Here is a 144179-nt window from a genome sequence, read left to right as displayed (position 1 = left end):
TTTATTCCATTGGTACCAAACCCCTGACCTGCTTCACTCCATATACCCCTCGGCCGATCCCCGCTGTTGGCGCTGTTGTAAAGATATGGGGACGCTATATCATACCTACTGGACCTGCCCATTAATAGTCCCCTATTTGGCAGATGGCACGCTCTCCTTACTCCATTCCATCTTTGGCTATTGGGTACCCTTCAACCCAAAAACTTTTCTCCTTAGCCTCCCACCCCCCTCTTTTTCTAAATTGTCAAAAAAGCTCTTAGTCCAGGTGCTAACAGCAGCGCAGTGTTTGGTGGCCCTGAAAAGGAAGAAAGAAGAGGGAACCCCCCTCACTGTTTGAACTGCATTCCAGGATCAGAGATGTTAAAAGGATGGAGTACCTGACAGCCTCCCTAAATAACACTTTTGATATACATAATTGAGTGTGGGAGTTGTGGGAGCTGTGATGAACCCTGACCTCGAGGAGGTCGCTTGTGCCTGTGGTTGGTGTAACCGGGTGGTGCGGAGCTCCCGGAGTGGGTGGTTGTCCTCTCCTATCCTTTCTCCCCCACTACTCTCTATCTGGTCTCCTCTACTTTCTCTCGCTTTTCTGATTCTCTCTAACCCTTTCATTATATTCTTCCTCTCCTCCAAACATCCACACACACGTCTGACTCTCCTATACTACAGAAGTTCTGGATCCTACTCAACCAATCTGATAATGCCACATACTCTCCCTGGATGGATTTACATGTCTTAACCACATTTTTTCACTGGCTATACTGTATGTTGATAACCTGCCAGATGCATGCTCTCTACAGCAATGCGTGTTCCCTTTTATTTTCTGTTGGACATTTTTGAAAATCAATAAAAATTGTCAGTTTTCAAACAAAAACTTGGCAGCTGATTGGTTTCTGTGCAGAGCTGCACCAGATTTTGCACTCTCCAGTTTTAGTAAATCAACCCTACTGTGAAATATATTCACAGTGAATCAGCTTGCGCAACATTTTTCTTGTTTATAATGATGGACGTTTAATCCATTTTTTTTTTTATGTTACATGATTTTACATTTTTTTACATACAAATAAGGTAATTAAATATGTTTTCAAATGTGTAAGTTGCTGCTTAGAAAAAAAAAGAGAAACCTAAAAAGGTATATTTTCTATTTCTATCTATCTAAAAAAAAGGCTAATTTCATTTAAAAACACAATAGAATTTTCTGCTTTGTCTGCCACCTTATACAGATGTTTTTATCAAATACTTTTGAAAGGGAATTGCATTGCTGTCTCCTTCAGCAGGTGAGAGGGTCATTTTCTTAACAGCAATACTCCGGCTTCTGTATGTGTTTTTGGATCCTAACAAGTTTGAACTTCTGAGTAAGTAGACTGCTTATTAAAAGTGCCATGCTGGAAACGCTACATTTGTTAATTTATCCACAGGCCAGACATAACATAGGGATCTGCACAACTTTGTCAGATAAACTTTTCAGATCAGCCTGCATTGTGTGTTATTAGGACATGTAGTTAAACTAACATTTTTTTTAAATGTCAGTATCTCTTAAGAGATAATGCAGTCGGAAAGCTCTTTTCATTTTAATACAAGGTTAGATGTGATTTACTTACAGATAAGCATTTTGAAAGTAATACTTTTTTTTCCTGTGGCATTGTATTTTATTTACATGGTAAAAGCTGGGCACTTTGAAAAAAAATGCACTTTCATTTTCAATAGACTTTGATCTGCGGAGTTTGACAGCTCCAGATATCTGTTTGACTGCTGTTTTGGCTATTCAAAGATAATGAAATGTAGCCATAGACAGAAGTTGATAATGTGATATTGATGACCGGTCTTTTCTTTCCAAAACGTGGTGATGTCATTGTGCAAAAGTAGTCAGCCTTAGTGTTCCAGTGAGAAACATCTATTAAAGACAAACTGAATTCTGGGAGCTGGGAAAAAAAAAAAAAAAAAAACATGCGGAGGTCAAAGGACTAGTCACTAGTATTATCTAAAGCTGATCTTTTTCTCATACTCTTTTTCCCTATGTGAAGCAGCCATCACATTTCTTTGCTTCCTTGTGTCAAATCTAAAGACAGGAGGTTTTTTTTACCTTAAAACTTCTGAGAGCAGTGGCTCTCCTTGGTCTTCCTCTCCTCATTGGCTCACAAAGCAGCAGGATCCAAAGGCTCCTGCTGCTTTCAATCACAGCCAGTAAGCCAATGAGGAGAGAGCGGGGCAGGGCTGAGCCATGTTCTGTGTATGAATGGACAACGTCCATTCACAGGAGCACTGCTCAGAAGGGGGCCTGCTCGAGTGCCCCCATAGCAAGAGACTCACTATTGGGAGCATTTAGCAGGAGAGAGGATCAAGGAGCAATGGCAGGGGACCCAAAAAGAAGAGAATCGAGGCTGCTCTGTGCAAAACTATTGCAGAGTATGAAAGTATAATATGTTTGTTATTTTTTTATTAATAATCAAAACCTTTAGTATCACTTTAAAGTGGTTGTACACCCTTACAAACCACTTTGGCCTACAGGTAAGCCTAGATTAAGGCTTACCTGTAGGTTCAAGAAATATCTCCTAAACCTATACGGTTTAGGAGATATTTGCCCGAAGACAGGCACTGCTGTCTACGGCGCATGTGCCGTAGACAGCGGTGCACAGGCGCACTGAGCGCGGCATTGTCAGTGACGAAGTTGCCGCGCGTGTCGGCTCCCGTGCGCATACGCAGGAGTGACGTCATCGCGGCTTCGCCGAATGACAGCGGCGGAGCTGTGAGACCCCACCGAGAAGATGGATGCGCCGGATTACAGGGGACAGCGGTGACTTCGCTAACTCCTGAGTCAGGTAAGTGACACATAATGGACTACTATGCGATGCATAGTAGTCCATTATGCTTTGCCTTTGCAGGGAATGAAAGAGGAAGTAAACCCATCAGGGTTTACTTCCTCTTTAAAGTGACTAGCATTCAGAAGTAATGGTACCTAGGATCTCATACTAAGAACTGGTCTGCTATTGCTTAAGAGGAATTCATACAAAGGTACATTTAAAGGTTGCAACATTTTTTTCTCATTAAAGTTTATTGAGTTTTTCACATTACAGGAGAGGAAAAGAAAAGGGGAAAATATAGGTAACAAAAACAGGTAGTGTCAATAACAATTACATAAGAACGTACTTCTGCACATATCAGTACATATCAGGAATAATGATATAATCTCAGTTTAAACACTGTAGGTGTCATGAAACAAAGCTTCATCAATTTTTACAACCTCTGGTATTTGGCTGTCCAGATACTCCAGGTTTTGTCAAATTGCACATACTTTAGTGCGTTGATAGCTAGTGCTTGCTCCATGATATAATGTTGGTGAACTAGACTGGTCAGGTCAGTAATGTTTACAGTCATGGCCGTTTTCCAATGTTGTGCCAGGGATCTAGCTGATAGGAGAATGTTGGAGACTACGGTTCTCATACTTTATGGGAACTTGTCGATACCTATGTGTCAGATAGCTAAAGCTGGATTGGGAGGGGTACTGATGCTGGTGATAGATGATATTAGGTGGAATACTTGGTTTCAAAAGCTCACTAGATTAGGGCATTCCCAAAACATATGAAGTAGGTGGCCTTGTTGTCTGCAATTCCTCCAGCAAAGCTTCGAGGTGTGGGGAAAGATTTTTGTCAACCTACATGGGGTATATTGCCATCTGTTAGTTATTTGAAAGTTCATTGCCCAATGACTCACAGAGTGTGAGGGTTTTTGGTTTTTGCGGAATGCTGTTTTCCAATGGTCATCTGTAAATCTATTCCCTAGGTCAGCTTCCCATGTATTGATCGATTTTATATTCAGGAAGAACTTTTTGTCCTGCAATAGAGAATAGAAAAGCGATATGTTGTTAGAACGCTCACGGGTGAGGAAGTGCCACACTGTGGGTGGTATTTTGACTATTGGGAGAGGGTTATGTTTCAAGAAATGTGCTACTTGGATACATGTGAAGTGATAATGACTGGGGAGACTACATTTTTCCATTATCTTATCACTGGGGGTGGCTCTGTCATTAAGGAATAGGTCTTGGATGGTATGGATTCCATATCTTGGGAACTGTTTTAGGGACAGCATAGGAATTCTGGCTTCAAGCAAGCTTATTGGTAGTTTATAGCCTATAGTGTGAGGGCTCTTGTGTTCTTGTTTTAGAAAGAACCTCCATGCTTGCAAAGAGGTTTGTATAGTGGGGGGAGTTGTGCGTATATCCCAGGGTTTCCATAAGTCCCCCATGAGTAGTGCTGCAAGGTGGGGGTCAGGGCCATGTTTTTTTTCCAGTTCTACCCATAACTGTGTGTCTGTAGCTTTAAACCAATGTTAGAGTTGGTTTAGTCTGGTTGCCCACATGTAGTCATAAATATCAATCAGTTCCGCACCTCCTACTTGTCTGTGGGGGATAAGGTTACGGGGGGAGCAGCATGCTTTTTTCTTTTTCCACAGGTATTTCCACAGGAGAGTGGAGATAGTTTTAAGGAAGTGATTCGGGATGTGGATCGGTATTGTCCTAAACATATACAGTATGTGGGGGAGAGCCATCATCTTACAAGCAGCTAGTTTACCCATCCATGACAGTTAGGTTTTAACTATGTGTTTAAAGGTCTCTTCTATTTTTGTGAGTAGTGGCCTAAGGTTAGTGGTGACTAGTGTTTTTGTGGATTTAGTTAGTGTAATTCCTAGATATGGTATGCCATCATCTGTCCATTTGTAAGGGAGGTCTTCCTGTAGTTTGTCTCTATCATGCTTGGTAATTCCTAAGTCTAGAATCAGTGATTTGGTGAAGTTAACCTTATAGTATGAGACTTCTCCAAAGTTTTTTAGAATTTCATGAGCTACCTGTAGTGACTGGGATGGATTCTTCAGCATCAGGATTACGTCATCCGTGAACAGCTTTGTTACATGTCTAAGTGACCCCAACCTGAAGCCAAAGATGTTGACCTGTAATCTAATTGTCTCCGCCAGGGGTTCTATCGTAAGGTTAAAAATAGTAGGGGATAGTGGCACCCCTGGCGGGTACCATTAGAGATAAACAAGGGATTAGATAGCATACCTGCAGTCAGTACTTGAGCGGATGGACAAGAATATAGAGCCAGCACTGAGTTAAGGATATGACCATTGAAACCAAACTTCAAGAGCACCTCCCTCATGTGATTCTATTCCACCCTACCAAACGCCTTCTCTGCATCTATTGAAAGCAGCAGAGAAGGCGTTTTGGACGTTTGAGCATGATGAATGATATTTACAATTCGTCTCGTTGCATCAGAAGTCTGTCTCCCCCTTATGAAACTCATATGGTCACTTTGAATTAAATATGGTATATACTCCACTAATCTTTTGGCTTTCAGACCTTGGCGCTGAGGACTGAAAAATTGTTTAAATGCATTGGTCAGCCAGCCACCTTCTCCACCACTCTTTCTCTGACTGGACAAAGCCTCAGCAACACGTTGTACAGGAAATTGTAACCTCCAGGGTCTGGAAATGCATTACATAAATCTTTCTTCAAGGCCTCCTGAAGATGTTTCATCCTCTACTCCCTCTGCAAAAGCAGGATCAAAAAGGGTTGCCAGCCAATTATGATCCCTCTCCTTGATACCACGAATCCTAGGGTTCTTTTGCAGGCTTTGAAGAATCAGGGAGGCCACGCAGCGTAAGTTTGCAGAGGCATTCAATTCTGAGTCCTCTGGGTCACTTAGGATCACATATTCATATCTACCTCTTCCCAGCCATGTACAACTCCTTGGGTTTCTTGGGACTGAAAACCATCCCTTGAAGACTGCTGCTGAGTGTTATCCTCTACATCCATGCTAACACAATCCTCCTCTTCTTCCTGTGTGTTTAGGGGGCCCACAGAAATGCTATCTGGATAAAGGGAGCCTTTGTTAGAAACCATGAATCAGACTGAGACAGACGTATAGTTATATTGCAATTGTTTAATAATAATAAAAAAGGTAAACAGGTTGAACGTAGTCAAAACATAGCCAGAGATCTGGAACCAGAATGGATAGTCAGACAAGCCAAAAAGTCAAGAAGCCAGAGAACAGCATAGTAGAACAGCAAGCAGGATGTGGAGCCAGAAGGAATGTCAGCCAAGCAAGTCTTTAACAGGAATACAGAAGAGCATCTCTAGAGATGTGACCAAGGCAAAGGCAGAGATCATCTGGACTGGACGGCTTAAGTAAGCAGGACTGACGAGCAAGAAATCAACAGGTGAGTTACTGTGGAGAGATAGGAGCTGGCAATTAGCCAACAGCTGAGTGGCCAGCTCAGAGAAGGAAGGGATAAACCCAGCCCTGACAGTACCCCCTCCTTAATGACCCCTCTCACTTGGAGGACCACCAGGCTTGAGGGGAAAAGGTCTATGGAAATAACGGAGGAGGACAGGGGCATGTATGTCCGAGGATGAGATCCAAGAGCGTTCCTCCGGTCCGTACCCTTTCCAATACCCCAGGTACTATATGTGCCCATGGAACCTATGGGAGTCAACAATAGACTGTACTTCATACTCCTCATGGTTCCCAACCTGTACAGGGTGAGGACAAGGCACCAAGGTGGTAAAGCAGTTGCAGACCAAAGGTTTTAATAAGGGGACATGAAATACATTTGAGATACACATATTAGAAGGAAGGTCTAATGCATAAGCCACTGGGTTAATCCTGCAAAGAATACAGAAAGGCCCAATAAAGCAAGGTGCGAACTTCAGAGAGGGAAAACAAAGTCGGAGGTTGTGAGATGACAGGCAGACCCTGTCCCCAAACTGGTAGGAAGGGGCAGGTGTCTGTAGTCAGCATGGAGTCTGTACCTATTATTAGCATGTCGCAAAGCCTCCTGGACTTGTGCCTAAGTGGAATGAAGACCACTGCAGGAATACTCTGCAGAATAAAAGAGTCAGGCAAACTAAAGGTTGGAAACCATAGTTCGCCATAAACGGGGACAATCGGGAAGTAGAGTTCAAGGCACTATTGTGAGCAAACTCCACCAACAGTAAGAGGTCTAACCAGTTGTTATGATGAACAGAAATATAGCAACATAGGAATTGCTCCAAGGACTTATTGGCTTGTTCTGTGGCCCCATTAGACTTATACACAGAGGAGAAAGCAAGCTGAATTCCCAACTGTGCACAAAAGGGACACAAACTGACTACCACTGTCTGAGACAATCACTTGGATAGCAATCACAATCACAATGTAAGCAAAAATCTCCCAAGCAAAAATGGAACTAAGTGGGCATTTCTTAAGTGAAATAAAATAAGACTTTTTCAAGAACTGTTCAACTACCATAAGGATAACTGTGTTGGGTCCAGGACCTCTCTCCATTGGGTAGGGGTTGTAGGAGGCTCACTGGTAGGGATGAGCTCGGTGTTCCACTCTAACGCATGTTCGACTCGAACACAGGCTGTTTGCCTGTTTGGCAAATTCAGAACTTTGTGGATCGTTTGCATCATATTCGTGTGGCGGGAATGGCCCACAATGCACTACGCCATCGCAGTGCATTGCTGGCTCATTATTGGCCAAGCATGCACTGTGACCCCGCATGCTTGGCCAATCACAGCTCAGCGAGGAGAGACATAATTGGCCACAGGCATCCTGCCTGGGGCCAATTATAGCTCAGGGGGGTTTAGTACACAACCCACACTATATAAGGCCGCCAGCGTGGTGGCCTTGTGTAGTGTGTTGGTGTGCAGGGAAAGAGAAAGATAGGCAGGGACAGTGTCTTTTTGCTTGGGAACCTAGTGCTGTTACAGTGGGTACTGTGTGCCTCCTGCACAGTATACACCTGAAGCTACCCCTTATTGCTGGTGTTGTTCTGTTTCTGTAACACAGGCATGGTGTATTGAAGCACTCGATTCTGCTGCAGCTGCATTACACTCCACTTGCCATTGAGGCTCTTGACGGGAGACTCATGAGACTGTTCCTTTGTCCATGGCCGTAAGGGCTCTTCACCATGAGATAATCCAATTCAAAGGTATTTCCTCGACTAAGTTTCCACTGGTTATTGGTTATCCTTGGTTACAGAGGCACAACCCCTCTTGATTGGCTCCGTGCAGAGGTTCTCTCCTGGTCACCACAATGCAGTAAGACATGCTTCCAGAAGGTAGCCAAGGTCTTGTGCACCTCTTCACTCTCCTCCCAGCCAGGGGAGTACCGTGATTTTAGCAATGTTTTTGACAAAGGTCAAGCCGGTAGTTTTCCTCCACACCAGTCGTATAATTGCACAATTGACCTTCAACCTGGTGCAATATCCCCTGGTGGCTGGGTTTACCCTTTGTCGGTCTTAGAGGATAAGACCATGGAGGAGTATGTTGCAGACACACTTTGTCAAGGTTTCATCCGCAATCCTTGTCTCCTCTTGGTGCTGGTTTCTACTTTGTGAAAAAGAAAAGTGGTGAATTGAAACCCTGTATTGATTATAGGGGTCTCAATTGTTTCACGATTAAGAATGCCTATCTGATTATATTGATTACAGAGTTATTTGACTGCCTCAAGGGAGCAACCCTTTTCACAAAGCTTGATTTGAGATAATCTTGTGAGGATTAAGGAGGGGGACAGGTGGAAAACTGTGTTTAGTACCAGAACAGGCCATTATGAGTACCTCGTAATGCCTTGGTACTCGATGCTGCCCCAGGTGTTTCCCACAGATAGAAGCAAAGTAGGTTTTGTAATATCTTTGTTTTCTGAGAGAGCCTTGGCCTGAAAAGAATGGAGCTGTAAAGTGTATGTAGGGTCCAAACTGATTGAAAATACAATCAACCAATTATTCATTTTACTGGGCATCCCATATACTCATATCCCTATCCAAGTTCAAATCCCTCAATAAAATTAAAAAAAAAAAACATGTGGACTGTTCATTGTCTCCAAGGTGATTGGGAAGTGAATGCTGGGCTGGGCAGGGTGACAGGTGGGACACAACTTTCAGCAGCTCCTATAGGGGTACCACTACAATTATTATATATAATTCAACTCAAAAACTCAACTCTCAAAATTATAGCATTAGGACTGCAGTAGATTGGGGTGCCCTGACATGGCCGCCTGCAGCTTACACATATATTTGCAAATATGTGCAAACTAAATCCCTTGGTTTTAATGTGAACCGTTAGACCGGGTTAATTCGGTTTGTTGCAGACTGGCTGGTAAGTGAGCTGGGAATTTTTGTTTGATGTTTTTTTTTACATTATCCCTTCATTGTGCTCCTTGCTGTAAAGGCCAGTTATGGGTTGGGGTGGTTGCCATGTGTTTGTACTTGTGGCTGCCCCAGCATATCTAATAATTAGGAGACCTTTTTTAGCCTTACTTGTCACTTGTTAGGCAAAATCCAGGACTTGCCATCTTCAGATAGGACTGCAAGTTCCAGAAATCCTCCTACAACTTGCTGGCTGTCTGTGTCTTTCTGTCTTTCTGTCTTTGTTCAACCGCCCACCTGCCCGATCCGGGCCCCCTGTCCATACTATAGCACACGCAACCAGAATGTTGGACCCCAAATAAATCCCCGCCAAGACAGAAAACTTAGGAGTGCAATTAACCCCTCACTTCTCACTGGGGCAGCATTAACCACTATCTGCCTACATACTGTACATATACATCATACTTACACAGGTTAGTCCTCATAGGTATTAGGATGAGAGTGCAAGCATTGTTAAGACTAGTTTGATTTAGCCTGGAATTCTAATTTAGAAATATTAGTTAGACAGGATGTTGGGATGTTTTCAGGAAGTTATTTATAGCATCCTACCAGTTCCTCCCTCCAGCCATGATCTGCCTGCTTGCTTAGTGAAACAAGGAACAAACAGAAAAGGTTTAATTTAGAAATCTGTATTAGGTCCCCATTGAGGTTTTGAGAAAAAGAAAAATGTGAAATAGGCTATAGAGAAAACGAAAAGAAGGGAAACAAATAAGATAGTATGATATTTCAAGTTTTTTTTTTTTTTTTGTATCATGTTTTTACTTGTGTGTTAGTATTAGGTCATTCATTATATTGTATGAAACAATTAATCCATAGATATCAGGTAACTTGCTTTATTCTAGAGCAAATAAAGAATTAGCCCTTGTACACACGGTTGGACATTCCAAAAACAAAATCCGTCGGATTTTGTCTGAAATCCGATCATATGTAACGTGATGACGTTATTTCGTTACGACGGGACTACGTTCAGGCTAGTAGCCAATAGCTTTGGTCTAGGAATTTGATCTCAGCATGCATGGCACTTTGTCTGATCGGAATTCTCTACACACAATCGGACAAAGTCCGATCGGATCATGTTGTCGGAAAGTTTTATAGCCCAGCTCCAAAACTTTGTCAGTCGGATATTCCGGTGGAAACAATCCGATGGAGCCCACACACAGTCGGATTATCCGACAACATGGTCCGATCGGACATTTTCCGTCGGAATGTCCGACTGTGTGTACAGGGGCTTACACTTAGTGGTTCTTAAACTTTTTGGCCAATGCATCCTCTTTACTGAGCTCAGGTACTCTTAAAACAACCTTTTAACTGAAAAAAAAAAGAAGCAAAATATTTCCCTCAAAATAAGACATTTCATATTTACCTGGGCCGACACAAAGTTGCCTGATGGATCTTCCCAAGACACACTCATGCTGCATACACACGACCGGACTTTCCATCAGACTAGGTCTGACGGTCTTCCCAATGGACTTTCAGTGGAGTACCGACGGACCTTCCGAACGAACGGACTTCCCCACACACGAATGGACTAAGTCCGTTGGAAAGGCTGTTAGTTTTGAACGTGATGATGTAAGACGGGTCTAAAAAAGGAAGTTCAATAGCCAGTTTCAAATAGCTTCCCTTGCGTCGTATTTGGTCCGTCGGACTAGCATACAGAAAAACGGTTTTCCCGATAGGAATTGAGTCCGTCGGACAGATTTGAAACATGTTCTATTTCTAGGTCCATCTGATTTTTTTTTTGAAAAACGATCGGATTAGCCCACACTCGATCGGATTGTCCGACGGACTGATTCCATCGGACCTAGTCTGCCGGAAAGTCCGGTCATGTGTACGCGGCATTAGATGCCTGAGCCATGCTTTAATCTGTGCTTCCTCACAGTGGCCCCTATGTCCCTTCTGTGTCCTTTAGTGATGTAGGAACCAGTAGGATTAACCACAGAATGTAGTGAGGGATGAGGGCATCTGCCTTCCCGAAAGCATGCCAGATGTGAAAATCTTTTTGGTGGCTTTGCTTTGTTGCCAGGACAAGTAAGTATGACATGTCTTTTTTTGGCCTATTTGTTTTTCAGTGGCAAATGATAACAAAATAAATTTAGAAGTTTGAATTACCTACTTTATATATTTGCCAAGTCCATGCATATGGAGTTGTAAAACTTTCTGCAATCTAAACATATTTCTGAAAGAAACCTGCAAATGACTTCCAGATGGCTGCACTCTTCATGGACTTTATTAATTAATTGAAGCTTGGGCATCACATCACTGTGGGGGACAAGAGAAGAATAATGTGTTTTCCGCCCACCCAATGCTTAGTCGTAACCAGATTACTTGCTCCTGATACTCTCTACATGTAATCTTGCACAGATCATAAGGGTCCAGCACACAGCTGCAGTGAGCAAGCCAATTAAGGAGATATTTCTTGTTCACAGAAATAGAAGCCAATTCAAAGTAACCATGTATAAAACCACGTGAAGCCTTATTACCACTCTTACAGAAAAACAAATAATTGTACCTTCTCATGCTGTCTGCAACAAATTCAACCCAGTATCCCTTGGCTTGGGCTATCTTAAAAAAAAATGCACGCCCAGGTGAATAAACAAAAAGGAGCAAACTCAGCCTAAATGACTCCAGTAAACCACACACCAATATTAAAATGTTTTTAAACATCTCAGATAAACTATTTTCCCTGGCCAGTTGCTCCTTATCCGCTTAAGGACTAGCCTTGTTTTGAGATGTTGGTGTTTACAAGTTTAAAACAGTTTTTTTTTGCTAGAAAATTACTCAGAACCCCCAAACATTATATATTGTTTTTTTCTAACACCATAGAGAATAAAATGGCAGTCATTGCAATACTTTTTTTTTTTCACACCACATTTATGCAGCAGTCTTACAAGCTTTTACAACCTTTATAAAGTTTTTGAATAAAAAAATAATACAACAGTAAAGTTAGCCCATTTTTTTATATTGTGAAAGATAATGTTACACCAAGTAAATTGATACCCAACATGTCACACTTCAAAATTGTGCCCACTCTTGGAATGGCATCAAACTTTTATCCTTAAAAATCTCCATAGATTAAAAAATTCTACAGGTTGCAAGTTTTGGGATACAGAGGAGGTCATATGCGGACGCTACTCATTTATGCGTTCGCTTCTGCGTGCGAGCTCATCGGGACGGGGTGCTTTAAAAACATTTTTTTTCTTATTTATTTCTGAGCAGAAAGTATCATGGCAGACTGTAAGCATTTGTCAGCTAGCTCAGCTTGATCTTTCCCAGTTTCTGGTCTGGGGACTGGCTAAGTCCAGTTCTCAACATACAACGACAAATTCCAATTATTTCTTAATTTTATTTATTTTTTCACAGGTTTTTTTTTTATTATTTGGTCACTTTTATTCCTATTACAAGGAATGTATGCATAATAGAAAAAAGCATTACAGGTCCTCTTAAATATGAGATCTGGGGTCAAAAAGTCCTCAGATCTCATATTTGGACTAAAATGCAATTAAAAAAAAAAATTTAATTTGAAAAAATGACATTGAAAAAATGGCCCTTTAAGACGTATGGGCAAAAGTTAAATTAATGATGTCGCTTCTGTCCTGATATGGTATGGAGACGGGTGGGGGCAATCTTACCCTCACTTGTCTCCATACCTAGCCACGACAAGGACCCAATCACCTACGCCACTGCCCATGGCTCCAGTAAGCGGCGGAGGGCGCAAGAGAGCAGCGGGAGGGGGTCCCTCTCCCACCGCCAATAATGGTGATATTGCGGTGAATCCGCCGCAGAGACCACCATTATCGTAAACATGACTGGCTCTTGAAGAGATGGATACCTCGGTTGTGGCAGCAGCTGCTGCCGTTACCGAGATATCCATCTTCAAAGTGACGATGTATCTGCACAGGAGCTGGTCGACAAGTGGTTATATTCACTTTTCCTGCTGCCAAGCACCTCAGCTTAAAAAAAAGATTTTTCCTTTCAGCCCCTACATCTTTACCCTGTGCCCATGTCACTCCTAGTTAGAAAAATATTTATAAAGGTAAATCTGCTACCATCATCTTTCCCCTTCAAGCTTGTCCTCCAAACCTTGCACAGAAATGTCTACAGCAAGTTTTGCACTTAAAATGGTTTGAAACCCTAAACTCTTTTTTACCTTAATGCATTCCTTGCATTAAGATAAATAAATGTTTAGGCATACGTATCTCTGCTGCCCCCCTCATTTACTTACCTGACCCCTCATTAGATCCAGCACTTTGCACGTTTGCAGCTCCTCTCTCCCCTCACTTCCTGGTCTCACTGACTTTGGAGAGGCAGCAGGAGCCATTGGCTCCCACTACTATCAATCACAACCAGTGGGGTGGGAGCAGGGTGCGAGGAGGAGTCCAACTATCTGTGTCAATAGATTCAGACAGAAAGGCTGGGAAGTGAACCTGCATGAGTGCCAGCATAAAAATCAGCTTCTTAGAGGGGCATTCGCCAGGGAGGAGGAGCCAGGAGCGCTGGTGGGGAACCCAAAAAAGGAGGTTCAAGGCTGCTTTGTGCAACGAAATTGCACAGAGCAGATAAGTATAAACCCCCTATTTTTCTTTTATTTCATTCATTTGCAATCACTTTAATATATACTGCCCCCACAATATGATGCAATATGGAGTAAAAGATCCATATTATCACTACAGTGATAATAACAGTGTATTTATGTCCTAAACTAGGCAGGGAAGTTATTCTTTGTCATATTGGAAACAGACCTTGAATTACCCCCCAACTTGCATGTTCCCTTTAAGGTCATGTGTACCTAAGGAAAGCTATTGATTTAAATGAATGTACAATCGCCTAGAGGCGATTCAGTTCGCATTGTGCGCTATACAAGTATTTCATTCATTCATTCATTCATACAATCTGGAATGAGTTATACAAATTTGAACATTTTTGCTGTTCATGGCTTGACGCATTGCTAACCAAGAAATGCTATAGTCACAATAAATGCATTTCCACTTTTACAGCTCAATTGAGTTAACACTTACTTTATATTTGCTTCATGTCTTTATTCACATAGCGAAACTTAAAGTGGTTGTAAACCCTTACAAACCACTTTGACCTACAGGTGCATAGTAGTCCATTATGCTTTGCCTTTGCAGGGAGTGAAAGAGGAAGTAAACTCATCAGGGTTTACTTCCTCTTTAAAAAATAAAAATAAAAATTGGCAGCTTACCTTTTTGAATTCACTTTTCAAAAAGGAAAGGAAAAACTCTACTTGGTTTGCTTTGTTATGTGGTGGACATAATAAACCCTGTTCTGAGGCAGATACATATCTAACTTTCAAATGAAATGGGAATGAGGGACATCTATTAGCAAAATTATGTAGGCAGAAGAATTATGCAAAAAAAAAAAAAAAAAGGTTAGTTATACCCACAAGTGCTTTTTTTTTTTTTAACCACTACTATTCCTTTATACTGGCTTTTGAAATTCACAAATGCAACTATTTAGAATGTGGATAAAAATTTTAGCATTGTGAAAGATTAAGTTCTCTTGCACATTAAACTCCTGTTTGAGTATATACATTTTCAAACATAATTTCAAGGCATTTTCACTTTGCAAAGAATACCCAATCACATGCAAGAAAACAAAGCAAAACAAAACAAAAAAAAACAAGCATACTTGCTTTTACATGATTGGATGATGGAAAGTCAGCAAAATGTACCCTTATTTGCAAAGTTCAGGAGCAACTGCACTTGCAGATTGCACAGTCTATTCGTCTTTAGTAAATAAACCTCTCCGTTTTATTAAAATGTTTAGGAGATGGGATTCGTCGTTGTATGTTGAGAACTGGACTTATACCTGCCATGATACCTTCTGCTCAGAAACATCTAAAAAGTAAGATTTTTTTCAGGTGTGCTGTTTGAATCGGAACACATAAATTGTGTATTCTCTTGATCTAAGTGTGTCGTCTCTTGTTGCTGTTCTATTCCTTTTATGCATTTCTCCCTGGATTCCCTTTGTCAGATATATGTCTTCTGTCTATCTCAGTGTGTCTGCAATCTGTTCTGCCCTCTGTTTGCTCCCAACTTCAATTGCTCACAACTTTGATATTTCACTCTGAATACCTAAAGGTAATACAATATATTGTCTTTCCAACATTTTTTTATAAACATTTAATAGAGATCAGCCTGACATTATGCAACAAATCAGCATATTAATTGTGCCACATGTTTTAATGTTTTGTCTGATTGACCTCCCTGCTCTTATCCCTACTCTGGTTTCTACCCCTTGCTCATGAGCCCCAGTAATTATCTTGATGTTGGATTTCGTACCAGCTATATTTTTTTCCCACAATGGTCCCATCCTTTTTCCATTCTAAAATTATTCAACCTCCCTGATTCTAGAGTTGATTTACTAAAGGCAAATCGGTTGTTAACTTTGGATGGTAAGGGAATGTAGCACCCTCTAGCATGTGCTAGAAGTGAGTGTAGGCAAACAATACTCAGACTCACATTTAAGCTGGTAAGTCTTCATTGAGTAAGGGTTTATTAGAGGTCAAGGCTGGATGACTCATCTCAGCAGCTCTCTGAGGCCTCCCACTGTTTCCAGAGTGTTGGAGAATGTTCTGGAAGATAGTGGGTGGAGACTAGGAGGGGCTGCTTACCAGTTTGCACAGCGCTTCAAAATATAAAGGGAGACAATACTGAAAAAATACAACTTAATTCAAGAGGGTTAGGAGGGCCTTGCTCCTGCGAGCTTACAATCTAATATATTGATGAGTCATGCCAGCAGGGGCAGTCAGGTAGAAGATGGAGATACAATGTTGAAGAGGCTGTTGGTGACTCTCAGGGATGCACTCTAGTCTGGGGGGTGTCCTGCTTTTCCAGGTGCTGGAAGGAAAGTGCTGGAAGGATCCTGCACAACACACTGGAGGAGGTCTTCCTGGAGTCATGGAAGCAAGAGAGGATAGAGAGAGTAGTGCAACACTCTTGGGTACTAACAAAGGGGGGTGAATAGATAAAGTCGCGCTACGGACTACTCCCTTAATCTGTGACTAGAGTAAATTAATTAAAAAAAAGAATTGGGCGTGGCCTGGCGCGGGAGAGAAATGGCAGCGTGAAGACAGAGCTCCGGAGCGGTGTGTGAGCTCTCTTCTGCACAGCGATCACTACACTACATAATGGGCAGAGTATCCAGAGGAGGGGCACACAATAATCACCCCCGTACCCCGGGAACCTCCAAACATAAACAGATTCCGGAGCTTTTCATGTCCCAGGGACAGGGAAGGAGAGGCACAGGGGAGGACAAGATGGCGCGCTCTAACACGAGGGAGGAGGAAGAGGACTATGACGCTGACTCCATTGCGAACTCTGAGGATCTGGTAAGGCACACTCTATCTCCAGAACAGCCGCTTACTCACTCAGCAATGATGGACATAGCAGCAGACATTAAAACATCGCTGTCTACAGCGATCACTGATCTGAAAACTGACATCCTAATGCTAACTGAACAAATGGCGGCGGGAGAGAGGGCAGGCAGACACAGAGATAAAGCTATCCAAAGGCTAGAAGAGGTCACTGTTAATCACTCACAGCATCTGATCAATATTAATAGACATTTGGAGGACTTAGACAACAGGGGGAGGAGATGTAACATACGTGTCAGAGGTATTCCAGAATCTGTACCATCAGAACAGATCAAACAAGTCCTCTGTGCAGTGTTTAACAATCTGCTTGATAGACCTCAGGAGTCACCCATTGATTTTGATAGGGCACACAGGGCATTAAGACCTAGAGCCCCTGACCCAGCTCCTCCGCGGGATATAATATGCTGCCTATCCAGCTTTGCCCTTAAAGAGGAAATACTCCAAAAAGCAAGACAAAATGATCAGATTATGTTCAATGAATCTGTAATTCAGCTGTACCAAGACCTCTCTCCCATCACCCTCAGGAATAGAAGAGCACTAAAACCTCTCCTCGATGTCCTCAGGGAAAGAGGGATACAATACAGGTGGAAATTTCCATTTGCTCTGCAGGTGAACAGCAACGGAAAACAACACATTCTCCGTACTCCAGACGAGATACCTATGTTCTGCAGCAGCATACAAATAGATCAACTGGAGTTGCCGGAATGGTATCAGGAATTTCGCCTCCCTCCCCCAGTGACTATCGCCTCCTCACCACCAAGGGTTTCACCATGTAAGTCACCTTATGTGAAAGGGGTCGGAGGGAAAAAGCAAAAGCTATATGAGAGTCGCCACCTAGCTACCCCTCCGCACAAATCAAATCACTTAACCGTTAGCACCGTAGCGATCAAATAGGAAGAGACTGTGGCATCATCGCCGTTTTGAGTATGTTTGAAGTGGATATCTTTTTGGAGCGAATCCTGTTGACTCTACCAGTGATTATTTTTATTTTTTTTATCACACATTGGATCAGCAGAAAAGGGAACCATCTTAGATGTCCTCTCATGTGACTACAACCAGTGAATAGGAAGATCAGTCTTATGTTTAAAATTTAGTTCTTCCTCCGGATTTATGGTCACTTGAACAGGAGTTAGAGACAAAGCTGATCCTTTTTTGCTTAACGTATCCCTGTGCCATAGGCCTGTTGTATATGGCTGCAAGTTTTAACAGTGCATCTAGTTTCCTTTTTTTTCTTTTTTCTTTTTTTTTTTTTTTTTTTTTTTGTTGCGGACAGAGCCACAGTTTTGCACTACCCCCTGGTTTTTACGGTCAATTGTATGGGGAGGAGACCCATACGACACCCAGAGACTGACACACAGGGTAACAGACACAGTATTTGACAAGTTAAGACACGCATATGAGACTGAGTCGGCAGATTTTTGCATTTTTCTAATCTTATAATTGTTAAACGCTTATTAGGCTGTACTTATAAAGATGATTCCGCTGACAGTCCTCATGGAGTTGCTGCTGGAGGCTAGGGATGAGTTTCATACAGAGCTGATAAGGACATTGAAACACAGACATACACAGCTCTACTATAGCTTATCTTAATTTGCTGAGTAGCATATATTCATGTTAAACAAGCTCAGATGACCATTCTAGGGGATACCATTCCATAAAGGCACATAGGCATCGTTTAATCATTATCCATCACATGGTAAGGACATTGACAGGGTTCCGCTGAGTCAACAGCAGCTCTCCATTAGGATTCCGGTGTTGCCAGGTTTAATTGTTTTTCTCATAACTGGCGATGATCGCGTCAGACCTACAGTTAAAGGTAGTTCTAACACACATGACGCAAACCTTCCTAACAGTTGATTGATAAGTTTATTATTTGTGCAACCAGGGATTGTGATCACTCACTTATTGCACTGTTTTGAGATCCATCTTGAGGACTCACGCCTAGAGGATGCTTATGGCAACTGGGGCTTCGAGTCACTAAAGGTTATAGTTTGGTTATCCCGTTTGTGCAATGTGTATACCCAGCTATAAGGTTATATTTATTGCTTAATGACAACCATAGATTTGCGAGAGTTGTTATAGAAAATCCAATCCCTCTGAAACATATTGATAGTCAACACTAGCTTATACCTAGCTGGAATTAATAACTGATCTGCTGACAGAGGTTTTTACTAACATATATTGAATTTGTGAGAGCTCCCACACCCCCGCTTCACTGATAATCTTTGATTCTCTGATAATTTCATTCAGTCTTTAATCCAGGACTGACAGCCGTGGCTCTGCTGAGTCACGCCACTACCCCCCCGAGAAATTATATTATACCAGAAACCAGCATCCTCAGTTTGCTCTACTGAATAGGAGCCGTAAGGGATCAGGTATTCTCTTACGATAGGAGATATAAACTCTATACTCCTCTTCTTTCCACAGCTCATTCTCTCGCTCTTTTCTTTCTTTATACCTCCTTTCCCCCCCCCTCCCCCCTTTTTTTTTTTCTTTTTCTTTTTCTTTGCCCTCGCACCCCACCTATTCCTTCTTTCTATACCTTTTCTTTAGGTTATACTGCAAAGCTTCTGACAATATGGCATATGTTGGTTTAGGCCGCTCACCTACTATTGTTTCTCACAATGTGAATGGCTTAAACACCCCAGAAAAAAGATGTAAACTTCTAAGCGAATTAAAAAATGTAATCCACAAATTGTATTTTTACAGGAAACACATTTTAAAGGTCAATCAATACCCAAATTAACAAATAACTTTTTTCCCAAAGCCTTCCACACCACCAACCCACTCACTAAAACCAAAGGGGTTACGATTCTTTTTAGCAAAAATACTTCCTTTGATACTCAGCACCAACTATCTGACCCAGATGGTAGATACATCTTCTTGAAAGGATCCATGAATGGTAAGCCGGTAACACTGGCCAATGTCTATTTTCCGAATAAGCACCATGTGGGTTTTTGCCACCTTGTCATCGATGAGCTGAAGAGCTTCGCTGAGGGATGTATCATCCTGGGGGGAGATTTTAATGTCCCCCTGGATCCAGATAATGATACCTCCACAGGCAAATCTAGCATTGCCTACAAGACCTTAAAAAAAATTAAGACCCTGTTGAAATCTTTAACTCTCCTGGACACCTGGAGGACGCTAAGGCCTAATGACAGAGACTTTACGTATTACTCGAATGTACATAGGAGATATTCACGCATAGATCATTTATTTATCTCTCAGAGGGATATACAAGATGTACATAGGGCAGAGATTGGATCAATCATTCTGTCAGATCATGCACCTGTAGCTATTAAATTAATCGCCAAAAACAACAAACACAATACCTTCAATTGGAGACTTAATGCTTCCTTGCTGACAGATCCGAACATTAGGACACACATACATAATGCTCTTACAGAATACTTCTCAACCAACAACACACCAGAAATCTCACCCCTAACTGTTTGGGAAGCTCATAAAAGTGTAATAAGAGGGGAATTAATCAAATGGGGAGCCAGAAAAAAAAAAAAGAAAGGGAAGAATACATTAATGATTTGGTTTTCAACATTTCCAAACTAGAATTAACACATAAACACACACAAGCGCAGGCTAATCTCCCCAAACTCATGAGGATTAGGAAAACACTACAAAATTACTTGGATCTTAGGACAAAGAGACTTTTATTTTATAAAAAATCCATATATTATGAGCAAGGAGATAAAGGTGGAAAAATTCTTGCAAGAGCTCTAAAATAAACAGTCCTTTCCAATAATATACACGGAATACGATCTAATGATGGGTCAATTATTTATGACTCTTCAAAAATTGCAGAATCGTTTCACGAGTTTTACTCCTTCTTATACGATATTCCCAAACAACATAGGCTACCCCCAGGTATGAAGGACCGAAACCAGGCATTTTTCAATTATTTTCATAATAGCTCTATGCCAACACTTAAACAAGACGAATCAGATCTCTTGGAACATCCAATCTCCATGTCTGAGGTGACAAAGGCTATTACAGATCTACCTAATGGGAAAAGCCCGGGTCCGGATGGACTAACCTCACAATATTATAAGTTATATAGGGACATATTATCCGATCACCTCACCAACGCGCTTAATGCTATCACAGCAGGTCACAAAGCTTCTTCAGAATTCCTGGCGGCACATATTACCGTACTACCCAAGCCAAACAAAGATCCCACAGACTGCTCAAATTATAGGCCTATATCACTTCTTAATCTAGATTTAAAAATTTTAGCCAAGATAATTGCGAACAGATGGAGACCAATTCTAGAAAAGCTTATCGGCCCCGAGCAGGTGGGCTTTATGCCAAATCACGAAGCAAAGGATAATACTATAAAAACTCTTGATCTGATCCATCGGATTACGCGGGATGGGGTCGAGGGCCTCCTGCTATCAACTGATGCAGAGAAGGCCTTCGACCGTGTTGCGTGGGACTACCTGTTTGGGGTTTGCGACTATGTAGGCTTCGGGCCAAACATAATGGAATGGATCAAATCAATCTATGCATGCCCGAGCTCCAAAATCAAAATCAATGGGATACTCTCCGAGTCTGTGATAATTAATAATGGCACAAGGCAGGGATGCCCCTTATCACCCATCCTCTTTATCCTGTCTATCGAACCACTGATTAGGTCTGTAAACAAACAGGTGGCGATACACGGCTTCCAGGTTAATGGTCGGGAATTCAAAATAGCCGCTTATGCGGACGATTTGCTTTTCTATATCACCCAACCTCATATATCGATCCCTAACCTCGTTAGGGAATTCCGGGAGTTTCATTGCTTATCAAATTTCAAAATTAATCATAAGAAATGTGAAACTCTTGGAATTAACCTCACCAAACAGACAGAAAGGCTAACATGCATCAACTGTCCCTTTAAATGGGAGACTACCTCCCTGAGCTACTTAGGAGTACATATCCCCTCGAATCTGGACTCTATACTTTCACTGAACTACCTACCCTTACTCAAAAAAGTGGATGCAGATCTACAGAAATGGCATAAAGGAAGATTTTCTTGGTTCGGGAGAGCGGCTATCTTAAAAATGGCGGTTTTACCCAGGCTGCTTTATCTGTTTCATACCCTACCCATAAACATTCCTGACTCCTTCTTTAACCTCCTCGCGCCCGCCCTATAGCCGAATTACGGCCGTAGAGCAGGCGCGTTCGTTCGGGCGGTCGTCCCTGGACGGCCTGATGTTTACTTCCGCAATGCGCGCCGCCGCGGGCGCGCATCGCGGAAGTTCTGTGTTCGCCGTGTCCCCCGGGGACAGGCAAACACAGATCGCTGTAAACGGCCAATCACAGCGGCCGTTTACAGCGTGATCGGCGTGTCCAATGGGAGATGATCTCATATGTAAACATATGAGATCATCTCGCAGCGCCGCTCTCCTTCCTCGCACAGACAGTGCGAGAGGGGAGAGATGAACGGCTGCAGCGGCAGCCGTTCTGATTCTGGAAAAAAAAAAAATTAAAAAAATGAAATAAAAAGTGCCATCCGCCCCCAGCAGTGCCATCCGCCCCCAGCAGTGCCATCCGCCCCCAGCAGTGCTCTCTGCCCCAGTGCCATCCACCCCAGTGCTACCTGCCCCCAGTGCCATCCACCCCAGTGCTACCTGCCCCCAGTGCCATCCACCCCAGTGCTACCTGCCCCTAGTGCCATCCACCCCAGTGCTACCTGCCCCTAGTGCCATCCACCCCAGTGCTACCTGCCCCCAGTGCCATCCACCCCAGTGCTACCTGCCCCCAGTGCCATCCACCCCAGTGCTACCTGCCCCCAGTGCCATCCACCCCAGTGCCACCTGCCGTCAGTGCCACCTGCCGTCAGTGCCACCTGCCCCCAGTGCCACCTGCCCCCAGTGCCACCTGCCGTCAGTGCCACCTGCCGTCAGTGCCACCTGCCGTCAGTGCCACGTGTCATCAGTGCCACATAGTGCCATCTGTCATCAGTGCCACGTATCAGTGCCATTTGTCATCAGTGCCACCTGTCAGTGTCACGTGCCATCTGTTGTCAGTGTCACGTGTCATCAATGCCACTTATCAGTGCCATCTGTCATCAGTGTCACGCGTCATCGGTGCCATGTATTAGTGCCATCTGTCATCGGTGGCACATATTAGTGCCACGTATTAGTGCCATCTGTCATCGGTGCCACGTTTCAGTGCCACGTGTCATCAGTGCCACGTATTAGTGCCACGTGTCATCAGTGCCACGTATAAGTGCCACGCGTCATCAGTGCCACATATTAGTGCCATCTGTCATCAGTGCCACATATTAGTGCCATCTGTCATCAGTGCCACCTGTCATCATTGCCACGTATCAGTGCCATCTGTCATCAGTGTCACGTGTCATTGTCCTGGTGCTTCAAAAGTGTAATAAATAGTCAACAAGTTAGATGTGTAACTTATGTTCCTAGAACACATGATGGCGCTACCTGCATGTTGGGCCTCTCTATGTGGCCAGGCTGTGAAAAAGTCCCACACATGTGGTATTGTAATACTCAGGAGGAGTAGCAGAATTTTTTGGGGGGTGTCATTTGTGGTATACACATGCCACGTGAGAGAAATAACCTATTACAATGACAATTTTGTGGAGAAAAAAAAAAAAATGAAAAATCTTAATTTTGCAAAGAATTGTGGGAAAAAAATGACAACATCAAAAAGCTCACTATACCTCTTACTAAATACCTTGGAATGTCTACTTTCCAAAAAGGGGTCATTTGGGGGGTATTTGTACTTTCCTGACTTGTTCGGGTCACAAGAAGCGAGATAGGCCACCAGTCCATCAGATGTGATCAATTTTGTGCGATTCGCACCACAGCTTGTAGACTCTCTAACTTTCACAAAGACCAAATAATATCCACTAATTTGGGTTATTTTTACCAAAGACATGTAGCAGTATAAATTGTGACCAAAATTTATGAAGAAAAATTAATAATTTGCATAATTCTGTCACAGAAACAAAGAAATATGCGTTTTTTTTCAAAATTTTCGGTCTTTTTTCATTTATAGCGCAAAAAATAAAAACCCCAGAGGTGATCAAATACCACCAAAAGAAAGCTCTATTTGTGGGAAAAAAAGGACAAAAAATTCATTTGGGTACAGTGTTGCATGACTGAGTAATTGTCATTCAAATTGTGAGAGCACCGAAAGCTGAAAATTGGTCTGGGCAGGAAGGTGTTTAAGTGCCCTGTAAGCAAGTGGTTAAACGGCTAACTGTAATCCAAAGGAAATTCCTCTGGGCAAATAAAAAACCACGCATTCGATTCAGTTATCTTCAAAGACCAAAACAGAAAGGAGGGATCGGTCTGCCAGATTTTAAGAAGTATTACTACGCTGCGCACATATCTAGGATCTTAGATTGGCACTGCCATGAAGCTTGTAAGGATTGGGTAGGAATAGAAACAATGAGCTCAGATTTAGACATTATACATCTTCCATGGACCAACTATAACAATCTTCCACTTGCTGTTAAAAGTCATCCCACCATCAATCCCACACTTAAGGTGTTCCATCAAATAGCTTACAAACATAGAATCTCCACCTCCCCAGGGCCATTATCTTCTTTAGCTAACAACCCAGACTTCATACCTGGCCTTAGTAACAAGAAAATGTTCAGAAATTTCCCCATGAACCCCATTCGAGTTCTTGATTGCATAAAGGACGATGACATTAAATCATATACAGACCTGAGTAGCGAAACAGCACAGAAATCTTTGGACTTTTGGTCCTATATGCAAATAAGACATTTCCTGCTGCAGAATAATAATAAAAACATCCTTTTCAGGCCCTTAACTAACTTTGAACTCATTTGTGTAGAAGGAAAACCAATTAGGAAGACTACTTCCTTGATATACAGGTGGTTATCTCAGCCGATGTCAGAGGTCTCGGACAGATACAAAAGAATTTGGGAAAGAGACCTAGGCGAGCAGATTTCAGATTCTCAGTGGGAGAAGGCAAATGTGTTTACGCACAAATGTTCTTTAAGCACCCATATGCAAGAGAATGCGTATAAAATCAGAACTCAATGGTATATCACGCCTTCAAAGAAGAAAAATTGGTCGCCCGGGGTCTCTGACAAATGCTGGAGATGTGGTTGTTGAGGTAGGATCCTTTCTCCACGTTTGGTGGAGTTGCTCACACTTACGATCTTATTGGACTCAAGTCCAATATTTGACAAAACTCATCACTGGATATGACAAAGACTTGGGAATGGCTTGGTGCCTACTCCACATAAATGACCTATCGTATAAGGAATATAAAAAGTCCCTCATCAGGCATTTGCTCAATGCAGCAAAGAGTCTGATTCCTCTTCATTGGAATTCTAAAACGATACCATCTGTCAGTGACTGGTTGGCAAAGATTCGGTACATTTACGACATGGAAGAAATCATAGCCACCAAAGGGGAAAACATTGCCCAATTTCAACCAGATGGGCTCCTTGGCAAACTTTTGCGAAATCCGACGTCTATAAATTGGTAAGTGCCTAACACAGAATTAAGCGCTCCCCGGCTTCTACAAGATACCATCCATTCGTTTTACTCCCCTGTTATTCTTAATTTGACCAAATACAGGTTACAAGTGGCACTTGTTTCCGATATCCTTTTAATGATTTCCCTTTGTATCAATAAGTAAGATATGAGAAAGACTATTTAATTATTTGAAAGAAAACCCAACAAGGTTAATAGATACACCTGATATTTTCAGCTACTGTTTATGGTATTAACAGCTTTTTGATGGTTATTCCTGGAATACGTTTGCTTCCCTTCTCTTTGAAGTTGCATGATTATTCTATTAGATGGATTTATCTTTATGAATACTATTTGCTAGTAGTATAATTGTCAGACTACATATACTGATGTTATGTTTCTATTTTTCTTTATTTTCAATAAACTTTATTGTGAAAAAAAAATAAAAATAATAATTAAAAGAAAACCTGTGAATAGGGATATTAGTAAGGGGTTAAAGCTGCCTATGCCTAGATCCTCCACCCCTTAAATGTGGGGGAGATAAAAGATAGAAAATTGAAAGATGGGCTATGGCGCTAAAACCCAGTGCATGTGCAACTCTGTGCATACAAGTATATGTGCTTTTAATTAATATAACAGTGCTATCAAAAATTATTTTAATATGTCTAATGTATGCATATAAGTGCTAGTGCTACGGTGGCCCATACATATACTCTGATTATATTATTGGTATCAAATTCATGAAAATTCCTAGGAAATTCATAATAAACATACAAAAAATAATAATAATAATAATCAAAAAATCAAAACAATCCAAAATGTGCAAATTGACTAATCTCAGCAAGCATGCAAAATTCGTGCAGAATATTTAGTCCCAAAGAACGTCTTTCAACATAAGAACTTTTCCAAAATCTCATTCAGAAATCGCTGGAAAGTCGCATGCTGTAATATTTCAAGAAGTGATAGCAAAGTAAGGTGACTAGTGCAAAAAAAGTGCCAGTTATCAATGTAGAGAGAAACACTCTTCCCCGGTGCGCCACTCAGTATTGTGGGAATGTGATTGCTCTCACCAGATCAACTACCTCTGTGGGGTTAGACGAGCTTTGACAGTATAAGCCACTGTGCTGCTAACTGAATGCTGCTGCTGGTGCGTTGGGGGAATGTTCACTCTTCACTTCACTCTTTTAAAACCGCTTTTATTTAGTTATAAAAAGAGAGTTACTCTCATTTACTCATAGAGTAATATGCCTATATAAACAAACAGAAAGGCAAACTCTGCCGGCCGCTACTGCTGCTGGCCATGGGAAAGGTGCATGTACATGGCCACGCCCTACGCGTTTCGTCAGAGTGACGTCTTCTGGGGCCCCAGAAGACGTCACTCTGATGAAACGTATAGGGCGTGGCCACGTACGTGCACCTTTCCCATAGCCAGCAGCAGTAGCGGCCGGCAGAGTTTGCCTTTTTGTTTGTTTATATACGCAAATTACTCTACGAGTAAATGTGAGTAACTCTCTTTTTTATAACTAAATAAAAGCGGTTTTAAAAATGTATTTGCACCATGGATATGCTTTTCTTTCCTCCATGTATATAATCACGGAGTACATTTGAAGTGAAGAGTGAACATTCCCCCAGCGCACCAGCAGCAGCATTCAGTTAGCAGCACAGTGGCTTATACTGTCAAAGCTCGTCTAACCCCACAGGGGTAGTTGATCTGGTGAGAGCAATCACATTTCCACAATACTGAGTGGCACACCGGGGAAGAGTGTTTCTCTCTACATTGATAACGGGCACTTTTTTTGCACTAGTCACCTTACTTTGCTACCACTTCTTGAAATATTACAGCATGCGACTTTCCAGCGATTTCTGAATGCGATTTTGGAAAAGTTCTTATGTTGAAAGACGTTCTTTGGGACTAAATATTCTGCACAAATTTTGCATGCTTGCTGAGATTAATCAATTTGCACATTTTGGATTGTTTTGATTTTTTTATTATTATTATTATTATTATTATTTTTTGTATGTTTATTATGAATTTCCTAGGAATTTTCATGAATTTGATACCAATAATATAATCAGAATATATGTATGGGCCACCGTAGCACTAGCACTTATATGCATACATTAGACATATTAAAATAATTTTTGATAGCACTGTTATATTAATTAAAAGCACATATACTTGTATGCACAGAGTTGCACATGCACTGGGTTTTAGCGCCATAGCCCATCTTTCAATTTACTAACAAAGGGGGGGGGGGGGCTGCCACATGTAGCCAGTGTACCTTGAATAAAGTGGTATTCTTAAGTTTTCTATCCTTCTCTGGGAGAGTTCCTGAAAGTCAGTTGGAGGGACTGGAGTGGAGAGGCCGCCAGGAGGGTTGACGAAAGGTGCAGCTGCAGCCAAGTGGGTTGGCAGCGCCTGACAATGGTGCTGGGATCAGTAGTCACTAGAAAAGTTGCATGCTGTTTCACTACATCTGAGCTACACTTAAGGGACTTAAGGGAGATTTCCTGCCTGCAATGGGCTGTTGCTGATCTGATAAGGAATGTGTCAGATCCCTCAAGAGTGATTCAGCAGAAGCTGGGAAGAGTGTGAAGGAGGAAAGTGAAGAAGACTGTATATAGATATATATAGAAAATTGTTCCTTGAAGATTGCTGAAGTCAAGTGGGCATCCCATAACCTCCCATCCCTATCCAAGTGATTAACCCTCCAATAAATAACAATAACAAAGCTAAAGACTCTTCTCTGACTCTGTGTGCCTATGAAGATATGGTGTGCCTGGCTGTGCAGGAGGGGGAGGATCCATGTTAATATGCAGCTCCTACGTGGAGTATGTGACAGGAATTTTTCCCAAAGCTAAGTGGATGAGGTGAAAATTCACTTTGCAAAGAATACCCAATTACCGTATTTATCGGCGTATAACACGCACTTTTTTTCCCTTAAAATCAGGGGGAAATCGTGGGTGCGTGTTATGCGCCGATCCCCCGAAATTCTGAGCCTCTGGGCGGCTTTCAGCCACCTTCGGCTCTTCAAGGCGACTTTCGGCCACCTTCGGCCATTATCGGTGGCTTTCGGCCATCTTCGGCCGTTCTCGGCAACTTTCGGCCGCCGCCTTCGGCTATTCTCGGCAGCTTTCGGCCGCCTTCGGCCGTTCTCGGCAGTTTCCGGCCACCTTCGGCTCTTCTCAGCGGCCGAAATCTGTGGAGAATGGCCAAAGGCCGAAGGCAGCCGAAAGCTGGCGAGAAGAGCCGGAGGCCTGCCGAGAACTACTTCACGCCACCGAGATACACATCTGGCTCTGTATCTCGGCGGCGGCATTTAAAAAAAATAAAAAAACAAATAGCAAAATAAATAGACAAGGCTGCAATGGGGGACAAGACTGCATAAGGCTGCAATGGGGGACAAGACTGCATAAGGCTGCAATGGGGGACAAGACTGCATAAGGCTGCAATGGTGAACAAGGCTGCATAAGGCTGCAATGGTGGACAAGGCTGCATAAGGCTGCAATGGTGGACAAGGCTGCATAAGGCTGCAATGGTGGACAAGGCTGCAATGGTGGACAAGGCTGCATAAGACTGCAATGGTGGACAAGGCTGCAAGGGTGGACAAGGCTGCAGATGACACTGATGGGCATATAAATGTAAGTTTTTTTTTTCCCCCTTAAACTTCCCTCCTAAAAGTTTTTTTCCTTAAAATTCCCTCCTAAACTTGGGGCGCGTGTTATACGCCGATAAATACGGTACATAGCTCCCAACTGTCCTTGATTTCGAGGGTTTGTCGCTGAATTGCAGCAATGTCCCTCTGTCCCTCATTCCTCCTCATTTGTCCCACATTTTGGTCTGATCTATATAGATATATATAAAATGCACTTTTTATCTATCAAAACTTGTTTTCTAGTTTTTTTTTTTTTTAAATTCTCCTTTAACCACTTGGGATCCGCGCTATTGCAAAATGACGGCAATAGCGCGGACCCACATTTCCGGGACTACGTCTATTGACGTAGTCCCGGTTACGAGCGGCCTGCGCGCCCCCTGAGGGGCGCGCGCGGCGCGCTCTGTGATCGGCGAGTCCGTGAGACTCGCCTGATCACCGATCCGTGTAAGGGGTCGATCCCGACCCCTTATCACGTGATCAGCTGTCAGCCAATGACAGCTGATCATGTGATAAAACGGAGCCGGTAATCGGCTAGTATTCCTACTAAAAAAAAAAAGCCGATCGCCGGCGGCCGTGTTCGGGACATCAGTCCCGATCACGGCCAGCAATTTAAACGGACACCTGCCCCCTGCCAGTGCCCACCTGCCACCCGCAGTGCCATCCTGAAATAAAGTAAGTGCCCCCCTGTCAGTGCCACCCAGCAGTGCCCATAGTGCCCACAGTGCCACCCAGCAGTGCCCACAGTGCCACCCAGCAGTGCCCACAGTGCCACCCACAGTGCCACCCAGCAGTGCCACCCACAGTGCCACCCAAAATCTGCCTCAAAGGTGCTGCACCCCAGTGCCGCCCATCAGTGCCCAGCAGTGCCGCCCATCAGTGCCCAGCAGTGCCGCCCATCAGTGCCCAGCAGTGCCACCTATCAGAGCCACCTATCAGTGCCACCTATCAGTGCCCATCAGTCCCATCTATCTGTGGTACCTATCAGTGCCCATCCATGCCACCCATCCGTGCCACTTATCCGTGCCACCCATCCGTGCCATCTTATCTGTGCCCATCTTTGCCCATCAGTGCCGCCTTATCTGTGCCCATCGGTGCCGCCTTATCTGTGCCTATTAGTGCCGCCTTAACTATGCCTATCAGTGCCCACCAGTGCAGCCTATCAGTGCCCACCAATGCAGCCCATCAGTGCCCACCAATGCAGCCCATCAGTGCCCACCAATGCAGCCTATCAGTGCCGCCTAATCAGCGCACTTCAATGAAGGAGAAAAATGACCCATTTGCAAAATTTTATAACAAACTATTAAAACATGATTTTTTTTTTGCATCTTTTTTTGTTTGTTTAGCAAAAAATAAAACTCCGAGCTGTAACTAAATACCACCAAAAGAAAGCTCTATTTGTGGGAAAAAAATGATAAAAATTTCATTTGGGTACAGTGTTGTATGACCGCGTAATTGTCACTCAAAGTGCATCAGCGCTGAAAGCTGAAAATTGGTCTGGGACTGAGGGGGGTTTAAGTGCCCAGTAAGCAAGTGGTTAAGGGTGCGTGGCAAGGAGTGTGATCTATGCCTGTATATTTTTGCTGATAGGTGTCCCTCATTCCCATCTCAAAAAATTGTGGGTTATACAATTATGTGCAATTCAAACAAACAAAAAACATTTTTTGCTTGAACATACTTTGATGATAGAAGTCAACAGAGCTGCTGCTCAATCACTAAGCTGTAAAGTGAACAGTTTATTTGCCTTTAGTAAACAGACCTCTCTGACTAGCAGTTAGGGATGTATGAACGGTTCGGCCTGAGCATAAGTTCAGGCCGAAATTTGGTTGTTCGGATGTTCTGCAAACACCAAACAATATGTGATGTTTGGGGCAAATTGGAAAGCTGACGGAACCCCGTTAAAGGCTACGGGACATTAACATGAGACATCCTGCCCCAGGAGACATGTATCAATGCAGAAAAAGTTTTAAAAATTGCAGTTTTTTTCGGGAGCAGTGATTTTAAGAATGCTTAAAGTAAAACAATAGAAGTGAAATATTCCCTTAAATTTCGTACCTGGGGGGTGTCTATAGTATGCCTGTAAAGTGGAAAATGTTTCCCGTGTTTAGAACAGTCCCTGCACAAAATGACATTTTAATGGAAAAAAACGTCATTTAAAAGTACTTGCGGCTATAATGAATTGTCGGTCCCAGCAATACAGATACAATTAATTGAAAAAAATGGCTTGGGATCCCCCCAGTCCATTACCAGGACCTTTAGGTCTGGTATGAATATTAAGGGGAACCCCGAACCAAAATTTAAAAAAAAAATTGCGTGGAGGGACCCCTCAAATTCCAAACAAGTCCCTTCAGGACTGGTATGGATATTAAGGGGAACCCTGCGCCAATTTTTAATAAAAAAAATGGCATAGGGGCCCCCCTCAAAATCCATACCAGTTTTCCCAGGGCATCAGAGGGGGCGAGGCCAGTGTTATATAAGTACTATCAAAGCGAAGACGCATCACACAGCGGGAGCCTCCCATGGAGGCGGGTCGGTCACAGCTTTGTTTTTTTTGTTTGTTTTTTCAGTCCATCGGAGAAGAAGATGAATGGACTTCATGGGGCATTTTTATTTTTTAATAAAGGACTTGTCCCAAATTGTGTCTTGTGTTTTTTTTACTTTTTTTGTGAAATGGTATGGGTAAAATGTACCTGTTACCATTTCAAACAGGGGGGGGTGGAATCTGGGGGTCCCCTTGTTAAAGGGGGCTTCTAGATTCTGAAAAGCCTCCGCCGCAGACCCCCACAACCACTGGGCAAGGGTTGTGGGGATGAGGTCCTTGTCCCCATCAACATTGGGACATGGTGCTTTGGGGAGCAGCCCCAAAGCACCCTCCCCATGTTGAGGGAATGTGGCCTGGTATGGTTCAGGAGGGGGAAGGGGCACTCTCTCGCCCCCCTCTTTTCCTGTGGCCTGCCAGGTTGCATGCTCGGATAAGGGTCTGGTATGAATTTTTGGGGTGTCCCCCACGCCATTTTTTTTACATTTTGGATCAGGGTTCCCCTTAAAATCCATACCAGACCCTTCAGGTCTGGTATGGATTTTGAGGGGGACCCCTATGCCGTTTAAAAAATAAATTGGTGCAGGGTTCCTCTAAATATGCATACCAGACCTGAGGGACCCCATGTAAATTGTCAGTTAAAGCAATGAAGTGCAGAATTGCAAAAAGTGCTCTGGTCAGGAAGGGGGTAAATTCTTCCGGGGCTTAAGTGGTTACAGGAATATTTCACTTTTATTGTTTTACTTTAAGCATTATTAAAATCACTGCTCCCCAAAAAAATGGACGATTTTAAAACTTATTTTTCATTGATACATGTCCCCTGGGGCAGGACCCGGGTCCACAAACACTTTGTTTGACAATAATTTGCATATAAGCCTGACAAAATGAGCACTTTTGATTATTCATGTTCTTGTCCTATAGACTTTAACGATGTCCGTATGTTCTGCCAAATTTTTTGCGTGTTCGGTGCGAACTGGACTGCGGGATGTTTGCCCATCCCTACTAGCAGTCTCTTTCTGGTCCTGGCACAATAAAGCGTATTAATTCAGTTGTGCTTAATTTCCAAATGGCCCACCATGTCAATGTATTCAAATTATTCATAGTACATGTTTTGTAGCCTAATGCTTGCAAGTGCTGCACCACTTTCTGCTTTACAAATGTCAGCCTTTTTTGTGTGCACATTTGTGTTATTATTTCAATTGTGGCACAATTAACACCCTGATGCATAATTAGGAAGTGATGCAGACTACTTTTTAAACAGGTGAAAAGAATGTGAAACTGAATTAAATGAATAAGTTAAGGAAATGCCTTCTCTGTCACTTTATTATTGTGGAAAGTTGCGGCAAGTTGTAAAATCTTTGGCAAATCTGGCACACTTTTTAAAGCAGCATACAATCACAAAAAATACATCTTATTTATTACATGAAATGCAACATTATAATTAATCAGCAATTGCAAGTCTGCAACAGGTTCTCAAACTGTTTCACAGTGTAGAAGACACAACAGATGTAATTTTGTTAATGAATGCCACCCAGTAGCGGCTGGTGAAGTTTTAGAATGGGAGGCGCAAGACCCCGCCCCTCCACATTTGCCCCCCACGTCTCATAAGCCAAACCCCTTATAGAATCCACATCATATACCAGGCTGCACACTATACACAGGGCTCTGCACATTATACACTGGGCTCTGCACATCATATACCAGGCTGCACATTATACACAGAGCTCTGCACATCATATACCAGGCTGCACATTATACCCTGGGCTCTGCACATCATATACTAGGCTGTACACTATACACTGGGCTCTGCAGATCATATACCAGACTGCACATTATACACAGGGCTCTGCACATAATATACCAGGCTGCACATTATACACAAGGCTCTGCACATCATATACCAGGCTGCACATTATACACAGGGCTCTGCACATCATATACCAGGCTGCACATTATACACAGAGCTCTGCACATCATATACCAGGCTGCACATTATACACAGAGCTCTGCAGATCATATACCAGGCTGCACATTATACTCTGGGCTCTGCACATCATATACCAGGCTGCACATTATACACCCAGCTCTGCACTTAATATACCAGGCTGTACATTATACACCGGGCTCTGCACATCATATACCAGGCTGCACATTATACACAGGGCTCTGCACATTATACACAGGCTCTGCACATCATATACCAGGCTGCACATTTGACGTCGGTAGCGCTGCTCAATGTATCTGAGTCTATGCACTGCACTCGCCCGGCCAGTCCATCGCGCCGGAAGCTGTGGCACGATCGACCGCACCACAGAGCGAGTTTTTTTGGGGCAAATGAAGCTCCTTGCCTGCAATCTCATGATTGAATCGACGTGGCACTTCCCATATTTACCAGTTGATAAATTGATAAGGGGGGCAGTTGATAAGGGGGGGGGGATTGTGTGCTGCCGTCCAAATACCAGGTTGCATTAGAAAAAATTGATGAGTTAATAAGTGGGGGTTGTTGTGTGCTGCGGTCCAACCTCCACAAATACCAGGCTGCACATGAAAAAAATGAAAGAATGAATAACTGGAACTGGGGGGGGGGGGGGGTTGTCTGCTGCCGTACAACCTCCACAAATAATAGGCTGCACATGAAAAAAGTTTGCTGCTGTCCAACCTCCACAAATAACATGCTGCACATAAAAAATGATGGTTGAAAAGAGTGGGGGATGTGCTGCTGTCTAACCTCCAAGGTATTCTTCTAGTCTGCTGCAGTCTATAGAAGTGAAGTCTGCGCATCCATTCTGCATCAGTTCAGCATCGGCTCAGCTCAGCTTCCTCTCATGCTGGACTGAGCAGACAAGTGCCAACGTCACTTCCTTGAGTGACGTCGGTAGCGCTGCTCAATACATCTGAGTCTATGCGCTGCACTCACCCGGCCAGTCCCTTGTGTCGGAAACTGTTTTTTGGGGGCAAATGAAGCGCCTCATCTGCAATCTCATGATTGCTTCCCATATTGCACTGCACCCGGCGCCGGGTCATAAGGACATTTTTAACATTTCTTTTTTTAAAGGAACATGTTTAAAAAAAAATAACATTTTTTTTGACTGCCGGGGGGAGGGGGGGAGGGACGCCCCCTATGGATGGGCAGGCGCCCCCTATGGATGGGCCGCCACTGATGCCACCATTATGTTTTATAGTTGTTCCTTCAGCAAAGTTGTACATGTTGTGGCATTAAACATAGCTCATCTAGCTTTTAAATAAATCATTTACAATCACATTGCCAATGCCAATTCTTTTTACAATGTAGGGTAATGCAGGTTAGACATTTGACTGTGTGTAGTGGCCAACATTTGTTCAAATCATAATTGTGCACATGATTACTGTACCCTCAAATGTATACAGTCCTCTGCCATCATAAAGGTTAGTATAATCTATGTCCACTTGCTACAATGAATTCCTCTGAATGGAAAAAACAAACACAGATTCTCCTTATGAAGCACAAAGGTATGAATATATCTTTAATCTTAGAAGAAATTATCCAAACAATGAACAAAGAGCAACCTGAAACACGTTCTTTCATCCCTGAATGCATTCACATTCCCGTTATACAGAAGCTATATTGAACTCAGTTACCAGTTCCAGGAAAAAAAAAATTGTACATGAAAGATAAAAAATATATACACACAAGTTTAAAATGTAATATTCTATACTATTATTTTATATTATTACATTGTGCCATAAGATGGAGCTAGAATACCAGTGTTTGGAATTAAACAGCAGCTTGTAACATAAAATAATATAGTAGTAAATTTCACTCTCCTGCAATGTAAGCAATTAGTCCAACATAGAACTAGTTATTCCCATAAGCCCTTTAAGTCAGTGAACAGTAAGTTCTTTACCTCATTTTCTGTCACTGAAGATTGGTAACTAATGATGCAATTGTTTTAATGCCTTCAAATGTTCCAAAGTGGATCATGGTCTATGTATTTTTATGATTATTTAAACTTAATAGTATTATTGAAAGTATTATATCCATAACTAAATATGCAAAAAAAAAAAAAAAAAACATAAGATTTTAAGAAAGTTTAAATATAGGAAATTGCACATTTCTATTTAATAGGGATTTTGATACAAAAAAAAAAATCAAAAACAAAAATGATAAAATAATTGCAACTATTGCTAAGATTTGAAAGACAGCTAAATTGCAACTAGGCTTAGAATCCATGAATATCCAATTGGCGCTAATACCGTTTCTCAGAAACAGTAATACTTAAGAGTGTGGTTTATATTGAGTTACTTATGTATAAAATATACTCAATATATACTACAGTTGTAAAATTCATCACAATTTCATTGTTCATTTCCTAAGCTAGTTTCTTACAGTACAGGCAATTTCATAAAAAAATAAATAAATCACTGTCAGTCTTTACGGCGTATGCTCGTCTAGTGAAATGACATTTTATTGGGAGAGAAAAAACAAACACCTAGTTTTATTATATACATTGGATACAAGAGTTTTAGAGGTTAGTTTACTAAAACTGGAGTGCACCTGTGCATAGAAAACAATCAGCTTCCAGTTTTTTAGCTCAGCAAAAGTAAATAATATTTCACAGGGGATGCCTCTAGTTTTACTTTCAGTTCTCCACAGGCATGTAATAATGGTAGGGAGACAATAATATAGAAAAGTAGATTGGGGTTGCATGCAGGGGCGTAACTAGAAATCACAGGGCCCCATAGCAAAATGTTGCATGACCCCCCCCCCCCCCCCTCACCCAGGGGCGGATCCAGAGTTTAGTCTCTGGAGGGGCACTGATAGAAAATACTTTTTTGGGGGGCAATTTATTGGGGCAATGGCTGATGTTGGCGCTTCAATTATCACGGCACCATTTGTGTTATGGTGTCAGGATGATTGAAACACATTATTTCTATTATTACATTGTTATGAAAAATTAAATAGTTCAACTCACCATAATGCAGAATCAGTGGGAGCCCTGAGTGTGTTACCTGCCACCAGATGCAGATTGTCACTTGTCACAAGTTACGGATTGTCCACCTGTCACCCATTGTGGATTGTCCACTTGCCACATCACCTGCCACTCATTGCAGATTGTCCACTTGCCACACGTTGCAAATTGTCCACTTTCCACGTCACCTGCCACCCATTGTGGATTGTCCACTTGCCACGTCACCTGCCACACATTGCGGAATGTCCACTTGCCACGTCACCTGCCACACATTGCGGAATGTCCACTTGCCACATCACCTGCCACCCATTGCGGTTTGTCCATTTGCCACGCCACCTGCCACAAGTTGCGGATTGCGCACTTGCCACATCACCTGCCACAAGTTTCAGATTGTCCACTTGGGACGTCACCTGCCACACATTGCGGATTGTCCACTTGCCACGTCACCTGCCACCCATTGCAGATTGTCCATTTGCCATGTCACCTGCCACAAGTTGCGGATTGTCCACTTGCCACATCACCTGCCACAAGTTTCAGATTGTCCACTTGCCACGTCACCTGCCACACATTGCAGATTGTCCACTTGCCACGTCACCTGCCACAAGTTGCGGATTGTCACTTTCCTGCTAATGTGGGGAATGGGATTGTCACGTCTGTTTGCCAGTCTGAGTCAGGCAGCAGAGAGATGATGTAATCTCTCTGCTGCCTGCCCAGTGAGTGAGGGCGGAGCTGGCAGTTTGCATGGCAGGCGCCGGGCAGTGAGAGATGATGTCATCTCTCTGCCCCACCACACGCTGATTGGCCACCCACCGAGCCTCCCCGCTGGCAGCTTCCCCGACAACACCCCGCTGCCGCCGAGTCATCCGGCTGCATCCGCTCGTACAGTCAGTGTGACTGTATGAGCGTTGAGCGGACAGGCAGCTCGGCGGCTCACCCACCGCCCGCTCACCGGGCCTTCCTCAGCTGCAGGCCCCATAGCGACTGCACGGGTCGCTATGGCGGTAGTTCTGCCACTGGTTGCATGCTATACGCATACGGTAAACAAACCCCTCTCCATCCATTACATATATAACAAGGAAGCAAGATTTGCCTTTTTTGGAGGTTTTAGAAAATCATGGCTCCAGACTGAAATTATTACCTATTTTTTCAATCTACAGGTCATACTGGGTCATATTCGTCTCACATTATTTGCTATTTTGCAAGACGTCCAAAGGGTTGGTGGTATCACTGATGGAATCAATAGCCATATTTGTGCACTCGCAACAAAACAATTAAGTACTGTCCATAATACTGTTTGTGTTAATACTTTGTGGGTTAGACTGCTTGAACCTTGAAGAACGGGATACACCCTGAAAGATTGTCATGAAAATTTGAACATTAATACAAATAAAAAAGAGAGGCATTCTGTAGGGTTGTGTTTCAGAATCCTTTTGTGTTTAATTCTATTGGTCTTCTATTCACCTCTAGCTGTGGATACAGTGGGTCGCCTTGCATCTTTTTTTAGATATCTCTTTCTCCATGCATTAATCTGTAATATGTAGTCCAAAACAATGAAAATAGTAAGTGAAACAAAAAAGTGTAGCACTGAAAAAGTGAATAAAAACACACTACCGTAGATACAATTTATGAGCAAATGTAAACAACCTGTGTTAAACCACAGAGGAGTTGCACACTTGTTGTGAAATCAGTGTAAATAACACTATGTGTGCTCTATTATCCTCAAAGGAATATACATATAACTTATATGTGAACAAAATGTGATACAATAACGTGATACAAATCCAAAAAATTGGGTAGTATTCAATATATCAGTCTGTGCAGGAATCCTCATATATTGTTAAAGCAAAGTCAGCCAATTTTCTCTTGGAAACCTTGAATTAGGATGGCAGAAAAATCAACGACATAAATCTGCTTGTCTGTGGTGATATCTGAAGACACCGCACTTAATAGAAATAAGGTGGACACCCTTACCAGAAATGTTGGACCCACCTGCCGTTCGGCAGTGGGTCTACCAGGCGTATTGTCCCAAAGGGACTGTGCTCAAACTCCTCATGGAATGGGTCCCAGCATTCAGTCCTCCCATGGACGTCCTCAATCCCAAGTGGAGGTAGATGATCCAAGCTGTCGCCAACCGATGTTTTCCACAATTGAGGGCGATAGTATTTCCAGGGCCAGATGTATCCAGGCTCTAATTTCGGATAAAAACTCAAACGAATGGCATAAAAACCGAAAAAAGAAAAAGAGAAGGGGGCTCCGGATAGTGTAGGTCAAAATAAACCAGTTGGTTTTATTAAAATTATATGTGTTTTGACAAGTATAAAAAGTGATCACAAAAGACAAAAAATGAATAAAAAAAGCAATGTGGGGTGCAAGTAATGCTGCCCGACGCGTTTTGACACAAGCGGTCATCAACAGGGGCAGGAATGAAAATAGTAAAGCTTGAATGCCCTCAAAACCTGTGCCAGTCAGGTCAGCATGTAAATAGACTGGGGCAAGACAGACAGAATTCAGTATACTTAAACAAAATGGTGTCCATCTGCACACAAACACCCACTCCCTGTTAAAATGAGAATGAGATGAGTAAAAGATGGCTTCTACTCCTGCTCTTCACCTGCAGAGAACTCCTCAGATGCATTTTGCCCTTTTCTGGGCTTAATCGTAATCATAATATATTCTTTTTACTTTTATTTGCTTCATTAGCTATTTCAAGTCCTGCTTTTTTTGATCCAGTATACAGTATATAGGTCTGTCTGTAGGAGGAGTAGGAGTTTGTTGGTGTCTTCATGCTCATGAAGGAGATTTCTCCTTACTTCCTCTCCAGGTGACACAATTAATAAATACAGCAAAAAAATAAGAGGAATCTGTTCAATATGTACATGGTCAGCATTTAACATCTTTTAGTTTGGAAGCATAATTTAAAGCATGACATAAGGTCTGACCCTTCTTCACACTAATCAAGACTAAATTAAACAGAAAAAAACATTAGTTAATCATATTGGTATTGTTTTTTTTTTATTTAACCACTTGCTTACTGGGCACCTAAACCCAGCTCCAGATTACATTTTTATCATTTTTTCCCACAAATAGAGCTTTCTTTTGCTGGTATTTGATCACCTCTGGGTTTTTTCGTTTTTGTTACATTTTTTAAAAAAAAGACAGATTTAAAAAAATAAATAAATACAAAACCGTTTTATATTTTGTTAATACATTTTGCAAACAGGTAATTTTTCTCCCTCATTTATGTACGCTGATGAGGCTACACTGAAGGGCACTGATAGGATGCACTGATGGGCACTGATAGGTGGCAATGGTGGGCACTGATAGGTGGCATTGGTGGGCACTGATGGGTGGCACTGATGAGTGGTACTGATGGGCGACACTGAAGGGCATTGTTAGGTGGCACCGAAGGGCACTAATAGGTGGCACTGATGGATAGCAGTGATGGGCAGTGATGAGTGGCAGTGATGGGCACTGATCAGCACTGGTAGGTGACACTGATATGCAGCACTGCTAGGTGGCACTGATGAGGCACTGATTGGCACCACTGGTGGGCATTGATAGGTGGCACTTGTGGGCACTGACAGGTGGCACTGATGTCCTGTGGGCACTGATTGGTGGGCACTGTGGGCATTGATTTGTGGCACTGATAGCTGGCACTGGCAGGCGGTACTGGTGGGCACAGAGGCTCTTCCTCTTCGGGACCAATGTCCCTTCAAACAGAAGCCAGTGATCGGCTTTTTTTCTTCTCACACTGTGAGTGTGAGAACAAAAAAAGTATTACCGATCCTCTGTTTACATCACGTGATCAACTTTCATTGGCTGACACCTGATCACGTGCTAAGATGCCAGGATTGGCCCCTTACTCTGATCTGTTATCACACAAGTCTCATTGACTCTGGTGATTACAGCATGCATTGCGTGTCTCCTTCAGAGGGGAGTGGCCAGCTTTGAAAGGGGAGCGGCATCAATAAATGTGAATAAATATTAACAAGTGATAAAGTCCATCCAATGAACTGACATCCAACATGACTGTGTAGATCAGTGCACCAAAGGAAGAGTGATGTTCAGAAAGATGACTTCCACCTCTAATCCTACTGCTGACTACCTATGATCTCCTCTTATGGGAGATCACAAGTATTTTCAGCTCTATACCCAGCCAGGGCCTTGAATGGACACAGCAGTAGTATCTTCACAGACTTCCACCACCCAATTAGGGCACAATGAAACAGGATCTCCAAGAAAAAATAAAAGCTGCCCCTAGACAATGTCATCTGTGATGAAACATGTAGGGAGAAGCAACATGCTGACGTGACCATGTTTGTGCAGGTCCCGGAGTGACGGGCTGCTAATTTGAGCCAGCTGGCTTGTTTTTATGCTGAGATTTACTTGCATAACTCTAAGTGTACTACAATTTTTAACATTAAAATACCCTAAGATTTTATGCTATGGAAGCTTTTATTTCATCTTGGGGATCCTGTTTCATTGTGCCCTCATTGGGTGATGGAAGTCCTTGAAGACGCTGCTGCTGTGTCCATTCAAGGCCCTGTCTGGGTATAGAGCTGAAATCACTTGTGATCTCCTGTAATAGGAGACCATAGGGAGTCGGTAAGGATTAGAGGTGGAAGCCTTCTTTCTGCACATCACTTTTACTTTGGTGGACTGATATATACCATCACATTAGATGTCACTTTATTGGATAGACTTCATCACTTGTTAATATGTATTCACATGTGTTTCCAAGCGCAACTTATTTTTAAATATATTTTGTTACTGTACGTATCTCACAGGAAGTTGTGCACTTTTTCACGTACTTTATAATTTATGACAGCGCAGGATTTTCCTTTTTATAGCTTCTTTCATGTATTGGCTGCATTAGAATTAGTGGATGTAGTAGCAGTTAGAGGGTTGAGACTAAGGATGAGCCGAGCACCCCCCTGTTCGGTTCGCACCAGAACCTGCGAACAGACCTAAAGTTCGTTTGAACTTTAGAACCCTATTAAAGTCTATGGGACTCGAACGTTCAAAATCTAAAGTGCTAATTTTAAAGGCTAATATGCAAGTTACTGTACTAAAAAGTGTTTGGGGACCTGGGTCCTGCCCCAGGGGACATGTATCAATGCAAAAATACGTTTTAAAAATGGTTGTTTTTTCAGGAGCAGTGATTTTAATGATTAAAGTGAAACAATAAAAATTTAATATTCCTTTAAATTTCATACCTGGGGTGTCTATAGTATGCCTGTGAAGGGGCGCATGTTCCCGTGCTTAGAACTGTCCCTGCAGTTTTTTTCTGCAGTGTTCTCTGCTACAATTCATTCAACTGAAAAAAAAAGCGTAGGGGTCCCCCTAAATAAATACTAGACCTTTCAGGTCTGGTATGGATATTAATGGGGACGCCACGTCAAATAAAAAAAAATGTATGTGGGGGTCCCCCTAAAAATCCATACCAGACCCTTTATCTGAGAACGCAACCTGGCAGGCCGCAGAGGGGCCTCATCCTCACAACCCTGGCTGGTGGTTGTGGGGGTCTATGGGCAGGGGGCTTATCAGAATCTGGATGCCCCCTTTAACAAGGGGACCCCCAGATCCCGCCCCCCCCTGTTTGAAATGGTAAGGGGGTACAAATGTACCCTTACCATTTCACAAAGAAAGTGTAGAAAATGGTTAAATAAGACATGGATTTTTTTTAATTTGACGCAGGGTTCCCCTTAATATCCATACCAGACCTGAAGGGCCTGATAATTGAATTTAGGGGAACCCCTAAAAACCCCTAATTTTTTTTATCAATGAATGAATTGTAGCAGAGAACACTCATTGAGTGTTCTCTGTATTACGGGAGCCGAAAATTAAAAGTGATTTTAAAATACTTTTTTTCCTTGCGAAATGACACTTTGTGCAGGGACAGTTCTAAGCACGGAAAACATGCACCCCTTCACAGACACCCTTCTATAGACACCCCCCAGGAACGAAATTTAAAGGAATATTACACTTTTATTGTTTCACTTTAATCATTATTAAAATCACTGCTCCGGAAAAAACGGCTGTTTTTAAAACTTTTTTTTGCATTGATCCATGTCCCCTGGGGCAGGACCCAGGTCCCCAAACACTTTTTAGCACAGTAACTTGCATATTAGCCTTTAAAATTAGCACTTTAGATTTCTCCCATAGACTTGTACAGGGTGTTCCGGCTTTTCGAATTTGCGAACAGCCCAAATTGTTCACTGTTCGCTGAACAGGCGAACAGGCAATGTTCGAGTCGAACATGAGTTGGACTCGAACTCGAAGCTCATCCCTAGTTGAGACAATGGTGAGCTTTAATTCATTTATCGTATGTAGAATTTTTGTCCCAAAAGGAACAAAACTGCTGTTGCAACTGCTGATAAGGTGCTAGCTGAGTTTGTCTTCAATTTGTTAGTGTACCTAAATCTACTAATCCATCTAACACTACACTCACAATTTGATAATTCCCTCCAGCATTCTCTAGAATTGTTACATTGGGGGACATTTAATTAAACTGAAGCACTCAGTATTTGGTGCAGCTTTGTGTTGTAGTCAATTTGATTTTTAACTTAATTTTGTTCAATTAAGCATAAAACCTGAAAGCTGAGTGCAAAGCTGCACCAGGTTCTACACCCTTCGGTTTTAGTAAATACCCCCATTGCATCACTTCTTACTAAGATGTATTTATTTCTTATGATCCTTGGCTCTATCTGGTTGCAATAATGCAGCATTTACCTTAGGCTACTTTCCCACCGCTCCATTACAAAAATGTGACACAGGTGCATTTTTGATGCATTTTTGCCACATTATTTATTCATTTCAATGGGGTTCTGCATAATTGGTGCAGTTTTGAAAACCACTTCAAAGATGCAGCATGCATGATGTTTCAAAATGCACAACTTCCACAGTGCAGTGGTGTGAAAAGTCCCATAGGATTTAAAATGTTTGAGTTTTTGTTGAGTTTTTAGCATCGTAAAAATGCAGCAAAAAAAGGTATTCCTACCCCTTGAAATGTTCCACATTTTGTAATGTTACAACCAAAAACATAAATGTATTTTATTGTGATTTTATATGATAGACCAACACAAAGTGGCACATAATTGTGAAGTGGAAGGAAAATGATAAATGGTTTTCAAATTTTTTTACAAATAAATATATGAAAAGTGTGGTGTGCATTTGTATTCAGCCCCCTTTACTCTGATACCCCCAACTGGTGGAACCAATTGCCTTCAGAAGTCACCTGATAAGTAAATAGAGTACACCTGTGTGTAATTTGATCTCAGTATAAATACTGCTGTTCTGTCAAGCTTTCAGAGGTTTGTTAGAGAACCTTAGTGAACAAACAGCATCATGAAGGCCAAGGGACACACCAGGCAGGCCAAGGATAAAGTTGTAGAGAATTTTAAAGCAGGGTTAGGTTATAAAAAAAAATATCCCAAGCTTTGAACATCTCACAGAGCACTGTTCAATCCATCAGCCAAAAATGGAAAGAGTATGGCACAACTGCAAACCTACCAAGACATGGCCATCCACCTAAACTGACAGGCCGGGCAAGGAGAGCATTAATCAGAGAAGCAGCCAAGAGGCCCATGGTAACTCTGGAGGAGCTGCAGAGATCCACAGCTCAGGTGGAAGAATCTGTCCACATGACAACTATTAGTCATGCACTCCACAAATCTGGCCTTTATGGAAGAGTGGCAAAAAGAAGGCCATTGTTAAAAGAAAGCCATAAGAAGTCCTGTTTGCTGTTTGTGAGAAGCCATGTGGGAGACACAGCAAACATGTGGAAGAAGGTGCTCTTTTAACCCTCACTAGCATCCAAAGAAAGGGTTAAAACCCCTACTGTTGTATTCATTTCAATAGACAGGGTGGTTTGGGAATGGTGTATACACTGCTCCCAAACCGCCCAAATAATGCTGCTTGCAGAACTTTTCAGAGCGTTCTGCAAGAGCACCACCCCAGTGTGAAAACGCTTGGGAGTTTACACTGGGATGGCATGAGAGGCAGTTTGCAGGCGCCTTCAGTGTAAAAGTATCTTAAAGAGAGTTATGCAAATAAGGTGCAGTTCAAAGTGAATTTCTACGCCTAAGTGAAGCACCCCTTTCAGAAGATTTGATGATGTTATTAAACCTAGAGACTGGTGGACTTAGGCCACAATAGACAGATTGAAATTTCTGCTAAACCAGCAGAATTTCAATCTATGTGCAGGCTGGTTTTACAGAAATTGATTTATCAACTGATTTTAGTACAACCAGTGTGTCTTTATTTTTTTGATGAACACTGGTGGTTGCTATAGCTGCCAGCAGTGATCACTGTATTCTGATGGCTTGAAAACTTCCACCTAAGAGCATACGCCGAGACACGGCTCTTACGGAAGCTTGGTAAATCAAGTGCCAGGCTTCCCAAGCATTGATTTCTATGTCGGAATTGTTTGACTAGTGTCATATCCAAAGGGATACACAATGTCCAATTACCATAATCAGGAATCAGGAATCAGAAAGTGAATCGTATTGATAACATACATTTTACAGATGGTTTTATAGCTGTAATACAATAAAATATTCATCACCCCTTTTCAAAAACTTTAAAATAATTGAAATGTACAGTGATACGCATATTTTTATTAATCTATATGGAATTTGAGATTTCTATCCTCCTTTTTTATTTTTTTGTTTTCCCTCTAAAATCATCATAAATCATTTTTTGTATTTAGGCTAGAATACTGATAAAATCTAATATATTTTTGTAGATATACAATATACTAATACTTACAATCATGATATATTTTCAGATACTGTAGCTCCCATTCTCTTTCCTCCAGCTTCCTATGTGTGGGGGGCACATTCACATCTGTGACCACTTGTAAGCTCTACGGGTCGGGGTTGACTCCCCCTTTGAGAGTAAAGGAGGGACAATTTCTCAGCAACATCCAGGATCACCAGTGGGGGAATCTTCTGCTTTTTCTATGTGCCTTTTTAAAGAAGTCTCTAGATAAATGAGTCCATTTGGTGGAAAGGGTAAATATAATGTGACTATTATATAATGGACATATAGGTAATATTAATAATATTATTTTTTTATTTCTCGTTGTGCTTGTAGAAATATAAGAACCCCCTGAGGAAGACCATAACCCCAAAAGGTCGAAATGCATTGTTTTTTTTTTCCAGTTTCGGACAGTATAACCATAAGCAATTTTGTGGGTAGCATATTTTGAACTTTTTATGATACTATTTACTGTTCAATCTGCTATCCAATCCAAGTTATCTAATATCATGTAAACTGGAGCTCATGTTTTTGTATTATATATGTCCAAAGTTGTTTGTCAATAAAATCTATTTTTATAAAAAAAAACTCTCTTTTTGACTTACTTTTGCTGCTAAAAAATCCCATGGGGAAACCTGAATGTGTTTTTTGCAAGATTTGTTTCGGGATGTGCAACCCTATAAGACTCTTGCTAGGTGTCATTCTATACTCTATGCTTCCCAAGCATTACACCTGTGGGGCTGTGACCAAGTCTGGGCACAAGCTAGCACATGCTCCTGGAAACACAGTAAGGTGGCCAGTAAGAGGAGAGCTGGGATAAGACATTACTTACCACATATCCCTGCCCCTCCTAGACCTACTCCACTGCAGCACCAAGCCCATGATGCCCTTAATCTGGCCAGTGCTCCAGCATGCGCCTGCATGTGCTTTTCTCACTACCTGCAATTGACACAGGAGGAGCCTGCACCTTGGGGAATCTGGAGGACATGCCGGGGAGACAGCAGGACTTGCGTGTTTAGCCTTCTGCACTCACTGTGACTCTCGGCTACTCTGCTTGCTTGGCTTGCCCACACGCTTCAGGATCCTGAAACGCATCGGGCCTAAGCTCTAACCAGGAAGCTATACCAGTGTCATGCTGTATCTATCATTTATGTCTTGATATTGTTCTTAATCAGTCAATTGTAATGTTATACATACATTGACTTCTTATCATAATATTTAATAAATTACGTTACTATAAACCTGTTTTTTTGTACCTATATTAAGTTGCCTTCAAAGTCCCAACACTCCTTGGGGGACCTCTCTTTACCTATCTATGTATGGGATGGTGGCAACGTCTCAGTCCACTTTTAGTGAAACCTCTTTTTGAACTGACTGCACAGAGAGTGACCGCTTCACACTGCCTGCACAGAAAGAGACCGCTTCACACTGCCTGCAAAGAGAGAGACAGCTTGACACCGGCTGCAGAGAGAGAGAGAGAGAGAGAGCGAGAGAGAGAGACAGCTTCACGCTACCTGCACAGAGAGAGAGAGAGAGACCACTTCACACTGCCTACAGAGAGAGAGAGACACTCTCTCTGCAGGCAGTGTGAAGTGGTCACTCTGTCTCTGTCAAGCTGTCTCTCTCTCTTCTGTACAGGCAGTGTCAAGCACTCTCTCTCTGTGTGCAGGCAGTGTCAAGTGATCTCTCTCTCTCTCTCCCTTAAGCAATGTGGAGCGGTCTCCCTCCCTCTCTCTGCGGGGAATGTGGTGTAGATGGATGGTGAGCTGATTCGGTGGTTCAATGGGCCACTTAACTGAGCTTGCCCCCCAGGCCTAAGACTGCCAGCCCTCCCCTGAAAGCTGGTATATAGACATAACCTAAAAGACTTGTGGCTGTATTTACTGTGAAAGGTGGGTCTACAAAGTATTGACTCAGAGGGGACTGATTACAAATGCACGCCATATTTTTCACATATTTACAAGTAAAACATTTTGAAAACCATTTATCATTTTCCTTCCACTTCACAATTATGTGCCACTTTGTGTTGATCCATCATATAAAACCCTAATAAAATACATTTACATTTTTGATTGTAACGTGACAAAATGGTGGAAAATTTCAAGAGGTATGAATACTTTTTCAAGGCACTGTATACACTCTACGTTTGTTATGAATTAACAGATCTTTACTATTACCCACAGTATTTGAAGAACAATTGACCACAAGAATAATTAGCTTGATGACATTTGATTTAATCCCCTCTCAAAAAGAACACAATTCTTTAATTCACAAAGAACACACTTGGATGAAAAGCTATGCAATTTTTTTTTACCCTTAAGCCGGCCATAGACGGATAGAAGTTTGGCCAGTTCAATAGGAACCAGCTGTGGTTCAAGTTTTCCTCATTCAATTACTGCTACCGGCTATAACCAGGGGCATTAATCATTTTATTTTGACAGCAGGGAAACCCCCCACTGTCAGAATGCAATAATGCAGTGGGAGGGATTCCCCTATAAACACTGGTCATGTTGATGGAGGAATCAATAAAAACATTTTCTCTCAACCTGTGATTTAAAGGCAAAACATGCTTAATGTATGGACAGTTTAAGTATTACTGGTAAACTTTTAAATGGGAGTGACTCAGACTGTCTTTTGCCCTATCATTTTGTCAGGCAGGGCTGTCAGACACTTCCAAATACATTTTTCACAATTTTACACCATTTGCTGCTCTGTAATACACTCTTTATGCAGCCTGATTCAATTAATTATTCCAAAAAATGTTGAAAGTAGAAATTTTGAGTTTTTTAGGTTCCCAATTTTTTTAACAGCTCAGCTGAACCACAGATAATTAATTTTTTTCAAAATGTGCTCATCCTGTTTAAGAATGAGACAAAACATTTTAGGGTAACGGTTTCTCTATTACATAATGCAGCTTGCATTGCATATTTTACTTGTCAACACTGTATAGACACGATATTTAAATTAAGGCATTTAAAGGCTTCTGGGCAAATATAACACTATGAAATTGAAGAACATGAAATCTTCAGTCATACTAGAGTTAATCGTCTGGTTCTTATCTCTCCATAATTTTTCTATACTGGGTCATATTTTAATGCAATAAATGACAACAAACATATTTATGTATTACTCAAGCATGGAAATGTAAGTTTGTAGCAAATGACATTCAATCTAAGACTGAAAACAAGCCTGCTAGTGCTAAATGGCAAAACTATCAATTAAACATATTGCAGTCTGTCCCTTCAAGCATCTGTAACATTCTTTCCTATCCTTGTAAAGTAGTGGTGTGTGATGATGTGAGATCATTTAATGGAGTAGGAAGACTAAAGAAAGGCTGTTCCTTTTATAATAATATAGTATGGTATATATAGTATGGTACAGTATAGTATAGTAGACCGTTCCTCTGAAAGTTTCATGAAAGTGAAAGCTTTTCAATCTATTCTCTGTGCTTCTATGGCTTACAACGTGATTCATCTTAATAGAGTATTGAATACAAAAAATTTATATTTTCCTTTTCAGATCCATGGAAAACAAAAGATAAGCATGTATTTTAAAAGCTGCTCTGCTAATGATTCTCTTAAACCACTGTTTTTATCTGCTTTTTTTTTTTCAGAATAAACGTCTTTTTTTTTTCCTGGTGTGGATTTTTAGGCGGTAATTTTTTTTTCAGGCATAATTGCATAGATATGACTACTAATTGATTACTTGCAAATATTCCACATTTAATAGGGGATCCAAAATATTAAGGTAGCTATGCATTACAGGCTTTTTGTCTTCCAAACTTCAGGATTATTCAAAAATATGGAGCAGATTTCAAATAAACTGTAAGGGATAGAAGCACATTCCGCACACCACTGGATAGAGGAACGTTCAAAGTTAAAAGCCCAACTAGAAGTTCCATTTAATGTCACACAGCAGGACTGTTTCTTGTTGCTTGGTGACACTATAAGAGAAGTTGGTTTGTGTGCTGCAGTTTGGGAAGAATGAACCTATTGTTCAATTGCAACATGAATTCCGCCTGTTCAACAAACAGCCTCCTCATCGTAAGCAAATTTATGAGTGACATAAATAATTTGTTAATGATGGTTGCATAGGCAAAAGAAAATTCACTGGTCACCCTTGCATGTTAGATGAAAATATAGAGCATATCCAAGGTGCGTTCCAATGGAGCCCTAGGAAATCCATAATACGGGCAAGCGTGTTGTCAAGTCTGGCCTCCCAGGTCACCAGACCTTACCCCCCTGCAATTTTTATCTTTGGTGGTACATAAAAGAAAGGGTGTTATGCCGCGTACACACGATCAAACAAGCAGGTGGAAAAGTCCGGCAAACTCAAGTCCGCCGGACAATCCCCCCGTGTGTAGCCTCCAGCATACTTTTTTGACCCGAAAGTACGGCGGACTTAGAAAGTAGTTTTACACTCCAATCTTCCCGCCGGACTCGCATTTCGGTGGACAATCCGGCCGTGTGTGTGCCAGTCTTTTGAAAAGAATGGACTTTTCCCGCCCGGAGAAAAGTCCGCTCATTTCGAGCGGGTCTCCAGGTAGGCGGGGCCCGCGAAGGATACGTCGCTGGCCCCGCCGCCTGGTATGGACTTAAAGGGGAACCCCAACGCCAAAAAAAATCGACGTGGGGGTCCCCCCAGGTCCACATCAGACCCTTGTCCGAGCATGCTACCCGGCTGGCCAGGAAAGGGGGGGCGAGCGAGTGCCCCCCCTTCTAAGCCGTACCAGGCTGCGTGCCCTCAACATGGGGGGTGTCTTGGGGAAGGGGGGTCCGTGTGCACCTTGTCCCCATGTTGATGAGGACAAGGGCCTCTTCCCGACAACCCTGGCCCTTGTCCTCATCAACATGGGGACAAGGTGCTTTGGGGTGGGGGGGTGCATGGCCCCCCCTTCCCCAAGGCACCCCCCATGTTGAGGGCATGCGGCCTGGTACGGCTCAGGAGGGGGGAGCCGGGTAGCGTGCTCGGACAAGGGTCTGATGTAAACCTGGGGGGACCCCATGCCGATTTTTTTCGGTGTTGGGGTTCCCCTTTAAGTCTATACCAGGCGGCGGGGCCAGCGACGTATCCTTCGTGGGCCCCGCCTACCTGGAGACGCGCTCGAAATGAGCGGACTTTCCTCCGCGTGTGTGGGCGAGTCCGTTCATTTCAAAAGTAGGGCGGATAGTACGGCGGACTTAGTACGCCGTATTAATCCGCTGGAAAAGTGCTGTGTGTGGACAAGTAGCCCGTTCAGAAAGTCAGACGGACAGTCTGGCGGGAAGTCCGCCAGACTAAGTACGTCGGACAGACGGCTACGTGTGTACGCGGCTTTAGTCTCATCTATGCCTGCTACTCTTCAAGATCTGAGACATTGGATTGTTAAATCTGTGAATTCAATAACTAGAGACCAGTTGATTTGTACGTGGCAAGAAATAGTCTACTGTTTTGATGCTTGTCGTGCAACACATGGTACTCATGAACCTTCCTCTATTCAGTTATGTGCTTCTATGCCTTACAGTTTGTTTAAAATAAAAATGTGAAATCTGCTCCATCTTTTTGAATAACCCTGAATTATGGAAGACAAAAATACCGTAATACAAATATTTAATAATTCATCCATGTGGGTTATCAATATGTTGGGAGGATAATTAGGCAATGACATACTAGGCATATATGCATATATGCCTAGTAAACATATATCAGTCAATAATAAATCCAGGTTTCCTGGGCATAGTGTACTCAAGTTTTAAGCTAAGTATCATGGCAAGAAATCAGCAGTCACTACTTTTCTTGCTATAGATACATTTTGCCCGCATTGGAGGAGCAGCTCCATCAAACGGTAAATTTCAGGCTTGGAAAACAAATACATTTTTGACCTTAAAACATATATTCCATTCAGTTTGAATATGGAATGGGATATTAATAGCTTTATTAACAATAGCTAATGAAGTCCACATTTTTTGTATAATTTGGAAATGACTTACCCTGAGATTACTGCTTTGTATAGCCCCCTATTATTATTTTTTTATGTGGGCTTGATATCTCCTTCCTTCCCCTACTGTTTCTATATATTTTTATATGTTTTTATATTTTCTAAAGCTCTAAGTTAGTGAAACCCCCTTTTAGGTAATATTTTTATGGATTTGAAAGACCCTCTCCTCACCTTTTTTTATTTTAATGATTTAGTGGTGTTTATCACGCCTTTCTGTATGAATGAATTATTTTTTTAAGTCTAGAGCAGTGGTCTCCAAACTGCGGCCCGTGGCTGCATGCAGCCTTTTCTTGCCCTCATCCGGCCCTTTGGGGCACCAATCCTCCCAATTAAACCAAGGATGTGGCACTATTCCTCCCAATGACTCTAATGATGGAGCACTATTCCTCACAATGACACCTACAATGAAGCACAATTCCTCCCAATGACACCAATGATGGGGCACTATTCCTACGACAGAGCACTATTCCTGGTCCTACTGACCAAGGGTGCCAAGTCTTTTTTTGTTTCTCTCATTGACCACCAAGTCAGAGGCATTATTTATTCCCAATGTCGCTGGGGCATTTTATAACCCCGAGGGACCACAGTCTGCCCCCCCATGACTGATGGACAATAAACTGACCCTTTGTTTAAAAGGTTTGAAGACCCCTGGTCTAGTGCAATGATTTATGTGTAATCAATTTAGATTTTATATGCATTTATGTATTATTTTAGCAGGCTGATTGTTTTAAATAAACACTTTGTATTTTATTTATTTTTTTTGCTTCATCTATGTTTTGCCCACAAGATGGAGCATTTTTTCACTTATTATCTGGGCTCATCATGTTTCATCATGTGGCAAAGCTTTGCTGCTACACAAGTGTTAATCTACGTTGATTGGAGTTAGTAGGCTTTTATGCTGGTTTCACACAGGAGTAATCTGTAATTCGCATCTGCCTGCTCAGCAGGATATCTGCATAGTGGAGATGACACCAACACAGCCCCACTATTCTCTCTATGGGGCTGTCAGATGGAAATAGACCACCTGTCCATTTCCACCTGACTGTCAACCGATCTGATCTGCTGTTTTTGGCAGACAGGATTGGATCAGATGCCAACGGGTGTCAGCGGACACATGTCCGCTGACATCTGCCACTCCATAGAGAGCTATCAGGCTCGGCTGAAAAACTGACTGGCGGACCGGTTTGGACAGAATGTGTGAAACCAGCCTAAAGCCTCATACACAGGATCAGATTTTCCACCAACAAAACCATGGACTTTTGTCCGAAGGGCGTTGGCCCAAACTTGTCTTGCATACAAACGGCACACAATTGTCGGCCAACAATCCTGAACATAGTGCTGTACTATGAGCCAATAAAAAGGAAGTTCAATTGTCATGCGCCACCCTTTGGGCTCCAACTGCTAATCTTGTGTTAGTAGAAGTTTGTCGATTCTGACTTTTCAGTTTGTGCTCATCAGTTTGTTTCTGATTTTCAGGTTGTGCTTGTCAGTTTGTTTATGAATGGCCGTTCATCAACTAGCCATGTTGTCAGAGAGATTGTGCTATCATTAGGCTTGTTGTTATTGCTTTGACCCAAGTTCAGTCCAGGAACAGGAGGAGGAGGAGTTCTTGGACCAAGAATTGGTTGCTTAATCGTGACCAATTCTCTTATATACCTTTACTGCGGGAGCTCCAGGAGAATAACCCTGATGATTTTAAGAATTATCACCAAATAACGGACCCCTGCTTTCACCGTCTCTTGGCATTGCTGACCCCCTATATTAAGAAGCGGGACACATGCATGCGGCTTGCCATTGCTCCCGAGCAAAGGTTCATAGCCACCTTGTGGTACTTGGTGATGGGAAGAAGTCTCCAGGACCTGAAGTTTACAACTGGGATCCCCCCAGACTCTGAAACTCAGTTTTCCAGAGACCTGTACTTCTATTATACAAGTCCTGCAGAAGGACTATATTCGGGTAAGTGTTAGCCTTTAAAATCACATTCTATGTATTTTGTGTATGCTAATGTATTGTATTCATTTCTTCATTCCATAATTACCATTATTGTAATATGCTGTGAATGTCCTCTTTGTCCTCATGCATGCTGTAAGCTTTTAATGCTCCTTTTTTGTCCTTCATGCATATTTTCCTTCACTAACCTCCCAGCATGCTATCCTGGGCCCATACACACCTAGCCTGGTAACTTAACAATGTATGTTGTCAGTCACATTTTTGTGCTTACCTTAAACACCCCCTAAAATGTGTATAAATGTTATTGTTGTGCTCAAATTCTGGCAGAGTGCAAGAGGCCATTTTTGGGGGCAAAAACTCATTTGGAACCCTCCCCCCTAAATGCTAAGTCAACTGATACCACTACTCTATCTTATGACTTTGCAAAACCATACACACTATACCTTTTGTGGTCATATTTCTGGATGAATTCACAAAATCATGTCGTGCAAGGGCCTGCCTGAATACCTTCAGATTGTACTGTTGAAAGTTTCTGTCTCCTATTATCTTGATAGGTAATTTATGAATGTCAAAATGTGCTTCAATTTGGACAGTGTGTTTCCATATTTTTGGATTATGACACTTCTTACCTGTCCACTGGGCTGCCAGTAGTGTAAGTAAGGAGGGGATGTAAAAAGTATCACACATTATTTATGCATTTGAGGTGTAGAGGGTTACCTGTCCAAAACATCTACCCATTACTCCCCCCCAGCATAATATTTTTAGAATGGGCCATCAGAGGGGGTGAATAATCTGATAAGTTGACCTTATGCTTTTGTCTTTAAATACTTATTTAAATTGAATACTTATGATGGCCAAAAATGTTTGTGTCAAATCTGCTTGCAATGTTATGTGCAAAAGTAGTATTTTTTTCTTTTTTGACTCCACGGTTTCCTTCCAACCCACAGCAATCACAGGATGTTGCAGCCTAGTTCGAGCATCAGTGGGATTTTCCAAACTGTGGTAGTGCTATTGATGGCAAACATGTCAGGATTGTCCTACCACCCAACTCAGGCTCCTATTATTTTATTTATTAGGGCTTTTGCAGCATAGTCATGCTAGCGGTAGTGTCTGCCAACTATGAGTTCCTGTACCTGGATGTTTGGAAGAATGGCCACGACTCTGATGGAGAAGTGATTATGCAGACCAAATTCTACCATTGGCTCCAGAATGGCACCTTAAATTTGGCACCTGCCGAGGACAATCTTGAGGGCCTCAATTTTGTGTTTGTGGAGGATGAGGCCTTTGCTCTGGGGGAACATCTTGTTAAGCCCTTTCCTATGAGGAATAGGGAAGCTCGGTGTTCGATTCGAATGCATGTTCGACACGAACATTGGCTTTTTGTCTGTTCGGCGAATTCAGAACTTTGTGGACCGTTCGGACCAAATTCATGTGGCACAAACGGCCCACAATGCACTACGCCATCGCAGTGCATTGCTGGCTCATGATTGGCCAAGCATGCACTGTGACCCTGCATGCTTGGCCAATCACATCGCTTGGAGCGAGGAGAGCCATAATTGGCCACAGGCAGGATGCCTGTGGCCAATTATAGCTCAGGGGGTTTAGTACATGCTCCAAACTATATAAGGCCGCCAGAATGTCAGCCTTGTGTAGTGGGTTGGTGTGCAGGGAAAGAACTAGATAGGCAGGGACAGTGTGTTCTTTTCTCAGCCATCTGCAGGAGTTAGTGGGTGTTGTGTGCCTCCAGCGCAGTATACACTTGTATCTACCCTTTATTGCTGTTGCTTTCTAATACAGCCATCTGCAGGTGTTAGTGGTTGTTGTGTGCCTCCAGCACAGTATAAACCTGTATCTACCCTTTATTGCTGTTGTTCTCTGATACAACACAACTGTCCTTCTCCAGATGCATTTTCAGGTCATGTTTTCTTTATTTTTTGCTTCGGCATAGGTGATGATGTAATTTTCGAGGTTAGTAATTCACACAGTCATTTTTATACTGCTGAAAATAAAGAAAACTGGACCTGGTGGTACACCTAGAGAAGTGGAGTGGCTAAACACTGACCTCAGACACTAAAGCCTAAGTTCACATTGCAGCGATTTGTCATGCAATTTGATAGATAAAATCGCATGACAAGTTGCAGACTATTAGAGGAAATGGCACTGTTCCAATCGGTGTGACACTGATTTAGCGATACTGCATAGTGATGGCCGAACGGTTCGCCCGGCGGTCGTTTCGCGGCGAATTTCCGACATTCGCGGTCCGCACGTTCGAACGCCTTTTTCCGTCGTTCGCCGCGGCGGACTTACGTGTTTAATGTATACAAGAACTTTAACCTTTGGTGACACGTTTATCATGTGATACAGGACAGCCAATTGAGACATGACAGCACATGGACACTTGTACATTCCCCCTAACCTATAAATACACCCGATCCGGTGGCCATTTTACATTCTTTCTTCTGTTAAGATAGGGACAGGTTCCTGTGTGGAGTAGGGAGAGATAAACCACTAGCTATTTGGTACACAAAAGTTCTTTTCAGGACTGGTATAGGTGTTAGGTGTTGATAGGTTTGCTGTGCTGCTGATTCTTGCAGCAGCCTGAGTGTCTTTTGTTAGTTTAGAGAAAGGGAAAGGACGGTGTATGCTACAGGGACAGCCAGATTAGTCTTTCATCATCATCATCATCATCATCATCATTAGCTGTTACTATCAAGGTCCACAAAAGAGCTGTTCCAGTAACCACTAATCGTTCTCTTTTTTTGCCAATTTGTATAGGGACAGGAAGGAAGCAGTGTTGTCAGGCAGTGAGGGTAATTTTAAAGACTTGCTGTTATTATTAGTTCCACAAAGGTTCTTTTCAGGACTGGTATCAGTGGTACAGTAATAGGCTTGTACATGTATAATATTCTTTCTTCCAAATATAGAAAGGATATTATACTTGACTGCTGCCCTTCTGCTGCAGTCTGCTAAACATTCACAACTCACTTGTTCCACAAAAGTTCTTATAAGGACTGGTAACTTGGTATAGGGTGCTACGGTACATAGGCTTGAGTGCGGTACAGTCTGCTGTTCTGTAAGGACCGCTATCGGTCCACAATAGATAGGGTTGACGTGCACCACTGCTGACCGCTGCCCTATACTGCAGCAGTCCTTCAGCGGTATAGGGACTGACGTACAGTCTGCTAATCACTAACACACAACCTGCTTGTTCCACAAAAGTTCTTATAAGGACTGGTAACTTGGTATAGGGTGCTACGGTACATAGGCTTGAGTGCGGTACAGTCTGCTGTTCTGTAAGGACCGCTATCGGTCCACAATAGATAGGGTTGACGTGCACCACTGCTGACCGCTGCCCTATACTGCAGCAGTCCTTCAGCGGTATAGGGACTGACGTACAGTCTGCTAAACACTAATACACAACCTGCTTGGTCCACAAAAGTTCTTATAAGGACTGGTAACTTGGTATAGGGTGCTACGGTACATAGGCTTGAGTGCGGTACAGTCTGCTGTTCTGTAAGGACCGCTATCGGTCCACAATAGATAGGGTTGACGTGCACCACTGCTGACCGCTGCCCTATACTGCAGCAGTCCTTCAGCGGTATAGGGACTGACGTACAGTCTGCTAAACACTAATACACAACCTGCTTGGTCCACAAAAGTTCTTATAAGGACTGGTAACTTGGTATAGGGTGCTACGGTACATAGGCTTGAGTGCGGTACAGTCTGCTGTTCTGTAAGGACCGCTATCGGTCCACAATAGATAGGGTTGACGTGCACCACTGCTGACCGCTCACCTATACTGCAGCAGTCCTTCAGCGGTATAGGGACTGACGTACAGTCTGCTAATCACTAACACACAACCTGCTTGTTCCACAAAAGTTCTTATAAGGACTGGTAACTTGGTATAGGGTGCTACGGTACATAGGCTTGAGTGCGGTACAGTCTGCTGTTCTGTAAGGACCGCTATCGGTCCACAATAGATAGGGTTGACGTGCACCACTGCTGACCGCTGCCCTATACTGCAGCAGTCCTTCAGCGGTATAGGGACTGACGTACAGTCTGCTAAACACTAACACACAACCTGCTTGGTCCACAAAAGTTCTTATAAGGACTGGTAACTTGGTATAGGGTGCTACGGTACATAGGCTTGAGTGCGGTACAGTCTGCTGTTCTGTAAGGACCGCTATCGGTCCACAATAGATAGGGTTGACGTGCACCACTGCTGACCGCTGCCCTATACTGCAGCAGTCCTTCAGCGGTATAGGGACTGACGTACAGTCTGCTAAACACTAATACACAACCTGCTTGGTCCACAAAAGTTCTTATAAGGACTGGTAACTTGGTATAGGGTGCTACGGTACATAGGCTTGAGTGCGGTACAGTCTGCTGTTCTGTAAGGACCGCTATCGGTCCACAATAGATAGGGTTGACGTGCACCACTGCTGACCGCTCACCTATACTGCAGCAGTCCTTCAGCGGTATAGGGACTGACGTACAGTCTGCTAATCACTAACACACAACCTGCTTGTTCCACAAAAGTTCTTATAAGGACTGGTAACTTGGTATAGGGTGCTACGGTACATAGGCTTGAGTGCGGTACAGTCTGCTGTTCTGTAAGGACCGCTATCGGTCCACAATAGATAGGGTTGACGTGCACCACTGCTGACCGCTGCCCTATACTGCAGCAGTCCTTCAGCGGTATAGGGACTGACGTACAGTCTGCTAAACACTAATACACAACCTGCTTGGTCCACAAAAGTTCTTATAAGGACTGGTAACTTGGTATAGGGTGCTACGGTACATAGGCTTGAGTGCGGTACAGTCTGCTGTTCTGTAAGGACCGCTATCGGTCCACAATAGATAGGGTTGACGTGCACCACTGCTGACCGCTCACCTATACTGCAGCAGTCCTTCAGCGGTATAGGGACTGACGTACAGTCTGCTAATCACTAACACACAACCTGCTTGTTCCACAAAAGTTCTTATAAGGACTGGTAACTTGGTATAGGGTGCTACGGTACATAGGCTTGAGTGCGGTACAGTCTGCTGTTCTGTAAGGACCGCTATCGGTCCACAATAGATAGGGTTGACGTGCACCACTGCTGACCGCTGCCCTATACTGCAGCAGTCCTTCAGCGGTATAGGGACTGACGTACAGTCTGCTAAACACTAATACACAACCTGCTTGGTCCACAAAAGTTCTTATAAGGACTGGTAACTTGGTATAGGGTGCTACGGTACATAGGCTTGAGTGCGGTACAGTCTGCTGTTCTGTAAGGACCGCTATCGGTCCACAATAGATAGGGTTGACGTGCACCACTGCTGACCGCTGCCCTATACTGCAGCAGTCCTTCAGCGGTATAGGGACTGACGTACAGTCTGCTAAACACTAATACACAACCTGCTTGGTCCACAAAAGTTCTTATAAGGACTGGTAACTTGGTATAGGGTGCTACGGTACATAGGCTTGAGTGCGGTACAGTCTGCTGTTCTGTAAGGACCGCTATCGGTCCACAATAGATAGGGTTGACGTGCACCACTGCTGACCGCTCACCTATACTGCAGCAGTCCTTCAGCGGTATAGGGACTGACGTACAGTCTGCTAATCACTAACACACAACCTGCTTGTTCCACAAAAGTTCTTATAAGGACTGGTAACTTGGTATAGGGTGCTACGGTACATAGGCTTGAGTGCGGTACAGTCTGCTGTTCTGTAAGGACCGCTATCGGTCCACAATAGATAGGGTTGACGTGCACCACTGCTGACCGCTGCCCTATACTGCAGCAGTCCTTCAGCGGTATAGGGACTGACGTACAGTCTGCTAAACACTAATACACAACCTGCTTGGTCCACAAAAGTTCTTATAAGGACTGGTAACTTGGTATAGGGTGCTACGGTACATAGGCTTGAGTGCGGTACAGTCTGCTGTTCTGTAAGGACCGCTATCGGTCCACAATAGATAGGGTTGACGTGCACCACTGCTGACCGCTGCCCTATACTGCAGCAGTCCTTCAGCGGTATAGGGACTGACGTACAGTCTGCTAAACACTAATACACAACCTGCTTGGTCCACAAAAGTTCTTATAAGGACTGGTAACTTGGTATAGGGTGCTACGGTACATAGGCTTGAGTGCGGTACAGTCTGCTGTTCTGTAAGGACCGCTATCGGTCCACAATAGATAGGGTTGACGTGCACCACTGCTGACCGCTCACCTATACTGCAGCAGTCCTTCAGCGGTATAGGGACTGACGTACAGTCTGCTAATCACTAACACACAACCTGCTTGTTCCACAAAAGTTCTTATAAGGACTGGTAACTTGGTATAGGGTGCTACGGTACATAGGCTTGAGTGCGGTACAGTCTGCTGTTCTGTAAGGACCGCTATCGGTCCACAATAGATAGGGTTGACGTGCACCACTGCTGACCGCTGCCCTATACTGCAGCAGTCCTTCAGCGGTATAGGGACTGACGTACAGTCTGCTAAACACTAATACACAACCTGCTTGGTCCACAAAAGTTCTTATAAGGACTGGTAACTTGGTATAGGGTGCTACGGTACATAGGCTTGAGTGCGGTACAGTCTGCTGTTCTGTAAGGACCGCTATCGGTCCACAATAGATAGGGTTGACGTGCACCACTGCTGACCGCTGCCCTATACTGCAGCAGTCCTTCAGCGGTATAGGGACTGACGTACAGTCTGCTAAACACTAATACACAACCTGCTTGGTCCACAAAAGTTCTTATAAGGACTGGTAACTTGGTATAGGGTGCTACGGTACATAGGCTTGAGTGCGGTACAGTCTGCTGTTCTGTAAGGACCGCTATCGGTCCACAATAGATAGGGTTGACGTGCACCACTGCTGACCGCTCACCTATACTGCAGCAGTCCTTCAGCGGTATAGGGACTGACGTACAGTCTGCTAATCACTAACACACAACCTGCTTGTTCCACAAAAGTTCTTATAAGGACTGGTAACTTGGTATAGGGTGCTACGGTACATAGGCTTGAGTGCGGTACAGTCTGCTGTTCTGTAAGGACCGCTATCGGTCCACAATAGATAGGGTTGACGTGCACCACTGCTGACCGCTGCCCTATACTGCAGCAGTCCTTCAGCGGTATAGGGACTGACGTACAGTCTGCTAAACACTAATACACAACCTGCTTGGTCCACAAAAGTTCTTATAAGGACTGGTAACTTGGTATAGGGTGCTACGGTACATAGGCTTGAGTGCGGTACAGTCTGCTGTTCTGTAAGGACCGCTATCGGTCCACAATAGATAGGGTTGACGTGCACCACTGCTGACCGCTGCCCTATACTGCAGCAGTCCTTCAGCGGTATAGGGACTGACGTACAGTCTGCTAAACACTAATACACAACCTGCTTGGTCCACAAAAGTTCTTATAAGGACTGGTAACTTGGTATAGGGTGCTACGGTACATAGGCTTGAGTGCGGTACAGTCTGCTGTTCTGTAAGGACCGCTATAGGTCCACAATAGATAGGGTTGACGTGCACCACTGCTGACCGCTCACCTATACTGCAGCAGTCCTTCAGCGGTATAGGGACTAAGAGTTTTGTCACAGGGTCATTTAAAAAATGACATGCAGAGGAAGAGGCAGGCCCTTCCGCAGGGGTGGTAGGGGTAGGGCAGGAGCAACAGGCTTGAGCCAAAGTGGGAAGTTGCAGAAGGTGCGTTCAATTACTTTAAAGGATGCACCAGACTTGGTTGAGTGGCTCGCTCAGCCTTACTCTTCTGCACCCTCCTCATCCTCTCGATCTGCACCCTCTTCTTCACTCTCTGCTATGTGCACCCCCAAAGACACTACCACCAACAACACGACCACCACCACCACCACCACATACCTTCCGCTTGAGTCACTGGAATTATTTTCCGATCCATATCAAGAGGACATTTCTGATGCGCAGCCACTCTTGGTATTGGATCAGGAAGAGGAGGTAGCAACAAGCGCTACTCAGCAGTCTGACGCCAGTACCCAGATCAGCCCAAGGAGGAGGTTGGTCCCCGGTGTTGCTGCCTACTCTACTTATAGCGGTGGGGAAGGTGACGTTGATGATGACGTGTCTAGTGATGTCACGTGGGTGCCCACAAGAGAGGAAGAGGAGGGGAGTTCAGAGGGAGATATGGACCAGCAGATAGGGAGGAGAAGCAGCAATGACTTACATTGCACAGCAGGGACAAAGCAGACTGCAAATGTATCAGGAGCGAGTCATCGACCATGTACGGTCACATCTGGCGCTCCCAGGACACCGGCACATGGCTCCGCAGTGTGGGCTTTTTTTAACGTGTCCGCTGCTGACAATAGCGTTGCCATCTGCAATCTTTGCAGTCAACGCGTTAGTCGCGGTAAGCCCAATACTCACCTAGGGACGACCGCCTTAAGAAGGCACATGAGCAGCCATCACCGAGCCCAGTGGGAGCAACGGAACACACAAAGCCACACTGCAGGCTCTCACCGTCCAGCCTCGTCTTCTACTTCTCCTTCTCCTCTCTCCTCACAATTGTCCTCCACTCCACCTTCCATCACGCCAAGCTCACATTTTTCTGCAAAAAGGCAGGCTTCCGTGGGCCTAATGTTTGAGCGTAAAAAAATGATGACGCCGGATAACCCTCTTGCCCAACGGTTGGCGGCTGGCTTGTCAGAACTCATAGCCCGCCAACTACTGCCATATAAACTGGTGGACTCGGAGGCCTTTCGCAAATTTGTGGCCATTGGAACACCACAATGGAAGGTCCCAGGAAGGAAGTATTTCTCAGAGAAGGGCATCCCAGAGCTATATGGCCATGTTCAGCGGCAAGTGAATGTATCTCTGGCACACAGTGTCGGTGCCAAGATACATCTGACCACAGACACGTGGTCTAGCAAACACGGGCAGGGAAGGTATATCAGTTTTACTGCCCACTGGGTGAACCTTCTGACGGCCGTCAAGCATGTAACCCGTGGCACCCGTGTAGATTTGGTTTTACCGCCACGGATTGCATGCAGGCCTGACTCTTCTTCTCCTCCTCCTACTCCATCCTCCTCCCTCTCCTCCTCAGCTGCCTCCTCCTTTTCCGCTGCTAGCGTCTCTTCCACTGCACCGCCCAAGCTCCCCAGAACCTATTCCACATGCCAGGTGAGACGTTGCCATGCCGTGCTGCGTCTGTTGTGCCTGGAAGCAAAGAGCCACACTGGCCCGGCACTCCTTTCAGCTTTGCGTTCACAGGCAGATGAGTGGCTAACACCGCTCAATTTGACAGTTGGTAAAGTGGTGTGTGACAACGGTGCCAATCTGCTTAGCGCATTGAAACAGGGCAAAATCACGCACGTGCCGTGCATGGCACACGTCTTAAACTTGGTCGTGCAGCGATTCCTTGTCAAATACCCTGGGGTCCAGGACATCTTGCGGCAGGCAAGGAAAATCTCGGCCCATTTCAGAAGATCTTACACGGCCATGGCTCGCCTTGCTGACATTCAGCGGCGACACCATCTGCCGGTCAGACGTCTTATTTGCGATTGCCCGACGCGATGGAACTCAACCTTCTATATGCTTGATAGGCTGCTCCAGCAGAAACGTGCAGTTAACGTCTACCTGTATGAACTCTGCGAAAGAAACGGTTCTGGGGAGCTGGGTTTTTTTTCACCGCGCCAGTGGCTGCTCATGCGCGACACATGCAGACTTCTGCGGCCATTTGAGGAGATCACCAAACTGGTCAGTCGCAGCCATGGCGCCATCAGTGACATGGTACCTTATGCCTTCTTTCTGGAGCGTGCATTGCGTCGTGTCATTGATCAGGCTGTGGAGGAGCAGGAGCGGGAAGATGAGGAAGTCGCAATGCTGGATGAATTCCCAGGGGGGGCTACTCTATCTGAGACAAGTCAACAACAGGAGTCTGATGAGGAGTCAGAGGAGGATGGTGCCGGGGCGGATGAGCAGGAGCAAGAAGAGCATGCTTTAAACCTTTCTGGGATCCCTGTTGTGCGAGGATGGGGAGAGGAGAATGAAGAGGACGACATTATCCTGGATGATGAGCAGGAGCCAGGCCACCACACCGCTTCCACTTTAGTGCAAATGGGGGCCTTCATGCTCCAGTGTTTTAATAGGGACCCCCGTATAAAAAGCATGAGGGTCAAGGACCAGTACTGGGTGGCAACGTACTTAGACCCCCGGTACAAACACAAAATGGCGGAAATGTTACCGCCGTCGCAGAGGGCTGTCAGAATGCAGCACTTCCAGGCCTTGCTTCGAGAAATGCTGCATTCTGCTTTTGCGTGCGCTGGCAGAGGAGCAATTCCCACTCCCAGAGAAGGATTTGCGGGTACCAATCCAACAGCGCCTGCAAGAAGAGGCCGGTTTGAAGATGTGTTGGTGACTTCGGATATGAGGTCATTCTTTCAGCCGACCCATCGACAGGTGTCATCCGGATCCAGCATCAGGGAACGCCTAGACCGTCAGGTGTCCGACTACATTGGGTTAACGGCCGATGTGGACGCTCTGAGGAGTGATGAACCCCTAGACTACTGGGTGGGCAGGCTTGACCTCTGGCCAGAGCTTGCCCAATTTGCAATCGAACTGTTGGCTTGCCCCTCATCCAGTGTCCTGTCCGAAAGGACGTTCAGCGCAGCAGGGGGGATTGTGACCGATAAGCGTACTCGCCTAGCTCACCACAGTGTTAACTACCTCACATTTCTAAAAATGAATGAGGCATGGATCTCGGAGGAATTCAACACATGTGATCAGTAGACCATGTATATGTCTATAAACAATTTTTGGAATCAAGCACACAGACCTTCTTAATTCATTTGGCTCACTTCCCTGACCCAAAAAAGCACACCGTACTATATGCCCCTACCCTCCTCTTTGAAGAGGTTGAGCGGTGTCATATTTCTACTGGGGCTGCTTATTATGAGGGGTTCCCACCATCCCTGTGCTGTGCTGACTTCCTCCTGGGTGTTCTTATTATGAGGGGCTCCCACCATCCCTGTGCTGTGCTGACTTCCTCCTGGGGGTTCTTATTATGAGGGGATCACACCATCCCTGTGCTGTGCTGACTTCCTCCTGGGGCTGCTTACGGTGCTGCTGTCAGCGCTGTATGTCACGGAGCTGCTGTCAGCGCTGTATGTCACGGAGCTGCTGTCAGCGCTGTATGTCACGGAGCTGCTGTCAGCGCTGTATGTCACGGAGCTGCTGTCAGCGCTGTATGTCACGGAGCTGCTGTCAGCGCTGTATGTCACGGAGCTGCTGTCAGCGCTGTATGTCACGGAGCTGCTGTCAGCGCTGTATGTCACGGAGCTGCTGTCAGCGCTGTATGTCACGGAGCTGCTGTCAGCGCTGTATGTCACGGTGCTGCTGTCAGCGCTGTATGTCACGGAGCTGCTGTCAGCGCTGTATGTCACGGAGCTGCTGTCAGTGCTGTATGTCACGGAGCTGCTGTCAGCGCTGTATGTCACGGAGCTGCTGTCAGCGCTGTATGTCACGGAGCTGCTGTCAGCGCTGTATGTCACGGTGCTGCTGTCAGCGCTGTATGTCACGGAGCTGCTGTCAGCGCTGTATGTCACGGAGCTGCTGTCAGCGCTGTATGTCACGGAGCTGCTGTCAGCGCTGTATGTCACGGAGCTGCTGTCAGCGCTGTATGTCACGGAGCTGCTGTCAGCGCTGTATGTCACGGTGCTGATGTCAGTGCTCTGTATTACGGTGCTGCTGTCAGTGCTCTGTATCTCCTGCACCCTCTTGTTTGCCTACCCTGGTCCCTGACCTTCCCTCTCCTCCATTGCCTTCATTAGCTCCATAGTCCTGAATTGTCAGAACAATTTCCCAAATAAAAAAAAAATGCTTGTAGTTATCGATCCCAAATTCACCTCATACATGTATTATGCTATTGTCCAGGTGGTGGGACTACGTGCTACCCCCTAATAATTACCCCGTGGCCGCAAATTCGACCTAAAGGTTTGCGAAATTCGCCTCCCATTGAAGTCAATGGAGCCCGCGGCGAACGGTCGTTTTCGCGAACGTTTGTGTCCGTTCGCGTTTCGCGTTCGCGAAACGTCCCGTCGGAAGTTCGTCCATCACTATTACTGCACCAATTTGCAAAAGTACTTCCTGCGCTACTTTTTCCAAATTGCGACTTCAATAAATTTCTGGGCATGAAGCCACACAAATGTCTATCAAATAGCACCTGCAATTGCACTGAACTTGCTACTTAAAAATCTTGCTACTTCAAGTGAAGTAGTGCGATTTCAAAGTAGTGAACCATGGCTTAAAAGTAGTGAACCAATGTGAACCATGGCTTAAAAGTAGCAAAATCAAGGTAAAAATGCATGTGCATTTTTACCGCAATTTTGCTGTGTTTCATATGCATTTCCTGTGCATTTCTAGTGCATTTTTGGGTTGCCTGCACCTGTGAAAAATGGACATGTGACTCAAAAGCACCAAAAACGGAAAGCAGTTTTATTGCGATTTTGCCTTGATTTCCATTTATTTCAATGGGAAGCTGCATTTTTGGAGCAGTTTTCATATAAAGCTTTTCAAAACGCACTGCACTCACAGTGCAGTAGTGTAAAAAGTCCCATAGGACTTCCATGACATTCTGTTTTGCGGGGGGAATCACAGCAATTCTGCCCACGATTCAGAAATGCAGCAAATCACGGGACGCCCTTGCAATCCATGTTATTTTAAATGGCGCCCAACGACTTATGGTAAAAATGTGCACGATTTTGGTGGCATTCAAAGTAAAGGGGATCACAAGAACGTCCTGGGATTTGTAGCATTTGTGAATCATGGGCAGAACTGCAGAGATTCTGCTTGCAAAACCAAATGCCATAGTTTCAACTGAAACATTTTTCTTGCATTTTTCTTACAGAGTATCAGTGTGAAAAAAACAAAGAATTTGCTGAATGAATAAATGTCAGCCCTGTAGTGTGAGCCCAGTGTGAGCAGGCAGAGGGAAATTAATTAGAATTCAAGGATGCATCTCTATAGGGTTCCCCAGCAGGAGAAAGGAGGTCCTGATTCCTTTATAGATCTATATAGATCTTGAGGCTGGGTTTACACTATTGCAAATTGGTTACGGATTTCCCCGCATCCAATTCACATGATAGGGGAGTGTGACCAGCTCTCAATGGAGCCGGTTCACACATTAGATATGTGCACTACCGAAATATTTGTTTTGTTTCATTCTTTTTTTCCATTTATCGGATCATTCGTTTTGATCGGCATTTGTTATATCCGATCAATCGTAACTTTGGATGCATTTGTATTCGTTCCGTTCCATTCATTTAGATACGACATTCGTTACTTTGGATAATTCGGATGCATTCGTATTCATTTAATCAATACCTACAATTGAATCGTTTTTATTAAAAAATAATAAATAATAATAAAAACTATTATAATAGTTAATAATTTAATTATAATAGCAAATCCAAAATACAAAATTATCCAAATGTAAAAGACTTGGTAAAGTCATAGGTTGAATAATTTTTTGTTCTATCTGTCATTCTATTTTCCTTTCTAAATTGCATAACCCCAGCTGGCACAGTTTAACTTTGCCCTGGAATTACCTTGTGATCATATGCTGTTGAAGGCTAAAATATTAAGCAAGCTGAGGGTGACTCTTACTACGCGGGTAGTGAAACATGTCCATGCCTGGAGCTTTGACAAAGCTAAACCTGTCCCTTTTCAGCATCTTCTTCGTTACTTACTGATACTTGAGAAGCTGACCCCCACTAAGATTGTGGAGCTGATCATCCTAGACCATTCTGTGTGTGGTCTTCCCAAGGAACTGTACCTATAAGTAGCCTAGTCTCAACCCCAATCCCGGAATAAGATGGGCACTTTGGTGGAATATTAATACAACAGGTGTGTTATCCCTTTAACCACCTGGCACCCGCACTATAGCCAAAAGATGGCTACAGCGTGGTTCTCAATTGCCGGGGGGCATCCCTGGATGTCTTCCTGTTTACATCCCCCTTGCCGCGGGTGAGCATCAGCGGAAATCAGCAGAATCTGTGTTGGCTGTGTCCCTTGGACACAGCCAATCACAGATCATGCTAAATGGCCAATCACAACGGCCATTTAGCACTCGATCGGAGTGTTCAATGAAAGATAATCTCATATGTAAACATATGAGATCATCTCTCATCGCTGACTTTCCATCCTTACACAGAGACCGCATGTGAGAAGGGAGAGTGACCTGTGGCTGCAGTGTGAGCCGTGAGTGTGTGAACACAAACACACACATGCCCTCAGTGCCATCTGTACCCAGTGCCACCTGTCCCCAATGCCACGTATTGGTGCCATCTGTCATCAATGCCACATATTAGTGCCATCTGTCATCAGTGCCACATATGAGTGCCATCTGTCATCGGTACCATGTATTATACCATCTGCCATCAGTACCACATCAGTGTCACATGTCATCAGTACCACGTATTAGGGCCATCTGTCATCAGTGCCATGTATTAGTGCCATCTGTCATCAGGGCCATGTATTAGTGCCATCTGTCATCAGTGCCACGTGTCATCAGTGCCACATATTGGTGCCCCATCTCTCATCAGTGTCACGTGTCATCAGTGCCATGTATTAGTGCCATCTGTCATCAGTGCTACATCACTGTCACGTGTCATTGTCCTGGTGCGCCAGGGCCTTCAAAAGTGTAATAGGTAGTCAACAAGTTAGATGTGTAATTGATGCTCCTGGAACACATGATGGTGCTCCCTGCATGTTTGGCCTCTCTATGTGGCTAGGCTGTGAAAAAGTCCCACACATGTGGTATCATAATGCTCAGATAGAGTAGCAGAATGTATTTTGGGGTGTCATTTGTGGTATACATGTGTCATGTGAGAGAAATAACCTATTTTAATGATAATTTTGTGGGAAAAAAAGAAAATCTTAATATTGCAAAGAATTGTGGAAAACAATGACAACATCAAAAACCTCACCATGCATCTTACTAAATACCTAGAAATGTCTACTTTCAAAAAAGGGGTCATTTGGGGGGGGGGGGGGGGTATTTGTACTTTCCTGGCTTGGTAGGGTTGCAAGAATTGAGATAGGCCACCAGTACATCAGGTGTGATCAGTTTTTTATGATTTTCACCACAGCTTGTAGACTCTCTAACTTTCACAAAGACCAAATAATATACACTAATTTGGGTTATTTTTACCACACATATAAAGCAGTATAAATTGTGTCCAAAATTTATGAAGAAAAAGTAATAATTTGCAAAATGTTATCACAGAAACAAAGAAAAATTTGTTTTTTTTCATTTATAGCGCAAAAAAAAAAAAAACTCAGGGGTGAGCTATTACCACCAAAATAAACCTATATTTGTATGAAAAAAGGACAAAAAATGTATTTCGGTACATTATTACATGACTGAGTAATTGTCATTCAAAGTGAGAGAGCACTGAAAGCTGAAAATTGATCTGGTCATGAAGGGGGTTTTAGTGCACAGTAGGCAAGTGGTTAAACATCAAACCATCAAAGTAAACAATATCAATCAAGTTAGTGCAAACAATCATCAAACATACGTGCAATAAAGTTCAAAAATTATTCAAATAAAGATCCCTAAATATAAAGTGCAACATCATGTTCATAAAAGTTTTCAATTAAGTGCTTCAATTAATTCCCAAGTATAAAGTACAAAACGAATGTCCAAAAATGTATATGCTTAAATAAATTCCAATTCAGTTCAAGAGTGGCAATTTTTTTATTACCCACAACACTAGGTGCACACACTCCTTTCCAGAGAAATTGACCACTAAATCATAGGAGGTCAACAACTCTTGTGTAGTAAAGAATCCAGGGTGCCTCAGTTTGCCAAATAAACACCATTCTCAGGACCCATAGGAGGCAGCCAGCACTGTCTCAATGATGGCAAACTCCCATAAACAGATAAAAACTCAAAGCAGGCCACATAATGTAATATAATAAAAAGTCAATAGTTTATTAAATAAAGAAGATATTAACAAGAGAGAATTATATGGAACAGAAAAACACTGCCACCGCTCGACCCATGGGTTTGATGATGTCACCGCCAGCTCCAGCTAATGTGTTTCATCATAACTGATGTAGTGAGAGGACTGGAAACTACTAAATACATTGTATATATGATGCAGTTGGATCAAATTCAAGGCAGCACCCCCCCCCCCCCCCCAACTCTTCAGAAAATGTAACCATGACCCAGTAAAAATAGGTACTCAAAATTACAAAAGAAAAACATATTATGTATAAAATAAATGTATCAAATAAGGATTTTTGCATCTGTCTAATAGACAACACCTAAAACAATTGCATTATTTTTATAATAATGTATATAAACCCACCTAAATTAATATTGACTATTCCTAATAAAACAATTAACATCTCATTTCACATTTAATGCAAATGGAGTATAAAATCTCATGTCATATATCCACCATGTTTCAATGTGTAAAATGTCTCTTTTAATATTACTTCCATGGCAAATGTACTGTATCTATACTAGAGATGGGTCGACCACCCCCCTGTTGGGTTTTCAGAAGCGCTCCGGAAAAAGTGAAAAGTTCTAACCAGTACATGGAATCACATTGAAGTCTATGGGAGTTGAACAGGAAAAATCAAAAGTGCCCATTTTGAAGGCTTATATACATGTAATTGTACTGCCCATGTATCAATGCAAAAAAAAAAAAAAAATTATTGTTTTTCCAGTAGAAGTGATTTTCATGATGCTTTAATTTCAACAATAAAACTAAAACATTTCAATATAGTGCTTGGTGGGTCCCCTTATGCCACGTACACATGACCGGACTTTCCAGCAGAATAGGTCAGATGGAATCATTGCATCAGATAATCCGATCGTGTGTGGGATAGTCCAATAATTTTTCTTTAAAAAATTCCAACGGACCTAGAAATAGAACATGTTTCAAATCTGTCCGATGGACTCAATTCCTATCGGGAAAACCGTTCGTCTGTATGCTGGCCCGACAGACCAAATACAATGCAAGAGCAGCTATTGGCTACTGGCTATTGAACTTCCTTTTCTAGTCCTGTCGTAGGTCATCACTAGGGATGAGCTTCGAGTTCGAGTCGCTATTCAGCGAACAGTGAACAATTTGGGCTGTTTGCTGCAAATTCGAAAAGCCGGAACACCCTGTACAAGTCTATGGGAGAAATCTAAAGTGCTAGTTTTAAAGGCTAATATGCAAGTTACTGTCCTAAAAAGTGTTTGGGGACCTGGGTCCTGCCCCAGGGGACATGGATCAATGCAAAAAAAGTTTTAAAAACTGAAGTTTTTTCAGGAGCAGTGATTTTAATAATGATTAAAGTGAAACAATAAAAGTGTAATATTCCTTTAAATTTCGTACCTGGGGGTGTCTATAGTATGCCTGTGAAGGGGCGCATGTTTCCCATGCTTAGAACTGTCCCTGCACAAGTGTAATTTCGCAAGGAAAAAAAGTCTTTTAAAATCACTTTCCATTGTCGGCTCCCGTAATACAGAGAACACTCAATGAGTGTTCTCTGTATTAGCCGTCAATTCATTCATTGATAAAAAATAAAAATTAAAAACATGGGGGTTCCCCTAAATTTAATTACCAGGTCCTTCAGGTCTGGTATGGATATTAAGGGGAACCTCGTGTCAAATTTAAACAAAAAATTTGATGTGGGGGTCCCCCTAAATATCCAAACAAGACCCTTCAGGTCTGGTATGGATATTAAGGGGAACCCCGCATCAAATAAAAAAAAATTGACGTGGGGTCCCCCTAAAAATCCATGCCAGACCCTTTATCTGAGCATGCAACCTGGCAGGTCGCAGGAAAAGAGGGGGTTGAGAGAGCGCCCCCCCTCCTGAACCATACCAGGCCACATGCCCTCAATATTGGGAGGATGCTTTGTGGGTCTGTGACCCCTCAAAGCACCATGTCTCCATGTTGATGTGGAGAAGGGCCCCATCCCCACAACCCTGAGCGGTGGTTGTGGGGGGTCTGCGGGTGGGGGGCTTATCAGAATCTGGAAGCCCCCTTTAACAAGGGGACCCCCAGATCCCGGCCCCCCATGTTTGAAATGGTAAGGAGGTACAAAAATAACCCTACCATTTCACAAAGAAAGTGTAAATGGTTAAATAAGACAAACACACTTTTGAAAAATTCCTTTTTGAACTTATGTTCAACTCGAACATGGGGTTCATCCCTAGTGTAGAGTTATTCTTTCTAAGGTCATCACAGAGGAAAAAAATATTTAATCTCCAAATAATTAAAGGCTTCCTCACAATAAGAGCTGTGAAAATCTGGAATAAACTCCTTTAAGAGCTGGTTTTCCTAAATGCACAACATATGACTGGATGCCAATATTTACAAGTAAGGTTGATCCAGGGGATATCTGATTTCCTCTTTTTTCCCCTACTTGAGTAAATCAGATCATGATTTATTGTTTTTCCATTCTCTGGATCAACTGGGGGTATAGGACTGTGTATATGGAGGTTTGTGTGTTTTTTTTTTCCCTCTGTGGATGGAACTGGATGAACTTTTTCAAACAGACAATCTATGTAACTATGTACAGGCATACCCCACTTTTAAGTAAACAATAGGGTTTATTTACTAAAGCTGAAAAGTGCAAAATCAGGCTCACTTCTGCATAGAAATCAATGAGCTTATAACCCCAGCTTGTTCAATTAAGCTTTGGTAATAAAACCTGGAAACTCATTGGTTTCTATGCAGAAGTGAGCCTGATTTTGCACTTTCCAGCTTTAGTAAATAAACCCCATTGTGTACTTAAAAGTGGAGTATATCTGTAATTTACTAAACGAAAGATCATGTTAATTTTCAGAGTGAACTTTCACAGTGCATCTCATTAATCTTAGTTAATGAGATTGAAGAAAGTGATTATTTAATGTGCAAAGAATATCTAGTCACGATCAAGAAAAAAATTGAAAACAAAAAAAAACAGGACTTTACATACACATGATTGGATGATTAAAATTAATAGAACTTCACCTCATTCACTAAATTAATGTTCACATTTTTTCCTTGCAAATGGAATTTTTATTTTATTGAATAAGGTGAAGTTTTAAAAATGCAGTTTTTTAAGTTTTCCTTGCACATTATTGGGTATTCTTTTACAAAATTTATTTTCACTACTTTCATTATGCTAAGTGTAAATTTCCTTGCAAAGTGAGCATGTTCTATTTCTTTAGTAAATCACCTACACACAAAATTTAGACATGAGGCCCCGCTCAAACCCACAATGGGAAAAGTAATTCAAGAGATACAAATTATCTGTATAAATTGCATATACTAAAAGCCTTAAATCCTATAACTATACCTACCATCTGTGTGTCCGTCCACCCATCTGCCCATCAGCTACACAGCAGGCTTTTCCAGATTGAGGTCCTTGGTAGGCCTTCCCAGTTTAAGATTCACATACAGTGGATGGGAGGGGTGACATGTGCAGATGCAACGTCACTCCTCATTGGCTGGTGGATAGAGCTTGAGAAGTCTTAAGCTAGGTTTACACATGTCTGGTGCGCATTTCCTGTCCATTTTCACTCATAATTTCCAAAGCAGCTGTTCAGCGGGTCAGCTGCATATTCCACATACAGTTCAGATGCTAATTTTTAGAAGCAGTGGTTGCCAGCATCTGTAACAATATCTGGTTGTTAAGTAGTGGGCAAGAAAGATGGCCCTCCCCATGCGAATGAGTATTGGATAAATAGTACCCCTACCCATTCACCAAAAAAGTAATAAAAACACACACACAGTTTTTGAAAATTCCTTTATTAAAAAATAAAAAAACAGTGCCCCCCAATGTAAATCCATCATCAGTCACACTGCATGCCACACCCGAAAAAAATGAAATAAACAAAAGGCTCCAGCAGATATAAAGGCTGGCTCCCTACTGCAGGCTCTGCCATTTGACAGTTCTTATATAGAAAAGGGACGGGGTCACCTGGTTGCACTGCCCCTTGTGACGTTGCCGACTCAGCATGCACTGGTCCATGATGTCAGAAGAGGCAGCGCCACCAGGTGATGTTGTCAGGTGTCCCTGCCCCTCACCTATATAAGGAATATCAAAAAGCATAGCTCGCCCCCCCCCCCCTTTTCCTGACCTGCCAGGCTGCATGTCCGAAAAAAGGCTCAGGTGAGGATTTTGGGGGGGACCCTATGCCATTTTTTTCTATATTATTTTTAACAGCTGGGTGGTGGCAATTGCAACTATGAGTCAAATTAATTGTGATTTAACTCTGTGACGGATAGACATGTGCAGAGTAAAATATTTTGTTTCGTAATTTCGTTTTCGTCTGAAATTTTTTTTTATTTAGTTACTCCCGAAATTCGTTTTTATTTATTTTGTTTTTCGTTCAAAAATTGCATTCGTCCGAAAATCCACATGAATTACAGTCAAATCTGTCTTTGAAGGCTTATGGTGTCTGTCGAATGTATAAAGAAGATTCGACTGAGCTAGTATATAGCATACTTCGTGTGAACATTAGAACCCTATTAAAGTCTATGGGACTCCAAGGTTCAAAATCTAAAGTGCTAATTTTAAAGGCTAATATGCAAGTTACTGTCCTAAAAAGTGTTTGGGGACCTGGGTCCTGCCCCAGGGGACATGTATCAATGCAAAAAAAAGTTTTAAAACTGCAGTTTTTTCGGGAGCAATGATTTTAATAATGATTAAAGTGAAACAATAAAAGTGTAATATTCCTTTAAATTTCGTACCTGGGGGGTGTCTATAGTATGCCTGTGAGGCGCATGTTTCCCATGCTTAGAACTGTCCCTGCACAAAGTGTCATTTATGCAGGAAAAAAAGTCCTTGAAAATCACTCGCAGCTATTATGAATTGTCGGCTCCGTAATACAGAGAACACTCATTGAAAGTCATTGATAAAAAATAAATAAATAAAAAAGCGTGGGCGTCCCCCAAATTTAATTACCAGGCCCTTCAGGTCTGGTATTGATATTAAGGGGAACCCTGCGTCAAATTAAAAAAAAAATTGACATGGCGTTCCCCCTAAATATCCATACCAGACCCTTCAGGTCTGGTATGGATATTAAGGGGAACCCCGTGTCAAATTGAAAAAAAAATTGACATGGGGTCCCCCTAAAAATCCATACCAGACCCTTTATCCGAGCACGCAAACTGGCAGGCATCAGGAAAAGAGGGGGGCCGAGAGAGCGCCCCCCCCCTCCCTCCTGAACCGTACCAGGCCACATGTCCTCAACATTGGGAGGATGATTTGGGGGTCTGTGACCCCCTCAAAGCACCTTGTCCCCATGTTGATGAGGACAAGGGCCTCATCCCCACAACCCTGACAAAGACAAACACACTTTTGAAAAATTCCTTTATTAAAAATAAAAAAAAATAAAAAAAAGATTCCAGCGGTGGTAATTCACTCTGCTATCCAGCGACGGATGATTATCTCTCCGAGGTCCAGCGATGGCTGATCTGATCCAGTGCAGCGAATCCATCCATCTTCTGTCTCCACAGAGGAGATACTGCGGGGATCCCGGCGGCCTGACGTTTGTTATATGCGGAGGGCGGGGCCATCCGCCACCTGACCCTGCCCCCCTCTGACGCAAGGGTAAACCCGGGCTTCCCCAGTGATGTATGGGTGACCCGCCCCCCTCTGATGTAACGGAAACCTGCCTGTGTTACATCAGAGGGGGGTGGGGTCACCCATACATCACGGGGAAGCCTGGGTTTCCCCTTGCGTCAGAGGGGGTGAGGTCAGGTGATGGGTGGCCCCGCCCTACGCATATAACAAACGTCAGGCCGCCTGAATCCCCGCAGTGTCTCCTTCGTGGAGACAGAAGATGGATGGATTAGCTGAGCTGGATCAGATCAGCCATCGCTGAACCCCGGAGAGATGATCATCCGTTGCTGGATAGGAAGAGTGGATTAGCACCGCTGGAATCTTTTTTTTATTGTTTTTTATTTTTAATAAAGGAATTTTTCAAAAGTGTATTCGTCTTATTTAACTATTTTTTACACTTTCTTTGTGAAATGGTAGGGGTACGTTTGTACCCCCTTACCATTTCAAACAGGGGGGGCCGGGATCTGGGGGTCTCCTTGTTAAAGGGGGCTTCCAGATTCTGATAAGCCCCCCGCCCGCAGACCCCCACAACCACCGGGCAGGGTTGTGGGGATGAGGCCCTTGTCCTCATCAACATGGGGACAAGGTGCTTTGAGGGGTCACAGACCCCCAAAGCATCCTCCCAATGTTGAGGGCATGTGGCCTGGTGCAGTTCAGGAGGGAGGGAGGCGCTCTCTCATCCCCCCTCTTTTCCTGTGGCCTGCCAGGTTGCATGCTCGGATAAAGGGTCTGGTATGGATTTTTAGGGGGACCCCACGTCAATTTTTTTTTTATTTGACACGGGGTTCCCCTTAATATCCATACCAGACCTGAAGGGTCTGGTATGGATATTTAGGGGGAACCCCACGTCAATTTTTTTTAAAATTTGACGCAGGGTTCCCCTTAATATCCATACCAGACCTGAAGGGCCTGGTAATTGAATTTGGGGTGCCCCCACGCTTTTATTTATTTTTATTTTTTAATCAATGACTTTCAATGAGTGTTCTCTGTATTACGGAGCCGACAATTCATAATAGCTGCTAGTGATTTTAAAGGATTTTTTTTCCTGCATAAATGACACTTTGTGCAGGGACAGTTCTAAGCACCAGAAACATGCGCCCCTTTACAGGCATACTATAGACACCCCCCCCTACGAAATTTAAAGGAATATCACACTTTTATTGTTTCACTTTAATCATTATTAAAATCACCGCCCCCGAAAAAACGTTAGTTTTTAAAACTTTTTTTTGCATTGATACATGTCCCCTGGGGCAGGACCCGGGTCCCCAAACACTTTTTAGGACAGTAACTTGCAGAATCTTTTCTCTCTGTCAAATCTTTTTTCTCTGTCGAATATTTTCTCTTTATAATCTTGGACTAATAGAGGTAAGGTTAGGCACATTCAACCACAGGTTCTATAGACACAGATTGTTATTGTCAGAGACACCTCGAATCTCCTATTCTATATCGAACTGTTGTAACAACGAAAACAAAAATAAAGCATTTATTTATGTCAGATCTTTCTTTTTTCTGATTCTGTGCTTTCGTTATCGTTTGTCAAAACGAAAACTAAAATACCTGAAATTCGGACGAAAATGCATTCGGACGAAAATGAATGCACATGTCTAGTGACGGATCCTATCCCACACTTGAGTGCTTCCATCAGTATATCCTGCTTCCTCCAGTCTGACCATCAGAGAGATATATTATCATAGCTGCATTGAATACAAGTCTAGCCAAAAATAGCTTATAGAATCTTGAATGATTTATTGGCCAGAATACAGCCTTTTTATACACTTCTAACACAAGGGGTTAGATAATGAGGTAGGGCTGCTCATAGATACTCCCCCTCCCCTATAGCAATAACTTAAAAGACAATTACATAATTAATATGTTAATTAACACATCACTTAAGGCAGCCTACGTGACCAGACAGTCCATCTCCGGAGGTCATTGTGATCAGTTATTTTAAGGATCGTGAATTGTTCAGAATTAACAACCAAGAAAACAGTCTCTCAAAAATGTAACAAAAAAAAAGATTAATATAGCAATATCAAATAACAGGGTGAATGTGGACAGAAAAAGATCCTTGCAGCCAGTGTCCGTGACAAACTCATTGTGGGAAAGGTTTTTAGCAGCAAAGTTAGTAATTATAAAGAGTAAATTGTTTCGAAAAATATATTCTTTATTGAAAAATTAGCATGTAATATTCTCATGGCAATTAAAATATGAGCTCTGGTAGGAGAATAAAAACCATTCCAAATACAGGAAGGGAAAACATAGAATTATACACAGCATTACATAACAGAATGTCTGTTGTATAAAAAACTTGACACGTTTCTATCCGTACAATCAAGTTCTTCTTCAGAGGATTGGTTTGCTGTAGAGAAAATTGCATTTTATAAAGTTTTAAAAGGTATTTTCTCTGGAATTTTTTCTACAGTAAACCAATCCTCTGATGAGATTACGGTGATTACTGACATGACTTCAGCTTTTACATTACAATAAATCTTAATTACTTCACTCTATTTTTAAAGTCTATTGGGACTTTTTTATATAGACAACCATAACTGGTATGCAAGGTACTGTATTTTGTCCTAGTTACAATCAAAGGATGTGAACCTTAAACCTTAGTATTCCGTAAATGAAGTAATGTTTTTTCTTTCAATTAAAAGTTTGATTTGAACAACTGCTATCTGTTAACCCAGTCACATCAATGTGCCTTTGAGGGACAAAGAATTAAAAATAGATTAGAAAAAAAAAAGGTGATTTCACAATGATCCTTAGATAATTCACTTGGGCAGAGTGTAGGTTGCATACGTGTTAATTGCAATGAGTAGTTGAACTAAAGCCCTCCATTGGAAACAATAATGAGAATCTCTGTTTTATCATGTTTAATTTGAACAGAATTGATGTGTCATACAGTTTTAACCAATTATCTGTATGTCCGTTATCTCGCAATGATACAAAATAGGCCAGTTAGGAAGGATAAGTTACATTTTATTCCACAGTACATGAATAGAGGGATGAACTGATTAACATATATCTTTTAATAGCATTCAAAATTATTTTATGACACATGGTATTTGTGCAGCGGTCTTTCAAATGCAATTTTATGGGAAAAATACTTTCATGAACTGAAAAAAAAAGTAAACAGCAAAGTTACCCCTATTTTTTTGTATAATGTGAAAGTTGATGTTACGTAGAGTAAATAGATACCTAACATATCATGCTTTGAAATTGCGCACACTCGTGGATTGGCAACAAACTACAGTACCTAAAAATATCCATAGGCTACATTTAAAAATGTTTTAACAGTTACCAGGTTAGAGTTACAGCGGAGGTTTTTTTGCTAGAATTATTGCTCTCACTCCGACGGTCATGGTAATACCTCACATGTGTGATTTGAACACTGTTACTTACGTATGTGTTTTCTTTGCTGTGTGAGTACGTGGGGATGGCAGCGCTTCCATTTTTTTATTCATTTTTTCTTATTTAATTTTTTTCCTTTTTTTTACATTGTCCCTTTAAAAAAAAAAAAATTCTGATCACTTTTATTGCTGTCACAAGGAATGTAAACATCCCTTGTGACATTAATAGGTGGTGACGGGTACTCTTGATGAAGGGATCATCTAAAAGACCCAAAATCTCTCCTTTGTATTTAAAAGTATTCAGATCGCCAAAACTGGAGATTCTGAATACTGTAATTTTTTTTTAAATCAGCGCCATTAGCAGCCAAGTGAACCGGAAGTGACATTGTGACGTCGCTTAATTTAAAAAAATCTTACTCCATTGCCCCCAAATGAACAACGGAGAAAGGGTGGGCAATAGAAGGCACAGCAAAGGGGGAAAAACACAAAGCTAGAAAAAACAAAGAGACAAAGAAGATTGAGCAGCAAGAGATGTGAGACTGCATTCAAATTATCAATGAATATGTATCGATCTATATATAGTCAGTAAAAACCGACATATATCAACCCATATCTCTAAAAGCTCTGTCTATACCTGAAGAATACGCAAATGCACATTCCTGTGTGTATGTAGTACATGTCTTAGACGGACCCTGAGAATAATAATAAAAGGATGAAATAATGAAACAACGATAAAAAAAAAGAAATATGTCTGAAAAAATATATGTATAAATAACAGATAGTAAATAATAAAAGAGGAATAGATCATTATGTAGTTATTTTTGAATATTAGTATTAATGCTCTGTTGGAGAAAGTGTATTCATCACATTTATTCATAATAATGGGTTACATCCCACTCAAAATTTAACCCATGTGGGATGGGAGTCTGGAGATGGAAAATCCAGAATACCTCTCTACGACAAAGTAATCAAAATATATCACCCCCTCTGGGTGGAACCCTGACCTTCTCAATAATTTGTATATGCATGGCTGTAATATTGCCGTCATGGCATACGTTTTTGGCCACATTTGTTGATAGATTTTTCTTTACGCTATATAAACATGTGCACACTGAAATATTTTGTTTTGGAAATTCATTTTCGTCCAAAAAATAAATTTATTTAGTTACTCCCAAAATTCGTTTTTATTTATTTTGTTTCGTTAAAAAATGCATTCGTCAGAAAATCCAAAATAATTAAGGTCAAATCGCGGATCCGTAGTACTGCAGGGAGTGAATGTATGCAGACGGCTTGCATCCAGGGCTGCTCATCTGTCACTAACATCGGCATCAAACTTGTAGCTGTCCAAGATTTAACCGACAAGGATGCACTGGAAAAGCGTTTTTGGCAGACGAACCCTGGTGGAGGACATTTGAATTGCGGTATACAAAAACGGGATTATTCCCTTAAAGGCGCTTATTACTCTTGTATCTGGTGAGTTTAACCCCCTGAGGGGATACGAGCTTCACGCGGTGAAATACTGGTGCAATCCTGGTGGATGGAGTAGTTACAGCACTTTATGATGAACATTATTATCACTTTACAGCGTCGATTATACCATCATTGTCACCCTTTCTGCACAATCTCCTTTTGGATCTGTATGCTGCTATTTGGGACTTTATTTTTTATTGTTTAGCGCTGTGTTAGTACTGATATTCTCAGGACATGAACTGATTTTTATTTGTGTGCTATTTGTTTTATATATTGATATATGTTGATTAATGTTTTTATGATGGAGGGAGACATTCTGCGGGTGGGTACATATGCATTTGCAAATATATATATATATATATATATATATATATATATATTATATATATTTGTGTATGTATGATGCACATGTGCATACTCCTGCTAAGGATGGTATATGATGGGTTGCACAGACTTGTTTTAATCTAATATGGTGATTACAATGGTTGCATGGTGTGTGTTCTTGGGCATGTTTATCTCCATTTACTAATATATGTACACATTTTTAGTAATGTCTTTACACATTATCTGATTGTTCTACTCTACATTAATCCATGCGATACGACACATATTTATATGTGTGTGTTGCTGTAGGTTTTTCTGCTTTCTTAATTTCTATGTGTATCATATAACAGGAATCATGCGATTTAATGATTAGTGTTATACAACTAGGGGGGCTTTATAAAGAAATCTATGCTGCTCTTCCTGTCTAATGACTAAGCACACTTGGAGTGTGTGAAATACATCTACCAGCTTTCTGTCAACACTTTGGGATGTCCAGAATAAAATAATTCTGATTGAGTACAGAGTGCGGCCATTTCTTCTTTTTAAAAGGAAATACCAACCATGGCTGAAGAAGCTCACGGCTTTCTTCCACCAAGCCACAAGGGAGAACAGGCTAAATAGCACTGGCTCCCCTCTTTCCTCACAAGGTAGCCGACAGTCACCATCAGCAGCCCGATCCAGGGGCTCTTGCTTCCATGGCTCTCCTTAGGCTTCACCCTCATCTGCGGCCTCAACACCACTGTGTAGGAGTCCTGCTAAATTCAGACCAAGATTGGAGGAATAGGCAGATTCACTGGGTGAGTTCTCCTGTAGCCAGGATTCCTTGAACTACACTAGAGAGCTCCCTGACCTCATTATTTCCTTTCCAACTACCAACAGCCTATAATGGATGCTACTTTGAAGGACATGTTGGTGTCATTCAGAGGGACCATACATGCTGATATTCTACAGCTTACAAAGCACTTAATTGAGGATGTTCAGGCCATAGGCTGCACCACAGGGAATAAAATGAATGCGTTTGCTCACACTATCAACTATCTCATTGATGCCCATGATGAACAAGCCTGGATTAAAGCCAAAGTGTAAGATTTAGAAGATAGATCCAGACATAATTATTTTAAAATTAGAGAAATCCCTGAAACAATACAACAATCTACTCTATGGCAATATGCCTGTGATCTGTTTAGAACCTTACTACCTGATTTAACAGATTCTGAAATGATCAATGACAGGATCAACCACATACCTAAGCCATCCATTATTCCTGAGAATGTACCCAGAGACATGCTGCTTAATATCATTTTTTTTTTTTTCATGTGAAGGAGCAGTTAATGTCTAAAACCTGCCATACAGGCTCACTTCCTTTTCCATACACCAATTTACATTTTTTTGCATACTTTTCCCAATATTACAATACAACTATGAGAGAAGTTAAATTCTACCACTAAGGCCCTGCAGAACCATAGCATCATCTATAAATGGGGCAACCCTACTAAGCTCTAAGTCTTTAAAGATGGAGACACACATACAATGCATTCACTGGAGTCTGTTATGCAAATTGACCCTGCTAGGCTCTCTCCTGAATGGCAACAACTGCCTCTGACAATATCCAGTGTGTGCTAAATGCCTTTTTGATTGAATATTCTAGTGTTCCTGTTATCCTACTTGCCTGCTGCCTTGGAACCTCTAGCTAGTCTAGCAACCCCCCCCCCCCCCCCCCCCGCAATTCACTGGAGCAGTTTTTTTACTGCATATGGATCATTGATCCACTCTTTTTTCTTTGAGTCAGAGAACCCACTGCATGATTGGAATTGTGATGTAATACCTGCCTATACCAACCTTGCACAACTACTGAAGTACCTCACCATAGCACCTGTATTTCCTCTATGCCATGTGATACAAGTGAGTGCTTTTATTATTGCTCTCAGCTTGCATAAATCCTGTCACCATGTGAATTGAATTGCTTTCCATAATTGGCAAAGGGCTTGACCACCCAGCATAATGTTCATCTCTCTGGAAGGAGGCCCTGATTGTTAAGGAGCTAGAACACAATGGAATCCATTACAACCAAATATTCAACCTCAGATGCATTGCAGTAAAGTTTAATGCAATGCATTTAATACTTGCTATGCATTTTTTAAAACAAATAGCACATTTTACAAGCGCTGCAGTGTTAAAGCAGCCTAACCCCTTCTGAACCAGAGTCCGTGTAATGAGGGGGGGATAATTTTCCCACATGAACATCTCTTAACCTCCAAAATTCCGAGTTCCAAATAGGAAATGAATAACGAGGAGAGAACTGTAAGTCAAATAGAAAACAAAAGTAATGGTGCGCTTGTTCAAAGATAAGTGTATATACTACTCCTAAAGACCAAAAGCAAATGCTAAAAATACAAAAAAACAAGGTGCATAGGATAGTCCAAGTGAAAACTTAAATAAAAATAAATTGCAGTTTGTAAACAAAGTGACTGGTAAGTCTATAACTTGACAGAAGAAGACCAAACATCAATCCCAAGAAAATATTTATAGATTTTGAGGTGAGCGGCCAAAGGCCAAACAGGGCTCAAGAGGTAACAGATGGGGAATCCTACTGATGCTTCTACGAAAACACCCTCCAGTACCAAGCCAAGACGTGACTCCAGATAGGACTCCAGATAGGATCCTGGGATCAGAACATCATGCGCATACCATTGAATCTTCCCATGGATCTAAGTAGGCTCCCTCCAGTAAAATTGCTTCTTGTATAGGGGTCACTCAGAGAGAACAAAAAACATCCATAGTGCAGTATTGCCAGTAAAAGTTTAACAAGTTTATTAAAAATCTGCTTACATCAAATAAGAGAAAAATCTGCAGTTTACAAATAGGAGTGGTGACACACTCGCCTCCTCACCGCTCTTCAACTCTCGATAGACACAGCAGGTCTGGAAGATCTCTTGAGAGTCAGCCGCGTGGGCTGGTGTCGGTCTGGAGGACTGTGCGGAGAGGTTTGCCTGGAGGGCTAGTGAAAGGGGTAGCTGCAGCCATGTGGATTAGCAGTGCCTGCGGAGGAAGCATTGACTACAGAGAGGAAGTACTGGGAAAGCGTGAGCTGTGTCACCCTATTCTTCAAGTATAGGGGCTGTAAATCCCTGCCTGTAATGGGCCTTTGCTACAAAAGTACTACAGGGTGACATAGCAAGCAAAGTGTGTGCTGGAGGAAGAAAATGAGCTAGATATCTGTATGTAGGAAGAGTTGTCCCTGAAGTTTGTTTTGAAGTCAAGTGGGCATTCCATAACCTCCATAATCTCTCATCTCTATCCAAGTTTTTTACCCTCAATAAAACAAAAAAAAACAAAGTCGCGGACTGTTCTCTGACTCTGTCTCCTAAGGGGGTGTGCTACATGTACATCAAATGTTTTGTGTGAATTTGAACAAACCCAGAATCACTTCCTAGAATACACTATTTCTCCTGAAAGAGGGAGCATGAATCCTGAGTAGGTATGAGATCGATATTCGGGATTGAACATAAAATAGATTTGAACATCAAACACCCACTCGCCGAACAGCGAACATTATAGGGCGTTCATGGGAAATTCAAGCTCCGCGGAATGCCCCATAATGCACTGTGAGATCACAGTGCATTGCTATATGATGATTGACCAGAGCATGCACCTGACCTGCATGCTTTGGCCATTTACAGCGCGCTTTGCTGAGAGAGCCATAATTGTCAAAAGGCAGGGGGCCTTTGGCCAATCATGGCTTGGGGGTACTAAGTCCACGCCCCACATTATATAAGGCTGCTTACATAGCGGCCGTGTGTGGTGTTGTTGGTGGGGACAGAGAGATAGCTTGAGTTAGATTAAGTAGGCAGGTTATTCAGTTAGTGGCAGTGTACATATATATATATATATATATATATATATATATATATATATATATATATATATATATATATATATATATATATACACACACACATACATATACATATATATGTATGTGTGTGTATATATGTGTGTGTATATATATATATATGTATATATATATATATATATATATATATATATATATATATATATATATACACACATACATATACATATATATATATATATATATATGTATGTGTGTATATATATATATATATATATATATATATATATATATATATATATATATATATATATATATATATATATACACTTCCACTAACTGAATAACCTGCAGACGCACTGAGCGGGGCATCGTAGATGACGGCAATGCAGCGAGTCTCGGCTCCCGTGCGCATGCGCGGTAGTGACGTCATCACTGCTCCGGCGAATCACAGCGCCGGAGCAGCGAGACCCACGGAGACCCACCAAGAAGATGGACGCTCTGAACTACAGGGGACAGCAGTGACTTTGCTGGCTCCTGTGTCAGGTAAGTAACACATAATGGACTACTATGCGATGCATAGTAGTCCATTATGCTTTGCCTTTGCAGGGAATGAAAGAGGAAGTAAACTCATCAGGGTTTACTTCCTCTTTAAGTGTTACAATTAGGCTGTCCTCTGCTTTTTATCCTCAGTATAATGGTCAGACCATGAGGACCAATCAAACTCTGGAACAGTACCGATATTTTGTTGGTGGACAATCTTCCTAAAACAGAATTCACTTTAACAATTCTAAACATAGCTCCAGTTCTCAAAGCCCCTTTTCCTAAACATCAGGTATCCCCCAGCTTTTATTCCTGATCTCCCTATCTCAACTCCAATTCCCAGTGTTACCAGCCGGCTAAAGTGGTTCTAAATACTAAAATAGAAAAAACTGCGCTAAGCCCAAAGAAATATATCAGAAAAAAGCAGCACACACTCAAACAAACAAAGTTCAAAAATTCAAGAGCTAAAAAAAATTGTAGCGCTAATTACTGCAAACAATATATCAATGTACTCAAACAGTGATGAAATGATAAAATGGTGAATACTGCAAAGAAAATAATAATGAAGTGTCAATGTGCTCAGACAGGGACAATGTGTAAATAGTAGCAGTATATGCAATGCTTATCCCAGAACAGAAACCCGTGTATATAAACAAATATACATGCATGAACTGTATAGGGGATAACCCACAATGATATTAAAATAAAAAGTCCCACACAGTGAATAGTCCAATCAAGTGATCTGTGATTCAATTGCCCAAAAGTTGTGGTGACATAACAGAAAATCCCAAACAATGAATAGTCCAATCAAGTGATCAGTAACTCAATCGCCCAAAATTGTAGTCAGAGTGAGTCTTGAATCAAGCTCGGTAGCTACACAGGTAGAAATCAGATAGAGAGATAAAACACTCTTACCAGATAAGTTGGATACAAGTACCATACGGCAATGTATCATACAGGCTTGAAGTGCTAGAACCACTAGCACACAGGGAGGTTGGAGCCAGACAATCCAGGCTACAAGGTGGCCATCATGGAGAGTAGCGCCTATCCACACCAAACATCTCGTTATGAAAATGTCTCAGCAAAGATTCCAGAATGGCTCAGAACAATCCCATGGTGTAAAAAACAAAAAGGCAAAGAACGCCAATAGTGCAGGTCAAAAATTATCTAAAACGTTATTCACATCTTAAAGTAAAACAGATGTGACCTAAAATGTGATCACATAAAAATATTAAAAGCAATGTGGGAAGCATAAGATAAGTGTATCCTGATGCATTTCGACACAATAGGTCATTGACTGGGGCTATTTTCTTTGCAGTATTCACCATTTTATCATATCATCACTGTTTGAGTACATTGATATATTGTTTGCAGTAATTAGCACTACACTTTTTTTGCTCTTAAAGTGGTTCTTTATACTTACTTACTTAGCCTCATCTTGATCTAGTGATGTGCATAAGAGCAGCAGCTCTCCCTGGTCTCTCGCTTCTCATTGGCTGACACAGAAGTTGGATAAATTATCTTCTGCTGCTGTCATTCACAACCAGTGAGCCAATGAGGAGACTGTGGGGGCAGGGCCAAGCTGCTCTCTGTGTGTGAATGGACAATGTCTATTCACAGGAGCATGGCTCAGGCTTGCTATTGGAGGCACTCAGTAGAGGAGAGGACCCAGGACCACCAGCTGGGGACCCAAAAAGAGGAGGATCATGGCTTCTCTACGCAAAACCTTGTTATGTTTGTTATTTTTCTGTTTACATTTTAACCTTTAGAATCACTTTAACTACTCCTTGTGGGTGCCATCAGGAGCACAGGCGAAGAACGGTTAGTGTTTAGACCCGGTGCCTCCAGTGTGTGATCCTTTCTACTGCTAAAACAACAAGCAAAACACCTGATTGTGACAAAACACAGTTCAATTCTGTAACGAAAGCGGAAAAGCTGAAATCACTTAAATGAAGGGATTTATTTTATTCAGAACTCTGCAGCTGAATACTGGTTTGAAATGCTTATGCCTATTGGGAGCTTAGTCATAATCTTCTGATGTGTATATGTTAGCTTCTACAACAACTCCCATGATGCCAAGGTGCTTTGGACAGTCATATCTGTTTGTTGTTGTAGGTTTAATTGAAGAATGGTCAATCACAACAACTGGACAATTCAGCATTCAAGTTTTAAGAATGTTATCTATCAATAGAAAGGTCTCTTCAACAGCTTTATGGCACATTCATCATCTCCATTTGTGGGTACATGAAGGGACACATCAAACATAGCATGGCGAACCATTTTGTGTGATCTTAAAGGCCAACTCTGGGCAACTAAAAATATTATCCTTTGAAATGGGACAATACCTGCACTGAAAGGGTTAAATGCTTGATTTGGTCTAGTGCAAAAAAAATGTAAAATACTTACAATGTCCTCTGCTTGTCCCATAGCTAGACCCCTGCAGCCTCTCTTCCCCACACTCCAGCAGTCCTGGGTCTCGATATCATCAAGACCAAAGCAGAGTCTGCATTGGACAAGATGATGCTAAGGAACCCTCCACCGCTAGAGAAGGGGAGTTCCATCTGCTGAAAGAACAGAGGAGCAAGTAGGTATCATTTTTTTCCTCTCCCCCAGAAAAAATAGCTTAAACCTTGTAGAGCAAGCATAGACCCACTGCAAGGGATCATTTTTTAGTTGCCCAGGGTTGGGCTTTAATTAATATATTATTTTGTATTTTGATTGCCCAGAGTTTCCCTTTAACTATTGTAAAAATTATGTTTCTTTTAATGCAGAAATGTTTTACATTTTCCTAAATTCTAAAAAACAAGGTGATTAATGTTTTGATTTTATTGTGTACGCTAAAATGCTAACCACATAGAATTAGTGAATATATTTTTGTGTGCTCAACAGACCAAATTGTTTTATTAGTTGGATTTTATGCACCAGAGACATCATTAGTACCCAATATTTAAATGTGTAAACATTGTTTATTTTAAGCAAATAAAATAAAATGGTTTGTAAACAAGTCTGAATTCCCCCATCATGTTACTAATTTTAATTATACTTTGCATTTTTGATTACTTGAGGAAGCAATAGAATGCAAAAATATATTTTTATGGGCTAGTGCAATATTTATAAAATAGTCTATACATTGTAGAGAAAAGTCATGGGCCATGAAAAATGGGGGGGGGGGGGGGGAAGCTGACAATTCCTAGATGCTCAATTCAATCTACTAAAAGAGTTAAAATCATCACTCAATAAATTGAGTACATATTTGCTTCATGTATTAATTAATGAAAAGCTAATTCCTGTTCATTTATTGTATCTGCACATGACTGGATATTTAAAGTGAACAGCAATTTTCTTTTAAACAAAAAATGTAAAGTAGGCGCTAATTAAACTATATACATCCTAAAATTAACATGTGCTAGATGATAAAAATTACAGCCACTGTAACATTCACTATTGTGCACTGCCAGGAACAAAAAAATACACAACAAAATGCATAAATAGAAACCGCACAAAAATTTAAATTGTACCTACAAAAATTCTCCTTTTCCAGCTCACAGACGCTCCTTTTTCTCAGCAGGATATACACCAATCACCCAGAAAGAAGATAAACATGGTAATCGTGCAACACAGTTTTATTAAGAAAAAAGTTCCCTTTTAAATACAATACCCGGCACCAGTTCGACCACCATAAACTTTTTCATTTAAAGGATATTATCCAACACACTGCCATTGAAATGGCACAGACAAAGACGCCATCTGTCTCACCAGATTCCGGTGTGCGTCTTATTGCTCAAATGGACATGACGTCACAAGCGGTCCATGGGAATAGCGACGACAATCCGATGTCTACGCATTTCGCTGCATAGCTTCATCAGAAAATTTATGACCACCCTCTTCCTGAAGACCTTATACCCACTGCTGCAATATCATTAGTGCATGGAAACAATTCCGCTCAATCAAAACTCCTTATGTGCAAGTGGTAAAACTGGCTGGATGAATACAAAGGACTAATAATGATAAGATTCCCCTGGGAAATCCTTCCCTTTAAACTTTGGTCAAACCTGATCAAGCTTGTCTTGCTCTTTACAAATACCTCTTACGTATAGATCCATAAAACCACATTTTTATTCATACCATACATGTAATATTCAGGGAAATAAATTAAAAATATAAAAAAAATAATGTAAAATTTACAGGATCCTAAAAGCGTGTTTGGACTAAAAAAGCCACACCCCACTGTTTCATCCTAAAAAAAAAACGTTCCTGCTATGTGTCCATCAAGTGGTTAAATAGTAACCCTTCTGGCATGTGGTCTGGTACGGTTCAGGAGTGGGGGGTGCTCTCTCATCCTCTTTTCCTGTGGCCTGCCAGGTTGCGGATAAGGATCTGATATGGATTTTTGGGGGGTTCCCTTTCTTTATGTCACTTGCTCTTAAATCTTTTTATAAATGTGTCTGTTTGCGCTATATAGCCATTCACCTCATCACAATTTCTCTTAATTGGTACAAACTGTCCCTTGGGTAGGGTGTTCACCCACCTCAAATGGTAACAACTTTTATTGGATATGTAGCCATTTCTATCAATGGTTTCAAAATGTGTTTTTGTTTTGAGTTTATTATTATCTTTAAAATGTCTAAATTCAGAAAAAGGATTACTTTGTAAATCCCTTCGCCTGAAAGTTTGATCCCAAAAGGATTATTATTTAGATATCCAAAAAATTCTACCAAATCTTCTTTCCTGCCATCCTAAACTATCAAAATATAGTCTATAAATCTCCAATAGTATTTGATCTGGGGTTTGTTTTGTGAAAAAATATGCTCCTCCTCCCATTTACTGAGAAATATATTCACAACACTGGGGGAATACTTTGCCCCCGTTGCTACGCCCCTCACTTGGTTGAAAAACTCTTTTTGGTGCCAGAAAAAGTTATTGCACATGACCATATGCAGACCTTGCAAGAAGAACTCTCTTTGTGATTTTGTTAAGTCTGTTTTTCCTTCAAGGGCCCATTTCACTGCTTCCATTGCATCACTCTGCTTAATATTTGTGTACAAGGACTCTACGTCAACTGTAGACAATATACTGAATCCCCCTATATCAGCATCCTACAGTGATACTAAAGTATCCTTACTGTCCTTCATAAATGCTCTCCCATTGGCTGCCAGTGGCTGGAGAAATACATCTAGGTATTCCCCAACTCTTGCATGTAATGAGTTGATTGTCAGAAACCATGAATCAGACCGAGACAGAAGTACAATTAAATCACACTTGTTTATTAAATAAAAATAAAAAAATAAATAGAAAAAGCATAGTCAAAGCATAACCAGATCTAGTAGTCAGCCAGGCCAGAGTTCAATAACCACATCGGGTAATCAGCCAGGCCAGAAGTCAGGGATCCAAGTAGAGCAACAGCCAGCAGGATAATGAGCCAGAAGGGATGTCAGCAAGCCAGTCTTAAAACAGAACTGCAGGAGATGGTTTCTTGTGATGTGACCAAGGGGAAGGCAGAGGTGAAGTGAGCTGGACAGCTTTAAGTAGGCAGGTCAGACGAGCATGATCAGGAACAGCTTGTAACTGTGGAGAGAGATGGGAGCTGTCAATTAGCCGACAGCTGAGCAGCCAGCCCAGAGAAGGAGGGGCTATGCCAGCCCTGACAGTACCCCCTCCTCAATGACCCCTCTCCCTCAGAGGGCCACCGGGCTTGAGGGGAAACCATCTATGGAACTCACAGAGGAGGACAGGGGCATTGTACATCCGAGGATGAAACCCAGGAGCGTTCCTCCGGACCGTACCCCTTCCAATGCACCAGGTACTGTATGCGCCCACGGAACCTACGGGAGTCAACAATTGATTGTACCTCATACTCCTCATGGTTCTCAACCTGAATAGGGTGAGGCCGTGGCACCGAGGTGGTAAATCGGTTACAGACCAACAGTTTCAATAAGGAGACATGAAACACATTTGAGATGCACGTACTAAATGGAAGGTCCAACACGTAAGCCACTGGGTTAATCCTGCGAAGGATACGGAAAGGCCCAATAAACCAAGGTGCAAACTTCAGTGAGGGAACACGAAGCCGGAGGTTGCGAGATGACAGCTAGACCCTGTTCCCAACCTGATAGGAAGGCGCAGGCAGGCGTCTGCAGTCAGCATGGAGTCTGTACCTATCATTAGCATGATGCAAATGATGACGCTCCTCTAATGCAGGAATACTCTGTGGAACAAATGAGTCAGGCAACATGGAAGGTTGAAAACCATAATTTGCCATAAATGGAGACAATCGGGAGGCAGAATTCAAGGCACTGTTATGAGCAAACTCTGCCCATGGTAATAGGTCTGACCAGTTGTTATGGTGGTCAGAAATATAGCAGCGTATGAATTGCTCCAAGGACTGATTGGCTTGCTCTGTGGCCCCATTAGACTGCGGGTGATACGCAGAAGAGAACGCAAGCTGGATTCCCAACTGTGCACAAAAGGCTCGCTGAACCGGGAGACAAACTGACTGCCCCTGTCCGAGACAATCACCTTGGGTAGCCCAAGTAAGCGAAAGATCTCCTGGGCAAAAATGGAAGCCAGTTCCTTAGAGGTAGGCAACTTCTTAAGTGGAATACAATGACACATCTTTGAGAACCGGTCAACCACCATAAGGATAACAGTGTTGCCCTGGGAGTTGGGCAATTCTACAATGAAATCCATTGACAGGTGAGTCCAAGGCCTCTCTCCATTGGGTATGGGTTGTAGGAGACCCACTGGAAGGTGTCACGGAGTCTTACTCTGAGCACACACGGGACAGGCAGCTACAAAGGCAGTAACATCAGCTCGTAGACTAGGCCACCATAATTGTTCGGAAATGGCCCAAATGAGTTGATTCTTCCCAGGATGGCCAGCTGCCTGGGGAAAATGTTAAGTCTGGAGCACAGCAGTAGGGAGACTTTCTGGGACAAAGCAGCGGTCACAAGGTTTCTCAGGGGGAGCAAGGACCTGAGCAGCAAGAATTTTGTCACCCAAAAGAGAAGTGAGTGCGAACCGTAGCCACGATATGATCAGGAGGAATCATAAGAACTGGAACCGACTTGGAAGTGGAGGAAAATTTTTGTGACAAGGCATCAGCCCTTACATTCTTAGTACCGGGTAAGAATGAGACAATGTAATTAAAGCTCGACAAGAAAAGAGCCCTTCTGGGAGAGAGTCGCTTAGCCTCAGACAAGAATGTAAGATTCTTATGGTCAGTAAGAATGAGAACAGGCACAGTGTTACCTTTCTGTCTCCATTCTTTCAGGGCTAAAATGATCGCCAACAGCTCTATGTCACCAATCTCATAATTGCACTCAGCAGGTGACAATTTCTTGGAAAAGTAGCCACACGGATGCATAGCACTCTCAGAGTTAGGACGTTGAGACAGCTCCAGTCTCAGAAGCATCAACTTCTAGGATAAAAAACAACGTAAGATCCAAGTAGAGCAACAGCAAGCAGTATAAGGAGCCAGAAGGAATGTCAGCAAGCCAGTCTTAAAACAGAACCGCAGGAGATGGTTTCTTGTGATGTGACCAAGGCAAAGGTAGAGGTGAAGTGAGCAGGACAGCTTTAAGTAGGCAGGTCAGACGAGCATGATCAGGAACAGCTGGTAACTGTGGAGAGAGATGAGAGCTGGCAATTAGCCGACAGCTGAGCAGCCAGCCCAGAGAAGGAAGGGCTAAGCCAGCCTTGACATTGATGCCACTGATGATTGGGCGACCTGGTAGTTTTTCCCTATTCTTGTGAACTTTGGGGATATTACTGGTATACATTAAGCTTTAACATTAAGATACCTTGCCTCTTTTTTCTTTATCTAAAATTCCTTTATTCCTGGTAACCAGGATAGTGGACTGATTCCACAACAGGGAAACTAAAAAGTGGGTGAAACTTGAGGAGGAAATTGTGGGTACAAGATTGAAGTCGCTTCCATGGATAAAGAGAGAGAACAGACCTCCAAAGGAAGATATGCCGTTTTTGGTTATGTCGACATTGAAGGCATGGGACAGCTTGATGAAACGGGAAAATGGTTCCACTTATGTGGGCCCAATGACACCCCTTTTTAGCAATCCTGAATTTCCACCAACCAGTGAGGCCATGACTTTCTTGAAATGGCAGAGGGGGGAGGACACAAGGATTATACAGACACTGGAAAATGGTAGTTTGCCCCGGTTGGAAACCCTGGGCAGGGGATACGAAAACAAATGGATGCAATATAGACAACTTCAACAATACATCACAGCCCTTAAGAAAGTGGGAACACTAAATAGAGTATTGACCGCACTGGAATTATTATTTTTACAAGAACAGAAACTAACACACAATCTATCTAATGTATATACCTGTAAATATTTAATATTGAACAATAATAATGAGTTAGAACTGAGATATATGAAAAATGGGGAAAAAATTTAGGGGTGGTTATACCTAAAGATAAATGGGTTAAGGCAATTACACTAACACATAAGATGTTGGTTTCTAGCAAGCATCAAGAAAGAAATTATAAATTATTAGTGAGGTGGTATAGATGTCCAATAGATAGGCATAGAATGAATCCAGCGAATGATGATATTTGTTGGAGATGCCAAGGCGAGACAGGTACAATGTCACACATCTAGTACTTTTGCATTAAGATCCAGAGGTTCTGGAAGGAAATATATAAAATATATTGTGACATGACAGGGAGCAAGGTACAACCGGATATATTGATCTCTGTCCTGTCTATGATTCCGGGATCAGTGAAAAGTATAAAGAAAGGAATACTAAAACATTGGATAACAGCAGTGAAAACCGTCATAGCAAGAAAATGGAAAAAGGAGATAACCCCCTCAATAGATGAGTGGATAATAGAGATGGGCGAGATGCGTTCTCTGGGGGAAAGAATGGTAATTGAAACAGGTCAGAGGGGATAAGTAATGACTGCATGGCAAAAATGGGAAGAATATAAAACAACATCATTATTATTAGCAACAATTTAAGAAGATGACCCCGAGATAGATGGAGGAGAGAGGTATAAGAGAGACGGGATGTGGGTGAGATAGCGGGGAGGGGGAGAGAGGAAGGGTAACTTCTTCTTTTTTTTGTGTGTGGGGGGGTGTGAATGTGTATGAATGGTACAGATAAGTAATAGGGTTATAGAATTAATAAGAGAATAAAAATGGACGAGAGATATTAACGGTTATGGTTTGATAAATTATAGATATGTAGTAGCCTGATAATATTGTGAAGTAGAAAATGAATTTGTAATTGTTGAATGAGTAAATATGTAAAAAATGTTTTGTTAAATAAAGATTTAAAAAAATTCCTTTATTCAAACCTTTTTTAACCAAATTATCTACTTCTATTTTTAATTTTGCTGCAGCATTTCCTGTAAGTTTTGTTTTAAGTTTTATGTTCCCCAATCAATATTTTAAAATTCCGCCTCATATTCATTCTTGGTAAAAACTATCAACCCCCTGTCCCCCCCCCCCCCCCAGGGGGGTCTTATGACAATATCCTGTTTACTTTACAGTTCCTTTATGCCTTCCCAGATTTTTTTAGTAGATCTTCTTTTCTTTACCTGTATTTTATTTACCTCTTATTGAACCATATTCTTAAATACTTTAATATATTTATATGTTCATAGGCATGCCTACGGTGTAAAGGGTTTCTCCTTGGTGAACTATTCCCATACCTCCTAGGGGATGTTTCTCTGAAAGGAGAATATATTTTTCTTGTTGGAACATTGTAGGGTGAATTCGGGTTCACTCAGTTATTAAAATCCCCCCTTCTGGGATAAATCCTGTATTTGAATTCCTGAATTCCTGTAAATTACCATTCCCTTCCCTACCTCGCGGTGAGTTTCTAGAGCTATTGTCATTTATATTAACATGATTTTGAAACTGCTTTCTATATTCTCTCTCATTTCTTGTGGGACTATATCCCTTTCTACAGATGACTCAGCAGAGGCAAATGCTTCTTGGTTGTCTTGCCATTTATACACTCTCCCTTCCTTATAGTCTTCAAAATCCCTTTGATACTTTATAATAGGGATAAGCTGAACACCCCCCCCCCCCCCCCCCAGTTCGGTTCATACCAGAACATGCAAACAGACAAAACATTTGTGCAAACATGTGATCACCGTTAAAGTCTATGGGACACAAGCATGAAAAATCAAAAGTACTAATTGTAAAGGCTTATATGCAAGTTATTGCCATATAAAGTGTTTGGGGACCCAGGTACTACCCTAGGGGACATGTATCAATGCAAAAAAAAAAAAGTTTTTAAAAACTGCTGTTTTTTTCAGGAGCAGTGATTTTAATAATGCTTAAAGTGGTTGTATAGTAAATTTTTTGACTTTTACCTACAGGAAAGCCTATAATAAGGCTTACCTGTAGGTAAAAAAAAATCTCCTAAACCTGTACGGTTTAGGAGATATTCCCCTCTCGCAATGCGCCTCTGACTGCAGCGGCGCATGCGCACAGGGGATTCTCGGCTAAAAGCCTGGCAGACGCCGGACCCTGCCGGGATGAAATATCCTGCGCGCATGCTTGGGAGTGACGATATCCGCTGTGAGTGGCCGGAGCCGGAATACCCGGAAGAAACGCGGAGGGAACATGTCAGCTCCCTCGGTGTGGATCGGGTCAGATGTCAGGGCCTCGTTCTAAGGTAAGTATTTCATAATGAGCTAGTATGCGGTGCATACTAGCTTATTATGCCTTTTCCTTTGCAGGTGGCAAAAAAAATAAAAACACATCAGCGGGTATACAACCGCTTTAAAGTGAAACAATAAAAATTAATATTCTTTTAAATATCGTGCCAGTAAATAGTCTGCCTGTAATGTGATGCATCTTTTTCATGCGTTTTACTGTGCCACAGCAAAATTACATTTCCAAAGGAAAAAATGTAATTTAAAATTGCTTGCGGCTGTAATGTACTGTTTGCTTCTGACAATATAGATGAAAAAACACCCTCAGACCCACACAACCACCGGGCAAGGGTTGTGGGGATGAGGCCTTTGTTCCCATTAACATGGGGACAAGGTGCTTTGGGGGGACACCAAAGCACCCTCCTCATGTTGAGGGCAAGCGGGCTCATATGGGTCGGGGGGGGTGCATGCTCACCCCCCTTTCCTGGCTTGCCATGGCTACTTGCTGAGAGAATAGTCTGGTATGGATTTTGGGGAGGACCCCATACCCTTTTCTTTTATTTTGGAGCGGAGCTCCCCTTAAAATCTGTACCAGACCTGAAGGGCCTGGTATGGATTTTGGGGGACCCCCACGTCATTTTTTTTAAATGTTGGTGCAGGGTTCCCCTTGAAATCCATACTAGACCTGAAGGGCCTGGTATGGAATTTGTGGGGGGCCCCCACACCATTTTGTTTTTACATTTTGGCATGGGTTTCCCCTTAAACACTTACAATACAATACTCTGTGTTGTACTGTATATATTACACTGCCTGCACTGACTGAATATAGAGTCTACACTGAATATCTAGTCTACATTAAATGCAATAGTAATATCCCATCATGCTCTAATCTGCTTCTCCATGCTATATTTTAATTGGGTAAATAGTTATTCCATATCCATATGACTTTCCCTTTTTGTTAAAATATGTCCTCTGCATTAATTTGTCTATTCCCCAAATTAAAAATATTCATATTCAAACTGTGAGTTCCTATAATAATTTGAATAGAAATTATTTATACATTCTATATTATATAAGCAGCCCTTAGACCTGATTTACTGATTCAGCAAACTAAACACATACAATTATTTCAAAATATAAAAAGGCACCAACCCTGTGTACATCTAACAGCTGCTCCTTTAAGTGTGAATCACAATAATAAATCAAACAAAATTGTAAACTACATACATCCTACAATTAACATGTACTAGATAATAAAAATTATACCCACTGTAATAATCACTATTGTGCAATGCCAAAAATAAAAAATGCACAACAAAATTCACCAAAAGAAATAGCACACAAAATAAATTTTAAAAAATCACACAAAAAAATCCACAAAAATGCTGTGGAAAAAGTGTTAATAGCAGTATTATATCAGTGATAACTTAGTGCATATACATTCAAAGATAAAATAATGTGATAATTACTATTGTGCAATTCCAGAAACCAAAAAAAAAAGCAATCCAATTTACAAAAAGAGTTAAAATCATCACTCAATAAGTTTAGTATATATTTGCTTCATGTATTAAATCATAAAAAGCTAATTCCTGTCCGTGTATTTCCTATGCACATGATTGGATATTTAAAGTGAACAGCAATTTTCTTTTCACAGTAATAATCCTCACTATGTAAACCAGTCTCACTATGTCTGAGATATTGATGTTGATTTATTAAAGGAGTTGAGCATCTTCTATCAATGAGCTTCTGTTAGTGAGTGAAGATTCACTTCAATTAACCAATTATATGAAAAAAAAATTGTTATATCATTGATTTACATGTAGCATAAACTACTACTACCTAAATTTAGATGTCCTAGGTGGTAGACAGCCCAGACTGAATTTAGTCAGGCCTGGGGAAGCCCAGCTGGCAGTGCCATGACAAGGTCATCTAGCTCCCAGGGTGAAGATGCCAAATTATGTCTTCCCCCAAGGTGTATGGGCATTATATGTCGGCGAAATCCCAAAAAGATAAGAAAATCAAGCACTGACCCGCATACTTACCCCTTAGGCATACATTCATTTTGCAAGCAAAAATTCTACCCAACCAAAGATTTTCCCTATTGCTAGTACAATTCTATTTTGCTGAAATACCCTCTTCAGACACAAATCTTTATTGCTCCTCCCAGCTCAAATTCTCTCTCTCTCTCCAAATCCCCCTCCTAGCACAAATTCTCCCCCCTCCAAATCCCCCTACTATCACAATTACTGTAGGGAACCAGGCTGTGAAGCCGCAAGGCTTCACTTTCTGATTCCCTTACCAAAGATGGCGGCGCCTCAACCCAAGAGCCGAAGGACAGATCGGCTTTAGGTAATCGAGGGCGCCTTGGACAGTTAAGTGTCCATATTTTAAAAGTAGCTGCAGTATTTGTAGCTGCTGACTTAAAAAAAAAAAAATTGTCGGAACTCCACTTTAACCACTTCCCGCCCATCTCACACCGATATACGTCGGCAGAATCACATATCTATACGTTGCCCTTTAAGAGGCAGCGGGGGCGCACGCACGCGGGAAGCTCGGTGTCACTGATCTCTGCTCCCTGTGATTGAAGCAGAGATCAGTAATGTGTAAAACACAGCCACGCCCCTCAAAGTTAGCAACACGCCTCTAGGACACACTTAACCCCTACACTGCCACCTAGCGGTTAACCCCTTCACTTCCAGTGTCATTTACACAGGAATCAGTGCATTTGTATAGCACTGATTGCTGTATAAATGACAATGGTCCCAAAAATGTGTCAAAAATGTCTGATGTGTCCACCATAATGATAAAAATAGATGATCACCGCCATTTAAAAAAAAAATTAAAAAGGCCATAAAACAATCCCCTTTTTTGTAAACGCTATAGCTTTTGCATAAACCAATCAATAATCGCTTATTGCAAAGGGGGTAAATTCTTCCGTGGCTTAAGTGGTTAAAAGATGTAGAAATCTGTTTTTTTTTTTATAAAGCACAGACACTAGGACACAGCTTTTTATGTGACATGGGACGATATAAAGATAAGTTAGTGGCTTAACAACCACTTTAAATAACAGGTTGAAATTAGTTATTTAGGTTACTGCACTTTGGACATTACCCTATGCAATGTTTTCTGAATAAGCCCATTAGTGTGGAACTACTCAGGCAGGCATACAATATGTATATAAAAGAGCTCCACTGTTAAAAATTAGCCTTATTATGAAGGAGAAACTTTAAAAAGAACAAGTGTTAAGTACAGAGTTAATTACATATTAAACAATATAAACATTCCTAATAGCATAAATGATCTTTAAGTGCCATGGGCCAACTTCATTAAATTAATGAGCTGATGATTCTAACTTTGATGCCTTTCTTATAATATACCAGGCATCCTTTCTTTCAAAAGAAAGTCATCTAATTTACTAGATATAAAATGTCACATATAGGTCATTGACAGCCAGGAAGACCATTGCTGATTCAGACTACACTTTAGGCTAAATATTTCTCCCTTTGTAGTTTCCAGAAAATGTCATTATTTAAGCAATAAAGGCTCATGATTCCTGAAGGGTAAATCTGGAGATGATACAAAAAGTGTGTTTCTTTTTGCATACAATCTCATGCATTACTAGGCTTCCAATGAATCTATCACAAAGCAAATAATTTGTGTGAATATCATATGATTAAAGCAGTTATCCCCTTATTTAGCAGAAGGCTAGTTCTGAAATATTTTTTTTTACTAGATCACAACCCTGCAACTAGTATATGTTATATGAGACAGGAGTTGGCTGCATCCAATCACTACAATCTAGTACACAGCTTATTTGCAAACATGATTTTATGCCGTAAGTTTAAAGGCTAATTTTATATTTCATGAAATAATAAATGCACTCATTTAGCAGAAAAAAGGTGTTTGTTATTTTTTCCTACAGGAGCCTGAAAAGCTTTGTACCTGCAATTAGTGGATCATGGTTGCATTGTCAATCATTAGTGGATCATGGTTGCATTGTCAATCTGCTGCACACTCTCCATTCATCTTTCTGCCCCTACCTCCATATGAGATTTCTGTTAGAAAACATGTTACTTATTATACCCTAAATACAGGTGTACTGTACAATGTAACATGTTCTAAAGCTGAACTTAAAGTGTTACTAAACCCAGGACCCTGCATTCACTATAGCTGGTCTCCCACAGTACATAGAACATGGAAATGCAGTTATTTTAGTAAATATAAACTGCTAAATACCTTTTCTCATCAGCAGTATATAGCAGTCTTATGAGTTCTATAAGTGTCTGGTTAAAGCTTGTAGGAGGAGTTTTCATTCTACTCCTATAGCCCACACTCACATTGTCCGATTTGGCTTGCAATTTGACATGTCAAATCTCATGCCAAATCTGCGGCTATTGCCGACAATAGCACCTTCCGAAACGATGCAACGCCAACTTTACAGAACCACACTGATTCCCAAAAGTAGTTTCTGTACTACTTTTGGTGAATTTGGGGGCGATTTGAATAGACATCTGTACAGCCACCCACACAGATATCTGTCAAATAGCAGTTAGTGTGAACCTACACATAAGGGTGCAGGCCCCTGACCCTCTGCTTGGACAGTGCTGATTGGCCTAGTGCTGATCACATGCACGCTCCCAAGGAAAAAAATAACTCTCTAGAAACACACACAAAACTGGGCAAAGTGACTCCAAGTCTCTGTACTTTCAGCAGATGGATTGGGGAAGTGGAAGAAGGAGAGGATCAGAGAAGACAGAATCAAACAGCCTTTTTACACAATGCAGAAGATAAACGCCTTAGGTTCCACGGTGCATATAATAAGCATGCTTTTCTGCATATACAGACTGATTGTATTGCTGTGGGTTTAGTAACATTTTAACCTTTAAGTTCTTGTAATAAAATAGAATACTCTTTGCATATGTACACCCACAAAAATAAGAGGCTATGACAAAAATATATAATGGAGTCTCAACTTGCATATTACTAAATACCTCATTGATGACAACGTACATCTCTCTAATTCAGTAATGAACCTGAACCTGTCTGGGAGATTAAAAAATGAATGTACAATGCTTTCAGAATGGACCTGGTTTTCTCTATGTTCAACTATGAAATAACCATGCTTTCATTTCTTCTATTCTGATAGAATGCACTATGGAATGCATAGGTTAACACTAAAAAAATACATAAAAAAATATATACATTGCAAGGGACTGTCTAAGAGATGAAATGGGCATGCACCTAGCAAAGCAGACAGTGTAAAAAAAAACAGTACGCTATGTTTTTTTGGAGCAAAAAGAGCAGATTATACAGCATATGGATATTTTACTTTGATTTCCCTATTTCAAGCAGAAGCTTATGAAATAGTGTAAGCAGTTCAGCCATGGCCACATATGTGAACATGGTTATTGGGAAATCCCCAGCACAGCATGTACTATGGCTTTGTTAACTGTTTTCATTTTAAAATTAATACAATTGCTACACATTTAATATCGTTTTGTTGCTACATGAAAAGCACATATAAATTCCTAAGAACAGTAGTTCCACAAAGTAGTGTGGAAAACTCTAAACAAAATCCTTTTTTTTTTTTTTATTTCAGGCCCCGCTTAGCACAGTCTTTTTAACAAATTTATATCCAAGATTTAGTAGTAGCATGGATTTATGAAAGGTTGTTCTTGCCAAACCAAATCTGTTAACATTCTATGAGGAAGTGAGCTGCCATCTTGATAAGGGAAGGCCTGTAGATGAGGTGTACCTTGATTTTGCAAAAGCATTTGATACAGTCCCCCACAAGTGCTTAATTTACAAACTGAGGTCTGTAGGCATAGACTACAGGGTTTGTACATGGATAACAAAATTTGTTACAGGAGCACATCCAAAAAGGTTGTGATAAAGTACTCGAACTGGTCTGGAGTGGTGCGTGGGATACCGCAAAGATCTGTCCTGGGACCAATTCTGTTTAATTTATTCATAACTGATATAGAGGATGGGATAAGTATCTCAATTTCAGTGTTTTTTTGATGATACAAATCTAAGTAGGGCAATAACTTTTCAAAAATGAAAGAACCTTTATAGGTGGGATTTTTGAGGCAACGAAAATTGATATATAAAAAAATATATTTATTTTACAAGATATTTATACACATAATTTAAGCAATTCATAATTCATAGAAATTCAGCAACATCTGATACACATATCTAAATGTTAAAAACATTAAAACATTTGAAAAAGAACAATACTATCCGCTATAAATCCAAAAACCTCCAGGACAGCTGGTGGTGATGGAAGGAAGCTGCTAATCCAATGCTTTTCAAATAGTTATTGTTAATATATTCTTCATCAGGGATATCATATTGTTCTTTAACCAGATTTCAAAAAGGCAGACGCATTCCCCATAATGTTCAAGGAGGGTTGCCAACCTTAATAGGCAGCAATGAAGGCAAAAAGCTCTCCAAATCTCTCATACAGGAGAGCCGGATAAGAAATAATCCAAATAATTGCACTTGAAAACAAGGGTTTTTGTGTGGAGAGGATTCCTTCAAAGATGATGATCATCTAGTGGGTTTTCCACGGGTTAAAACTCCTATAACTGTCCAGTTGTGGAGTGGGAATGGCCATAACTTCTCAGCAGGATATTGATACTTTACAAAAATACCTCAATAAAATAAGGGGTGGGCAACTACATGGCAAATGAGGTTTAACCACTTCAGCTCCGTAAGGTTTACCCCCCTCATGACCAGGCCATTTTTTGATACGGCACTGCGTTACTTTAACTGACAATTGTGTGGTCATGCAACGATGCACCTAAATATGTCCTTTTTTTACAGTAAATAGAGCTTTCTTTTGGTGGTATTTAATCCCCTCTGTGGTTTCTATTTTTTGTGTTAGAAACAAAAAAATAATGACAATTTTGAAAAAAAATATATTATTTATTTTCTGTTATAAAACACAATAAAATAATGTAAAAAAAAAAAAATCTAATGTATGCATCAATTTAGGCCAATATATATTCTGCTACATATTTTTGGTAAACAAAAATTCCCAATAAGCGTACATTGATTTGTTTGCGTGGGGGGGCGTGGCGACCGAGCTCCAAGATGGACGCCTGAGCTAAGAGCTCCGTTTGACCACCGGAGAGAACAACCCTATCGCAACTCCATCGGTGACATATTTCTGCATAAACCTATCTACGATTTGTTTGCGCAAAAGTTATAGCATTTACAAACTATGAGATAGAATTATGGAATTCTTATTTTTCTTATATTTTTACTAGTAATGTTGGCGATCAGTGACTGCAACATTGTGGTGGACAAATTGGACTTTTTGGGAACCAATGACACCAATACAGTCATTAGTGCTAAAAAGAAAAATTAACTGTCACTGTACTAATGACACTGGCAGGTAAGGGGTTAACATCAAAGGGTTAAATGTGTTCCCTGGGACTGCTTCCTAACTCTGTGGGGAGTGTTTTAACTGTGGAAAGGCAGAGTTCCATGTTTCTGCTTAGCACATCCTTTACTTGTCATAGAACAGCGATCTGCCTTGTTTACATAGGCAGGCCACGTTCTGCCTGTGTCACAAATGATCGATGATTGGCTCCCTCTGTGTCCAACTATTTAACTATGTATTGTTTTGTACTCTATATCCTGACTGCATATCCCTGCACATCATAGATGTGTAGTAGACACAATAGTTTAACATTTGCCCAAAATTTACCCTCTGGTGTATACACACATAGGCAGTGAATCCACCCAGACTAAGGTTTTAGGTGAACCAGTTTTCTGATCCCTACTGTTTGTATCATAAATCATTTTTTATCTTTTCCTTATATACATAAAGGCACCATCACATTTTTTTATTTTTTTTCAAATGTTACAGAAAAAAAGACTAGTGTTGCAAGTACAGGACTCATCTCATTAGCATAGAGATGAAATAGAATGCTGTAATATAGTAGCAGTGATTGACAAACATGATGCATGTCCATTTGTTCTATATTAAATTATTCAAAACCTTCAATGAAAGAATATTAAAATGTAAAATAGGTTTTCAATTTTCCATCCAATTCTTGCTAAAAAAAAGTAATAATTTAGAAAGAGAAAAAAAATAATAACATTGTATTTCAGCTTTGATGTGATTGACATGTCTGAAACCTCCTGTGTCTGGTAAAGTCCTGTTTGAATAAAGTTTTTTTGACTTACAACCTCAAGGCTCCATCTTATTTAGGATAATTAGCAGCTGATCATGTAAAAACTGTGCTGGGAAATATATTGGTTTAAAAACAAATTTTATGATAATTGTGATCTAACTTTAAACATAAAATTATCATTTTAATTTCCATATTAAACATTTTTGTGCGACTATAAAAATCAGTTAAATGTATATTCCACAGTTCACATTTCACATAAATGCAAAAACCATTAAGGTTTAGTAGAATCAGAGGATAAGCATTAATTTCCTTTTTTTTTTTTTGCCAAGGAAACAGAAAACAAAGAAATACTTTATACATTAGACAGAAGTGAGCAAATTGCATCACCCAAAGTGAGCCCTGTATCATAATTGATTGACAATCATGTTACAATTTTCATCAAGATAACCTACACCAATTTTTAGAGTGTTACTTTGGCAATATCCCCGGGTCCCTTGGATGACAATATGCACAGGTTGAACTGCATTAAAGTCCAACTCTGGTCTGCTGTTAAATTTACAAGAAAAAAACAACTTCTCCTGCGTTCTGGTGTCTCGGTCTTCAAAGTGTGATACCGACAGTTTAAGATGGTAGTGTCAAAAAGGTCTTGCAGCCCTCCTTAGAATTTTGGGTATTCAAATACTGGAAAAACAAAACAAAAAAGGAAGGCACACTGACCTAGTGCATTACCAGCCATAACTGTGGTTGATTAATTGATTGATGAATACCCCAACGTAAATGGCTGACGCGTTTCAGGGGAGAACCCCTTTCTTCAGAGCCAAAACAAGCAATGGTCATTGCTTGTTTTGGCTCTGAAGAAAGGGGTTCTCACCTGAAACGCGTCAAACATTTACGTTGGGGTATTCATCAATCAATTTACCTGACATCAGATCTGGATGTGTCGATATTTGGTGCGATGGATCTAATTGTATTGATCATGCCTTTTATCAATACTCGTTTGTGAGTAGCCATTTTGCCATTTGTTCTGTTCTGAATAAAGCTCTATTTAGGGTAATGCACTAGGTCAGTGTGCCTTCCTTTTTTGTTCTGCTGTTAAATTTACCCATGTAATGGGGTCCCGGCTCAAAAAAATGAACTGTCATAGCGTGTGTAGTGGTCAATGTTTGTTTGGCTAAGGAATAAAGGAATAGATTGGTTTACTTTTTTCTATTTTATTCTGCTTCAGTTTGCTGCCCAGCTGTTCTCAGCTTTCTGATGTTAACATGCAAAATACAGAACTAGCAGACCTGCATTGCACACAAGGACAGAGAAGGCTCTTCCTCAACCTTGATCTGGAGGAGAACATCAGTTCACTTATCCTAATACATTCAAACCATGCAGTGAGCGGGAAGGAAGTGGTGGTGTGGGGGGATCTACTGCATGCATAAATTTCCCAGCAGCCCGGAGTGGGACCTGGGAAAATGTTAAGATCTAATACAGAGTAAGTCAGAACACAAATTCAGTGTAAGAAAAGAAGATTTGAGATTAGTGTAATTTTAACCTTTCATTTGGGTCCATTAATTTCTGAATTCAATTAATGAATGGATGAATGAATGACTTAATTCATTCATTTTATAAACATGTAAGTTAAGTTGCCTAATAAGGTACACTTATGAATGCCATTTAAACAAGAGGTTAACTTGATCAAATTTGCAGGGTTCCAAAAGCCCCCCCCCCCTCTCCTGTTTCTCTGGGGAGTCCGGGGCCATGGAAAATGGTGGTATCTAAGAGAGCAGGAGATGATTGAAGAATATCCATTCTCTCATCCCCCTGTGGCTAATGACCCTAAAATCAAGCACTAGGTCTAAAATATTTAGGCTCCCGGAGTTCTTGATCCCCCCCCCCAGTAAAAAAGTGGGAACATTGACACCTTTCCTAACAGGCTTTTGCTCATGTGGGAGGTGCTTAGCATGTAAAACCACTAAAGGATGTAATGTCAAAAAGAAGAATGAATTCACAGTTATGGCTACAGAAAGGTTTCATACCATTAAAGAATTTACAAAATGTTCTTCTGAAGGGGTAGTTTATATGTTGGAATGCCGTGCAAATTACAGTATGTAGGTTGGACCTCTGCTAGTTAGGGTATGTGAACATATTAATAATATAAAAAGTGGGGGTAATAGGTATCTTAGCTAAGCATTTTAGAGAGGTCCACAATAGAAACCCAGAAGGTTTAAAATTCTGGGGAGTTGAGTGTCAGGTCACCTTGAGGCGAGGTGACAGATGCACACCGTAGGGATCAGGAGTGCACCGCAAGGTTGTGGACCCTACGGCTAACTGCTGCAGACGGGGGACAGATCCCACTGGGGTTAGAGCGTAAGATTCCCTGAGGCGCGGAGTCTAAGAGCCAGCAGGTGTTCACCAGCGCCTCTAGTGGTGAGGATGGACTTGGCTGCAACTGGCTCCAGGTCGCGACCCCCAGTTCACACCCACAGTAGGCAACAGGAGGATAGGGATAGTGAGGGACAAAGCCAAGGGTCGGGGCCACAAGCAGACAGGAATACTCAGGGACACACCAAAAGGTCAAGATCACAGGGATAGTCAAGGACACGCTAAAGTCGTTAATGGAACAACAGAAGAGCACATGACAGGTAACAGGAAGCTAACACACAAAGGTTGATCAGCAGGGCTGGCCTGCAGTGCACAGGTTAATATAGAGCTCTCTGATAGGAGCTAGGGTGGGGCCATGCCAGAGGGTGGATTACAAAAGCAGACAGGTGAGGGTCGGCTGGTCTCTAGATGAACACATGGGAACAGGTAAGCAGACAAACTATTGCATAACCATGACATTGAGAAAGTGGGACACCATTGGAGGGGGGAATTACATAAGATATCTCAGTCAACGAGCATCAGCCTGGATATATGAGACCCAGGTTTTAGCGCTTAGGTGGCTCAACATAAATTTTGACCTAAATTGTTTTATTTTTAATGGTTAAAACAGGTACATATGTAAATGTATTTTAAAAGACAGGGTGATAAATCAGTATTTTTTTTTAAATATATGTTTTATATCATTTTCATAAATTGTAATAAAAATTATATTAGCCTTTTTAATAATATTGGTTAATGGGATAAGTTATTTGAGTGTAAGATATATGATAGCTAAATTGATTATGCTAAGAGTATAAATAAATTAATAGAGGTATGTATAAAACCGGTCAGCTTTAATCCCGTGTAAGGACGTTGTGAATTTTGTCTAAAATCTGCACCCTCACACGGTGGCACGCTTCCTAGTTCCATTGAATTTAATGGTGATTCCATGCACATGGATTTCTAAGCTACAAGAGTTTGTTGTTTTCATCTTGTTTTTATCTGTTTTTTTTGGAATAAAACTGAAATAGTTCACTATGGAAGTCCTTTCTTTTGAATTTTTCCCACTAACCATTGGACAACTTCCTTCAAATCCTTTTTGTTCCTGGGAATGTGCTCAAACGATCTGGATTCACTTTGGTGTGTGTGTCCTGGAGGTCAGTTAAATGATGGGATCTACATGGGTATCATGCACAACTCCTGCTGAATATACCCATATGTGTTTTATGACTACCTGTAATAGGGGTCATGGAAGTCTGGCAAGTAGGATGTGTGACAGGTGATGGAAGATATTTCAGTCAAATTTACCTACTGTTCAGCAGGGTTTTGAAGATTATGTACAATATCTGAAGAAGTTGATACATTGTCTGAAGACTTTGATACATTGTTTGAATATTCACTATTTGCATTACTGAATTTATTTTGTGTTTGGACTTTTTATACACATATTATTATGCTGGTGCTTAGTTGAAACCATTTTTGCATGTTTTCACTTTATTAAGGAAGGAGTGCGGTTTAATCAATTTAGTACTGATTTTTACTTATCCGTGTTTTCTTTTCTAAAACGTGCTGCTCCTTACTATGTTTCACCTGTTTAATTATTCTAGTTGCACTAATTATGCTTCCGCTTTGCACTGATTCTGGGGTTTTTAACCCCTCGTTCACATCCATTGAATTTATGTTCCATGGACTAGGTGAGGTGGGAGTGTCTGTAGACACAGCCGACGGCCGTAATGATGCCTGAAGGGTTGCTATGGCAACATTAACATATATAAATGATTTGGGGTCGGCCCGTCCATCTACTGAGGAAGCCCAATCAGAGGGTGCTACGTGTATATAGGGGAAGAGCCGAGCCCCTGATGTCACACATTCACTGTGAGTCCATGGTAGTGGTGAACGAGTGGACATTTATTCTTATGCTGTTTTTATCCTTGGATCCTGTAAGTGTGCCCAATTGTAGGGGCTGTTTTTAATAAAGTAACAAGCAGACAGCACTATGGAGATAGTTTTTATTATTACATGTGAACGATTTATTTGAGAGAGAAGCGTAGCTGAGCAGTTAGCGGTGAATACATGTTAATGATGGATTGGAAAGGGAAGCAAAACTGAGCTGCAAGCGATAAGGAAAGGAGAAATTGCCTTCATTTAATCTCTTTGAAGCTGTCAGCGTGAGCATACTGCTTGGAGAGTGTAGGAGGATCAACTGTTGTGGTGTGGAGGAGAGAGATCGCGGAGGAGAGGAAAGGAGTGATCATTATTATATGAGTTTTTTTTACTCATCTGTGAGGTGAACAGACCATTTGGCTGGTGAAGATACACAAGTATTGATCTCAGATAGGATGGATAAGCACAGCATTGGACTGTTTTATACACTGTGATACATTAAAAAATTTTTCACTAATAGATGTTATATACATATGGCCTGATTTCACTGGGATATCAATTACTCTTTTGAATATATAAAAGGTGTTATGATAATGTGTAAATGATGACACTATGTTGGAATGCTATGTACTGTTCCTTAAGCTAAGTGCAGGGGGTCCATAAGGCATGCCAGCCAGTCTGGCAAAGTCTGCTAAAAGACACATGGTATACAGCATTCCAACATAGTGTCATCATTTATGCAGGACCCTGACCAATGTCCTATTCTGACCCCTACTACGAGATCTCCATATAAGCTGTAAAGCCATAGTTTCCAGCTGCACACCCCCTGGGCTGAGGGATCACAGACTTGTTCCTTTTCTATGGGCCATTACACTTCAAATTTATAGGTTGAATTAGGCCTCTACATACACCATCCACTGACAATGTTATTTTTATAGTCTTGTATGAATACTCTGTGTGTTTGATTGTGGTGCCATTCTCCATATCTCAAGTTTATACAAATACCCCTGATGAAAGGACTTTGAACCTGAAATGTGTTGGGTACCGGATAGCTTTCCATGTATTTGGTTACCGGAAGTATTCTCGGGTAATGGATAGAAACTGCTCTATATACGTACTTCTGTATTCTACTGCAAGATATTGCATTATGTTTGTCTGTGTTTGATGTACATGTATGTTTTTTATAATCATCGTATGATGATTTTTTTTACTTTCTATTTGTAGCAATAAAACAATTTTACTCATTCCATTAGTGTTTTTGCCAATTTAAAGTCCCAACTGGGGCTATTCTAACTTTTTTCTATATATCCAGGCATGTGGTAAACTCACTAGTTTTTTCTGGTATGGCAAAAACATTTATCTACATTCCTTGTAATAGGAATAAAAGTGATCAAAAAAAATTGTAAAAAGAAAGTGTCAAAATAGAAAAACAAAAGTAAAATAAACAATAGCATTTTTTTAAAGCACCTCCTGCCCCAAGTGCTCAGGCGCAGAAGAGAATGCATATGTAGGTCGCACCCACATATGTAAACGATGTTCAAAGCACGCATGTGAGGTAAAGCCACAAGCATTAGAGTATGAGGAATTATTCTAGCGCTAGACTTCCTTTGTAATTCAGAAACAGGTAACCTGTAAAAAAATTTAAAGCATCAACTTTGGGGATTTTTAAGCATGGAAGTTTGGCACCATTCCACGCAGTTGTGCGCAATTACAAAGCATGGCATATTAGGTACCGTATCTATTTACTTGGCATAACATCATCTTTCACAATTATGCAAGAAGAAAAACTGGGCTAACTTCACAATTTTTTTTTTTATTGCATTAAATAGTTTAAAAAAATTCATACTGTGCAAAGTAAAAGGTTGCAACAACCACCATTGTATTCCCTAGGAGCGAAGTATCAGACTTAGCCTGGGTAGCAAGTGGTTAATGTATTTTTCCTGAAAATGTAAATTTGATAAGCAGTTGTGTAAAAATCGTAGAGGAAACTGAAGTAAAAAAATATAGATTTATTACAATTGTTGCGCATCTAAAAACACAACCGAAATAAATGCAGGCTGTTAAAATAGGCATACAATGTGAACATGGGAAAATCCACATACATGGTAAAACAGTGTATACCAATATACAAACAATGTGCAAGCATCAGTAGTACCCGACGATGTTTTGCGAGACCGTGCTCGCTCTTCAGGGGAAAATGCTTTTCTGTATCTGTAATACAAGTATTAAATCAAATTAAAGAGTGTATGTTGCATCAAATAGGCAAGGAGGTGAGTAATCATCAGGGTCCCACTAGGGGACCAAATACTCACCAATGGGCTGGGCTGGGCAAGGCCTTCAATCACTTATACCACCAGCGACGGCAGCAACAAGCATCCAGCATGGGAGCTGAGGAGGCGGAGCAAAAGGTAACCCCAATGGGGGTACAACCGAAGCCCCGACATGGCTTTTGTAGATGCAAGTGCAAGTGTCCCTAGAGGTCTCCCCTTGTCCATGATCCTGAACTGCAAAGATGGTAAAAAAAAGTATATGTGTATATCAGAAAAACACTGCAGATATAGGTGAACTTCCTGCTGTATTAGGTATGCATGCTGAAAAAAATTGTATATGTGCTGGTATATGCTGGGAGACTAGAGGGGCTTGAAAATAAAACATGCACATTGTGCACATCAAGTGAAAGTGGGGGTTGAAGGAAAAAGCAAACACATGCTGAAATATCAGCTAAGCTAAAAAGCAGCACAAATTACCTGGGTGTAATGTGAATGGAAGTGCATGAGGGGATGGTGCATGAGGGGATGGTGCATGAGACACTGCGGGCACATGCGCGGCAGGGGCATGGGTCCAGCGGCTGCGATGTCCGCCGGCCACCTACAATCGCTCCTCAGAGAGGCAGAATGGAAATTTGCTTATGTAAACAAAGCAGATACCCGTTCTGACAGGAGAGTACAGAGAGATTGTCTGTTCCTAGTGATTGGGAACAGCGATCTCATTCTACTCCCTGTCAGTCCACTTCCCCCCACACATAGAAACACCTAGGACACACTTAACCCCTTGATTGCCCCCTAGTGTTAACCCCTTCCCTGCCCGTGTCATTTAAACAGTAATCAGTGCACACTTTTAGCACGGATCACTGTAATAATGTCATTAGTCCCACAGACATGTCAAAAGTGTCCGATGTGTCTGCCGCAATGTCGCAGTCCCTCTAAAAATCACTGATTACTAGTAAAAAAATATAATAATAATAAAAGATGGCATAAATCTATCCCTTATTTTGTAGACCCTATAACTTTTGTGCAAACCAATCCATGTGACTTTTTTTTTTTTTTTTACCAAAAATATATAGAAGAATACATATTGTCCTAAACTAATGAATACATTTATTTGTATTTTGTTATTGGATATGTATTATAGCAAAAAATTAAAAATATTGTTTGTTTGTTTTTTTCAAAAATTGTCAGTTTGTTTTGTTTATAGCACAAAAAATAAAAAACGCAGAGGTGATCAAACACCACCAAAAGAAAGCTCTATTTGTGGGGGGAAAAAGGGACATCCATTTTATTTGGGTACAGCGTTGCACGCCCGTGCAATTGACAGTTAAATTGACACAGTGCCGTATCGCAAAAAATGGCCTGGTCGTTGAGGGAGTAAATCTTTACATGTGTGCGAAAAATAAAAAATGCGTGGTAGACAAACTGTTAATAATCTAGTTTTCTTGTTGTTCCCTTGTGTACTGTACCTTCATATATTCTGCAAGTACTGTTAAATTTAAATTGCCAGCATCTCACTATTCTTACTATATATATATATATATATATATATATATATATATATATATATATATATATATATATATATATATATATATACACACATATACACACACACATATGGTACTGTTGCTGTACTAGCAATGGCTCTTGTACTTTGCTTCATTACTGAATGATTAGTCCATAACTATCACATGTGTGGATGTATTTTCTTTTTGTTATTTTTTTTTTTCTTGGCGCTGCTCTGCTATTTTCTGTGACATACAGGTCAATATCTTTCTTATAAAGAAATAGCCATTATTCATTGCATGATGATGAAGAGGGAGAGATGGGCACTTGAAAATATTATTCTGCTATATACTTTGCCCACTTTTTTCTTGCAGTCAGCAATCATAAAATTCATGGAGTACATGTGCAGAAGTCAACATAATAACTTCTATGTACCTATGCTTCTTGTCAATTATTTTCCAGTTCCAGGAAGATCTCTAGTGCGGCCAACCTTTTCCTTTGAATTTTCTTTCCAATTTCTTTTAACTTCTGTTTGGCATGACTGCCCTAAATGAGAAAAGTACTGTTTGTCTGGTTGACCCAAAATTATAGAATTTAGCTTGATGTGCTGAAAATGTTGACGTGCACAGACCATTTTGCTCATCTTTATAGAGTAAAATATTTATAGCTCTTGGTTAAAAAAAAAAAAAAAAATGAATGTGGCCAATTGTACACAGGGCTCTTGAGAGCCACGCAAAGGGGATTGACAGGTTGGAGGATCTACACAAATAGGAAAGCAGCAAAAAATCTGAAGAGTTGCACAGAAAAGGAGGGCAGACCAAGGTCCCAAGAATGCAAATAGTAAACGCTCCAAGAGAGGAGAGGCAAGAGGTTCAAGGGCTGCACAAAAAAATAGGGATGAGAAAGGCATGGGAGAAGAAGGTACACTGAAGCATTAAAGATTTAAGAAACTGCTAGACATGTGCGGTTTGTTTCATTCCGAATTTAAAATTCTGAGGAATTTTCGTTTCATCTGATGTATCCAAATTTTCAAATTACAAAGTTCCAAATTTAAATGAATCCGAAATAATGAAAAAAAATTTGGACAAAATTTGAATGTAACAAATTTTTGAATCGTTTGTGAATACTTTTTGAATTTGAATAATTTTCAAATTCAAACAGTTTTCGAATTCAAATAATTTTTGAATTCAGATAGTTTTTAGATTCAAATAGTTTTCAAATTCCAATAGTTTTTCAAATTTCCAAAGAGAATAAAATAGAAAAGAATATAACAGAAAATAAAAGAATGTAATATAATAGAGTAAAACAGAAGAAAATGAAATTGGAAATAAAAGAACATAAGAGAATAGAATATAATAGAAACAAATAGAATAGAATCGCATAGAAAATATATAACCATTTTATGAAATTCGAATTTCAAATAGAATACATTTTGAATTTTAATACATAAGGAAAGAATAGAATTGAAAATAATAGAATAGAAAAAAATAGAACAGACTATAATAGAATATAATTTAAAAAAATAGAATAGAATAAAATAGAATAGAAAAAATTATAACCATTTCCCAAAATTAAATATAGAATCAATTTAAATGTAAATAGAATAGAAAAGAATAGAAAATAACAGAATATTATAGGAAAAAACAACATAATAGAATAGAAAGAATTTAACCATCTTCTGAATTTAGAATAGACTCAATTTAAATACAAACAAATAGAATAGAATAGAAAATTAAAAATAGAAAAGAATAGAATAAACAAATAGAAAAATAATACAATTAAAAAAAGAATAGAATAGAAAGAATATAACAATTTCCCAAAATTCAAATAGAATCAATCTAAAATTTGATATAGAAAAGAATAGATTAAAATGGGAAGATGGTTTTATTCATTCTATTCTATGCTGTTGTTTTTTTCTGTATTATTTTCTATTCTATTATATTATTTTCTATTCAAATTTAAATTGATTCTATTTGAATTTTGGAAAATGGTTGTTATTTCTATTCTATTCTTTTCTATTCTATTCAAATTTCAGAAGATGGTTATAATCTATTTAATTCTATTCTTTTCTTAAAATTTTTTTATTCTATTCTATTCCTGACTATTCTTTTCCATTCTATTCTGTTCTTTTACTTTATTTTGTTTTGTTCTGTTTTATGTGCTGTTATATTCTTTCCTATTCTATTATATTTTTTCTATTCTATTCCTTTATTTTATATTCTATTTTATTCTCTTTGGAAATTTGGAAAACTTTTCAAATTTGAAAACGATTCAAATTCGAATTTGAAAACTATTTAAAATTGATTTGAAAACTTTTCAAATTGATCCAAATTTGAATATGAATAAATAAAACAAATTATGAAAATGGATTAAACAAATTTAACTGAACTAATTTATGTTAATAATGAATCGAAACAAAACATACCTTTTCATTCTGCACATGTCTAGAAACTGCAAACATAGGAGGGTACTGAGAGGTTTGAGGAAATGCACAAAATAGAAAGGTTAGGAATCCTAAGGCCCCTTTCACACTGGGGAGTTTTTCAGGCGCTACATCGCTAAAAATAGCGCCTGTATAGAGGCTGAAAAAATCTGGCCCCTTTCACTCCAGTGTGAAAGCCGAAGGGCTTTCACACTGGAGCGGTGCACTAGCAGGCCGGTGAAAAAAATCCTGCTAGCTGCATCTTTGGAGCGGTGAAGGAGTGGTGTATTCACCGCTCCTAAACCGCTCCAACCCATTGAAATAAATGGGGCAGCGCGGCTATGCCGCTGGCAAAGCGGCACTTTGCGGGTGGTTTTAACCCTTTTTCAGCTGCTAGCAGGGGTTGAAACCGCCCTGCTTGCGGCTGCATATCGCTGCTAAAATGACGTTAAAGCGATGCTAAGAATAGCGCCGCTTTACCGCCAATGACGCTCCCGCCCCAGTGTGAAAGGGGCCTAAAAGCTGTGTATTTTGGAAAATTAAGGGTTCTAAGAAGTTACATAGAAGAAAAGAGAGATGCATGTTTTGAGGAGATGCTCAGAAGAGGAGACAAGTGAAAAGTCCCAATAGATACATACAAAGGAGAAGGTTCAAAAGTCCCAAGTGCTGAATACAACATAAAGGGGGTGAAGGTTCCAAAAGCTAAGCTACAGTAAAAGGATAACACTGAAGGGTCTGAGCATCTGCAGAGATGTATATAAGGAACCTGCAAAAAAAAAAAAAAAAAACTTTTTCCTGTATTTCTTAGGAAGAAAAAAGCATAGCGCCATAACACAGAACATTTAAAAACGACTTGCTGCCTAAGTTTTATGGCTTGCTGCCATCTAAACCTTCACATTTTGCATTATTTCCTAGCAGCTGTAATGTTTGTTTCTTTTTTTTTTGTGTCTTACAGAAAACTGGGACTGGCCAGATACCTACACAATAACATGATATTGTTATTATAATTGCTGATTATTATTCAAGTTTTGTACATTAAATCTTGGTAACTCCTTAACTTGGTCAATTGATATGTTTATAGATTTATTAAAACTTTGTTGTTGTATATTATACATTCATTGTTCATTAAACATTCAATCTCCTGAAGAAGTGAACATTGTTCATGAAACATGTTGAGAAAAATGTGCCTTGCCGAACTAGTAGGTCCTTGGGAGACTCAGACACTATCTGAGGAAGTGTGGAATACTAATATCTACCTGTTAGAGATATCAGTGATATGGACACTTGTCTGGATGTGTTTTTGACCCTCCAAACTAGTGCCTTTATCGCTTAAATGCTGGTGGTTTGTAGACATTTTGAGCAATATCTCTAGTCCTATATTTAATGCCTGAGTATGTTGTGCTCTAATACAGACAGATATTGGTTTTGAGGCATGCTTTACCTCTCCTTCATGCCAACAAGATGCAGCATCAATGATATTTTCCCCTTAGCTGGGACATATCCAATCCAAGTTTTTATGAAGCTTTACGTCAGACGGACATGATGCCTTGAAGAAGCGGTTTACACCGCAAAACATGTTGGCAGTCTACGTTTGACATGTATTACACTGATACATTCAAATATTTTTATTGTTATGGACTGATTTGTTGTCTTTGTGGTTTGATATGATATATTATATGTAAAAATAATATAAAAAATAAAATAAAAAGTTATATAGTGATATGTATTTTTTGTGATCTAATTAAACATACCCATGAGAACAACCATTAAAAGGCCCATTTTCTTGTTCATGAAACATGTTGAGAAAAATGTGTCTTGGAAATTGTGTAAAATATTAATATGCATAATAATACTGGCGTGCACGCAATGGCATGGCAGCAATTTCAAATGGACATACCCGTTTGCCTGCCCGTGCCATTCTGCCAACGTACATCATCATGCGCATGTCGGAAGTGGTTAATAACCGTTTTTGCTGGGCTTTCGTTTTGGACTCTGCTTCTTACCCCTGTGAGAGAATATTTTTCTTTGTTTTTCTGTCATGCTGACCAATAAACATGGACAGGAAGCCCTTAAAGGGTAACTTTCCAGGGAAAAAATAACAATAAAAAAAAATATATAGCATCTACAATTGCAACTCAAGTAATATTGTAATTGAATGTTATTCAAATTACCTTTTCCTTTTCAATCTGCAGCACTGTCATTTCCCATACAATGCAATGCAATATGGCTACCTGGATTAGAAAGGCTTAAAGCTTTGAGCCTGACAGCATGAACATGTGGCCACCCCCTTCTTCTGGCTAATAAAATGAAAAATAAATGAATAAATAAAAATATATATTATAAAAAGGTAAGGTCCCATTAAGAAATTTAAAGAGGATTATGACAAGGTCATATGACATGTGGGAATTCCCCAGAATGTCATGTGACCCTTTGGAATGTTCTGGGAAAGGGGCTTATTATCCCCTTACAGGAATCTTCCCGCCAGTGTTAGTCAGTCAGTGTCAGTGCAACAAGCTCCTTCAAAAGAGCTATAATTCTTTAGGGGTTGCTGCTGAGTCAACAAAAAATCCCCCAGAACAGCGGCATGGAAGACTGGCTTAGGAGGTTCCTTACCATGGCTGAAGAGGAGGACAAATGGAGGGAACAAATAGAAGAACAATCAGTGCAGGGAGCCAAGCACACATCGGAAAGTTCCCAGGGTAGAGGCAGACCAGCTACAAGAAGCCCGCAACAATGCAGACAACACCAGCATGGCCCTCCGAGTGCCGACATGACTGCTCACTAACCCGGAGCGAGAAGAAGCCTGATGGTGCCGCTGGAAGAGTTGGCTACTAACATGAGGCAAAGAGCAAGCTTTAGGGACAAGAAGAAGAGGAGGACAAAGGCGGATGCGGTGTCAGCTGTAGGAGGCTTGGTATCATAAAAGGTGTACTCACCGAGGCCAAGATGCAGAGAGCGGTCCCTGTTGCAACTCGGTACACACCGCCCCTAAAGGTGGCACAGAGGGTGGTTGGCACCAAGAGGCACAAGCTACCAGTGGGACAGCTACTTGCTTGGAGATAAGAGGACAGCTTTAGCAGAGCAGGTAAGTAGCGACCCGGGAGGGTCCAGGTAACAGCAGCAACAAGTACGTCAGGCAAAGATCAAAGTCCAAAGGCAGGCTCAGGGTCAAACATAGTTCAGATCAGGAATCAGTAGTAATTGGGAGCGCTGAGACAAAGGCAATCAATAACAGGCCGAGGGTCGAACACAGGAGACAAGAGGCAAAGTCCAGGTACAGGCCGAGGGTCTGTCATGAACCAGATGTGACCAGAACTGTGTGACTGCGACAAAGTGAACCAGACACAAATAAGTGAAGGTAAATTTATTAAGCAAACGCATATAAATGTGAACACACCACCAATACGAACCAAGTGAACAAACCAAACAACCAAACAGTAAATAAACCAGTATATGTAACAAAAGGGAGTACCGGAATCGTAGTCAAGCCAGGCCGGGGTCATAAATAGGAGGTCAGCAGATGGGGGGACAAGGAGAAGGGAACAGGTACAGGAGGCAGGGATCAGGTAACAGGTAACAGGTAACAGGTACAGGAGGCAGGGATCAGGTAACAGGGATCAGGTAACAGGTAACAAACAGGCTGCAGGTCAGGGCTCAAGGACAATACCAAGGCGAAGTGTATATGAACTTGCCGGGTATTTATAATGGCTGCTGTCAGTCATGTGACGCCTGACTGCAGAGGGCAATACCTGCTCCATACTGCCAGGATCCCTCCGCTGGTGGACACCAGTACTGCGGACCAAAGATGACATAATTCCAGCAGGAGACACCTGCTGGTGGATCACAGTACTGCATGCCAAATGATTGATATTACCAGCGGAGGGAACCTTTCCTGACAGTACCCCCCCTCAAAGGAGCGACCTCCGGACGCTCCAACTAGCAGTTGCTGGGGAAAGTCCACTGCGTCAAGCTGGGCTATGGGCAAAGTCACATTAGGTTGGGTAATGGACACTTCAAGCAGGGCAGCAGACAGAACCACATCGGACCGGGAAGCTGGCACATCGGGCTGGAAGGCGGGCAGCGGCACGTCAGGCTGGAAGGCGGGCAGCGGCACGTCAGGCTGGAAGGCGGGCAGCGGCACGTCAGGCTGGAAGGCGGGCACATCAGGCTGGACAGCAGGCACATCAGACTGGAAGGCATCGGACTGCAAGGCCGGGACATCAGGCTGGAAGGCGTCTGGCTGGAAGGCCGGGACATCAGGCTGGAAGGCGTCTGGCTGGAAGGCCGGGACATCAGGCTGGAAGGCGTCTGGCTGGAAGGCCGGGACATCAGGCTGGAAGGCGTCTGGCTGGAAGGCCGGGACATCAGGCTGGAAGGCGTCTGGCTGGAAGGCCGGGACATCAGGCTGGAAGGCGTCTGGCTGGAAGGCCGGGACATCAGGCTGGAAGGCGTCTGGCTGGAAGGCCGGGACATCAGGCTGGAAGGCGTCTGGCTGGAAGGCCGGGACATCAGGCTGGAAGGCATCTGGCTGGAAGGCCGGGACATCAGACTGGAACTCCGGCTCTGGCACTCCGGGCTGGGACAGATTGGTAGGTGTGGAGGCAGGTTGGGTTAATGGCAAGATCATTTTGGTTGGGAAAAACTTTCACTTTTTCTTTGGCTTAGCTACTGAAGCTCTGTAGGTGACTGCAGGACTGTAAATAAGGGGTGCAGCAGACTGGAAAGGAGGATTGTGATATGGCAGAGAAGAGGTACCAGTAGCTGGGGAAAGAACTTGTGGGTTAGTAGACAGCGGAGAGGAGGCAGGTGAGTTGAATGCAGGATAAGTACAGGGAGCAGAGACTGGATAGGAGTATTTGGTTGGGAGCAGCGTGTACTGGGCTGCAACTGAGGTTGACATGGCTGATGGGGAAACATACTTTTGGGTAGGCTCATATCTGATGGCAGAGGTGGATTGTTTGGCTGGGGCTGATTGCACCATGTCAGACCATGCTGAAAGTAAGGGTTGTACAAACTGAAGTTTTAAGCCTCCCTGTCTAACAAAAGACTGAGCAGATACAATGCACTCAGCAATCACCTGTGGGGAACAGGCTGAGTAGTGTTCACAAAAATCAGAAGGATCATCTTCAAAAAGCCATACTAAAGATACAACCTGATTCATATCAAAAGGAGGAGTGAAATCATCACGGCCATCTGGGATACAGGGCAGGGCTAGCTCAGTACAGATCTTTATCAAAGGCTGCACCTCCTCAAACAATATATAACCCTGATCAACCAGGGAGTGAGCCAAACGCATAGCTGCAAACAACTGGTCACTAGACCATCCTTTCAAAGCCTGGCGGCAATAATCACCACTCTCAGATGCCAGCAGAGAAAGATAAATGATCTCATCAGCATTCATGTTTGCAACCAAACTGAAGCAAATGGTTCCCCTGTGCAGCCACTTCTGGTCAGGAATGGCCTTGGAATTCTGTCATGAACCAGATGTGACCAGAACTGTGTGACTGCGACAAAGTGAACCAGACACAAATAAGTGAAGGTAAATTTATTAAGCAAACGCATATAAATGTGAACACACCACCAATACGAACCAAGTGAACAAACCAAACAACCAAACAGTAAATAAACCAGTATATGTAACAAAAGGGAGTACCGGAATCGTAGTCAAGCCAGGCCTGGGTCATAAATAGGAGGTCAGCAGATGGGGGGACAAGGAGAAGGGAACAGGTGCAGGGATCAGGGATGCAGGGATCAGGTAACAGGGATCAGGTAACAGGGATCAGGTAACAGGGATCAGGTAACAGGGATCAGGTAACAGGGATCAGGTAACAGGGATCAGGGACAATACCAAGGCGAAGTGTATATGAACTTGCCGGGTATTTATAATGGCTGCTGTCAGTCATGTGACGCCTGACTGCAGAGGGCAATACCTGCTCCATACTGCCAGGATCCCTCCGCTGGTGGACACCAGTACTGCGGACCAAAGATGACATAATTCCAGCAGGAGACACCTGCTGGTGGATCGCAGTACTGCATGCCAAATGATTGATATTACCAGCGGAGGGAACCTTTCCTGACAGGGTCAAACACGTGAGAGAGCAGAAGTCCAAGAAACAAGCCAAGGGTCAGGTCCAGGAGAGAATCAGCGTAGTCTAGAGGAAATCCGGGTCACAACAGTTAAGACAGATCACAGGAACAAGCGCAGGAATCACAGGTAAGCTGAAGACTAACCAGCAATTTGTTTGAGTGCTGGTGCTTCTTTTATAGGTCAGCAAAAGGGTCACGCCATGCGTGTGCTTGTGCGCACGCCGCTCAGTGGGGCCACAAATGCACGTGCGCCGTAGCGAAGTTCTGTTGTGCACAAATTTATGCCAGAGCACCATTCCTGTGCTCATGCGCACGGGAATGCGCAACTGGCACAGCCTATTTCCATGACACTTAGATAGGCTAGCTCCACTCAGCACTTTAGTAACACAGCAAGAGGCTCAAGTCTGTGTAAATCTTGAAGTCATCCCATTGCAGTCCACTGCAGACAATAGAGAACAGCAAAAGCTGCTTTCGTTTCAATGCTCCGGCAGGACCTGGTGGTCTAGGTGAGTTATCACATGCACTTAGGAACAACGCAGGTTTCCGTTACATCAGAGGGAGGCGGGGTCACCCACACGTCATTGGGGAAGCCAGGCTTTCCCCCCTGTGTCAGAGGGGCATGGGGTCAGGTGACGGGTGGCCCCACCCTCCTCATATAAGAAATGTCAGGCTGCCGGGATCCCCGCAGTGTCTCCGCCAGTGGAGACAGAGGATGGATGGACTGCACTGCGCTGGACTGGAGGGAGAGATCACCCATCACTGGATCAGATCAGCCATCGCTGGACCCCGGAGAGATGATCATTCATCACTGGATAGCAAGAGTGGATTACCACCGCTGGAATATTTTTGAAATTTTTTTTATTTTTACTAAAGGACTTTTTCAAAAGTGTGTTTGTCTTTTTTAACATTCTTGTACACTTTCTTTGTGAAATGGTAGGGGCACTTTTGTGCCCCCTTACTATTTCAAGTGGGGGGGCAGGATCTGAGGGTCACCTTGTTAAAGGGGGCTTCCAGATTCTGATAAGCCCCCCGCCCGCAGACCCCCACAGCCACCGGCCAGGGTTGTGGGGATGAGGACCTTGTCCTTATCAACATGGGGACAAGGTGTTTTGAAGGGTCACAGACCCCCAAAGCATCCTCTCAATGTTGAGGGCATGTGGCCTTGTACGATTCAGGAGGGGGGGAGCTCTCTCTCGTCCCCCCTCTTTTCCTGCAGCCTGCAAGGTTGCGTGCTTGGATAAAGGGTCTGGTATGGATTTTTAGGGGGAACTCCATGCCATTTTTTCTTTATTTGATGTGGAGTTCCCCTTAAAATCCATACCAGACCTGAAGGGTCTGGTGTGGATATTTAGGGGGAACCCCACGTAATTTTCTTTTAAATTTGACGCAGGGTTCCCCTTAATATCCATACCAGACCTGAAGGGCCTGGTAATTGAATTTGGAGGAACCCCACGGTTTTTTAAAACATTTTTATCAATGACTTTCAATGACTGTTGTCTGTATTACTGGGAGCCGACAATTCTTTATAGCCGCGAGTGATTTTAAATGACATTTTTCCTGCAGAAATGACACTTTGTGCAGGGACAGTTCTAAGCACGGGAAACATGCGCCCCTTCACAGGCGTACGATAGACAGTCCCCAGGTACGAAATTTAAAGGAATATTACATGTTTATTGTTTCACTTTAAGCATTATTAAAATCACTGCTCCTGAAAAAATGGCAGTTTTTAAAACTTTTTTTTGCATTGATACATGTCCCCTGGGGCAGGACCCAGATCCCCAAACACTTTTTAGGACGATAACTTGCATATTAGCCTTTAAAATGAGCACTTTAGATTTTTCCCATAGACTTGTACAGGGTGTTCCGCGGCTTTTGGAATTTGCCGCAAACACCCCAAATTGTTCACTGTTCGACGAACATGCGTACAGGTAATGTTCAAGTCGAACATGAGTTCGACTCGAACTTGATGCTCATCCCTAATGATGAATCCTATAGACAAAAGTTATCAATATATCCATCATTAAATGGAGTAATAAAGATGTCGGGTTGTGGCTTAACCTGATATTGCCACAGAAAACAGGATATACTAGGGGACAGCCACAATCTACCGTGTCCCCATATAAAAGAGGATATTGCTTTACTTTCAATGAGAACCAGTGTAAATGGGGGGTGGGGTTCTTGTAAATACAAGCATGATTGCTCACACTGTTCAAAACCCCACCCTTTATTAGGGTGTTTAAAAAGGAATACCAATTTTCAAGGTACACCAGTAAAATTAACAAGCATGCAGTGATGGTTGGAAATATTTCCAGACCAGGAGACAGACATGTTTTTAATTGAAGATTTCCCTAAAATTTCCCTCTGCCAGTATTTCAGGGCTGGGGTGCAAATCAGTTAACAATTTGAAATTGGTGACTAATTACGCACAAATAGTTAAGGAAAAATTATATAAAGAAATTGAAGAAGGTTGAATAGCTGGTCCATTTATTTACCCCTCTTTTGAGTTAAAGTTTAGAATATTTCCTTTAGGGATCATACCTAACAAGGAGCCAAATTCTTTTTGCCTAATACACCACCTATCATTCGTAAAAGGCACCTCTTTAAATGATATTGATGCTAGCATGTCATCTGTTTCTTATTCCATGTTTGAGGATTCTAATCAGCAGATCAGGAAATTTAGGAGAGGTACGCTGCTTGCTAAAGCAGACAAAACCTGCTTTTAGGCTATTACCTATTGATCCAGTATTCAGTTCCCTAGGTATGTAATTTGAGGGCAATTTTGATATGTGCCTCCCTATGGCATTTTCTATATCCTGCACCTATTTTGAGAAATTTGCATAATTTCTTCAATGGGTAGTATCTTTTGAAGCAGGTTATGAAGGTATATTACACTGCCTTGATAACTAATTATTCATTGGCCCAGCTCATTCCCCTCTTTGTTTCTTTATGCTACAACTGTTCAGTGCAGTCACCCAACCTTTTGGTATTCCACTAGCTAGTGAGAAAACTGTTCTTTCATCCTCATCTATAGAATTCTTAGATAAAAAAATAGATAGTGATTAGATAGATAGCATGCAACTTCAACAGGTGCTTAATTGTTGCATAAAAACATGGAATAAGAAGCTTGAAGCGATTGTAAACCCTCTCATATACTCAATGAAGTGACTGACCTCAGGTGATACACAGAGATTAAACAAATTCCCCTACATATGTTTTACTTGTTTATCTGCAGTCTTTTCTTCCCTACACCCCATCAAAAGGGCAGAATTATGATAAAATCCTTCTCCATCTGTCATAATCAAAGAGGAAAGGGTGGAGAGCTGCAGTTACACTGTGTGAGAGCTTATTTGAGGGAAGGCACACACCGCCCCTCCACACAGCAAACAGGAGTGAAGGAATGATACAGAGCTGTGTACTGAGTAGACAAGCTGTTGTGCTGAGCTCCCTCCCCATCACAAATGTATCTCATGTGTCGGAAATATTTCTCAGAAGTGACTCATGCTTATATAAGGAAAATGAAGCACCAGAGATAAACAACACTTAGATATTTGTGAAGAGATAAATAAACACTACAGACATGTATGCATTGTTCACATTTTGTGACTAAGGTTTACAACCACTTTAAGGCAATAATTTATCAAAGAGTTAACACAATCCTCCTTTGAACACTGGGGCAGCTGCTTTTAAGATGATGAAGCTCTCTCATATACAGCACAAGGGATGCTCTCTTTGCACTTTACTGATCTCATCAACAGATGTCACTCCCACATCTTTGTATCCAAGGCAATGCAATTAAGGAGTTATCTCCCATTGTCAAGCCGTAGAGAAATACATGACTCTTCTGGCATTGCCGCTGGTTCTGTCATTTGCAGTCCACACACGGCTGTATCAGGTATCAGGTCTGTCTTTAAGGCAGGTCAAAAAAGCATCATTGTTGTGGGGCCCTTAGCCGCTACCTCATACTTGCCAACTATCCCAGTTTAAATTCCCTTAAAGTTCCTGTCCTGTGCTGTGTCACAATATGTCAGTGTGAATTTCTACATGTTACGCAACTTAGAAGATGTGTTAGGGTGTCATTAACATTTAATGGAACTGCTGTGTATCTGCTAAACGGCAGCATGTTTCAATGGTGCCAGGAAAATGACCTTGCATGCGTTCCCGGCACACACAAATGTGAATTCAGGTAAAATGTCTCAATTACATTGGTGGTCAGTGTCAATCTTCTCATTACATTGGGGCTTGGTGTACAATCCTTTCATTCACACTAGTGGCCAGTGTGAAGGTCCCCCTTACCTTAGTGGTCAGTGTAGAAACTCTTCTTTATATTGGTAATTGGTAAAAAAAAAAATCCAAACTTGAATTTGTGGTCAGTTTAGAATCCCCGCTTACGTTAGTGGTCCATGTAGAAGCCCTCTTTAAATTGGTGGTGAGTGTAAATCCCCCCCTTACATTGGTGGCCGGTGTAGAAATCCCCCTTTATTGGTTGTTGATGTAAAATCCCCCATTACATTGGTTGTCAATGTAAATTTTTCATTACATTGTCAATCAGTGTAAATTTCCTTTTACATTGGTGGTAAGAGCAGAATTGCCCTTACACTGGTGGTCAGTGTAAATACCCCTTTACATTGGTGGTCTGTGTAGAAGTTTCACCTTAGATTGGTAGTCAGTACAAATCTTCTCGACAATGGTTGTCAGTGTAAATTTCCCCTTACAGGGAGGTCATTGTATATTGCCCCTTGCACTTGTGGTTGGTATAAATGCTCGTATTACATCTGTGTCAGTGTAGAAATCCCTCTTTATATTGGTGGGTGCCATAAAATCCCCCATTACATGATGGTCAGTGCAAATCTCCTCTTACATTGGGGGTCAGTGCAAATCCCCTCTCACATTGGTGGTCATTGAAAATTCCCCGAAGATTTCCAGCTTTGCTCTACATGATTCAGAATTTGCCACAGTGTACTGCCTCCTAACTAATGATCCCCCACCACTGCCACTGATCCTATCAACCCCCTAGTATTGTCACTGATCGCACACCCCCTCCCCCAATACTGCCACTGATTCCAGGAGTCCTAGGATCCTTAGGAGTTTTCTGTCTATTGATGGGTCCCCTTACCTCCCCAGTCCATGGTGTGCAGGCAGTGTGGAGCAGGGCTCAAGTCCTGCGGGAACGCATGGGAACGAAGTTCCTGTACTTTTTCCACAACAGGAACTCAGTTCCTGTTAGCAGCCATGTTCTGCAGGACTTTGAAGTATGCGAGCTGTGTGGCAGGTGCTACACCAGCAGTCGCCGACACAGATTGCAATAGCAAGTGGGGTGGACTGACCATTCAGGCATTGCCAGTAGGGGGCCCCATGACAGCTTCCTCTTCAATTTACCTGTCAGTTACATCTAGCTGATGGGTAGATCAGGTCCCTGCTGCTAAGAGATTGTATTTTGTCAGACTTCTCGTGATGCACTCCTCCCCACCGGTCCCTCCTGATTTTCTGTCTCCTCAACCCCCCCCCCCCGTCCCCTGCATACTTGCTCTGTGTGTCCCGCTGAATCCCCCCCTCCTCTATCTTCAGTGCCATATGATGAGAGAACCCAGAGGATTAGCACAGCTATTCTTCTCACAGGACATGCAGGGAGAGAGGTGAGCTGAGGGAGGAACATCAGTTTGGGGTGGTAAGCTGAGCACAATACCTAGCAAAGTTTAATGCCAGGAGGGACATTTATGTGGAAATATGTGAAGGGTTGGAATAGCAGTGAGAGTGTGTTGGAGCCCTGCAGAGTTTTCAGCCCTCCAAACTAACATACATCTCCTAAGCAGGAACACATCTCCCCACGCATTCTGTCCAGATAATGTGCAGTTCATTTATGACCTTTCCATTTAACCCTGTGTTATCCAAACTCTGTTCAATGAAAAGTGTAAACTCCCCATATAAACACTCTATAAACAAAATAACATTCCCCAATAAAGATCAGAACATGATGTTCACATTTGCATGGTAGCACAATTGAATGATGAATGCTGATTATTCAGAGAATTACCTTATTTATGTTTATTGAGGATTGTTTTTTTTTATTTTATTTACGAACAGCTAAGCTTCATATGCACAATATGAAAATTGGATGAAAAATACCACTTTTGAAGTGTTTGTGCATATGAGCGTATCATTATTTTAATTTTTTTTGGCGGTGGAGTGAATCTTGGGTGGGAGTTCCCACACTTTTTTCCCCAGGATTTGACCCCTGGTGAGGAGATGATGTGCTGTAACCTTTAGCAACCAATCAATAAGCAGTAATGATGTGCACTAACCTCTTGCAGCCAATCATTGAGCAGTAAGGATATGCAGTAAACTCTAGCAACCAATCAGTGAGCAGTAATAATGTGCAGTAACCTCTAGCAACCAATTAGTGAGTGGTAAGGATGTCCAGTAAGCTCTAGCAACCAATCAGTAAGCAGTATTGATGTAACCTCTAGCAACTAATAAACAAGCATAAGCCACGTGCTGTAGCCTCTATCAAATAATAGGTGAGCCATAATGTTTGCTGTAACCTCTAGCAGCCAGTCAGTGAGCAGTAATGATACACTATAACCTCTGGCAACCAATCGCAATTGCTGCCTGATTTGATTTAGTAAACTGCTATTTTTTTGTATGTCTCAGAGCAGGTGGAGAATGAAATTACATAAAAAGGGGGGAAGGGGGCTCAAGAAAATGTTTGCCCAATCCATAATAAACACGACCCTGGGCTGTATACACTGCATCCAATTACCTGGTAAAATTTGAGTATATAGATTGTGCTGTTTTATTCATTCATATTAAAAGTTATAAAAGTCCACATGTGGTGCTGAAATATAAAATCAGTCTTTCTATTGGGTGGTAAACGCTCAATAAAAAACATCCAATGTTGAAAGTTCAGTGTCCTGAGTCTCTTGTGGCAGGGCCAGCTTCTTTCAGATATCTTGCAAAAACATGACCTTCCTCTTATCTGCACTTGCTCCCCAGCTGATATTCAAGCTACTTTTATTATAATAGTATCCAGAATACAACAGTAGGTATCGCTGGCCGTTTTGGTGACTGATATACATCCTGTATGAGAACCTAAAGAAGTTTACATTGTGTGAAAAATATCTGATGATTAGCTACAACCCTGGTTTGGATCTCATCTCTAAAATGAGATCCAAACCAGGTTGCGGCTAATCCTTTAAATATTTTTCACACAATATAAACTTCTTTAGCTGAAGATTGGGGATGTGATCTTGTTTTTTCCCTCACATGCCTGCTTTTTTCAGCTGTCTGGTGAGCAGTTGGGATTTCCATGTGGTGCTGTGTGCTGTTTTATACACATTGAAGCTGGTGACGGGTGTATCAACTCTCCCTTCTTGAACTGATTTTATATGTTAGCGCTGCATGTGGACATTTATATATTTTATATTTGCTCATCAACAAATTGTGCTGGCTGCTTTTTATATTATCTTTCACCACATTAAGTAGTGCGGATACTGACCTGTTTTGTACCATATTAAAAGATGTTCCTATTGCAGCTGATAAGCTATGTATAGCAGCCTTAACCAATTCAGCCCTGGAAGATTTTCCCCCTTAATGACCATGCCATATTTTGCGATACAGCACTCCGTTGCTTTAACTGACAATTGCGTGGTCGTGCAACGTTGTACCCAAAAAATTTTTTTCCACAAATAGAGCTTTCTTTTGGTGGGGTTTGAGCACCTCTGCGTTTTTTATTTTTTGCGCTATAAGCGACATAGTGGCAGACTGGACACTTTTGACACTTTTTTGGGGCCATTGAGATTTATACAGCGATCAGTGCTATACAAATGCACTGATTGCTGTGTAAATGTCACTGGTAAAGAAGAGGTTAACACTAACTGTCTGGAGGAGGAGACATATCGCTGTTTGTAATTACTGTGAACAGCAGATCTGTCGCTCCTCTCCTTGGGATTTGTACATACACAAATCCCCACTCCTGGCTCTTGTGCCTGTGATTGTGGGTGGTCGGCGGTCATCGTACCCACCGGTCACGCACATTGAGTCTCCTGCTGTGCAGTGCACATGCGTGCGCCTCTGGTGGCACGTGCATGCCTGCTATGGCTCCTAAAGGAGCCGATGTATGGGTACGGCGATTTGTGGGAATGAGCCACTTTGCCAACGTATATGTATGTGAGCTGGTTGGCAAGTGGTTAACGGAGAGGCAAAATCTGCAACATAGATACAGACAGCAGTAAAACATTCATTGTAGTTCTAGCCTCCCCCTACTTTAAAACAAACAAAAAAAAAAACATTTTTATTTTTGTCTGTGCTCCTCTTGGAGATTTAACCTTACTTTCCATCTGGTAAAATTGTTGTCAGCAGAGCAGGAAGTGAGAGGAAATCTCTCTAATGCAACCTTGGATAGGATAAAAACTTTTTTAACCACTTCAGCCCCGGAAGGATTTACAACCTTCCCGACTAGAGCACTTTTTGCGATTCGGCACTGCATCGCTTTAAATGACAATTGCGCAGTCATGCAACATGGCTCCCAAACACAAATGATGTCTTTTTTTCCCACAAATAGAACTTTCCTTTGGTGGTATTTGATCACCTCAGGGGTTTTTATTTTTTTATTCTATAAACAAAAAGGAGTGACAATTTTGAAAAAAATGCATTATTTTTTACTTTTTGCTATAATAAATATCCCCCAAAAAGATATAAAAAAAACTTTTTTTTTCCCTCAGTTTAGGCCAAAACGTATTCTTCTGCATATTTCTGGTTAAAAAAAATCACAAAATGTGTTTATTGATTGGTTTGTGCAAACGTTATAGCGTCTACAAAATAGGGGATAGTTTTATGGCATTTTTATTAATAATTTTTTTTTACTAGTAATGGCAGCGATCAGCGATTTTGACAATGTTGACACATTTTTGGGACCATTGGCATTAATACAGCGATCAGTGCTATAAAATTGCATTGATTGCTGTAAAAATGTCACTGGCAGTGAAGGGGTTAACCAATAGGGGGCAGGGAGGGGTTACATGTGTGTCCTGGGGGAGTGTTTCTAACAGTCTGGGGGATGGACTAGCAGTGACACGACACGGATCGCTGCTCCCGATGACAGGGAGCAGAAGATCAGTGTTCTGTCACTAGGCAGAACCTGGAGATGCTGTTTACATGGGCATCTCCACATTCTTCAGCTCTGTGACACAATTGCAGGTATCCCCGTGGCCACGGCGATCGAGTCTGCGAGTCCCGCGCGCATGGTCAACGAGCTTGCAGCAGGCACGAGCGCGTGCACGGCGGTAACTTCGCAGTAATGTATGGGTACGTTACTTTGTCCAGCCATGCCATTCTGCCAACGTATATTTGCTGACAGCAGTTGGCAAGTGGTTAAATAACCACATCCTGTTTCGTTTTTTCTGTAAAATATATAGTGTCAACTGAGTGCACCAGGACTATCTCTTGACTTTTTTAGTTTTAATGGTTTTTAGACATAAATACTACACAAATCCTTATACAACCTGGCAAACTGAAACAACGAGGCTTAAAATACTGACAATCGATAAGAAATTACAATAACTTAAGGGAACTGATGTTACATCTTTCAAAGGAAGGCATTTTTCTCAAAGAAATATGGAGAATGAGTGAGCAATAGGTTATTTCCTAACTGATATTCCTGTGGCGATTGCTGCTTTCATGTATTCAGTTTCAACTATTTTAAATACTATTGCAACAAGTATAAAAAAAAGCATAAAAGGGCAATTCTAGGTAAATGTGAAGCCAATGACTTCACAAATAAGTACCCTTACTAGTTTAATCTGGTTGAATTTTGGAACTTCTGTCCCCCTTCTCATCAACATGATAGTTAATATTTCTGTCTTAACAAAATGCTTTACCTTAGACCTAGTGATATTATCACTAGATCTCTGAGAGTACATTCATTCTGACAGTCCACCCCTTGATCTGGTTTGTCTGTGTAGTGTGAGTGCTCCAAACTGTGCCCAGGACCATTTGGAAGAGGTGGTCCTGGGTATGGTTTACTTGTGGTCTAGTTTGCTTAAGTGTGACTGCCAACCATGCCAGAGCATAGAACTAGATGACTATGTGCAGCAGCAGGTACATCACTGTGGTCTGGTTAGCAGAGGTGATGAAGTTTGCCCAGGAAAACATCCTCATAGTCCAGTGTGAGGAGAAGGGACAATCAAACTTAGGAACGGCTAAGCTCAACCAGATTTCTTGAAGCAAAGGCCAATTAAGGCTAATGCTAAAAATGAACAGATGGCAAAGCATAAGAAGAAGGTGCCAAAAAAATGAACTGTGGGCATGATGTGACAATGCAGAGCCTATGGCCAATGGGAATCCAGGAGAAGGCTCTTGAGGTGGGATTCTTAGAGCCAGTTGGTAAGGGTAAGTCTTTACACTGTGCTTCTCTATGCAATGAAGGCAAACCATGGCTGGTGAGAGGATCCAGAAGGGTGTTGAACATAGCTTTCTGAAAACAACACAACACCTTGCCATGTATAAAAATAACACAGAGCTAAAGTTATTATTATTATAATTACTTAATTTCAGCATAAGCATTGCTTTGAGTCAATACAAAATAAGCCAATGTGTTTTGCAGAGCTGTACCTTCGCTTCTTCAGGGAAACTCAATATGTAGCTAGGGGGAGTGGGGTCAGGAAGATAGTTGAGATCACTGTATGCTAAAGATCACTGTATACTATAGTAATTTCCAGCTTCCATTAGGATCCTACTAGTATTGCACATACTGTGACATATTGAATGGCGAGGTGTTTGATGGATGGTATATTTTACCTTGCCTTCTTTCTTTTGCTTGAGTTTTCTGGGCCATCTTGGCAGTGTGGGATCTAAATCAGGTTTTTCTTCCCACCTGTGACCAGAAGCAGGTGAGATAAACAAGGAAGGACTGGAGCAAGAGGTTGCTCTGACCTGGGACTCGGGAGCATCCTGAGAGAGGTACATGTGGAAATCACTTTGTAAGAAAAAGTTTTGCAAAATGCATTTTTTTAGTTTTTTTGTTGGAGAGAAGCCCTTCATCAGTCAGAGAGGAATCTGTACTGTTTAGTTAGCGCCTGTATGGCAAGGATTTATTTTCTGTTTTGTTTTATATGCATCCTTTTTAACCACTTACAGACCGGAAGATTTGGCTGCTTAATGACCAGACCATTTTTTGCGATACGGTACTCCATCGCTTTAATTGACAATTGTGCGACGTTGTACCCAAACAACATTGATATCCCTTTTTTCCCACAAATAGAGCTTTCTTTTGGTGGTATTTGATAACCTCTTCAGTTTTAATTTTTTTGTGCTATAAATAGAAAAAGAGTGACAATTTTGAAAAAAAAACAAAAAACAAGATTTTTTGCTATAATAAATATCCCCAAAATGTTTTTAAAAAACAAATTTCTTCCTCGGTTTAGGCAAATATATATTCTTCTACATATTTTTGGTAGAAAAATTGCGATAAGCATATATTGATTGGTTTGCACAAAAGTTATAGTTTCTACAAACAATGGGAAAGATTTATGGCATTTATATATATTTTATTTTACTAGTAATGGCGATTATCTGCGATTTCTAACAGCACTGCAACATTGCAATGGACAGGTCGAACATTTTTGGGATCACTGACATTTATGCAGGATTCAGTGCTATAAAAATGCTCTGATTTCTGTATAAATGTCACTGGCAGGGAAGGGGTTAACACTAGGGGGCGATCAAGGGGTTAAATGTGTTCCCTAGTTAGTGTTTCTAACTGTATTGGGATAGGACTGACAGGGGGAAGAGACATATCGTTGTTCCTACTTAGTAGGAACAAACAACATGTCTCCTCTACCCTGACAGAACTGTTTCTGCTCTCGGGCATGCGATCACGGGTGGACGGCGGTGATCGCGCCCGCCGGCCACACGCATTTGTTCCCCACCATGCAGCAGGTGTGTCCATGCACCTGCTATTGCCCTCAAAGGTACAGGCATACCCAATATGGTGATTCATGATAATGAACCACTTAGCCTACGTATATCGGCGAGCAGTTAATAAAACTGACAAGTTAGAATTTTAAACCTGCTGTTTGAACTACCTTTTTCCCAGGGAAGGTGATCCCCACTTGAACTACAGTAGCCCCTAAATTAAATACTCTCATTGGGCAATGTAACTACATAAAAATTGCCATATGTAAACTTTAGCACAGTCCTGTGATGTAAAAAAAAAGGGGGGGGGATTAGACAGAATAGAATATATTTTAGTTTTGTTAACAAAATGTATACTAAGATTTTTATTAAAAAGCAAATATTCTTTTGTCTATGAAGAATACTTTTCATTTTCTTGTGAATTTATTTTTAAGACAAAACTGTTTTTTATCCACATTCCTGCATGTTTTTGTATTTTGAATTTGAGGATTTGTCATTCTGAATTATTTATACAATGCATGACACAATGTAGCTGCTTAATTAAATGCAATCAGAATCATTCCTTAATATGTTTCTAATTTGGTTTTAATCTCTTGAGTAAATGTGCTGTTTTTCCAGGTGCCCAGTGAGCATATTAATCATGATAATAAAACACGCTTCCAGATCGTGTGACTATGGGGCTCTTTTTTTCTCAAGATATCAATTTATTGTTGATGTAATTACAGAATCTAGCAAGATGAGATTGTATCAGTGTCATAATTTATCATTGAAACCCTCATGCAGAATCCACCATAATCTAGTATTTGCTTTGTAATAATAGAATTTGTTAACCTGTCATCATGCACATTTTATTTTAGTAGCTCAGGGGTGTACTAAAGGATTCATAGCAATTTTAGTCTAATGACAAAAATGGAGAATTTATATTAACCACTTGAGCTCTGGAAGGTTTTACCCCCTTCAGGCCATTTTTTGTTGTTTAGCACTGCGCTACTTTAACTGGTAATTTCGCAGTCATGCAACACTGTACCCAAATGAAATTTATATAATTTTTTTCCACACAAATATAGTTTTCCTTTGGTGATATTTGATAATCACTAGGTTTTTTTTTTTTTTCTATTCCCTTTTATATAAACAAAAAAGGACAAACATTTTGAAAAAATAATTTTCCTGACAGACTCCATGGCAGCCTACGTATGGGTTAACCCCGCCTCTCCTACCTCATAGGACCCCACTCCCATAAATCTTTGCTTCTAGTCAGAGACCACGTTCCTTTTTTGTCCTCCTCCTAGGACCAAGGTTTTACCTTATGAAGTTGGATCCAGGCCGGCTGGTTTGTGCACGAATTTCAGGATGGCGGTTCTTTCTGGAGCCCAATTCCCCAGCTATTAGCAGGGTGGGCACGGGCAATTTGATGCGATGCCATGAAGAGCTTACTAACCAGCCATTGGCTGGCAAGTGGCAGTTTGGCCAAACGTCCTTGCTATTAGCGGGAGACCCCCCCCATTTATGATGCCCCGGGTGCACTATGAGTACTTCAAGCTCCCAGTACCAGGTCGGATCAGGTGTTGTGCGGGATTGGTAATGTATACACAGTTTATCTATGGCAGCAGTTTTTGTGTGTTTGTACCGTTTCTGTCTATGTCTTCCTGGTTATGGCGCTGGGACGCTCCAGCGTTCCATCTCGCTGCTTCCTGCTTCGATCTGCGCAGCTGCCGAGTCTCGATTGAGATCGAGGCTTGGTTTGCGCAGGCGCGGTCGGGGCAAGATGGCGGCGGGCGCGCATGCGCGCGGGCGTTGTACGGCGGCGTCAGTCTCGGCGCAAGTACGCTGTGGGCGCGATGACGTCATCACTCGGCGGCAGATTCAAATAGCTGTCAGAGACAGCTGTTTGATTTGGATGCTTTTGAGCTCAGGCTGTGACCCCGGTGTCTGCTCTCTGTTTTCCTAAGGTATGTCTCCCTTTTCTCTCATGGTCAATTTGTTCTACACTGTTTTATTATACTCTGCAAGCACTGTATTTGTTTTTATTGCCTAGCTGTTTGAATCTGCTGCTATGGACGTATCGCCGCCCCCCAGTGGCCAACCCTTATGCCGCAGGTAGGAATGAATCTTCTTCTTTTCATTCTGCCTGTATTGCTTGGGTTAGGATCAGGATGACTTTGTTTTGCATGTTTTCTTCTTTCCAGCCCTTCCAGGTCTGAACCTCAGTTATCAGCACATAAAGATTCACATCACCATTCCACGTCTGAGTCTGGTCGCCATTCTCACCGCCATGCCAGCCGCTCAGAGACAAGAGCCTGCTGGGGATGTAATGCTCAGGTCCCAGAGGGTAAATCCCTCTGTGAGCTATGTTATGGAAGAGCCATGAAGGAAAGAGGAGCTGGGGACCAGCAAGTGGAAGCTCTGGTCAGGAGAGTAGTTCAGGAATCACTGAATAAAGCAGATTCTGTTCAACCGTTTATCTCTCCTTCCGGTACGGCTCTAGCCACTGATGTTTTGGATACAGAGGTTCCTGGTCCCTCTCGTCATAGTCCCTCATTTTCCGGTTCTTCCGACAGTGAAACTGAAGGCTTGGAACCTGGTGCCGGTTTTGACTTTTCCTTAGTTCCGCAGTTGGTCAGGGCGGTCAAGGAGACATTGAGATGGGAAGATCCTGTAGAAGCTCCCTCTAAGCAGATGAAATACTTTAAACATCTCAAAAAGGAGCGCCCAAACTTCCCCTTCCTGGGTGAACTTGGTGAAATTATCATGGACGAATGGAGTAAAGTTGAAAGGAAAAACTCCTTGATTTCCAAAATTTCAAAAATGTACCCATTTAAGAGCAATGAGGTGAAACATCTAGAGTCGGCCCCTCTCATTGATGCAGCCTTGATGAGGCTAGTGAGACATGTTACACTTCCTCTGGAAGATACTGTGTCCTTCAGGGATGGCCTAGAAAGAAAGATTGATACGGACTTGAAACGTATTAATATAACAGCAGGTATGGCTTGTAAACCAGCCTTAGCCCTGGCAGCGTTATCAAAAGCTATGGAGGCCTGGACGGATGAAATTGGCGCAACCCTGGGCAGTATGTCCGAAGAGTTGGTCAGGAGATCACCAATACATGAGCTGAGACTCGCTTCGGTTTTCCTGGGGGAGGCGTCCCTTGATATTATTCGCCTTGTAGCACGTGTTATGCTTTCCTCTGTTACGGCAAAACGTGCCCTATGGCTTCGCCCCTGGGTTGCTGATCCTGCCTCCAAACAGGCATGGTGCAGAATTCCCTTTGAGGGATCTTCCCTTTTTGGGAATAAATTGGATTCTGCCATTACACGCGCTACAGGTGGTAAGTCGGGGTTCTTACCCCAGGATCGCCGTCTCCTGGGTCAGAGGAGATCTCAATATAGGTCAGATCCAGAACACGCTAGAGATTCCCGTCGCTACAGGCCTGGTCGCGAATTTAGAAAAAATTGGAGGAGAAATCAGCCCTCTGGCCAGAAGTCCTCAAAGTCAGCTACATCTGGGGGACGGGAGCCTTCCAAGTCTTTTTGATATAGAGCCTGTCCAGGCGGAGCGGGTTGGGGCCCGGTTACTCCTTTTCCAGCACATCTGGGCAGCCTCAGTCAAAGACTATTGGACAATCAAAACAGTCTCAGTGGGCCATTCCTGGGTCTTCAACAGCCCGCCCATACACCGGTTCGTTCCGACAGTTCTGCCACACTCAGAGGAAAAGAGACAAATTCTCCTGTAGTATACAGAATCCCTGTTGGCCCAAGCAGCCGCCATTCGGGTTCCAACCGAGGAAAGGTTCAAAGGCATTTACTCCCCCCTTTTCATGGTCCTCAAAAAGAGTGGTTCCTGGAGGCCGGTCATCGACCTGACACACCTGAACACATTTATAAAGAAAGAAAGGTTCAAGATGGAGACATTGCTAACAATACGCCAGACAATCCAACCAGGCGATTGGCTTATTTCCATAGACCTGAAAGACGCTTACTTTCATATTCCTATCGCAAGGGAGTTTCAGAAGTATCTCCGCTTTGCAGTGGGTCAAACACACCTTCAGTTTACATGTCTCCCATTCGGGCTTACAACATCGCCTCGAGTGTTTTCCAAGCTCTTACTGGCTATCGTGGCTCTAATCCGGGTCAGAGGGATTCGTTTGCACCATTACTTGGACGATCTGCTCTTACTCTCTCAAAACAGAGACCATCTCTTGGCACATCGAGATCAGGTCATTTCTACCCTGATGGAATTCGGGTGGCTATTGAACAAGGAGAAAAGTCATCTGATCCCAACTCAGTCCTTAACGTTTCTTGGAGCCCGATTCAACACAGTAAAGAGTACAATCTCCTTACCTCTAGAGAAGATTCCGGTGATTCGCGACAGAATCTATCTTGCAATGTCATCTCCCCTTCTCAGGGCCTCACAGTGTCTGATGATAATAGGTACCATGGTGGCCACAGCTCCAATGGTGAAGTGGGCGCAATGGAGAATGCGACCCTTTCAGAGGGGATTTCTCCAACAGTGGGATCTGAAATCCCAAGATCTGGTTCGGATAACCCCTTCAATGAGGGAGAGTCTTCCTTGGTGGTTACAGCAGAAGAACCTTCTGAATTGCCATTCAATAGCCCCGGTCTCCTGGGTAACGGTGACAACGGATGCCAGCAGCAGAGGTTGGGGTGCTCTATGCTTGTCGGAAGTAGCCCAAGGCATGTGGGACTTCCCATCCCAGAAGGTAGTCTCAAATGTGCTGGAACTCCGGGCCGCCTTCCGTGCTTTACAGGCTTTTCTCCACCTGACATCAGGATCCTCAGTCCTTCTAAGGATGGACAATACGACGGCTGTTTCTTACATCAAAAGACAAGGGGGCACCCGCAGTCTTTCCTTGCTGAGGGAAGTAAAGCCAATCATGGCTTGGGCACAGTCAAATCTGTTGAATCTAATGGCAGTCTATCTTCCGGGAATTCAAAATGTCCAGGCGGACTTTCTGTCAAGGTTTTCCCTGGACAACAACGAGTGGTCTCTCCACATCGAGGTGTTCAACTGGGTTCTGTCTCTGGGAGTTCTGCCAGAGGTGGACCTGTTTGCCTCCCCGTGCAACTTCAAGCTGGAGAAGTATTACACGAGGTGTCGTTGTCCTCAGGCCTTCGGAGTGGATGCACTGACGGATCAGTGGAGGTTCCACAAGGCTTATGCCTTTCCCCCGGTTCCAGTCATTCTCCGATTTCTGTCCAGGCTCAGATGGGAAGAAGTCGAAGTAGTAGCGGTTGTTCCATACTGGCCCAACAGACCATGGTTCCCTCTCTTATTACAACTCAGCTACCAGGATCCAGTTCCGCTCCCTCTCAGGCCGGACCTCTTGTCACAGGGAACAACCTATCACCCTTGCCCATCTCCGCTCCATCTAATGGCTTGGTTTTTGAAAGGGAAAGGCTGGAGGCACTAGGCTGTCCTGATACAGCCATTTCTACTCTACTAAATGCCAGAAGACCAGGTACCAACAAAGTTTATCAGAGGATTTGGGCAAAATTTGCGGACTAGGTGTCTACATCCAACGGCTCGTGTAGAGACCCGAAGATACGGGACGTTATTGGTTTTCTACAAAAGGGTCTAGACTTGTCCCTATCTGTAAGTTCCTTGCGGGTTCAGGTCTCTGCGATCTCTGCATTTTCAGGTATCTCATGGGCCAAGCATCCTCTCACTAGGCAGTTCTTCAAAGGGGCAAGAAGACTCAGACCTCAGAGAAAGCCAAGGTTTCCAAAATAGGATCTTCCTTTTATTTTGGATTTTTTCTCAGAAATGCATATGGGACAAGCATCTATTAAGGATCTCTCTCTTAAGACTTCTTTTCTTGTGGCCATAACATCGGCCAAAAGGGTCTCTGAGATTAGTTCCCTAGGCTGCAAGTAGCCATTTCTCACCTTTTTCCCAGATCGGGCAGTCCTGATTCCTATGTTAGGTTCAAATCCGAAGGTAACAACCGTTTTTCACGAAAATCAGGAAATTGTCCTTCCAATTTTCCAGGCAGATGAAGACTCCAATATTCATCCTCTAGATGTTGGAGAAGTCTTAAAGCAATACCTAGAAGCCACAGCTCCTTTCCGGAATTCTGACCACTTATTCATCTACTTTTATGGGAAGAATAGAGGTTTACGTGCTTCTTCAAGAACTATAGCATCTTGGATTGTCCAAGCCATCCAAAGGGCGTATAAGGCTAAGGGTCTGGCTCCCCCAGAAGCGGTTACTGCTCATTCTACCAGGAGCGTTTCTACATCGTGGGCAGCTTCCCGTCATGTTTCCCCGGAAGTGATCTGTAAAGCGGCCTCATGGTCGTCGATTAATACTTTTATGACACACTATTGTGTAGAACCGGCTTCCTTGTCTTCAGTTAATTTTGGTTTGAATTTCTTATCTGTTGATGGTGCCAATTAAACCTTCTTTTCTTTAACCAGCAATTGCCCACCCGGGTGTGTATGGCTAGTCATTTCCCATACGTAGGCTGCCATGGAGTCTGTCAGGAAAACTGAAAATTTATATCATATACTTACCGTAATTTTCCTTTCCTGATGGACTCCATGGCAGCAGGAGTTCCCTCCCATTGCTGGAGTAGGCTAAGTTACGGAACGTGGTCTCTGACTAGAAGCAAAGATTTATGGGAGTGGGGTCCTATGAGGTAGGAGAGGCGGGGTTAACCCATACGTAGGCTGCCATGGAGTCCATCAGGAAAGGAAAATTACGGTAAGTATATGATATAAATTTTCAGGTTTTTTTTAACTTTCTGCTATAAAACATATCCAATAAAAAAAAAAAAAACACCATAAATTTAGGCCAAAATAAAAGCTTCATGTCTTCTTTGGTAAGAAAAAAAATATATATTGATTGGTTTGTGTGAAAGTTATACAGTAGTGTCTACAAACTATGGTATACACAGTATACAGGAAATTTTATTTTAGTTTATTTTTTTTATACAGTAGTAGTAATGGCGATCAATGACTTATAGTGGGACTGTGATAGTGCAGCAGGCAATCTTGCACCAACTTACACTGCGTATGAACTAACTGACATCATCAGTGACACTTATACAGTGATTAGTGATAATACTATACACTTTCACTGTACTAATAGTTACTAACATCTACGTGTTCACATCTTTTTTTTTTTATTAGAACCACTAACTTTATCTTTTTGTAGTCTGTGTCATGTTGGGGAGATTTCCATTCACTTCTTGCTCTGAAGACACAACAGGAAAAGAGTAAATCTCTCCAAAAAGTGAAAATATCATAAATGACAGCTATCACTGGAAAAGGTGTGGCTAACCTCCCCTCCATTCCTATTTCTGGGATAACTATAATGTTTTTTAAATTCTGAATGGTCACTAAGGGCTCGCTTAAATTTGTTTTGACTTGAACATACAATAAAGCACCTACTGCATGTTTTTTTATGTGTTTTTGATGCTTCTGTGGTGCTTCTGTGATACTTCAGTTGTGCTCCCATGATGCCTTTTTGAAGCTTTAATGAAGATTGGCAAATGCTGTGTGTGTGTTGATTTTCTATTTGTTTTAAAGGAGCCCAGTAGAACCCCAGCTTATTAGTACCCATCTGTTCAGCAGATCTCCAGCTCATTAGTATCCACATTCAGCAGATCCACAGCTTATTAGTACCCTCATTCAGTATATCCCCAGGTAATTGGTACCCTAGTTCAGCAGATCCCCTGCTCAGTAGTACCCTCAGTTCTACTGATGCCCCACTCAATAGTGCCCCCAGCTTTGTTTATCCCCCTCTTAGTAGTAACCTCTAGTTCTGCTGATCCCTTGCTCAGTAGTAACTCCCAACTCTGCTGATCCCCCGCTCAGTAGTAATCCCCAGCTCTGCTGATTAGGGATGAGCCCAATGTTTGGGTGTTCACCTGTTAGCGGAACAGCAAAGATTATTCAATGCTCATGGCAAATTCGAAAGCCACAGAACACTGTTAAAGTCTAGGGGACACTAACATGAAAAACCAAAAGTGCTAATTTTAATAGGTTTTTATAGTTATTGCCATAAAAAGTGTATGGGGACCTGGGTCCTGCCCCAGTGGACATGTGTCAATGCAAAAAAAAGTTTTTAAAACAGCTGATTTTTCAGGAGCAGTGATTTTAATAATGCTTAAAGTGAAACAATAAAAATTAAATATTCCTTTAAATATGGTGCCCGGGGATGTCTTTTTTTGTTTTTGTTCCTTGGATCATGGGACGCTGTGATCAAAGTAGAATGGACATTGCGGGCCATTATTCTTTAATAAAGGACTTGTCCCAAATTGTCTACTGTAATTTTTACCATTTTGACACTTTTTTTGGTGAATGTCTAGGGGTACCCGATACCCATTCACATGGGTGGCCTGGATCTGGGGGTCCCCTTTTTAAAGGGGGCTTCCATATTCTGATAAGCCCTTTGCCTGCAGACCCCCACAACCCTTGCCCAGTGGTTGTCAACATGGGGACAAGGTGCTTTGGGGTGGACACCAAAGCATCCCCCCCATGTTGTGGGCATGTGGCCTGGTATGGTTCAGGAGGGGGGACAATCTCTTGCCCCCCCTTTTCCTGCGGCCTGCCAAGTTGCATGCTTGGATAAGGGTCATGGCATGGAGAAAAAAAATCCTCCTGCTGACTGAAGCCAATTCATTACAGGCGCGAGCAGTTCTAAATTACTTTTTTTTTGTTTTAGAAATGTCATTTTGCTATGGTATCTTTTTTTTACATTTTACCCTTACACTCCACACTTGAGGGGGTGGGGGGGGGGGGGCAGACTGTTTTTTTCTTTGTTTTTTTCAATAGCTGGGTGCCAGCAACTGCAACTGTAAGTGAATTTAAATGTGATTTGATTTTTTTCTTTAGAAGTTTATTTTTTATATAGCCTCTCACAAGACCATACCTATCTCAAATTATAGAGATCACTAGCGCTAAAGTATTTCAGAACAGCCGACACACTCAACCATGGTATCTTCACTCTCCTTGCTGCAGTGCTTTCTTATGTGTACACAACCACACATGTGAAAGGAATCAAGGTAGAGAAAGCACTGCAGCAAGGGAGTGAAGACATCCTAAGACAGGAAGTGCGTTACTGGCCAGATCACCAGGTGAAAAGAGAATGAAGAACACACACACACACACACACACACACACACACACACACTTTTTTCCAAAAGTATTGAGACACCTGCCTTTACATGCACATGAACTTCTTGGAGAAGTGCATTTGTGAGGTCTCTGCTGTAATTCATCCCAAAGGTGTTCTATTAGGTAGAGGAGCATGCCAGTTAAGTTCATCCACCCCAAACTTGCTCATCCATGTCTTTATGGACCTTGCTTTGTGCACTGGTGTGCAGTCAGAAGGGGCCATCCCAAAACTGTTCCCACAAAGCTGAGAGCATGAAAATGTCCAATATGCACTTTTGGAAGAATGGTCAAATATTCCCATAGGCACACTCCTAAGCCTTGTAGGCAGCCTTTCTAGAAGAGTTGAAGCTGTTATAGTTGCAAAGGGTGAGCCAACTCAATATTGAACCCTACAGACTAAGACTGGGATGCATTAAAGTTCATGGACATGTAAAGGCAGGCTTCCCAGTACTTTTGGTAATATAGTGTTTGCATGTATTGTAACAGAGGGAGGCCCTGTCACTGTGAAAACAGAGAAGAATATGACACAGAATGCACATTAAGGGTTAATGTGAGGTTGTGGACTATTGTTCCGGAGCAGAGAAAGCTGTGTTTTTGGTTTTCTTCAGATTCTGTAGTTCTGAATCAGATCCTTCAATCCTGTGTCCGTATTTTACCAGGTGCCTTCAGTCTGTCTGAATACTCAGGTATGCAGGGTCATTATATACTTAGCCATATGAATAGCTCAGATCTCCCAGTTTGGAGACAGCTCCCAGTGACAGGAGACAGGAGGCCGCACCCAGGAGTCAGAGTTGCCTCTGCCAGGAGTCAAGAGACAGGAGGTCTCAACCAGGGGTCAGAGGTGCACCAGACAGTAGTTAACAGGCAGGAGGTCTCACGCATGTACCTGAGGTGCTCCAGCCAGTAGCCAGGAGACAGAAGGTCTCATTCCAGTAGTCAGGCGGGATCCTATCAGGAGAACCCCTATCCTGGAGTAAAGAGTGGGCCATGCAGCAGAGCGCTGTGACCAAAGGCTAAGAGAGTCATATGAGCCAGTAGGGCTGGACAACACAATCAGAGAGACTAGTATGAGCAGTGGTGCTGCCAAACAAGGGAGTCAGGTGTAGAAAAAGAGATCGCTGCTCACGGGTGATGCAATCGGTAACACTCCAATGTTGCTTTTGTGAGGTGGGGTGCATGCCCTGCCACTGTAGCAGAAAACATGGAACAGAGAATCTTCAGATCAGCAGCACACCCACACAGAAGGTAAAGTATAAAGTCTTTATTGAAGCATAAATATTAAAAGCACTGGATGGTAGACATGTGCATTCGTTTTCATCCGAATGCATTTTCGTCCGAATTTCAGGTATTTTCGTGTATGAATGAATGTGCAGAATCCGAAAACCAAAAGATCTGGCATAAACAAATGCTTTATTTTAATTTTCACTGCAACAGTTCGATATAGATAGGAGATTTGACATGACGCTGACAATAGCGATCTGTATCCATCGACCCTGTGGTCAAATGTGCCTAACCTTAGCTCTATTAGTTCAAGATTATTCTACATAGAGAGAAGAGATTCGACATTATAGAGACAATAGCAAAAAAGGTCAAATGTGCCAAACCTAACTCTATTAGTACAAGATTATTCGACATAGAGAGAAACGATTTGACATAAAGATTCGACGAAGCAGTCACCGCGAGTGGACATTTATGGTCAAATGCTCCGCCCGGCTATAGAAGAATTCTTATGTTGATTGACTAGTAATAATAATTAACCTCCTCCCGCCCGCCCTATAGCCGAATGACGGCCTTAGAGCGGGCGGCTTCCTTCGCCTGGCCGTCCCTGGACGGCCTGGTGTTTACTTCCGCAATGCGCGCCGCCAGTGTCAGCCCCAGTGCCATCTGTCAGCCCAGTGCCATCTGCCAGTAGTGCCAGTGCCACCTGCCAGCGCCTGCCGTCAGCCCCAGTGCCCTCAGCGCCAGTGCCGCCAGCGCCAGTGCCACCTGCCAGCGCCACCTGCCAGTGCCGCCCGTCAGCCCCAGTGCCACCCATCAGCCCCAGTGCCACCCATCAGCCCCAGTGCCGTCAGTGCCGTCAGCCCCAGTGCCGTCAGCCCCAGTGCCGCCTGCCAGTGCCACCTGCCAGTGCCACCTGCCAGCACCAGTGCCACCTGCCAGTGCCACCTGCCAGTGCCATCCGTCAGCCCCAGTGCCGTCAGCCCCAGTGCCACCTGCCAGTGCCACCTGCCAGCGCCAGTGCCACCTGTCAGCGCCAGTGCCACCTGCCAGCGCCAGTGCCATCCGTCAGCCCCAGTGCCAGTGCCGCCAGTGCCACCTGCCAGTGCCACCTGCCACCACCAGTGCCGCCAGTGCCAGTGCCACTTGCTAGTGCCACCTGCCACCTGCCACCTGCCAGTGCCACCTGCCAGCACCAGTGCCACCTGCCAGTGCCATCCGTCAGCCCCAGTGCCGTCAGCCCCAGTGCCGCCAGCCCCAGTGCCAGTGCCACGTGCCAGTGCCAGCGCCACCTGCCAGCGCCACCTGCCACCTGCCAGCGCCACCTGCCAGTGCCGCCCGTCAGCCCCAGTGCCGCCCGTCAGCCCCAGTGCCGCCCGTCAGCCCCAGTCCCGTCAGTGCCGCCCGTCAGCCCCAGTGCCGCCCGTCAGCCCCAGTCCCGTCAGTGCCGTCAGCCCCAGTGCCACCTGCCAGTGCCACCTGCCAGTGCCACCTGCCAGTGCCACCTGCCAGCGCCAGTGCCATCCGTCAGCCCCAGTGCCGTCAGCCCCAGTGCCGTCAGCCCCAGTGCCACCATTCTGGAAAAAAAATGAACCATTCAAACGACTCATTATGCCTCATAGATTATACGTTGGGGTGTTAGCTTTCCAAAATGGGGTCACTTTGTGGGCATTTCCATTATCCTGGTGCTCCAGGGCCTTCAAAAATGTAATAGGTGGTTGAGAAATGAAATGTGTAATTTATGCTCCTAGAACACCTGATGGTGCTATTTCAATATTGGGCCTCTGTATATGGCCAGGCTGTGTAAAAGTCTCACACATTTGGTATCGTAATACTCAGAAGGAGTAGCAGAACGTATTTTGGGGTGTCATTTGTGGTATACACATGCCATGTGAGAGAAATAACCTATTACATTGAAAATTTTTTGAGAAAAAAAAAATCATTTTGCAAAGAATTGTGGGAAAAAGATGACAACATCAAAAACCTCACCATGCATCTTAGTAAATACCTTGGAATGTCTACTTTCAAAAAAGGGGTCATTTGGGGGGTATTTGTACTTTCCTGACTTGTTCGGGTCGCAAGAAATGAGATAGGCCACCAGTACATCAGGTGTGATCAATTTTGTGCGATTCGCACCACAGCTTGTAGACTCTCTAACTTTCACAAAGACCAAATAATATCCACTAATTTGGGTTATTTTTACCAAAGATATGTAGCAGTATAAATTGTGGCCAAAATTTATGAAAAAAAATTATAATTTGCAAAATTTTATCACAGAAACAAAGAAATATGCGTTTTTTTTCAAAATTTTCGGTCTTTTTTCATTTATAGCGCAAAAAATAAAAACCACAGAGGTGATCAAATACCACCAAAAGAAAGCTCTATTTGTGGGAAAAAAAGGACACAAAATTAATTTGGGTACAGTGTTGCATGACTGAGTAATTGTCATTCAAAGTGTGAGAGCACCAAAAGCTAAAAATTGGTCTGGTCAGGAAGGGTGTTTAACCACTTCCCGACCGCCGCACGACGATGTACGTTGACAGAATGGCACGGGCAGGCATAAGGGCTTACATGTACGTCCTTGCCTTCCTGCCGGTCGGGGGCCCGATCGGGCCCCCGCCCGGTG

This window comes from Lithobates pipiens, unplaced genomic scaffold (genome assembly GCF_037356315.1).
Source record: "Lithobates pipiens isolate NorthernLeopardFrog02 unplaced genomic scaffold, aLitPip1_a1.2 Scaffold_16, whole genome shotgun sequence".
Taxonomy (NCBI): domain Eukaryota; kingdom Metazoa; phylum Chordata; class Amphibia; order Anura; family Ranidae; genus Lithobates; species Lithobates pipiens.
The sequence above is the reverse complement of the archived record's forward strand: the minus strand, read 5'-3'. Positions refer to the sequence as shown.